Raw genomic sequence first — 144,179 nt, forward strand, 5'->3', positions numbered from 1 at the left:
TTCCTTTGAAAACGCGGGCGAAGCCGCGGGCGGAAATCTAGTTAAAAAAATATTTCCCATGGCGATGTATTTACATGTTGAGTACCTATATACCTACAACACAAAGCTGGCCAATTTTAAGTTGCTAGATGTCATATTATGGTAGTAACTCAGGCCCCAGTACCACAGACACAATAGAAAATCTATTGTGTCTGGGACCGATCGGGCCGCTTGGGGCTCAATGGGTTAAGAAAGTTGATTTAATTGCATCATGAGAATGCTGAGAGGGCGCAGTATTAATTTGAATGTGCACAGCCTTCGTACCGTGATGTCTTTATGCAGTATAGAAAAATGAAAGCACTATAGATCGACTAGAGCCATCACTTTCCTTCCCTGGGAATATTGCAGCTTTAAGACATCATGGTAAACCCCCCAAATGATTAAAAAAGACGTTTAGCACTCGGGGACTGCCGCGGTAAAGCAATTGCATAGCATGCCTTCAAGCCACACCTCCGAGCCCGTTGGAGTGGGGAGCGTGAGGTTTTTTCGTTACGAAATTTCTCGATTCGGTCCCCGCGCTCAAAGCCCGCGATAGAAGCTAAAGCTAATGCAATAGCTTAAAAATACGGACATGAATACCTAACAATTGTTTTTTCTGAATTTTTTAATACAATTCGGAGACTTTAACCGCACAGCCACGGATGGTCAAAGTCGTTTAGAAATACAGCATATATACGAGTAATATAGCCCGTTTTATCATGTGCTTCAGAGCGTGCTTGTGCCAAATCTAACTAATAAACAACCGCTAGTAGTATTACAGAGACCTTATTCTGTTTGCAGAATACTTACAAATAATGTAACCAAAGTTTTGAGCCACGTGGGGTGGTTTGACATTTCCATTGTATGTCTTTATTGTTTATATTGTTGGCAATCAAACTAACAATTTCTTTAAGAAAACTTATAGAAAGCTTATCAAACTTGCTATTGTGTGATTGTGAAATACTCAAGTTCTTGTATTTGACATTTGTTCTTAGTACTTAATAGGTATGTACTTGTATTCATGCTTTGAAACCGACTTCAAAATGAGAGTAGAGATTGAATTTTGTATTTTTGTAACGAGTTGTGTCGGAAAATTCACTTAGGTATATAAGTATTTAAAAAAATACTTAAAAAATTAATTTCTTGTTCTTTTCCAAGAAAAAATATGCAAAAATTAAAATGGTTATTGTCGTCATAAACATTTATATTTTTTATTAATAAATAATTTTTGATATTATCTTCACCATGTAACCTATCAAACTACTGAACTTAGTTCACTGTAACTGAGTTTTTACATTCCTAAATCCATATAGTAGAATAATAACAAAAAAGCATTTATAAAGCAAACTATGGAATAATAATATTATAAAAGGTCATAAACACACAATCCTGAAAATACCCTTTGAAGTGTCAAGTAACATGATTTTCATTGAGAATTGAACGTCTCTCGCATCGGAGACGCCAGACTATCAATTTCAACTTTTCAACAACAAATTAATTTGATTGCATTTAGCAATTGTTTAAGTAGTTTTTATTTGAAATCGTCTGGTTTCTGTCTATGCTTAATGAGAATTTAAATTTTTATGCTCATCTCTTCTTCTTCTTATATATAAAAATGAATCGCAAAATGTGTTGGTAAGCGCATAACTCGAGAACGGCTGAACCGATTTCGATAATTCTTTTTTTATTATATTCCTTGAAGTACGAGGATGGTTTTTATGTAGAGAAAACGTAAATATGTACCACGGGCGAAGCCGGGGCGGACCGCTAGTCTTATATATAAAAATGAATCGCAAAATGTGTTGGTAAGCGCATAACTCGAGAACGGCTCAACCGATTTCAATATTTCTTTTTTTATTATATTCCTTGAAGTACGAGGATGGTTTTTATGTAGAGAAAACGTAAATATGTACCACGGGCGAAGCCGGGGCGGACCGCTAGTTATATATAAAAATGAATCGCAAAATGTGTTGGTAAGCGCATAACTCGAGAACGGCTGAACCGATTTCGATAATTCTTTTTTTATTATATTCCTTGAAGTACGAGGATGGTTTTTATGTAGAGAAAACGTAAATATGTACCACGGGCGAAGCCGGGGCGGACCGCTAGTTTATAATAAATATGCTGAAGCCTAAGCAAATTTTAAGGACGAAAAATGTGAAGGGAACTGTTTCTGTCTTCATTAGTCTAATTCTATTTTAAATATATATTCATTCTTTGATTGCATTTAGTTACCAATCCGTTCAAAATTCTATTAATAACAATATACAAATTATTGTAATCAATGATACCGCGGGGTGTTTATTTTACCTTTTAGGTATACAACACAACGTATTACGTAGGCAACAACTAACAAGGTTGGAGCGTTACAATATGTAGATTATATTTCGAGTAGGTACATATTGTGTCACCCCCAAACATCCCTTTGTAAGGGCTTTGAAAGGGTCCATACAGGCACCCTAAATCTAGATGGGGAGGACTCACCATTGTAACTAAAACTTATCAAATATAAAATAGGGACGTGGATTTAAAGTATCATCAATTCTTACTTCAATTCTATGTTAGAGACTTTGTATAAATTTGAGGAGTCATTAATAAAGTGAACAAGAAGAAGAATGAATAAATTGAAATTAATTGGGTAATGCTTGACCACTTTCTCGCCTAGTGGGTATAGTACCTACCGAGTATTTATTGAAATGCGCAAACACTAATGATTACTTATAATTGTTTTGCATGTAACTGAATACCTACATTAATTTGAAGACAGTTGATGATGTATCAAAACTGAATTATTTTCATAGATTAACATCATTGCGTAGGTACACGCAGAAGTAATTAACTAGACATTGCAGGAAAATTTAATAGTAAGTATACAAAATACGTAATTTTGTATGTCCCGCTAACTAAATAAATGTTAACTCATTATCAATTGTAGTTGATTTGCGACATGAGTCATTTTATTTAAATATTTTTTTAGGATTTAAAATCTAATAAAAAAGTAATAAAATGGATACCTACATATTGTCACGTTGATCCATGATATTTTAAACCTTAATATTATAGCCTTAATTTCTAGGTTACATTTAATTTCTTTAGCATGGTTTCCATCTTCTATTACTATATTATAAAGCTCAGATACGGCCACACATGGAATACCTACTGCTCACATCTCTGGGCCGGCGCGGCGCCCCGTTATACCAACTCCTTCCTCTTGATCGCGTTCAACGCAGAGCAGTTAGAATGATTGGCGACCCAAGACTTAGCGATCGGCTTGACCCTCTTGCTTTGCGACGAGACATTGCTTCACTGTGTGTCTTTTATCGCATATACCATGGGGAGTGTTCAGAGGAGTTATTCGAGCTCATACCTGCAGCGGAATTTCACCACCGCTCCGCCCGTCACAAAGCAAACTTCCATCCACACCATTTGGACCGCTGGCGAACGAGTACCGTACGCTTCTCGCGACACTTTTTACCCCGCACTACCACCTTGTGGAACAGTCTACCCCCTTCTGTATTCCCGCACGTGTATGACTTAAATATCTTTAAAAAGAGAGCCTACATCCATCTTCGACAGCCGGTAACAGCCTCACAAAGGTAATTTTGTGAGTGCTCATGGGCGGTGGTGTCACCTCATTAGGTGATCCACCTGCTCAGTTACCTGCTCTTATATAAAAAAAATGGTCTTTAATAATGTAACTACATTTAGGGAGGTCCAAGTGTCTCTTGATTTTATTGTATAAAAGTGGCCACATATAATTCGGTGCACGTTTTGCAAAAGAGGTATTTAATCTAGGAAGATGTAAGTTATTTCGTCTGTTAATTGAGTCTGGTTGATTAGATGAAGCTGTTTTATATATCCTAAGGACTGAATGCAGAATGAAAAGGCGTCTAACACGCCACACACGAACTTTACATTCAGAATAGAGTGACGAGGTTGGGAAAGGAAAGGGTTTTTTTAACATGACTATAAGTACCGATCTCTTAGCTCTTTCGAGTCTTATAAGAGCAGAGGTCGGAGCAGAACCCCAGATCAAGACGCAGTAAGTTATAATAGGTTGGCATAATACTTTGTAAAACCTCATCAGAATATCCAAAGTAACTTTATTCCGAAGGTTCTTTATGATATTATATATTAGCACAGACTAATAATAATATACTACGTATACATATTAGTTTCCTTGCACGTTCAGCAGTTACATTTATATGCGGTCGAAAGGAGAGACGTTCATCAATTAAGACACCCAAGTATCTTGTGTCATGAGATCCATCGATAGAGACACAAGAACAAAGTCCCATGCCATCAAAGGAGCTTGCACAAGTATGTATGAAAAGAGGGATGTTTTCTTTAGGCGCTGATCTAGCAGTTTTGTGAAACCTTAAAAACTTAGTTTTTTGAGTATTTAATGTGAGGAGGTTGTTGTGTAGCCATTTTGCTACTTGCGAAATACCATGCTCAGCGGCCGTTATACAATTCTTCCAAGTGGAGCCATGGAAGACCAAGGCCGTGTCATCTGCGTAACAAATCATATCAGCCTGATCAAGGGATAATGAAATTAGGTCATTGATGTATATGAGAAAAAGAGTTGGCCCAAGAATGCTCCCTTGCGGAACACCGAAAGAGACGTGTGCAGGATTACTAAGAAAAGATTCTACTTTAAGTTGTTGGGTTCTGTTTGTAAGATACCTTTGATACCAATCCAATGCAAAATTGGTATAGATACCGTGTCGAACGGCTTTTTGAGATCAAGTGCAAGCTCTTCCCTTGTCCAAGTGAGAGGAGACTAAGTTTATCAGGTGGCTAACAGCATCTTCCGTTGAATATTAGCTTTTCGGAAACCAAACTGGACATCCGCCAATAGTTTGTTAGACTCTAAGTATTTGATCAGTCTTTTACTAATACAACGTTCCAATATTTTTGAGAAAGTTGACAGTAACGATATGGGTCTATAGTTACATGGATTACTACGACTACCTTCTTTATGGATGGGGGTAATTATAGCGGTTTTCCATGGTTCTGGGAATACTCCCTTTGCGATACTTAAATTAATTATAGCGGTAAGAGGCTCGAGAATGTAAAGTGCAATTGATATAATTAGTCTATTATTCATACCATCATATCCTGGACTGCTACAACTGTTACTAAGTGATTGAATGATACAATGGATTTCATGACAATCAGTTGGTTCAATGAAGAAAGAATTTACAGGAGTGCTTTTTAAGGTTACTTTAGAAGCTAGAGACATCTCAGATTCATTGTTTTTTTAAATATAAAATATATGCCATAGAGGCCATCAGTTTCTGATAGACCTATAGTTTCTTTTTGCGAATACTGGCGCCATCAAGTAGAACAAGAGTAGTCATTCGTGAATCGTGACATTGCCAACTTGGAAAATTAAATGAAACAGTAACGAAGCTGCATTATCGGTATGCAAGTCGGTATGTATTTAATATTTATTGTATATAAACATAGATGGCGCTGCTTGTTTCTACAATATTTAATTAACACAATTTGGTTTAATTATTACTGTGTAAATATTAATAATTATTATTAATAAATTAAAAATAATAATTTTACTAGTAATCCTGAACGTCGTACGATGTCGCGTCAAACGAAATTTTAGTTTGCTAAGATTCTGGCGGGAATTTGAAAAAAATTTGAAATTATATTCCTAAAATATAAAAGTGTAAAGTAAATTATAAAATTAATATAGCGTATTAATAAAAAAATGGATGGAAATGAGGGGGGCGGCGATAACCCGCCCAAATCTAAGAAGAGACCACGACATCCGTGATGTGTGTGGTGAGAGTGACTCCCCTTTTCTACCTTTCCGTAAACCAAATTATAAAAGACTTTATCCGGACACTAACATAAACATGCAATTCAAAGGATTTGTGGAAAGTAAAAAACAAAGAAGAAAGAATGAGAAATAAAAGTCCAGTCTATTTAAATCATATATTTATTATTTCGTAATTTTAAAGGTGTGATGGCACTGAAGTTGTGATCTTCAACCAGCACAATACCGCTAATAATTTTCTCAATCACAGCAACTTTCTAATATGAAAGCATATATTCCAGCAGCTCAAATAGAAAAACTAGTATAATCAAATTTGTACCAACCAATTTATCAAATAAAGAATAATTGTTTACAAAATTAAATTGTTTAGAGTATATGAAATAATTGCAGTTAGACGATTTATGAAAAAAGTAGGACACGAGTTAGTAGGAACACAAACTATCAGTATCACATTTCTGACAAATTCCTTACTGGAGAACGTACAATATAATTTATTCTCATACAGAGTTTTTGATTATATTCCTCCTCTTCAACAATGTTACAAATGTTTTAAATTTAATCATTCTGCAAATACATATATGTAATGGCAAACAGTGATGTTCAATCTGTGCAGGTGATCACTCATTTAAAGAATGCAATAGACCAGATGAGATTTGCTGTGTGAATTGCAATGGACCTCATTAGCTATTCTATCTAAAGTATGTCCCATTAAAATGAACAAAATATAAGAGAAGAAAAATAAAATTACCCATGCTAGTGTTGCTAAGACAAAAGAAAGTACTGACTTCCCTCCTCTGCAATCACGTGGCATCCCTGTAAATAAAAATGTAAATATTGTACAATAACTAAGTCTGTAAATATTAAACCTGTATTAAAGAATGTAAATATTCACGATATAAAATTACAAATAATTGGAAACAGTGATCTACTTATGGCCCTAGTACACCAAATAGGCAATAAAAGTGATAATGAACCAATTACTTCATCCTTAATTAAAGATGTCCTCATTAAAAATTTGTCAACATAATGGATACACAAACTCATAGAACTCCCTCTTTACGTATTGCGCAATTCAATGTCCAAGGTGCAAATCACAAAAAAAATGAATGAAAAGGATATCGTTATATGTTTATTAAATGAGACATGGTTGAAAGATCATAAATCATTTCATATTTTTAATTACAATTTTTACAACAGAAATTCTAAAAATGCTCGTTTTGAAATACCTCTTTTTATGAAGATATACATACAAAATATAGCAATTAGTTTATATATAGGAAATACCACACTATCTATTCTTTGTGTGTATTGCCCTCCCTCAAGCGGACATATAAGAATGAATAGATTGCGCAATATTATAAGAGATTTACCAAAATCTCTTTTTGTGAGTGGTGATTTCAATGCACACCATATTGCTTCTATGTCTATCTACTAAAGCTTGTGGTCAAAACTTGTATGATATAATTGATGAATATGATTTATGTATTTTGAATAATGGTAGCTTCACCACCGTAAATTATCCTACACGCAATCCTTCAGCAATAGATGTGGTCAGTGTCATCACAGACATTACTATGTGCATGAAAAGATACACAATCAAGAAACATGTTAAAAAAATTTTATATAACAAAACTGATTATTGGACTCATTATACAGAAACCTCATATTCAGTCTTCCAAGACATGATAGTCAGTGCAGAGAACCCGAAGAAATCTCATGAAGAGTTCTGTAATCGGCTTGATAAACTCAAAAAAATTGTGATTCCTAGATTCACCAGGACCAACTTCAGGAGTAGACCACCAGCTCCCTGGTGGAACAGCATCTGTGAACAATCTATTATTAAATCTTATGAAGAATTGAAATTGTAAAAAAATGATCCAACCATTAGTAATTACGTTAACTATAAAAAATTATATGTTTTAAAAAAAGAACTATCAAGGAGCAAAAAAGAATTAACAGGAATAATTTCTGTAACAGTTTCAATAGAAATACTCCCGTCAGTCAAATCTGGATTGTGTTTAAAAGATTTAAGAATATCAGAATTAGTAAGTCATATAAAGATGGATGTATACAACCACTACTGGATAGACTATCAGATAGCACCAATTTGACTGACCGGGTTCAATTAGACAATCATTTTAATAATAATAATGAAAATCCGCAATCACGGTTTTTGTTGGATCCTTTTTCATGGCCTGAATTCTTAATGAGTTTACAATCTAGGAGAAATCCTTGTTTAGATGATTTTCCATATTTATTGATTAAACATCTACCTGAATCAATACAAAATTTATTTTTGAATGTTCTTTTAATCTTTGGCATAAAAAGTTAACACCAAGTTCATGGAAAACTCAATCAGCCGTACAAATAAAAACTTGCTTATTCAAACCTTATGCAATGCATAGATATGATAAGAATAAATAAAGAATAAGGATGTCATAATTTCTTACAAATAAATTTGGAATAACGTCGATGTAACTATGCTCACGCTATGCAATAGGCGCAAAGCGGCAACGTCGCAATTCATTCACAAAATTATGAAAAACATTGAAATTGTCTACGGTTAAGCCTTGGTGCTGTCATTTTGCTGACGCTCGTTTGACTTCGTCGAATTTGTTGTGAAGTTTCATCATACGATGTTCTGTTTATTTATTTTTTAAATATTTATTGGAAATAATTTAAATATATCATTAAATATGCAAGCAAAATGATAGATAACGCTATCCAATATCTGGAGAACAGAAGATAAACCCACCTTGAGATAGAGAGTTGCCAAATAACTGGTACTCAAAACATACAACTCCAGGCTTAGAAGATTTATATTTTCAACGAAAGTGTATATTATTGTGATAAGTTTAGAAATAAGTTTTATGTATGTATGGTTTGGCGCATGTTGTAAATAAATAAATCATTATAAATATCAAAAGGGTTTTTCATAATTTCGTATATTTTGACATTTCATACAAAATTTTCCATTTCAATAGGTACGTAATGAAATTATTAATTTGCTCAACTTTTTCTACTTCTCGTATTACTCTCATTGCTATTATCTCAAATTTAGATTGAAAATTGCTTCTAAAACTTGTTAAAATGTACTAAAAGATATGTTATAACTCGGTTATGTCAGACTTATACTAGGGTGGTAGCCGTAATAAGGACGGAATAGCATTAGTATGAATACTTATTACGAAGTTATACTAGGTTACATTTATTTCGTGTTTATTTGTATGATTTTTCCTTATTCTTAGTTTATTCTTTGCATAAAATGTTATAACTCGTTTATTTGTACGGCTGAATGTGTTCTACCTATACTTAAACAAGATAAACCACCTGAACAGGCTTGTTCCTATCGTCCAATTTCACTGTCATCATGTCTTTGAAAGATATTTGAAAACATGGTGAAAACTCGCCTTGATTGGTATGCAGAATCAAACAGTGTTATTCTTTATGTTCAATATGGATTCCGCAGAGGACGAAGTTGTGCTGACAGTTTCGTTTCTCTTATAAGTGATCTGAAAAATACAAAAGACAAGAGATTACACACAGTTTGTGTATTTCTTGATGTGCAAGGTGCATTTGATAATGTAGATCCTGGCATACTGGTGAAGGTTTTAAGCAATGCAGGTGTACCTGGACAATTGTGTAAATGGATTCATGATTTTCTTAATAATAGAATATTATATGTTAAGCATAACAACATTTACATGGACCCAGAGCTGTGTCAAAGGGTACTATGCAGGGTACAACTTTATTGTCTTTATTATATAATTTATATACTTGTGAGATAGCAAATATGTAAATACTAAAAATGTAAATATACTTCAGTTTGCAGATGATTTAGCATTGTACAGTTCAGATGTGAATTTAACCATAGCCATTAGTAATGTTAACATTGCTTTAAGGCAATTGAGTAACTACTATCAGCACTGATTAAATTTAAAAATAAATTCTGCTAAAAGTAGTGTAATGCTATTTGGTAAGGATTCATCACTAATCAATGTTGTTTTTAATGGTGATATTATTCCAAGAGTATTGTCCCACAAATTCTTGGGTATAATACTTGATCACAAGCTTTCTTAAAAAGAACATTAAACATATAATATCTAGAAATGCATTAAATGGTGTTAACATTTTGAGATGTCTAGCAGGTGTCGCATGGGGTGCTGATCCCAAAATACTTTCCCAAAATTTTTTAAAAATCCATAGCCAGGAGTCATTTTGATTATAGTTCTTTGGCATATTTAAATAGCACTCACTCATAAACTGGATATAATACAGAACAAAGCCTTGAGGATCATATCAGGGGCAATGTGTTCTACTCCCATAAGGGCCATGGAAGTTGAAACAAATATTATGCCTCTGTTATTGAGACCAATCAAACTTGCGAAAAGATATTGCTTAAAACTACTATCATCAAAAAAACTTCTTATTATAAATAAAATCACCTCACCTCATTTAATTAGCAGATGGTCCTAGCTGGCTAAAATGTATATGTCCAACTTTGTGCCATATTTTCCTGGAAATAAAATCTCAATGTTCAAATGTCAAAAAAACAATCTCGCTGGTCATGTTACAGTCATTCATTTAATAGTATTATACATCCAATGTCAATTTTATCTAGGTCAATTGATAACAATTCTGATTTTCTAGCATTCTTAGAAGAGAACCAAAACTATTATACAGTCTACTATCACTGATGGTAGTAAAGGTACAGATTATGTGAGAAGGGCAGTGGGTTGGACTAAAGCAAAGGGGGCGCAGGATGGATTTTTGATGGAGTTGGTGTCATTATAACACCTATTTATTATTGTTTTATCGTAAAGATTACGCTAATATAAACATGTTTTATAGGAACAACTTTTCTCTAAAATCAAAAATGGCCGAGATATTCGCCCTCAAAGATTGATGGTAGGTTGGGTTAGCCGTTAGGTTAGGTTTCTTAAAAAAAAAAACGACACAGAAATAGGAGCCCCGCGAAGCGGGGCTCCGTCGACGCGCAAAACAAAAATTTTTACAATTTGGATCAAAAAATTTCTAAGTCCTTACTTTGCGCCCCCTTTGCTTTAGGCGGACCGGGCAGTGTATGATCCCCAAAGCAATAGAACCTACTGCTCAAAGCTTTGTTCTACATCAACAGTGCTCTATTTATACAGCAGAGACATATGCAGTTTTTGAAGCTTTAAAATTGATTAGTTGTGTAAATAACTGTACATATTTTCTTATCTTATCAGATTCTTTAAGTCTTATAAATAGTCTAAAACTGATGAATCTTACTTTTAAAACGGCTAATTATATTATCTATTTTATTAAGGATTTTGTATGGCAGTTGCATAATAAAGGAGCTACAGCTGCGTTTATGTGGGCTCCCTCACATAAAGGTATTTTGGGCAACGAAATAGTGGACAAAACTGCTTCAAAACTGCTTTATTGACGTCAGAAATGTGATACATGTTCCTATGACTGATTATTATTGCGATGTAAATGTCTCGTTAAATAGTACGTGGTTAGAATTCTGGAAGGAGGATCAGAAATTTAAAGGAAAATGGTATGGAAATATTCAAGAAGATTTACAGAGAAGACCTTGGTATGATGAGCTGGATGTAGCTAGTCGTGAGTTTATCACCACAATCAACAGATTAAGATTTGGCCACAATAAACCACCCGCACACCTTGCAAGACTGAACATAATTAATAGCAATCTAAGCACTTTCTGTAATGAACTAATGAGAAGATCGGCGATATGAAATTATTATGAACCATCAACCTTATTATTTTCTTTGTTTTCATCATGGAACTATAGTCATACTGGAACCCAAACTCCTAAGAATAAATAAAAAACTGATAGAATGACCGCAAGTAACCCCTGTTTACCCCATAGGGTAGCCAGCGTGATTGTAAATTTTTCCCCTATTGACGTGCATTAAAAAATCGACTGTCAGTATTAATAGTCTATATGACATAAATCATTAATAAAATCCGCTAAAAAAATGAAATTTAAACGAGATTCATGCAGGTTTGCTTTTCCATTGAAATAACAAAGGTTTACAACTTTTAAAATGGACTGCTTATCGAACACGCTCATAATTTTTTTCCCATATTTTGAATTATGTTATGAAAATCGTTGCGCGGCAGCCCCAATTCTAGGTGTCAAATAATGTTTACTGCAAAATGGCGGATGTTTATGTTCATTTCGTGAGTTTGTTCTTGTATTTTGGAATTATTCTGAGCCAAAATTAATAGAAATGGTTGTAAATATATTGTGCGCGGTTGCAAAAGTGAATGGCATCCAGGATGTGATATTATATTTCATTCGTAAGTACAAAAAACCATGCATAAACTACGCTTCATGTAAAATTGTAGTTTAGTAATATTTCTACTTTAATTGTTGTTAAATCTGGAATAATAGATCGAAGTTGTGATTATAATGTTAATTTTGATTAGGTTTTTTTCCATTTAACATCGTTATTTGCTTATTATTAAATGTTTCATGATTGTAATAAATATTAGACTAGGGTGTCCATACTTTATAAAATTGTGTACATATATTTCGGTATGGTATTTTATATGAGGAGAAGTCTTTCTCCACTTGAGTTAGTTCAATTGGCGTGAAAGTTAATGGTATAAAAACGTTGTTTACTACTTTTATATAATGATATATTGTAAAATCAAAAACTCAAAGTACATACATATATGGTACCTACTGAAATAGAAGCACAAGACAACAGCACAAATTTTGTGTTATCTGTATCTAAATGACATTTTTTTTTTATATTTTGCAAATAATCTTCTTTTCTCTTTACAGGTTTCCGTCCAATCTAGCGGAACGTAATACATGGCTAAATATAGTAGAATTAAAAATATCCTGTTTTGAAAAAGTGAAGATATGCAACATTCATTTTAAACCCGCACTTGGCCAGTGTGGTGGATGTGGCTGTAACCTCATAGGAGGCCATGTCCCAGCAGTGGGAACGTAATATATACGTTACGGGAAATAAAATGTATGGGAGGGTTTAAAGTTACATTTTTAGATATTTCTTGTTATATTTAAAAAAAGTTATTATTGTTATTTTACTCATTAGGTAAAGTATCATATCAGTATCATAATATCGATATCAGTTTAAAGTTTTTTGATACCTGCAATAGTTACGGAATAATCACCTGTGCACACTTAACGATTACACCCTGAATATATTATATTTTGTTTTTTATTGTATGATAGGGAAGCGCTAGACCACGATCTCATATTTCAAGTACTCTTAAAACTATTTAAATACTTAAGGGTATGGAATGATAAAAATATTTTCAGTGAACCGATTTCGTTACTTTTTATTGTTATTATCTTATAATTTGCAAATTTGTAAAGGCAGTTGGCATTGTAATGATAAATAAATATTATAAAAACACATTGATATTTTACTTCATTAATTCCTCAAATGACTGGACGTAACGCCAAATTATACAGCAAAATGTTGTCATAATTTATAGCGGTCCTGTGTTCTGAAGATGCAAGACGGAAGACGCAAACATGAAAAAACGCTGAAAGGAACATTACAATTTTCCAATGTTAAATACTTGAATATCTATTTTTTATCTATTTGCAAAAATTCTACAGTAACTATATTAGAATAATAAATGCAATTACGTAATTTATTTCCGCCGTAAATCATCAACCATCAATCAATCAATAAATATAAAACTCTCCCGTTACTTAGTGACTGATAGACAACGCACAGCCTAAAATCACTGGACCTAAAGACATGAAATTTGGCACACTGTATATCTAGAGTATCCTAAAGGTGCACTTAGAAAGGCTATTCCGAAATCCCCACGGGATAAATGGGATTTTATGTTTTATGACTTCAACGAGGACGAAGTCGCGGGCAAAATCTAGTATTATAGTAAAATTTTAATACGAATAAAATTGATGTACCTATCCGTTATTTTTTTCCTTAATATCCTGAATTTTTTACATTTATACTCACCCGACGGAAATATAGACATACTATATATATTATGACTCACCGTAACTAGAAAGAGACGGAGGGGAAACGATAAGATTCAAGGTCAAATTTTTTGACTTTACTTTTTCTTAGGGAGTGTGGGTTCCATACGTAGTATATATAGTTCCATGGTTTTCATAATCTTCAACAGTCAACTGTCAAAACCATGCCAAACAGTAATCAGGCCGAATACTCTGAACACAGATAATTATATTATAAAGTATAGGTAAATCGATGAATTTTGTGACTGCTTGAACCTGTGGCTTGAACCAAAAACGAATCACACTGGCGAATTTTTATATGGATAAATACAATTTGTACACTTAATTAAATGTTTATTTAGTTATCTCATTTCATTTCGTGTTCACAGTTTAGACATGACTATCATCGTAATTCTTTTTCTTCTTCTTTTTTTTTCAAATGGCAACTCCTGATCCCAGATCATCGTAATTAGAATTCTTTTATTTCACGTCTACCCTCTTCAAGAGTATTATTTTAAACACGATAATCTCATTTGTTAAATCAAATAAACCTCTATTAATTAAATATGTCGCGCTCAAGTAATGAAGAATATTCTGAGGAGGAACCAAGTAAGTTGAGACAATATTTATTTTATCAAAATAGAAGCCTGTACTTAGCTATTAGTATTTTTTAACCTCTTATGGCTAATTTTGCTGGAGATAATGATGATGAACCGCTGCCCTACCTCAAATTCGACTAGCTACGGCCCTGTGATGAAGTCCACTTCTATGAGGGATATCATGTGCAAAAGATACTTGTAGTTTATGTTTGCTCATAAACTATTCTTTATATATAAACCCCGGTTTCGCACGGGTGCAATGGCGGCCGGCCGGTACCGCCGCAAACGCTACGTCCCGCAATTTTTAAAGTAAATGACAAAAAAAAGTTATTGTGGGTTATCCATAAGAGATAGACTTAATATTATATTATACCATCACGGACTTTTCTGTTGACTTTTTCAATACTTAGTACATTATTTTGATAAAACTCGTAGGGTTCAGCCTGCGTTTGCAATGTAGGTAAGAGGAAAAAATGTAATTATTTACGGCATCACATTAGAAACCTCAAAAAAAACAGTACTTCTCCACTATTTAATTTAATTATTATACATATACACCTTCCTCTTGAATCACTCTATCTATTAAAAAAACCGCATCAAAATCCGTTGCGTAGTTTCAAAGATTTAAGCGTACAAAGGGACATAGGGACAGAGAAAGCGACTTTGTTTTATACTATGTAGTGATTCCAATGCGATCGGAAAAATAAAGAAAAAGTATAATAACTAAATCATTGTTCATTTACTTTCAGGGTTATCTCCCTCATCAGAATCGCGAGAGCGACGCAGCAGTACTGACTCGAGTGAATATTTACCAGAGCTAAATATTGAAGTGGTACCTAAAAGAAAAGATGACGATGACCCAGAAGAGTTTTATCAGGAGTTAGAGAAAAAAATGAAGGAAATTATATCGGCAGATCGAAGAGGGTGTGATGCCCCGAAATCTGATACTATTGACAAAGAATCAGTAGAATTAAATGCAGTAGAAAAACCCAGTAGTCCAGAGATATATGATCTCCGAAGTTTATATAATTATAATAATTTTACGGAATGGTCTTCAGGAACCAGCGGTTGCGTCGAAAATGAAGAGTTAAGCGTGATAGTGGAACAGGAAACGTCAGAAACGAATAAATCACGTAAAAAAAATCCTGATGCACGTGACATTGACCAAGAGCTTTGTGAGGACGAAATAATATCAGCACCTTGTTCCTCCTTTAGGTCTAGAACGCCATCTATTGAATTGCCTAAGCTTGCTAGCACCGAAGGTACAAAAAAACACATATTTGAAAGCCATAGTCCAAATATTTACGTTAATTGTATGTCTACAATCTACATTTGGTACTTACGGCCTCTGTGTATTAGTATCAATTAATAATACAGTAAAGTCAGGTTATAAAATTAGGCAAACCCCAGTAGATATTTTTAAATCATTATTATCACGAAGTTAATAATAAATTATTATAAGTATAGTAGTTACTTAATGTTTTCGAATGCTCTGTATTTTAATCAATGATAACTTTGTTTCAGATGCAAGTGAACATAAATTTGATGGTGACTCTGTACCAAAACCAGATATTATCATGAGAAAGAAACGAAGTGTCCTACGTTCTACTGACGTATCCAAATATATTAGTGAACAAGAAAATACGTCCACTGGTTATCCCACTTCATTGAGTCATGCTGCTTCAGAATTATCAGTTAATTCGGAAGTTGATTCACAAAATAGTATAGAATCCTCTACCTCCCAAAATAGTATGTGTTCTACTCCGAAAATTGATATCTCGGCTAGGGGGATAAAACGAAAGCAAACTTCGAAGATATCTTCATCGACAATAAAGAAAAGCAAGACAGCTTAAACAAGCTTTTCTGACAATGATGAAAATGAATGAATATTTGAAATAACTTTTTTGTTGGCAAACCTATTGTGTGTAATGATCACGTCGACGCCCCCCGCGAATAATCCGGTAATCGTAAAAGTGAAAATGTTCAGGAAAAATAAAAAACCATTTTTCCTTAATAACTCCATTAAACAACAAGTATCAGAGACTTTTAATATCGCATATGGAAGCTAATTTTTTCAGCTATTTGGTTATTTCAACAAAATTTAAGTAGTCCCAAGGGCTTCGTTATAATTTAGCTGGATACATTTTACTATACTAGTGTAGGTCAAGCTCTGGTCAGTAATGTCACTTACGATATTGTTCGTGTAAATTTATATTTTCGACGGCAACAGTAAAATCTTGTTGCGCTAATATTCGTGTTATTTGTTTTACTATACTGAATATTTGTAAAAATCTATTATTTGGTTATTCGATTGTTTAACAGTAACGTACATTTTATTGTTATAACTATTACTGTTTATTCGAATAGTTTACTTAAGTATTATTTGATGATTATTATAGTATATTTTATGAAATACAGGACATTTTAGTAAATGAAACAACTTTGGATTGTTTCACAAAACACGATAGTTATTATTATTATAAAAAATAGACACTGCACTGAAGACACGACTATTACACATGATTACATAATCATGAAAATTATACTATGGTCCTATTACAGTTAAAAATTTAATCAGAATCCTCATCAGAACCTCACAGAATGCGAATCCACCGTGACCAGTCAGTACTTGTATGGTGTGGTGTGTGATGTCTTTTTCCCGACTACCTTCTATGCAGCAGCAGCGCTTGGGAAAAAGAGCTTCGTGACTCCGGCCGTTCCTCCTACATCGTATCTCCTATCCCATTCGCTGATCGTAGCCTGTCTCAAAATACGCTTGACGAATGAAACAGGACACAGATCGTAATCCGGTTTCCTCCTCAACCCCAGAGCGGCCTCCTTGGCTAACTCGTCTGCCCGTTCGTTCCCCGCCCTGCGTGCGCCTTAATCCAAAACAGGGAGACCTCCCGCCTCTGCAATGCAGCTTTTCGGAGGGCCGCCCGTGTTTGTACAGTCAGGGGATGAGGGGAACTCAGGGTAACCGCCTGGAGCGCCGATCTGGAGTCAATAAGGACACCGACCTTTGCCGCTCCACTCTTGCAGGCTATGTCTACTGCTCTTTTGAGCGCTAGGAGCTCAGCCTGATAGACTGTACAATACGGTGGCAACGCAAGCTTAATGGCCTTTGTCTCGGCATCACCTTTCCATACGGAAAAGGCGGCTCCGACTCGACCCTCAATCTTGCTGCCGTCCGTATAGACCCTGTGGACGTGGCTGTTAACCACGTCAGCATAGGTGTCCTCATTTATCAAGCCGAGCCCCAACTCTACCTGCTCTGCCGAATGTGGGTCCTCAATCGCAAGAGCCATTCGTTCCACCTCCCTGTCCCTCAACACCGCCGGGTGCGACACACCCCTCTTGATCTCATAAAGCCTCGAAGCTTCGAGTATCCTGAGGTCAAGAGGGAGAATCCCAGCCAACAGCATCGCAGAGTTCAGGGAGACAGTCCGATATGCTCTGCAGATCTTATGGGCAAAACCCCGTTGAACGGTGTTAAGCCTCTTTTGGACCCCCATCTTTTCCGTAGTGGGTGCCCACGCTGCTGATGCATATAAGATAGTCGGTTCTAGTTATAACTGCGATATATATAGTCTTAACTACTTGGGGGTTAAGCCCCCAATTTACTCTAGCTGCTCTTGCTAATAGCTTATAACGGGCGATTGCCTTTTTGCAAACGCTCCCGACGTTTCGGTCAACGTCAGGCCGCCATCAATAGTAAGGCCCAGTATCTTAATACTTTCGAAATATTGGTTGTCCACACTCCCCATTACAAGTCGTGGCGCATGTCAAATTTTAATTTTCGTGTCGAGAGCAGCGCACATGTCTTGTGTGGTGCGAATTTTTGTTTATTTCTGACACCCCATTCGTCAATTTTCCTCAATGTGCAGTTTATCTTCGTCTCTACTTCTAAAGCAGTATCTCCATCAAACACTAGCACAATGTCGTCGGCAAAAGCCTGACAAAACACATCCATCTCCTCTAACATCCACAGCAGAGGATCCAGCAAGAGGTCCCACAGGAGTGGCTCACCTATGGAACCCTGCAGTCTGCACGCACCCCTTGTTGGTCTCTCTACTCACTTCACACCCGCGGGTATGCGGGGGACAAGAGGTGTGAAAGTTAGGTAACTTTCACACCTCTTCCACTCAGGTATCTGCTGATCACCCGCCTTACGTTCCCCGGACACCCAACTTCGGCCAACCGCACCTTTATGACTGGCCACCAGGCGCTGTCGAAGGCTCCCTTTATGTCCAGAAATACCACAACAGAAATCTTCTTCTCCTCCCTCTTATTTCTGACGTGGCCCACCAGTCTATAGAGGGCGTCCTCGGTGCTCCTCTGTGGCATGAAGCCATACTGATGGGGGCTTATAATTGTGGGCAGCAGGTAGAACCTGAGTCGGACGACCAGCATCTAATGAAGATGAAGATGAAGGTTTCGACTTTCGATGTGGTCTATTCTGATGCCTGCCTCGTTTATCTATCAAACTTTCATCTCTTTTAATTTTTCTAAGGCCGTGTAAATCATTTGCTCAGTAATAGAAAGTGTTTAAAAAAATACCTTGCATACTTGCACTCCATAATGAATGTAACAGGAAATCGATTTCTTAATAAAACCCCGAATAAGCCTGTACTAGCACTTACTTAAATAATGTAGAAAACTATTTACCTGAATAATATCGTAACAATGTTTACTGTCGAAGCATATTGATATTATTTTTCGTAAAGATCTAAAACCATATTATTCGTTTAAAATACATTTTAATGTTATTTTATGGAATATACGCGTAATTTTTCATATCTTCGTAAATAAAGATAGAAAAATTCTGAAAAAAATTTACATGGTGTATTTTAACTTCTAGATGCCGAAAAACGCATAACATGAAAAACCCCGTAATAGGTCATTACCGGATTATTCGCGGGGGGCGTCGACGTGTGTTCTTAATTATTAGTATTTGATGTCGATCATGTTAATAGATTTCTATTGCGTATAGATTATGTATGACATGATATAAATCGTGTGTGCCTTAAAAATCTTATAACAAGGGTATATTATATCCTTAAGATATATGCTTTTATCATCTTTTAAAAATGTTAAATGTTAATCATATTTTAATTGTAGGTAGTTAGTTACCTATACAAATTTGTATAATAATAACGTAATTATAAAAAATCATATCACCCATACCATACCTACATCCAATTTTTAATTAAAAATCAATAAAGTAAACAATAAATAAAGTATATATCGTTCTTTATTTGATCTAAGTTTACCTGACCGGAACAAAATGTGCTTTTTCAAATGTGTAACAACTAACAACTGAAATAATCCGAGTTTCAATTCATAATTAGTAATGTATATCGTAGTTATACCCTTGTATACCAATATACTATTTATAATATATACCTATGTATTTTGTATTTTGTAATATTATAATTAATCTGAGAGTGTTTGTTTGTTTGTTTGAACGCGCTAATTTCAGGAACAACTGGTCCGATTTGAAAAATTTTTTCAGTGTTAAATAGCCCATTTATCGAGGAAGGCTATTATAATTTATATCATCACGCTAAGACCGACGCGACGCGACAGTAGCGGAGTAAAACCGCGGGGCACAGCTTCTTTGTTAAATATTATAATCTCTTCACTAAAATCAGAATTGAATAATAAGCAAATTGAGTGGTAGGTAATTGATTATATATAGAGGAAAAAGATTATTATTAGTAACGTGATTTTTCCAATATAATATTTGTTTAAACAATAGTTTCTAAAAAAGAGTGTAATACGATTTGTTCCACATTTGTTCATAATAATTATTAATGTGACTACTGACTCTGAATTTGTCGCTATTATTCTGCTTAAATATAAGTCTCTAGATAGGTTTATTTTATTACTTTACTTGAAATGTTAACTTTAATTTCATTATCTATACTTCTATACTAATATTATAAAGAGGTTGTAATTATGTAAGTATATGTATGTATGGTTTTCACGCATAAACTACTGGACCGATTTCAAAAATTCTTTCACCATTAGAAAGCTGCATCTTTACTGAGCAACATAGGTTCTATTGCATTTCAAAAAAATTAGAGATCCTTACCAAAAATGCAATAATGTAACCCAAGGTGTAAAAAATTCCTTAATAAAAATTCTGTCATCGCGTGCGCTGCGGAATCTAAAACTCAAACTCAAACATTGAAGATACAACAAAAAAATGTTATACGGTATTATAGAATGGATCAATAAGAAAGTCCGCGATACCATATATGTCCATCTTCAGTAGTTATGTTACTACAACAACTTTTTTACGTTTTCAAAATAAATAGAAGTGGCGACAGTACCTAATCAAACCATGTTACCCATACACATATATATCTAATTATTAATCCTTATCCCATTAAATGATGTTTTATTATAGTCTGTTTCAATACCAGCAAAATACTTTTTAAATTAAAAAAATTGGATATTCGATATTCCATTCAAAAGATATAACGAATTTTTAAAAGTGTCAATCTATAGAAAATAGTGGCGGGAATTTGAAAAAGCGCGGTTCATAGTTTTGAAATTTAAATTAAATTAAATACAATTTAATACATAAATAAGTGTAAATAAGTTAAAAATTAGAACATTAATATAGCGTATTCATAAAAAATGGATGGAAATGAAGGGGGGCGGCGATAACCCGCCCAAATCTAAGAAGAGACCACGACATCCAGAAGATCGAGATGTTTCAGGTACTGGCGGCGGTGGTGAGAGTGACTCCCCTTTTCTACATTTCCGTAAACCAAACTATAAAATACTTTATCCGGACACTAACATAAACATGCAATTCAAAGTATTTGTGGAAAGTAAAAACAAAGAAGAAAGAATAGGAAATAAAAGTCCAGTCTATTTAAATCATATATTTAGTAATATTAAAGGTGTGATGGCACTGAAGTTGTGATCTTCAACCAGCACAATACCGCTAATAATTTTCTCAATCACAGCAACTTTCTGGAATGATACAATAATATGATAAATAGAAAAAAATTGGTTGCCTGTAAAGTCGGTATACGGGCGAAAGTTTTACGTGACAACGACTTTTTATGTCTGTCTCTCTCGCTCTTAGGCGGGCTAACCATGCCCGCGTGACTCTCACTCGCTCTCATTGTGAGCGCATAACCAGTGTTGCCAATTCAGCTCTTTTAGAGCTAAATTTGGCTCTATTTATCAATTATCAGCTCTAAAAAAAACCATTTAGCTCCTTAGCTTCTTTTTACGACTATTCTAGCTCTTTTTCAGTTTGCCATACGACGGTAGCTTTTTGGCTTCGAATCCACAATCCACACACGAAGTGAAGGTTAATTATTATTGAACGCAGCCATTTCGTATTGTACCAAACCATAGATCATATAGAGATTTTCCCCGCCCGCCCGAGGGAATTCCCCCACATTCGCCGTACACGATTTCTTTCTTGCGCTTTCATTACAAATGGTATTCATTCATCTTACGTATGTGGAAACTGGAAAGTTTAGTCATTTGAGAGATTAGTGTTTTTTTTGTGATAAAGTTAAGTTTGTTATATGAAAGTGACTGAAGTGAAGACTTTATTGTGAAATTATGTCCTGTAGTAAACCATACACCCAGAAATTCCGCCAGGAATGGCTCTCTGAGCCCGATTTACAGGGCTGGTTAAAAGAAGTCAGCAATGATAATACAAAAGCCTTCTGCAGTTATTGTCGATGCGAAATAAACGCAAAAAAAATGACTTAATTAATCACATAAAGCGCAAAAAACAATGGCTTCATACAACAAGGCTGCGGCAGGCCCAAGTGGAAGTTCCTTGGTGATTGATTTTCACGATGATGACAACATATATTATTTATGGTCAGATGAAGATTAATGATACCTAGTGCCCTAGTGCTATTATTAAGAACAATGTTTTTTATTGATTAAAATATAATAAGTTCGAATGGTTTTATTTAGCTCTCTTTAGCTGATAAAGTTAGCTCTTTTTCAGCTCTTTTTTGGCACAACACTAGCTCTAAGCTTGACTACCAAGTTGGCAACACTGCGCATAACGTGAGCGGAGCGTAACGCAGTTTCTTGAAGTGTCACCCGGCCAAGAAGCTTATATCTAATACACTGGAGATTGCACTATGAACGTTTACTTGTCACGGGAAGGTATGACCTTGAATGACGCCTGGTTGTTTCTTCATCTCTTTCACACCAACTTGCCAAGTTAGGTGTGAAAGGGACAAAAATACAACCAGGCGTCATTCAAGGTCATACCTTCCCGTGACAAGTAAACGTTCATAGTGCAATCTCCAGTGTATTAGATATAAGCTTCTTGCACCCGGCAAACCAATTTATAAGACGTTGTCACGTCAAAAACTAGTATAATCAAATTTGTACCAACCAATTTATCAAATAAAGAATTGTTTACTAAGTAACATTGTTAAATTGTTTACAGTATATGAAATAATTGCAGTTAGACGATTTATGAAAAAAGTAGGACACGAGTTAGTAGGAACACAAACTTTCAGTATCACATTTCTGACAAATTCCTTACTGGAGAACGTACAATATGATTTATTCTCATACAGAGTTTTTGATTATATTCCTCCTCATCAACAATGTTACAAATGGCATTCAAATGCTTTATAAATATAAATTTATAAAGAATAGAAAAAATTCGTTCACGAGGCGGGACTTTCGCGCCAGGCGGGACTCGAACCCGCATAATTTCGCGCCATTCCGAGAATGGCGCGAAATAATGCCATGAAAAGATACACAATCAAGAAACATGTTAAAAAAATGTTATATAACAAAACTGATTATTGGACTCATTATACAGAAACCTCATATTCAGTCTTCCAAGACATGATAGTCAGTGCAGAGAACCCGAAGAAATCTCATGAGGAGTTCTGTAATCGGCTTGATAAACTCAAAAAAATTGTGATTCCTAGATTCACCAGGACCAACTTCAGGAGTAGACCACCAGCTCCCTGGTGGAACAGCATCTGTGAACAATCTATTATTAAATCTTATGAAGCATTGAAATTGTAAAAAAATGATCCAACCATTAGTAATTACATTAACTATAAAAAGTTATATGTTTTAAAAAAAGGACTATCAAGGAGCAAAAAAGAATTAACAGGAATAATTTCTGTAACAGTTTCAATAGAAATACTCCCGTCAGTCAAATCTGGATTGTGTTTAAAAGATTTAAGAATATCAGAATTAGTAAGTCATATAAAGATGGATGTATACAACCACTACTGGATAGACTATCAGATAGCACCAATTTGACTGACCGGGTTCAATTAGACAATCATTTTAATAATAATAATGAAAATCCGCAATCACGGTTTTTGTTGGATCCTTTTTCATGGTCTGAATTCTTAATGAGTTTACAATCTAGGAGAAATCCTCGTTTAGAAAGAAAGAAAGAAAGAAAGATCATTTATTTGACTCCACAATAATAATTAATAACAAACACAATTGACACAGAATACAATACTTAATTCAAATTAAAACAACACAACATGAAACAAAACAATACAAGTATAATAAATGAAAGAGTAAAATAAAATAAAATGAAGCCGAAAAGTGGAGCCAAGTCAGGTAGCCACTCAGCATAAGTTGCAATATAGTTGCAACGCTGATTTTCAGTGGCCCCTCTCTGAAGCGATTGGAGCGGCAGTACGTTCATAGATAGATATTATATATATATTATATACATATATAAATATATTTACATATAATAAGCTTATTGAATAAAATACATAATTATAATAATTTAACTTAATATTAATGGATAAATGTTAAGGTTTAAATAAAAATAATAATGCGTAATATAGTAATGGACAGATAGATAGTATACCTACATAATGTGTAAAACCTAATGACAGTGAATAACCATCACACAACTAAGGTTGGAACTCAAACTCCTGCAATAAGTGTTTTTTTTATATTTATGTTTGAAGGCGTTTAATGAGTTTGAGTTTATTATTGGTGGTGGTTTAGATGATTTTCCATATTTATTGATTAAACATCTACCTGAATCAATACAAAATTTATTTTTGAATGTTCTTAATAATCTTTGGCATAAAAAGTTAACACCAAGTTCATGGAAAACTCAATGTGTTCTACCTATACTTAAACAAGATAAACCGATGAACAGGCTTGTTCCTATCGTCCAATTTCACTGTCATCATGTCTTGGAAAGATATTTGAAAACATGGTGAAAACTCGCCTTGATTGGTATGCAGAATCAAACAGTGTTATTCTTTATGTTCAATATGGATTCCGCAGAGGACGAAGTTGTGCTGACAGTATCGTTTCTCTTATAAGTGATCTGAAAAATGCAAAAGACAAGAGATTACACACAGTTTGTGTATTTCTTGATGTGCAAGGTGCATTTGATAATGTAGATCCTGGCATACTGGTGAAGGTTTTAAGCAATGCAGGTGTACCTGGACAATTGTGTAAATGGATTCATGATTTTCTTAATAATAGAATATTATATGTTAAGCATAACAACATTTACATGGACCCAGAGCTGTGTCAAAGGGTACTATGCAGGGTACAACTTTATTGTCTTTATTATATAATTTATATACTTGTGAGATAGCAAATATGTAAATACTAAAAATGTAAATATACTTCAGTTTGCAGATGATTTAGCATTGTACAGTTCAGATGTGAATTTAACCATAGCCATTAGTAATGTTAACATTGCTTTAAGGCAATTGAGTAACTACTATCAGCACTGATTAAATTTAAAAATAAATTCTGCTAAAAGTAGTGTAATGCTATTTGGTAAGGATTCATCACTAATCAATGTTGTTTTTAATGGTGATATTATTCCAAGAGTATTGTCCCACAAATTCTTGGGTATAATACTTGATCACAAGCTTTCTTAAAAAGAACATTAAACATATAGTTAATATCTAGAAATGCATTAAATGGTGTTAACATTTTGAGATGTCTAGCAAGTGTAGCATGGGGTGCTCATCCCAAAATACTTTCCCAAAATTTTTAAAAAATCCATAGACAGGAGTAATTTTGATTATAGTTCTTTGGCATATTTAAATAGCACTCACTCATAAACTGGATATAATACAGAACAAAGCCTTGAGGATCATATCAGGGGCAATGTGTTCTACTCCCATAAGGGCCATGGAAGTTGAAACAAATATTATGCCTCTGTTATTAAGACCAATCAAACTTGCGAAAAGATATTGCTTAAAACTACTATCATCAAAAAAACTTCTTAGGGCCGATTTTTCAATGCTCGGATAAAACTTATTCGTCAAATAATGTATAAAACTGCCATTTTAAAAACGTATTCTAATTGTCCGTATTTGACAGTTTACGTGACATTTTAATATTATCGTGTAATACTTTATTGGATGGATAATTTTTAACCAAGCATTGAAAAATCGACCCTTATTATAAATAAAATCACCTCACCTCATTTAATTAGCAGATGGTCCTAGCTGGCTAAAATGTATATGTCCAACTTTGTGCCATATTTTCCTGGAAATAAAATCTCAATGTTCAAATATCAAAAAACAATCTCGCTGGTCATGTTACACTCATTCATTTAATAGTATTATACATACAATCTCAATTTTATCTAGGACAATTGATAACAATTCTGATTTTCTAGCATTCTTAGAAGAGAACCAAAACTATTATACAGTCTACACTGATGGTAGTAAAAGTACAGATTATGTGAGAAGGGCAGTGCATGATCCCCAAAGGAATAGAACCTACTGCTCAAAGCTTTGTTCTACATCAACAGTGCTCTATTTATACAGCAGAGACATATGCAGTTTTTGAAGCTTTAAAATTGATTAGTTGTGTAAATAACTGTACATATTTTCTTATCTTATCAGATTCTTTAAGTCTTATAAATAGTCTAAAACTGATGAATCTTACTTTTAAAACGGCTAATTATTATATTATCTATTTTATTAAGGATTTTGTATGGCAGTTGCATAATAAAGGAGCTACAGCTGCGTTTATGTGGGCTCCCTCACATAAAGGTATTTTGGGCAACGAAATAGTGGACAAAACTGCTTCAAAACTGCTTTATTGACGTCAGAAATGTGATATATGTTCCTATGACTGATTATTATTGCGATGTAAATGTCTCGTTAAATAGTACGTGGTTAGAATTCTGGAAGGAGGATCAGAAATTTAAAGGAAAATGGTACGGAAATATTCAAGAAGATTTACAGAGAAGACCTTGGTATGATGAGCTGGATGTAGCTAGTCGTGAGTTTATCACCACAATCAACAGATTAAGATTTGGCCACAATAAACCACCCGCACACCTTGCAAGACTGAACATAATTACATATTAGCAATCTAAGCACTTTCTGTAATGAACTAATGAGAAGATCGGCGATATGAAATTATTATGAACCATCGACCTTATTATTTTCTTTGTTTTCATAATCTTCAACAGTCAACTGTCAAAACCATGCCAAAGTCCAAACCTCAGAAGTCCAAACAGTAATCAGGCCGAATACTCTGAACACAGATAATTATATTATAAAGTATAGGTAAATCTGTGGGTAAATCGATGAATTTTGTGACTGCTTGAACCAAAAACGAATCACACTGGCAAATTTTTATATGGATAAATAGAATTTGTACACTTAATTAAATGTTTATTTAGATATCTCATTTCATTTCGTGTTCACAGTTTAGCCATGACTATCATCGTAATTCTTTTTCTTCTTCTTTTTTTTTCAAATGGCAACTCCTGATCCCAGATCATCGTAATTAGAATTCTTTTATTTCACGTCTACCCTCTTCAAGAGTATTTTTTTAAACACGATAATCTCATTTAATTGTTAAATCAAACAAAACTCTATTAATTAAATATGTCGCGCTCAAGTAATGAAGAATATTCTGAGGAGGAACCAAGTAAGTTGAGACAATATTTATTTTATCAAAATAGAAGCCTGTACTTAGCTATTAGTATTTTTTAACCTCTTATGGCTAATTTTGCTGGAGATAATGATGATGAACCGCTGCCCTACCTCAAATTCGACTAGCTACGGCCCTGTGATGAAGTCCACTTCTATGAGGGATATCATGTGCAAAAGATACTTGTAGTTTGCTCATAAACTATTCTTTATATATAAACCCCGGTTTCGCACGGGTGCAATGGCGGCCGGCCGGTACCGCCGCAAACGCTACGTCCCGCAATTTTTAAAGTAAATGACAAAAAAAAGTTATTGTGGGTTATCCATAAGAGATAGACTTAATATTATATTATACCATCACGGACTTTTCTGTTGACTTTTTCAATACTTAGTACATTATTTTGATAAAACTCGTAGGGTTCAGCCTGCGTTTGCAATGTAGGTAAGAGGAAAAAATGTAATTATTTACGGCATCACATTAGAAACCTCAAAAAAAACAGTACTTCTCCACTATTTAATTTAATTATTATACATATACACCTTCCTCTTGAATCACTCTATCTATTAAAAAAACCGCATCAAAATCCGTTGCGTAGTTTCAAAGATTTAAGCGTACAAAGGGACATAGGGACAGAGAAAGCGACTTTGTTTTATACTATGTAGTGATTCAAATGCGATCGGAAAAATAAAGAAAAAGTATAATAACTAAATCATTGTTCATTTACTTTCAGGGTTATCTCCCTCATCAGAATCGCGAGAGCGACGCAGCAGTACTGACTCGAGTGAATATTTACCAGAGCTAAATATTGAAGTGGTACCTAAAAGAAAAGATGACGATGACCCAGAAGAGTTTTATCAGGAGTTAGAGAAAAAAATGAAGGAAATTATATCGGCAGATCGAAGAGGGTGTGATGCCCCGAAATCTGATACTATTGACAAAGAATCAGTAGAATTAAATGCAGTAGAAAAACCCAGTAGTCCAGAGATATATGATCTCCGAAGTATATATAATTATAATAATTTTACGGAATGGTCTTCAGGAACCAGCGGTTGCGTCGAAAATGAAGAGTTAAGCGTGATAGTGGAACAGGAAACGTCAGAAACGAATAAATCACGTAAAAAAAATCCTGATGCACGTGACATTGACCAAGAGCTTTGTGAGGACGAAATAATATCAGCACCTTGTTCCTCCTTTAGGTCTAGAACGCCATCTATTGAATTGCCTAAGCTTGCTAGCACCGAAGGTACAAAAAAACACATATTTGAAAGCCATAGTCCAAATATTTACGTTAATTGTATGTCTACAATCTACATTTGGTACTTACGGCCTCTGTGTATTAGTATCAATTAATAATACAGTAAAGTCAGGTTATAAAATTAGGCAAACCCCAGTAGATATTTTTAAATCATTATTATCACGAAGTTAATAATAAATTATTATAAGTATAGTAATGTTTTCGAATGCTCTGTATTTTAATCAATGATAACTTTGTTTCAGATGCAAGTGAACATAAATCTGATGGTGACTCTGTACCAAAACCAGATATCATGAGAAAGAAACGAAGTGTCCTACGTTCTACTGACGTATCCAAATATATTAGTGAACAAGAAAATACGTCCACTGGTTATCCCACTTCATTGAGTCATGCTGGTTCAGAATTATCAGTTAATTCGGAAGTTGATTCACAAAATAGTATAGAATCCTCTACCTCCCAAAATAGTATGTGTTCTACTCCGAAAATTGATATCTCGGCTAGGGGGATAAAACGAAAGCAAACTTCGAAGATATCTTCATCGACAATAAAGAAAAGCAAGACAGCTTAAACAAGCTATTCTGACAATGATGAAAATGAATGAATATTTGAAATAACTTTTTTGTTGGCAAACCTATTGTATACAATTTGTGTACGTGTAATGATCATGTGTGTTCTTAATTATTAATATTTGATGTTGATCATGTTAATAGATTTCTATTGCGTATAGATTATGTATGACATGATATAAATCGTGTGTGCCTTAAAAATCTTATAACAAGAGTATATTATATCCTTAAGATATATGCTTTTATCATCTTTTAAAAATGTTAAATGTTAATCATATTTTAATTGTAGGTAGTTAGTTACCTATACAAATTTGTATAATAATAACGTAATTATAAAAAATCATATCACCCATACCATACCTACATCCAATTTTTAATTAAAAATCAATAAAGTAAACAATAAATAAAGTGTATCGTTCTTTATTTGATCTAAGTTTACCTGACCGGAACAAAATGTGCTTTTTCAAATGTGTAACAACTAACAACTGAAATAATCCGAGTTTCAATTCATAATTAGTAATGTATATCGTATACCCTTGTATACCAATATACTATTTATAATATATACCTATGTATTTTGTATTTTGTAATATTATAATTAATCTGAGAGTGTTTGTTTGTTTGTTTGAACGCGCTAATTTCAGGAACAACTGGTCCGATTTGAAAAATTTTTTCAGTGTTAAATAGCCCATTTATCGAGGAAGGCTATTATAATTTATATCATCACGCTAAGACCGACGCGACGCGACAGTAGCGGAGTAAAACCGCGGTGCACAGCTTCTTTATTAAATATTATAATCTCTTCACTAAAATCAGAATTGAATAATAAGCAAATTGAGTGGTAGGTAATTGATGATTATATATAGAGGAAAAAGATTATTATTAGTAACGTGATATTTCCAATATAATATTTGTTTAAACAATCTATATAATATATAGATTGTTTAAACAAATATTATATTGGAAGATTTTATCTATATATATAAAAGAAAGTCTGTATGTTCCAACACTTATAACTCGAGTTCTACTGAACCAATTTTCATGGTTTTAGATTCGTTGGATTTGTCTCCGTCCAGAATAGAAGAATAAATCATAAAAACAACAAAAACTAGACGAATTAATATTTTCCCAAAATTTTGATTTTCGTACATGTCAATCATTAGTTGTCAATCCTGTCAAATACGGAAAATAATGTTTGACATTCATGCGTTCAAAAATGTATTGTGTAAAATAATAAAAAATTAAAAAGGGTGAATAAATATTGTTTGTATTTATTTTAAAATCAATTATTAAAAAGTGCAATAAAAGCAGATACATAAAAATTTCTCAAATGTTTGTGTTTTCAGAAATTAATAAGGTATTTTTGGTGGGGAAACTAACCAAGAAGTTTAGTTCGATTAATTATTAAAAAAATTCTTTAAAAATGTAAAAATTCTTACAATTATTTGTTGCGATTTCGTCGACTGCGTCAACAATATTGCTATCAAATTGCTATAAACAAGCTAAATTGCGTTTTGAAGATTACATCCATTTATGCGATGCAATTAGCACAGAAGAAGGTGCAGAAAGTGTTGGTCTATTGATTATTTTACCGGCGACATACACAGGTAGCCCAAGTGAATATGCGCAAGATGCAATGACATACATGATATTTTCGTCGTTATGGTCGGCCAGATCTATTCATTACTTTTACATGTAATCCGAAATGGATGGAAATTATTCAACTGCTGCTTCCCGGACAGATATCAAGTGATCGGCTTGATATTACCACACATGTTTTCAAGCAAAAAATCCGATCATGAGTTACAAAAGCAACACATCTTTGGGATTATTCAATGATGGATGTATTCAATCGAATGACAAAAATAAGGCTTGCAGCATGCACACATTTTAATTTGGTTAGTCGAAAGAATTCGGGCGGATGAAAATTGTATGTGCGGGATTGCTAATCCTGTAACCGATCCAGAACGACACGACATGATGTTCTAATCACGAATATATGATTCATGGACCGTGTGGCACCATCAACCGCCAATCACCATGCATGGTTGACAGCGAGTGTTCCAAAAGGTATCCACGAAAATTGACGGCAAAGACCATCACAGGCAACGATGGTTACCCACTGTATCATCGTCGGTCGCCCGATGATAGTGGTAGAAGTAGAAGGGCGTTTGTCCACTACAAGGAATTTTACGGTCCGGCATTCCGATTTTTTACGGTCCGGTATGGCACGCCATTAATCTATATACTAGCTTGTGCACTATACGTAATTTTACTGTCCGACATTTTACTTTTCCCTATTCCGGATGGTTTGTTGTGTCTACGAGTCGCTGTAGGTATAATTGTTTTCGAATGCCCACTTGCTTGGATTTTACTGTTATCACTGCATATGCCAATTAAAAGCAAGCTCTTGTTTTACTTTCTTTTAGTTGGCAATGAGATTTGAGAAGTTGGTATTGTTATTTTATATACATTGACCAAGCATTGACCTATAATTATTATCTAAGTAAGTGTTGGTAAGTTAAAGTTCAAGTGGGAATAGCTTTAGCTCCTCGTCACCGATTAAAATAAATAAGTGAAACACGCATTTTAAATCTCTTACGGAACTTTATTTTTTATTATAACGAAGTAATATAATATTTCACCTTCTATATTTTTTACTCGTTTCTTGTAAAATGCAAAAACAATCATTTATGATAGCATTATACCGCCAAACTTCCTTGAACTGTACCTCACTGATCCGAGTAAAGACGGACAGGTGCACAAGCAATTCATCGGTTTTTTCATGCCACACCGGACCGTAAAAAATCGGAATGCCGGACAGTAAAATTCCTTGTAGTGCACAAGCGCCCGAACTATCATAATTAAAGTGAAAGGAAACGATTTGTGGTCGACACCAGTTAAAGAACGAAAAGAGTTAATTAGAGTGCATCCCAGGCTGCACATTTGTTCATAATAATTAATGTGACTCTGAATTTGTCGCTATTATTCTGCTCTCTAGATAGGTTTATCTTATTACTTTACTTGAAATGTTAACTTTAATTTCATTATCTATACTTCTATACTAAGTAATATTATAAAGAGGAAAGGTTTGTAATTATGTAAGTAATAAGTATGTATGTATGATTTTCACGCATAAACTACTGGACTGATTTCAAAAATTCTTTCACCATTAGAAAGCTGCATCTTTACTGAGCAACATAGGTTCTATTGCATTTTCAAAAAAATGAGAGATCCTTACCAAAAATGCAATAATGTAACCCAAGGTGTATAAAATTCCTTAATAAAAATTCTGTCATCGCGTGCGCTGCGGAATCTATTGAAGACAGAACAAAAAAAATTTATACGGTAATAAAGAATGAATCAATAAGAAAGTCCGCGATACCATATTATGTCCATCTTCAGTAGTTATGTTACTACAACAACTTTTTTACGTTTTCAAAGTAAATAGAAGTGGCGACAGTATTCAAACCATATTATCCATCAGTACATACCTAGAAAATATGACCTTGAATGACGCCTGTATGTTTTTTTATCCCTTTCACACCAACTTGCCAAGTTAGGTGTGAAAGGGATAAAAAACATACAGGCGTCATTCAACGCCATATTTTCTTGTTACAAGATAATGTTCATACTGAAATCTCCAGTGTAAGTGCAGGTCCACACTGCGAGCCTAGCGCGGTTGCGACGGCGGGCGCGAAATATCAAACGTATGAAATGCGCCTTTGCGTCCACATTGAAATGACTAAGGCGGAAGCCTAGTGCGACGGTAATGAGCGAGCCGGGGCGCGTAGTACTTAATTGTTGAAGTGAAACTTCTTTATTTATAAGTGCGATTCAATCTAAAACACTTATATACACCACAGTAATTTTGTAGGGTATAATCTCAATTCTTCATATAAGATTCACCCGTTATTCCTCTGTTTTATTTATTTCGTGTACAACTTCTATAATGATCTCATCTCAAAATCGGACTGTCCAGTAAAAATAGCAAATCGTCCAAAGTTTGCAACACCCGAAAAACGTCGAACCGCTACTTGAGCTCGCGCGTCGGTGTGGCCACCGCGAGCGCCCGCTCGTCGCGCCCGCCTAGGCCGCCGCCACCGCGCATTCAGTGTGGACGCACACTTATGTGTATTAAGCTTCTTGGTGGTCAGATCTGTTGGCAAGTGGCAGCACTGTTTTTAATCTGTGTAGTGTGTGCGTCACAGAGCAAGTAATATTAGTATTTATAATGTCATTCGCTGAGTGGTGTCATTTAGTGTGCGTTTAAATTGTGCCAGCTGGGCGGTTCCGATTTTATCAAAATTTTGTTATTACTATAGAACATCGTGCTAAATTTTTAATTATCGGTACGTGCTGTGTCCCCAATATGTGAGTACCAATTGTTTTATGGATAAATATAGATGCTTTTGTGGTTTGTCGATAGTGATCATAAATGAAAGTACATACAAGACTAACAGTACCTGCTGTAGTAAAAACTATGTCAATACAATATGAAATCGATTTCTATACTTTTACAATAAATAAATAAAATGAATATTTCATGACAATTTTCACACACGGCACGATCTAATCCCATACTAAGCTTTCGCTTGTGTTATGGAAACCAGATGGCTGATAAACATACATATATAATTTTAAATAAATACTTATATAGATATTAATATGTAAAACCCAGACACACAGCAAACATCTATGTTCATCACACAAATATTTGCCCCGGGTGGGATTCGAATCCACAACCTCTGACTTGGAAGGCAGGGCCACTACCAACGAAGCCAACCGGTCAGTCGTAAATAAAAATATAGAACTTTTAAAACTTCTGATAATTACTGGAAACCTCATACAAGTAGTGTTATATGTTCACAACACTTTAAACAGGAGGATATCTATATGACCCCAAGTGGAATAAGAAAACTTCTAGAGGGATCTGCACCTTGTTTTCAGGTATTTATAAAATTTAAAAAATTTGCTTGATATTATGAAAACATGATCGTTTTGGTTTTATTCCTATTTGTCTTGATAACAAATTTTTAAATAAGATGAAAGAGTACATATTTTGTTCCTTGAAAATCTATGTCAAGAGGAGATGGAGACATTCAGTGACAATGACAATTACACAATGCAAGCTCGTGTTGTCTGCATAAAGTCAATCTATTATTTGCATAGAGAGTTATAATATCAATTTTCAACATTGGTGCAAACAAATGCTTTAAAATATATTGCTACATATCAACTCAGTCAAGATCTCTTAGAACTACTTTTTGGAGCGTTTCGGCTTTCGCAGACAAGGTTGATATAATAATAATCCCAATACATGCCAATTTCAGGGAATTTACAAAAAAGTTCTAGGACAATTTTAGAACTTTGGTCTTCTTTGACAAGAAACTATTTACCCTTTAGATAATTTTCCAATAAGTACAGTCCCCAATTCAAATAAAATTCATTTCCGTGGGACTCACCTCCACCGTACGGACTACTGATATCAAAAATGAACACAAAAAGTGCAGTACCTAGGGGTATGGAGGGGGTAGCTATAACGTTGCAGAGGTGGCCGTTGGGCCTTTCTATTGTGTGGTATATCTTGATAACTACTGGACCGATTTACTTAAAAAGGGGTGTCAATTGAAACATTATTAAATAAACATTATTTGATTCCTAAGATTCATTAATGTAAAACTAGTACCAACTGAAATATTTTCAAAAAACAATATTTTATGAAATATATATTTTTTTTAAAGTAAAAATCTCGGTAACCGTTAGAATTATTAATTAATTAAAAACTTGGACTGTGTTATTATTTTCTATTTGTTTACTGATTGCTGACGCTACTTCGCTTGATGTAGATGGCCGATTCTGCACGATTGCGCCGATCAGCACGCGCTTCTCTCGCTTTCGGAAGTTCAAGTTGCAGGTTTTTCGATTCGTAGGATAAGTTGGTATAGGGCGTAAATAAAAATACTCATAGACTACAGGCCCATGTTGAAAAAATTATGGGTCATTTGACCCACCACCTGACCTATCTAGAATGATATAAGAGCATAAAATAATAAGATTCAGCACTATGACGTCACTTGTAAGCTGTCCACCTGAGTGCAGATGAGAATTCGAAGGTTCAGGTAGAGATTTTCTCCCCTTGTCTCCATGATTTTTGTACGGCGTTGCGGAATAATGGCTTAAAAGCAGTATAGAAATAGTATGACACAGATGCCGTACAAAAATGGTGGTCCACAAAGTCAGAATTTATTTTTATTTTTCGACAGTTGCCGGGGTAAATTTGGTCATTTGATTTTGTACGGCATCTGTGTCATACTATTTCTATACTACTTTTAATCAATTATTCCGCAACGCCGTACAAAAATCATGGAGACAAGGGGAGAAAATCTCTACCTGAACCTTCGAATTCTCATCTGCACTCAGGTGGACAGCTTACAAGTGACGTCATAGTGCTGAATCTTATTATTTTATGCTCTTATATCATTCTAGATAGGTCAGGTGGTGGGTCAAATGACCCATAATTTTTTCAACACGGGCCTGTAGTCTATCATATATTTTTATATTTTATAACATGAGATCTAATCATTTAGAATAGCATTATTTTATGTGTGAAAATCGCCAGAAAATTTTATTGAAAAGCCTTTGCTGAAATTGAAGAGCAAATAAGGTAAAATGCATCCAGTTCGATATTATTGGATAACGCTTTGAATGTGTCGAAGTCTATCCACTGCTATAAATTGAGTTCGCGTAATTTTATAACGCTACAGCGGAAATAGATCAGAGAAAAAGCTACGAAAAATTAATTGGCTAGAAAGAGACGGGAACGCCACATACAACGTGGATGATATCAAGTGTGAAAGGGATGCACGGTGGCAGGTCGATGTACGGCATGAGTGATGCGATCTCACCGCGCTCGAGCGTTCGTGCAAAACTATTCGGTGGTAAAAAATAAATAAGTATATAATGTGTTTAGACCTACGTTTATTGTTGAGTATCGGTTGCTTTTAACGGATCAAATGTACTTTACCATGTCGAAATAAAATTATCAATAATATTGAGTTTGAATTTGATATTTTTGTTTTTACGGCATTCAAATGCTTTTAAAATATAAATTAATAAAGAATAGAATATAAATTAAGTTCACTATTGAGTTTACTCAAAAATTATATGATTTAACGAGCAGACCAGTATTGGAGTGCCTGTAGCATTAAAAACCGTAAAACCTCAGATTAGAGATATAGTGAATGAATTAATACGATGGATGTGGGATATTGTTTTTTAAACTATAAATAACAATGCTTACCCAATTTTTTTTGTGTATAACCGACTTATATTGTTATAATTTGCAGAAAAATTCGATTCACCTAAGTAATATTGAAAAGAAAATTATAGCGAAGGCTTGCCTGCGTGGTCGCTTCCCAAGTCCCAACCTAGGATGTTAGCTTATTCATTGTGTCATTAAATTCAGGTCACCCGTTTTGCCTTGAAAACCCAACCGAGCGAATTGCTGGATAACACCATACGTGTCCGTGTGACTCAAATGAATTTGAAATCCAATACCGTGTGAAGTACATATTATCATAAATATGATAAGTTCCAATCTTCATCCCAGATTCCTGCAGAAACGGGGCCGCTCTGTTACATACCGACAGAGTTACTTTCACATTTATAATCAGCAAGTGGATAATCTAGTTTAGTTAGAGGACACTTTAATTTTACGGGTTGTTGGTGAAAACGGGCATAAATTTACTATATACTAAACATTTCTGTTTTTAATGTTTAAGTGCAGTTTGTAACGAGACACCATAATCAAATGTGAATATTTCAAACTGCGTTAGTTGTATTAACTTATACATATTTGCATAAACTAAACCGCAGCGGAGCAATGCTGTTCGCTGGTTCGTTCTACTTTCACTCCCTTCGGAATTCAACTAGAATTCAAATTAGCCCTTGAAAACACGACCAGCTCATGCTTCCACTAATTAAAATTAGTCATAGTTTAATTAGAAAAGTAATTAAAATGCAATTTTACACAATAACACATTAGTTACATACACCGAGTTAATTGCGCAGCGATTGCAATATTATTTTTATTTTCATTGTTTTTGTGTTACCATAATATTATTATGTTCCTGTTGCTTTGCGATTTTGTTTTGCTATTGTATTATAATATTACTTGACTATTTCACAGGGCCATGTTTCAAGATTTTCAAAAGATTTCGAACCCAGGACCTAGCTATGACTAAGTTGTGTTTAAAATAATACTGGCATTACGTACATCATCATATTTACGTAGATACTGTCTTAATTCAATTTGAAGAATAATATAGAATCGCGTCGCGAGCAATCGCAGCAAAATGTGACAAATCACAATAATTTTAAAATCGCTGTGATTATTTAATCGCATGTGCGCGCATTGTCATAGTAACTCATACGTTGTATTTCTGCGATAAAATAATCACGCTGCAGAAAGTCGTGGTGCGCGCTAGCTCTATAATGTTTAAGTTGCGATTGTTTTTTTTATTTTTGTTATTTGAAGCTGTGCGAATGTGTATAACAATTCCTTATTTTGTATACATTTCTATACTAATATTATAAAGCTGAAGAGTTTAGTTTTGTTTGTTTGTTTGAACGCGCTAATCTCACTAACTACTAGTCCGATTTGAAAAATTATTTCGGTGTTAGATAGCCCATTTATCGGGGAAAACTATAGGCTATCAAGCTAAGACCAACAGGAGCGGAGCAATGCAGATGAAACTGCGGAATAAATTTATGAATGTTCATTTCACTAATTATAGCTGGCTTCAACTCGCTGCTATAATATTTTCTCGTATAGTAATAGTATAGAGCTATTAATTGAAATGTGTTCGATAATCCCTGTACATATCAAATTTCACCTAAATTTGGTTAGTTATTTTTGATTGAGACCAATCTCAACTGCCTTGTTCGTATAAACTTGCAAATAATCCATGCTTTTATATTATTTTAAACTTCCAATGTATTTTTACCCGACTACGGCAAAGCAAAAGGAGGGTTATGCTTTTGACAGGCTATGTATGTATGTATGTATGTTCATCTGTTCCCTCGTAACTTCTAAACTACTTATCAGAATTCGACAAATGACAATCATATCATTAGAAGTGTCTTAATCGTCCGCTGGTTATAGGCTATATGGGGTTTCACAAAATCTAATGTGGCGCCCTCTAGCGACAGAGTAAAAAAATAAAATTAAGATAAATATGCCGTGTTTGGTATCATTTGAAAGCGCTTTACTTGTACATTTTGAATACATAATATTACTAGCATTTGCTTGTGACTTTACCTGTATTCATGGGCTGATTGCATATAGTTCACATCTTTTCGTTCATAGCTTCTTTACTAATTATCAGAATAATGTTGGTTATGACTAGACATCGGATTATATGCACTAACAAAATGCCAAAATATGCATGCAAATATGCACTAAAAAAGGCCGAAATATGCACTAAAAACGACTGATATGCCTAAAATATGCACAATACAAAATCAAAAATACCTTTATTATTTTATATATTTAAATCTAAGATGTACAAAAACAGTGAAATTTTCTTGAAATTAAGTATAGTTTTTGTGCCAATATACAATTAAGCATTTTTACCTAATTTTCGAGCGCAAATTTGTGAAGTTTGTCACCCGCGAGCCCAGTGTTGCCACCTTAGACCTTTCCGGGCTAAATCTAGCCCTTTTTTGGAATTCAATCCGTGTTTTAAGTTTTTAGCCCCGAAAGGGTAATCTAGCCCTATTTTGAATGGCTCAAAATTTACTTAAAATGGAGCCCATTTTGTAATTTTTCGCCATTTTACCATGCCAAAATAGGGTTTGTTTACTCGCTGAGCGTTCTGATTGGCTAATAAAGGTTAGTCGACCAATCAAAACTCCCGTTACTTAACGAAATATGCACGATTGGGGAAAAAGGCTAAAATATGCACTAACGCCGTAATTAGAGAGTTTTATGCATTTGCATATGCAAATATGCAAATGCATATAATCCGATGTCTAGTTATGACTTATGACTTAGCTATATAAAGCTTGGCACCAAATTTAGTATTGGGCCCTCTAGCGGACAAAAAGTTCTATGTTAATATAAAATTAAAATAAATATACCGTGTTTGGTATCACTTGAAAGAGCTTCACGAGTATTTTATGCTTATACATAATTACAAAAATACTTTAATGATTTCAAATATGAGCGAAAGCGCGGATCACGGGAACTGTATATTATTTATAGAGCAGTGTGAACGTTAATAGTATATATAATGTACTAATGAAAACGACATAAGCTGGGAGTACCTCCACGCGGTGAAGGCGGAAACAGTTTGATAACTGTCTAAATCATCATCATCAACAGCCCATATACGTTCCCACTCGGGCCTCCTATGAGGGTACAGGCCATAATTCACCACGCTGGCCAAGTGCGTGTTGGCGGATGATACATGTCGTCGAACTTTTTAATTCTTCGACATGTCGGTTTCCTCACGATGTTTTCCTTCACCGTTCGAGCAGTGGTGATGTTACAACATGCGCAGATAAATTGAAAAATCAATTTATTTCCTGTGCGCTCGCCTGGTCTCGAACCCCGGACTTATCGATTCGAAGTCCGAGGACTCACCACTGAGCCACCACTGCTCACTGTCTAAATATCCCATAAAAATGTCCTCTGCAATATATTATGCCTTCGGGCTTATGTTATATGTGCGTGTGTCTATCTGCCTATTCGTTGTGTCGTTGTGTATCCAGTAACGCAGGGAAGCAACCACAGCCATCCTACTTCGGTATACTGTTGAAATTTTGTTCAATAGGATATCTAAGTCAAAAAAGATGTCGTATGTCAACTACTTACCTAGTTTTTAGTTCATCAATTTTATTTTTGTTAATATTATGCGCTTCAAATACACTTTTAACACCAAAATAGTACAAATAATAAAAAGTAAAACAACAAAAAACCAAACAACGACAACAAACGGCGCTGAAAAAGTATAAAACAAGATTTTCAGAATTCTGAACTGAACAAAGTTGCTAATGTAGTTGCAAGTAAATGGACATAGTAGACTCTACCAAGATGCCTTCGTTGTAAATTGACAATAATGTCATGCAATACTATTTTGAAGTATGCAATATTCCACTATGTAGAGATAATTTTCATGAATAACGTACAAATAAAAATAGTCTTAAATGATTGTAACATGTAAAATGTTAGTGTTTAGTAGAAAATAAATGGCCTTTTTATTTTATTATGAAGTATTTAAATCTCGAATAAGCAACATTTATGAATGAGACGAATAGAGTATGAATAGTAACTAGCAGGACTGAGCAGTTAACAATTTCAGTAATCACGCGTAATTGTCGCATTATGGAACTCAACTTCTACGTAATTGCTTCGCATGCACGTCCATAAATACCGCACTAATTTGAGCACAGTAGTGGCTAATCATAGTATAATGTTGTAAAGCAGAAGAGTTTGTTTACTTGCTTGTTTGAACGCTAATCACAGGAACTTAGCTGTGGATTTCTAAAAACTTAATCTCGGGAGATACCTTGTAACACGTCGCGTAGGTAACTAGGCGTATGGAAGCCGGCGCAGATCGCTACATAATATATATTTATTTCCTGGCACACTATGCAATGAATGCGGGAAGTAAAAATTTACTGAATTCATCATTAAGAAGGGTTAGGCGGTCAGCGAAAATTTAGCTATTCGCGCCTAAGGTGAGGGGTGAGGGGGTCCGCGCTAAGTATGGAATCAACGTGCTCGAAACTAAAAATCGGAAGCGCCATTCACATTTTTATAAAAAAGTGAATGAAAAAATTTAGTATCAGAAATTGATATTTTAGTTTTATGGCATTCAAATGCTTTATAAATATAAATTTATCAATAGATGGCGCGCGGTGTGTCCCTTAGACACAAAACTGAAAGAATAGAATAAACTCGATCGTTCTGGCGGGTCACGACTGGCCGAGTTGGTCAGGCATCCGCCCCGGAATGGCGCGAAAGGATGCGGGTTCGAGTCCCGCCTCGTGATCGAATTTCTTCTATTCTTTATAAATTTATCTTTAGTATTTTCTAAATCTAAAATAGTCAAGAAATCGAGAAGGTAAATACCTATGTATTTGTGATTTTATACGAATTATTATCGTAAAATACGGTTGTAATGAGCATTTATATGATACTAGCTTCCGCCCACGACTTTGTACGTGTATCCCCGTTTTTCCCCGTCCCCGCAAGAATTTCGGGAAATCCTTTCTTAGCGGATGCCTTCGTCCTTACATCTACCTGCATCCCAAATTTCAGCCCGATACGTCCAGTGGTTTGGGCTGTGCGTTGATAGATCACTAAGTATATCAGTCACCTTTGAGTTTTATATATATAGATTTTAGAGTTTTTTTATCGAGAAAAATTTTTCCAATCGTGTTTTGGAAACAGTCATCGCGTTACACATACAAGTTTCAGTGCGAAAAAACTTCAATATTTTCAATTATAGCTCAAAGATAACAGTCCATTTTGCCGTTTTCACCTACTAAGGGCCCTTAAATTATTGTATCTCTGTAGAACAAAAGAGGAAATAATACTGTTTCAAGTTTAGAAAAAGGGATTATTGATTCATTGTATGAGTTGTTCATTACGAATAATCTTCTTCATAACAAATAAATATAATTTAAGTTTTTCTTTCATCTACGGAAACCAACCAAGAACCGTCAACCATCGCCATTTTAAAATATTGTCTTTGTGTACACGAGTTGATTTCGTTCAACATCAACTCGCTGCAAATATTCTCGTGCTTTTTCATGCATAAATCACCTTAAATATACCTATTTCTCTTGCAGTTAATGAACGAGCCGGCGGCCGTCGCAACGTGCACTAGGATCACAGCCATTAGAGGTAAAATATATAACTTTTGTTAGTAATAATAGCTTTTAAACCATTTATATAAATAGTATACTTTAAAATACACCCCTCGGACGACATCACACAAAATAATGTACTTACTCTTTTAAAAAACAAAAAAAGCAAAATATATATACATACATATATATATATATATATATATATAGACTACAGGCCCGTGTTGAAAAAATTATGGGTCATTTGACCCACCAGGTGACCTATCTAGAACGATATAAGAGCATAAAATAATAAGATTCAGCACTATGACGTCACTTGTAAGCTGTCCACCTGAGTGCAGATGAGAATTCGAAGGTTCAGGTAGAGATTTTCTCCCCTTGTCTCCATGATTTTTGTACGGCGTTGCGGAATAATTGATTAAAAGTAGTATAGAAATAGTATGACACAGATGCCGTATAAAATCAAATGACCAAATTTACCCCGGCAACTGTCGAAAAATAAAAATAAATTCCGACTTTGTGGACCACCATTTTTGTACGGCATCTGTGTCATACTATTTCTATACTGCTTTTAAGCCATTATTCCGCAACGCCGTACAAAAATCATGGAGACAAGGGGAGAAAATCTCTACCTGAACTTTCGAATTCTCATCTGCACTCAGGTGGACAGCTTACGAGTGTCGTCATAGTGCTGAATCTTATTATTTTATGCTCTTATATCATTCTAGATAGGTCAGGTGGTGGGTCAAATGACCCATAATTTTTTCAACATGGGCCTGTAGTCGATCGTGGTCAAGCGCTTCCCTATCGTAGAATAAAAATAAAAAAAGGATAACCCACAAGTAGGGTTGCCAGGCCATAAAATGCAAAGGCCGGACTGCGCACTATATAAGGCCGGACATTTTAGCCTAAAGCCGAACATGTTTTTTTTTATTGCCAAACATAATGTTTTTACAGCTGGGCTGTTGAAAAAAGTATTTATACGTGGTGAAAAGTGAGGATATTCGATATTTATTAAAAGATGGACATAATATTTATAATAAAAAAACTCGTTTACGAATTTGAAATGTTTATTAAGTTACACTATTACAGTTTTACTTACAAATGGATCATCAGTCTTTTGTAGATAATTAAATATTATTAAAACTAAAAAACAAATGAATATAGCTCTCTTTTGGCATTCTTAATACTATAAACTAAAAAATATAATAAAACAAATAAAAATAATCATTCTTCTGGAAAGTAACAAAAAGATAATACATATTAATTTTACGGCTAGGTAAGAATTTACTTTATAGTAGGTATTTATAGAACAATTTAAAATCTTTAAAAAATAACAAAATCTAGTTATACTTATATTTGGCACTTGCACCTACTTTGTCAAGAATTTCGTTTTCCTTAGAAATCATATCGTAAAATTTTTTACATGTTAATTTTAAATTGCATAACAAGAACATCATCTTAGCAATTGTATCTGTTTGTAGTCTACTGCGTTCCTTTGTCCACTGGGCGTTTATTAAAGAGAAAACTCTTTCAACGTTGGCATTGTGGCCTGGTATTGCAAAATAATATTCTGCCAACTTAAGCAGTTCCGAATAAAATTCTTCATTATTAAATGATTTAAAATACGAGGTCCACTTCTGATGTGCCAACAGCTTTTTAAAGTCAGAGTCATCTTCGTTCAGGTCGGGCGCTCGTCCACCCATCGTCGTACGAATCGCCACTCTGACAAAAAGCCTGACAAAAGCCGGACAGGCCAAACACGTACATATTAGGCCGGACGCGACTGCAAAAAGCCTAACATGTCCGGCTAAAGCCGGACACCTGGCAAGCCTACCCACAAGAACTTTTTTTTGTCATTTACTTTTTACGACAAATAATGGCTAATTTGAAATAACGACAAATAATGGCTAATAATGAATGATTTAAATGAATATTTTCGAAGATATTACAGATTTAAAAATTTCGGGACGTAGCGTTTGCGGCGGCACCGGCCGGCCGCCAATTTTTGATATATGTATATAATATTTTTGAACATACTATATAGTGAAATTTCATAAGTGTGAGTACTGTGAACGCGCCAGGTTACGTTAATCGGCCTTCAAAAATATTAGATAAGTATACCTACTCAAGATTGTTACATTATTTTATCTTCTACAACCCAGCTCGGAGGTCTGTTCGCAGTCCTCAAGAGGCACTCTTTTAAAAATAGAAACGACGAGTGCATTCTATATCAGGATATTGAAAATAGCTCTGAACTTTCAGTAGGTATGCAACTATTGGCGTCGGTTATCAATTTGTGTCGTAAAATAGAGAATATGAATCAGAAGTCAATATTTTACAAATAATTAACTATTAAAATGAACATAATGAATTTTAAATATACATATTATGATTTCTGTAACAGTTAGGCCCAGTTTCACCATTCTCCTTTGTAAAATGGTCGAAATGAAACGTGACGTCATAGGGCATGTCCTGTCAGTCACCTGTTATTTATTTTCATACATTCAGATTTCAGGTTGTGTTGGTAAGAAAAATTGGTTATATTGCTTTTTTAGCTTAGTTTTCTAATATTTTAATGTCAAGAAATACTAAGCGTCATCAACAGCAATGACGGACAACGGTTTTGTATAACCTTGCATAAACTTACACCATTGTTTACGTATTTTTAGATCTCTTGGAACAGCAAAAGAAACTTTATCTGGTGTATGCAATATCTATAAAATGACTTTTTTCTTCTTACATGATTATTACGCGATATTTTTTGCGATTGCGTTTAGCTCAACACAAGTCGTATTGAGATACTAGATGTTATTCCTCCCGTTCAATAGATAATTTTGTCATGCTTTAAATGCATTCTGCTTACGTAATCAAGCAAACAAGCTTCACGTTTATGACATCATTTCCGACTCAGAATCCTACCGAAGAAAGGATGGAGACATTTCCATAAAATTCTTCGACACTTAGTGTGTTGGCCTTTAATTTTAAATTATCGAGAAAGTAATCCAGCAACTCTAGTGATCAGCGTAACGTTCAGACAATTATCATCCACTTGAATTAGTTGCAGATTTTTTCTATTTAAATCCAACTAGAAACCTATTCTATGCTTGAATATTTAGAGTACTATTTAGCTTGCCGATTGCAAACTTACACCTGTGAGAATTCGAGCTTAAAGTGTGTGGTCCGGAATCCCGATGGAATACATAAGAGTTCGTGTGGATGGAATACATTCGTGGCAAACCGTGTTCTGCTCTCATTGAACTCCAAAGAAACTGCCATATGATTTACATTCATATTTTCATGTAATGTTTACATCACAAAACAGGTCTATGAGTTGTGACTCATATTCATTAGTCCGGTACCTACACCTCCGCAGTGACTTTTAAAGTTTTAGACATTGCAAGATTTGTGTTGTGTTCGCCTTGATCAGTTCTAGGCAGTTCCCATATAGAGAGGTACAGTTTGCATATTTATCTGTAAACTATAATCTGGCTATTGAAAATAAAAAAGCCAAAAACCCAAGATTAAGGAAGCCGAATTCTTTAAAAATGGCATAGATTTTCTTCTCTCTTTTTTGATATTATAATACTGTAAAATGTTCTGAAGTAAAACTATGTATGGCGAATGATGATTCCTATGACACTGACAGTTATTCTTAGAGCTAGCGCGCACCACGACTTTCTGCAGCGTGATTATTTTATCGCAGAAATACAACGTATGAGTTACTATGACAATGCGCGCACATGCGATTAAATAATCACAGCGATTTTAAAATTGTGATTTGTCACATTTTGCTGCGACTGCTCGCGACGCGATTGTCGCGAAAATCAAATGCAGAATATGAAATTGTATGGTACCGCGCGCACTGCGATCATAAAATCGCACACTCGGGCCCGGCCGGCACTTCACTTGTGTTTCGTCTGGCCAACAGTAAACATCGTAGTTATATAGGTAGGTACTGTTTGGTAAACATGAACTCAGTAATCTGTCAAAAGTTTGAATTTATTTATTTAACACTTTATTGTGCAAGAAACAAAATATAACTAAGTACATAAAGGTTACAATAATAAAAAAAAGCGCAATGGGCGGCCTTTTGGCGGAATTTTCATTCTATAATAGCCAAAGGATTTTTTGGGATACATCCGAAGTTCATTGTATTTCTGATAAAAGAAACCATTGACAATTCTATCTGCTGTAAAAGGATGAGTCCAATATTGACGAATTTTCTTTTTTTTTCTTATAGAAGAAGTAGTAAATAAAGACAAGCAACTTGTACGAAATCAATGATGAAGTGAGTAATAATCACTATTAAATTATCGCTGTGCGCGCACCGTACTCTCTGCGATTTTCTACAGCGCGATTTTGAAATCGTGTCGCAAAAATTAAAATCGTGGTGCGCGCTTGGCCTTAAGAGACAAACGTGTAATGGCGTCACCATTAAATAAGAAACGTATTGTAGGCGTCTAAAAGTGGCATTTATTAATTTTTACGTAGCTTTATGCCATTACAATGATATTCCGTTGGAATTATGTATAACAATTCTTAACATTTACGAAAAATTATTTTAATCTCACTTTACGTTTACGTTCTACAAAACTTACATCGTTGGCTTTTATCGACTAGTGCGGAAGTATCGACAAACAAATGTGGGCAATGGAAATGAGTACATATTTTTAAAACCGAAACATCAAACCAAATAGTGAGACTACACCTTTTTTTTTAAGTGGGGAAATCTTGCATAGATACCCACGGCCTCCGGGGAAGGGGCCGTGGGTTATGTCGGATTCCTACCGACCAAAACCCCACTGTGTTCCGTCAAGCCGCATCAACGACGGGGCCACGGGTATGGTAGAATTCTTCCGTGACCCCGTCAGCGGCTGCCCGTCGCCAGGCCAAAACAAATTGTGAGCCAACCAGCTCTAACCAGTGAGACTATACCTGAAAAATATCCATTTACCTATGATAACAAAATTTTTTCAGACAAATGGGGACATCAATTTTCATGATAAAATATTCACTAGCGCAAACGTGTTTAACGGGTTAAAAATTACGAGAAAATGATAAGGTGCATTTTTATTTTGGAAAGCTTTCGTTTTACTTACCTACTTAATCTATGCTAAAAAACTTATCACAACAACAACATAATAGACGTTAAAAAATTTAGTTTATAATATTTGTAAAAACATGTTTACCGACGCGGATGTAGCTGAATGCAAGCCACGCCACGCCTGTAAAAAAGTAAAGTATCGACACGACCCATTATACGAGCAATCACTAAGATAAACTGTCATTGATAGGGAACAAGGTTCGCTGTGCCGAGTATAGTAGATATTGTTATAATAAACTAGCGGTCTGCCCCGGCTTCGCCCGTGGTACATATTTACGTTTTCTCTACATAAGAACCATCCTCGTACATCAAGGAATATAATAAAAAAGAATTATCGAAATCGGTTCAGCTGTTCTCAAGTTATGCGCTTACCAACACATTTTGGGATTCATTTTTATATTATAGATATCCTTAAAAAAATTTAAATATGTGTAACTGTGTTTAAATACTAATAAATTACTGATTACAGTAGAAATAAACAGAAACCGTTGCCAAAAAACACAAAGAACGAAATGTATTGAATATTATCTAAACTAGTGATGTAACTCGTATAAATGATTTTTTACGGTTGGAATGCATTGTTTTGTTGGGTGACGTGTCTTGATAACTTTTGTGTTCAATAAACTAATGGTTTTTGAGCAGATATATTTTTTTCTAATAAGTAAGTTTATGAAAAAAACTAAAAACTTTATACATAGTTTAATCATAGAATAATTATTGCTGTTATACTCTGGAGTAAGGCTTATCCTTGTTTGTTAAAACCACCCTTTTTGAAAAACCCTAAGGTGCATAAACTATACTAATTATTAAATCCCAAGAGTAACAATTAGCACTGAAAACACCCGGGCTCGCCCTGTCTAGGCCACGCCCACAATATTACGGGCCTATAAATTTACTTATTGACTGAATGCAAATTCTTATATTACACATTCGTCCTTGGCATAGAAATGCTTAATTGTAGTGTTTTATCGTGTTACCCGTGAATAAAAATATTTTGTTTTGTGAGATTGTAGAATGGTGGAAAACTTTATTAATTATGATATACCTACTTATACTTACTACCTTTCGTGTACGGCTTCGCCCGCTTGTTTGTTGTAGAAAACTTAACAAATTATATACTGAAACCTTCCTATCTCCCATTCCACTCTATCTAATAAATAATTTTAAAATTAGAATTGAAACTCAATTGAAATATTTATTAGTAGTAACTTTTTTTCTCGAGGGAATTACTTTTCGAATTAAGGTATTTGAGCGTACATTTTATGAAATTGTTACAGTATATGCACCGGTCGCAATAATTTTGCTACTTATTCAAATGAATCTGGTAATGCAAGATCTCTGCTTAGAGTGAACTAGCTCGTGTATTATTATTTACCTTCACGTGGATACAACTCGTAATTCTATTAATTACTGCAATTTTGGTCATTGAGTTACATGTACTACGTACGTACGTAATAATACCTCAATGATTTCGGTGTTATGGACTTATCTGGAGCAATTACGGTCGTGCTTTTCGAACGTACTTGCAGATTAACTGCTTTTAGATCGTGTCTGAATGCATTGATTTATATATGTAACACTTTTCTCTGTATCAATGATTATTTAGATAATTAAAATTCATAATAATTCCCTTTAGTGTTGGCGTAGGTATATTATATTTGTTTGTGATAGGAATATCAATTGAGATACACATTAAATATATTAAATGTCCTAATCCGTTACAGATACTTTTATTTGTTGTATTTATAACATGTTTTTCGTAAAGTTCATTAAAAAATAAACAAAAAACTTATCGAGACTCGTAGATATAAATTTGAAAATCGCATGCGTATTTTTGCCAAGTAATAACGTTAGTTAACTCGGAAACTCCAGTCGCGCCGGCCGCGTATCGAATGCCGGCGTGTACCGTAGGGATTAATAAAATCTTAACAAATAGGTTAGCTTGCACAGCTCACTGGTCCAGAATACAGTGTCATTAATTGCAAAAAAATTGTACGATACGAAACTGTCGAGTTTGTTCTTTAAAAATATCGGTTTGTCCATAGAACTGTACGTGACTGTACTTTGTCTGAATGGTCTTGCAAATGACATTCCTTTTTCATAGTGTTAAGCCATATTTATAAAAAAGTGTTTGTAAAAATTATATTTTGACAACGATAATTTTTTTGTGTACCTACTATTATACTTTATATAAAACACATTGTTAGAATCTGTGGTGCAAATTTAAAGTGAAATTTTTGTTTCTTTGCTGATTAGGACACACACATAAGAGTAGTTCACGTGTCGGCGCGGCCGCGGCGCGGCCTTCACGCTCTGTAAGCGGACAGACTGAGCTCATAACTTTCACATATATATTATATACTATGACCACAACATTGTCTCCTCGTGTTAGTGTGATGGCTTGTTTGGGTCACGCTGACACCAGGACTGCCTATGAAATGTTACTCCTCAAATATTGACGAATGAATAAATCGATTCACTACCATTGTCATTTACAAATTACAATGGTAGTGAATCGTATTACAATACGTTTATTACTTAGCATAGATTAATTAAGCAGTGCGATTTATAATGACTATGTGTTAACGAGGACAAACCACCACCACCTGAAAAAAAAGAAAATGCATAGAAAAATGGTATCCAAATAATTTTTCAAAATTAAATACGTTGGCGCCTTTCTCTAACAAAAAAATATATTGATAAAAATAATGGAGATTAAGGATCGATACTGAATAATACAAATAAATTGTCTAGCCTTGTGCATGTTTTTTGGGCTTTATTCACAAACGCTATTAAGTATTAACGGATACAAGAATATGCTTCTTAACGGATTTTAAACGTTAGTTTCGAACACTCTACAGTGAACATAGAAATAGGTGGAGAACAGAGGTAGTTCACAATTATTAACAATTTTTTTATCCCCCGTCAAGATGTATCATCCCAGCCTCCCTGATCACATTTATGTTATACACGTATTCTATTGTGCTATGCTGTGAAGTGTTCGAATGTAAAACAAATCTTTTATACAGTTTTCGCCAATCGTCTAGTCCGCTCTGAAAAGATTAAAAAAGCGCACGTACAAGTACCTACACCACTATAAAGTAAATAATTCGTTGTGCAAAACTTATTAAGCTATTGCATAGCTTCTATCGCGGGCCTTGAGCGTGGGGACCGAATCGAGAAATTCCGTAACGAAAAACCTCACGCTCCCCACTCCGACGGATACGGAGGTGTGGCTTGAAGGCATGCAATAGCTTTACCGCGGCAGTCCCCGAGTGCCACACGTCTTTTTTAATTATTATTACCCATCGTCTCTCAGCATCATCAGAGTAGACTAGAAGTCTGACGAGAACTATAATCAGTATTTAATGTTGAACAATATAGCATCTGCATGTTTTGTTTCCCTTGTTTTCAATAATAATTAATAATCATTAATTTCGTTGATTCAGCATTCTTACTGCAGTTGTGTGTGCTATTCATATATCAGTGAAAGTGGAGACACTTCGGTTCAATTGTTAAAGCATTGTTTTATGTTAAACTCAAAACTCAAACTAAAACATTTATTTATTGTATAAGTCTTCTTCGAGAACCACTTTTAAATCGACACAACATATTTTTAGCATTTACCACCGATTCGGAAAGTAGTATCTACGGAGAAGAACCGGCAAGAAACTCCATAGTTGCTCTTACATGTCAGTATGACAATATAATTTATAAAATATGTAACTGTATATTATCGTAATATGGCAAAGAACTGTCCTGTGGTTTTTACGCGACAACCCTCCATGGGTTTTTTATCTTCCATGTATTCCTTAATGCTGTAATAGGTTCTCTGAACTAATACGTATTTTACATAATTTTTAAATTTAGCACTATTAAACTCTTTAATAGTATGAGGAATTCTGTTGTAAATATATACTGTGATGGTATACATAAGGATACCTGCAGTATTCTTAAAGAGATCTCTTAGTGAGTCCCGAGCACGTAAATTATATATAGAGCGTATGGCTCTTTTCTGTAATATAAATATATGTAGTTTCTATATCTGCAGCCCTGCCCCATAGCAGAATTCCATAGGACATAAACATTCCATAGGAAATTGCTATGAAAGTAGCTAAAGTAAACCAATCTAGCTGTATCTTCATCGGTGAGATGCCTTATTCTTCGAACTGCATATGCAGCTGAGCTGAGCTTAGCAGCGGTGGTGGCAACATGGGCCCCTCATTGCAGCTTCTCATCTAGTGTCAAACCCAGAAAAACAGTAGATTTCACAGGGTATAATACCTCCCCGTTTAAAATAAATCCCTTTTCACCTTTTTTACATTTGAAAGTATATATTCTACACAATTTGTTTTTTTATTTATTTTGCATTTAATAGTAAATTATTATCATTGAACCAATTGGATATGCGTAAAAGAGCAGAGTTGGCTTCGTCAACATTTGTGTCATGTCTATCCACATTTAAAATTAATGGGGTATCATCTGCAAACAGTACTATTTCACACATATCCTGCAGATAAAAAGGTATGTCATTAATATACATGAAGACCAAAAACGGTCCTAAGATCCCTGTGGATCACCAATGTCAACTGGCGCACCGCAAGATTTCTCTCCATTAACAACAACGGTCTGAACCCTGTCCTAAAGATATGAAGCTATGAGGTATGAAGGAGGAGAGTTAGAGCGTTCAAGCGATCTGGTAGTTCACCTGATGCAAACCTCCTATGAGATGTCCTCTGCAAATGCTTTGCCCGGATAAGGCAGAGATTGAAGACGGGTATAAGAGAGTTGACGGAAAGGGTGAGAGAAATGCAAATACGTTTCCAACTCCTCATCTCACAAAACCCCACTTCGTTATGAGCTGGCCCAATTCGTGCCGAGGCGTGCTCAATTCCCACATTAAGGCATTAGTTATAAGAATTGTTTATTTTTTGGTAAAAGATACTGAGTATTTCTATCAAAATGTTATTGCAAAAATAAGAGGTAAATTATTACGATATAACAAAAAATTAAACGTAATTGTGAAATTGATTTCTGCAATTTTACATCCATGATATAAAATGACAAATTAAATGGGGACATCCGTTTTCATGATAAAATATACACTAGCGAATAAAATTTAGAAATTACCAATCATTGCAATGCATGTAAAAAAATTTATTCAAGGTCAAAGATCAAAAATGACTATAGTGTCAAAGCAACTCAGCCATAGATAGTATATAACTTTCAAACCAAAAAGGCCACAAAGGTCCGGTACTGACGTGTCGTCTTCGTCCAGATCGCTCTATGGTTGCGCTGCCATGAAGGTGGACGTGGAAGGAAGAGATGCTGCCTACGCTTCGATCAATACTGACTCGCCCGTGTCTTCACTTGACGGTTTGTTACATACCAACACACTAACACGTGCGCTAAGTATTCCAACCAATAGGTCCAACAAAAAACAAAAAGGTGTAGATAGGTTATTGGCGCACTGGGACGCCGAAGTGTGGCTAATAAGCCACAATTTACTTAATTTTTTACGATAGTGGAATCATGCCATCTCACTTTGACGTCTAATCGTGTGTGCGTTTTCTGTTTTTGAAGATCGAATGTTCTGCAGGCCGAGACAAATGTCAGAAAGTAGAATAACGCTAAGGAATAGAAACTGCTATCTATCTAATGTGTTACAAATCGTTTGACTTCCGTTATTTATCCGATGAGTTTGACTAACGCCCACGCGCCTAGTCCCCCGGTACCAGCGTTCTGACCATCATTTTTCTTTTTGTCCTTGCGTACTAAGACCCCTGTAGAACCGCCATCCTGTTACAAATGACCCAAAATTTTGGATCAGTATCTCCCGGCCTATAATGGTTCGGTCACACTACCACCAACGACGACGACGACCACGACCAAAATTCCCATCCAGACAAAATTTGTTCAAAATAAAACATTAAAATTTCCCATCATACTGGTACTCGGAAAGAAAAAAATTCGAGGTCAATTAATAAAAAATAGGTTTTTGGCGATTTTCGCCGAGACGGTAAGTTAATCATATATAATAATCAATAAACCTGGGACCAAAATTGCAGATCATAAAATTATCTATAAAAAACTTCCAATACATTTTTTTCTAGGAGCCACCGTTTCAACGAAAAAACTATTTTTTCATTCATTGCTCTCAAAAAAAATAACTCCAATCACCAGAACGACAGGAAATTTTAATATTTTATTTTTAATTGTGTTTTGCACAATTTTGTTAAATTGCGACTGGATGAAAATTTTGTTCGTTGTCGTCGTTGTCGTTAGCAGGGTGAACAAATCCTTAGCAAAACATCATACGCTTAATAGCAGATTATATTCCTTTGCGTTTTGACGTTTGTCTCAACGCTCTGTTGATAACCTATCTACACCTTTTTAGTTTTTACTTATAATGTCATTGATTCCAACCACATAAATTTACCATTCACGCTATAGTATAGGTATTAGGTATATCTACGATTATTCTGCTTGCTGCTATAGAACGGTTTCATTATGCTTCAAATAGGTACTATGTTTTGGAAATACGTTTAGCTATAAAACGTGATAGCTAGAAAGCAGAACTTTTCAAAAATGATGTATTTCCGTTGCCGTTATAACAACAAATACTAAAAATTAATAAAAATAAAATATTAAGGAGGGTTCCCATTGTACTGAACCCTTCGTACGCAAGTCCGATTCGCACTTGGCTGGTTTTTTTATCTCTTAGTTTTCCACCTAAAATGAATGAATATGAGGCTCGTAAAAGCAATAGGCACATGAGTCATTACTAGTCTAAATATATTGCGTAATGAGCGTAACTGTAACGCCTATTATATAAAGTTGTATCGTTGTTCATAAAAAGGTAGGGTTCATTGACTTTGATCCGATCGGCTCAAAACACATCGGAGTTCCTGCACTCCGCTAAATGCGTAGGTACTATAGAGGGTATCGCGCTTTCAAGTGCAAGTAAAGCCGAATTGAACATGCATCAAAGCAGTTTCAAGTGCTGCATTAATCATTATGTCTGCAAAGATACGGTGCAGCCGTTTAATATATTCTAATGTAGCTAGCTTTCACAATGCTCGAGCTCACTACTACTGAAACTACTTTTTTTCTCATAATACTATCTAAGACCATCCTATCTTTAGACGCAGTAGGTAACTGTAGTAAAATTGTCGCATGATATTGTATTAGAATACGTGAAAACACGCAGTAAATAACGTTTTGTTAAAAAGACCACTGCTAGATTTTGATTATGTAACAAATGCGGGACTAGAGCGCTTAATAGATGTGTCATTTGTGGATTTCTGGACGAATTCATTTGGATTCAAAACTTGTATAATGTATATGCACATTGCATTTCTTTTTGCGTCACAGTTACTATTATTTATATTCTCTTTATTTCGTTTATATAATATACGTTATTTTCATTACATCAAATGGGTGCTGACTCTCATATTTTATTAAAAAGTCTGGTCTATTTTTATTATAACCTTTTGTTGCAGTTATCGCATGTTGTGAGCAAACTGCATGGGTTTCATATAACATTTATTCATTATAACTGCCTCCTATAATTCAGTATCGAACGTGATGGACTTGAATTGATAAGTTATATTATTACTTTTTGATTTATTTTACCTACCAACAAGAACGATCCTTTTAATGGAAGAAAATACACTCGTTAAGTATTTCTTTGAATGCAAATCTTAATTAAAATATCTTCTTTCATTTTATGAAAGTATTCATACAATTATACGTTTATATGTTTCGTATATTATTTCTCTGATTTTAATGAATATAATATATGAGTATGATACTGATAATCTGTATATAGATAATTGTTTAGGTAATATTTCAAATGGATTAGCAGGATCCATAGCGATCGCTAAATATTCATTAGGTACATATAACCACTGAATTACAATATTCATAAACGCCCACTTTACTGGATTACAATACACTTTAATGGAATACATTGTGTGTTAGTTAATATGATGATAAGGGATAAAAGTTACATTGATTGTACACATTTAAAATAATAATCTCAGAAGCACAGCAATATTACTGCCATAAAACACGTACACCTTTTATTCGTAGTAGGCCTTTCTTCCTGACCTACTAACATCTATTCCTCACTCAAATAATCATAAACATAATGGTTGGAATGCTTATTCGCGTGAAATCTTTGCATCACATAATGTAGGGTAAACATAATTGCAAATTGTAATGATACAATAATTAGCGTCAAATGTAATTATTGTAACAGTACATTTTCAACTCTAACATTACTAAGCTCATTGGCTGTGCTAACTCACATAGACCAGGGGATGAAGGAAGTTAAATATGCAAAATGTGAGGACCGGCAACTTCGCTCAAATTCTGTTACCTGAGATCCTAACCCACCTGAAAAAAAGGAAAACTCGTGCGGCCAACAACTATGTTGGAACCTTTTCCTTGGTCCACCCTACTCTATGCGTCGATGCTTTTTTTGTGTGGAGGCTCTCGACGTTAGCCAGAAGGATTGAGACATCTTAATTCTTAATGCGGACACGTGTGTGAATAGAAGGTTCACCCTGGTAGCGACATGCGCAAGGGCGTACCCCTTGACGGGAATCACGAACCTCGGCTTGGACTGTCGCTTGAGTGGAAGAGGTGGAAGTGTTCACGTTGTTTTATATTTATCTAAATTAATGTTTACTTCTATTTAGTTTGAAACAAACACGGCGAAACTCTCGCTGCAAGTGACAAATGTGAATAAACTAAAACTAAATGAAAAATCGTTTATGTATTATATTGAAAAGGGTGATTTGGATATAATCCACAAAACGCAACTATCTAAAACGTACTGCTTTTTAGTATGTCGTCCTCACATATTGCATAGGTACTTGATTCCCTCCAGCTCCTCTATTATAATATTTTATTAATAATGTATATTTTACTAATATTATGTACTTCTTATCGTCGATCACTTATATAACCATAACAATAAGAAAACACCTAGTTTAAATTAATATATGTATTTGCTTTTGTAACTAATATAGGTTTAAATTCTATTACCGTTTATTTTAACTAAAAAAAATAGTTACACGTGTTTAGAAAGTAATTAAGTTAGTTCTAAATTCCATAGAACGTCTGCAGTCATATAATATTACATCAAAATAAGTATAATAATTGGTCGCAATAGGTTTTTATAGTCTGGAAGCTCTACGCTCATCCAGTCCTCAAATTGAAAACTCAGCAAAGTTTGATCGTTTTATCGAAATTAATCCCCGCAGACTATCTGCTACGTAGTACGTACTGCTTTATTAGATTTTTAAACTCAAAACGAAATATACGGCTGATACCGTGGCTGTAGCACAACAGAAAACTCATTATAAACTCGAATTAATATACCTTGTTGATTTCGACGGATTATGTTGTCCATTTTACGTTTTTACCTTGTGAAACTCGAACGTTCTGTTAGGGATAAAAAGGGAAAAGCAAGCTTTAGAGAAAGAAGCTTAAGAGCATTTAAGCAAAAGCAAAATTACCAATCTTCTTATAGATGATACGTCTAATATTCAAGACCAAATCTAAAAAATAAACAATGTATCAAACTTGATGATATTTTGGAGGATTCTGTTTGATCAAAAAGTATTGATGACTTTTATGATTTTTTTTTTCATAAACAATTATAATAAAACATCGAGGACTTTGTCAAAGCATTTAGTTTTATTACGAGAAAACACTTTTATCGTGATAAAACCAAACATTTTTTCACGAGAAAAAAGAAAGCCAAATGTCTTGAACATACATATCATCTGATAGAAGATTGGCAATATTACTTTATACTTCCACGCGTTGGCGACTGCCGTCGACAGGTGGCTACGGCTGAAGTAGCCTCTGCCGTTCGCAACTTGTCGTTCTTCTGTAAGAACTCTTAACTAAAACATGAGAGACTACTATAAGCAACATTAACTATTTTATTTATAAGATTGACATAATACGAATTATATTATTAACCAGTACTATTTTATATTATCATCAGTTTAAAGAAAAGTCCTGTTGCACAAAACATACCTACTTAATGATATGCCTGATACCACAAACTAATAATAATATACTACGTATACAACTGATACAGAAGGATGCAGAAGAACTTCAAAGTTTAAATTTCTACGTCTTCATATGGAAGGCAGTAATAAAATTAAAAACATTTTCTATTTAGATTCTAGTCGATGCAGATATTATGAATTAAGATCCTTTAACTAAAAAAAAAAGAAAAAATTTGGTTAATCCGGATAAACTAATAAATTGCACCTGCACTAACATCGCACTACGCTAATGTATAATATTATAGTAGATTAGATATTATTTACTATCTATGTATTTTTTATGAATATCTGTTTGTATTGTCTTGTTACTTTAATGTGTATAAGCTTGAAAATTAAATGCAGTTTATTATTCTTATATTCTAAACAAATTTACAATCCGTCGACGTCTTAAAGCAGTGCTTATTCCAGTGTGAGAAAATACAGAACTGTAAAGGTCGTTCAACCATCATCACAAATAGTACTGCATTAAGATGTCGAATCGTAAACCCGATCCGTATCCTCAGATTTCCGTGAGACCGTTTCGGAAAGCCTACCGACGCCCGACCGGGCGCTGCTCGCCAAGCTGGAGGCAGAGAACAAGAAGATCGAGGCGGACGCCAAGTGCCCCTCGCTGACCGCGGTGCATAGTAGGAAGAACTCGGACACGTCGTCGCAAATATCCTTGACTTCTGGTAAGATTTTATAGATCAATACCCGAGATGGTAGTAGGCAGACAATTCGTTAAAACTGGTTTTTTGTGTACCTACTACAGTTGGCTTTAAGCTTTAGGGCTGGCGGCGCAGATATGGCGAGGCGCAGCGCCGCCCATTTTCCATTGTTAAACTATTATCGACATTGATCTTATTAAAATAAAATTCAAAATCAAATAGTAACAAGCGCCGGCTCTTCTATTTACCACTACTGGGTTTGCTACTAGGTTTTCATTATTTTTATAAAGTTGCAGTTGTTGTTGTTGGAGAAATATTTGTCTTCACCCTGTTCTTTATTCATACATTATTTAAGAAATTATAAAATTTAGTTAAACTTTTTATTTATTAACGAGTGATATTGACCTCAACTAAGAAAATTTATTGGTGTTACACAATTCCAATTCCGAGCAGTTTTTCAAAACACGCACATGAAATTCCATAGTCCGTTCAGTGAATGTCTGAGCCATAATTATAATACTTTAAAAGATAATGAAATTATTATATGTTGCTTTCCCACCGCGTTGCGTCATCGTGGTACGCGATGCGTGTAGTTTAAACTTAAACTGTGTGCGATTGACGACACTATACAAATTATTGGTATTAAATAGACACTATGTTTTGATGAAATTGGAATGAATGAGGAAAATGGCGTAAACTCGGGTCGAAACTAGGAACCCAAGAATCTGAATCGCAGAGCTAATTAAGGAGTAGTAGTATGTTTTGGTGGAAAATGCTGTTCTGAAGTCAAAATGGAATATCGATCAGACCACGACTAATATACCTACAGGTGCCTACAGTCACATAAAGTGTCAATGAACCTTCATCGTTTTATAGTCTTTCCGCCCGCGGCTTCTTTTGGGTGTTAGTAGGCCGGGAGATACTGACACAAAATTTCGGGTCATTTGGCACAAAGAATGGCGGTTCTACAGGGGTCTTAGCACGCAATGACAAAAAGAAAAATGATGGTCAGAACGCTGGTACCGGCGGCTTAGTCGCGTGGGCGTTAGTCAAACTCGTCGGATAAATAGTGAAAGTCAAACGATTTGTAACACAAAAATTTTAGAATTTACCGATAGTCCATAAAAAAGATGTAGGCGGTAGTGTCATGCCATACTTTTCCGGTGTGACTTAAAGCCCGCCATTCCGACGCGAATGCGTTGATTAAAAAAAAAAATCAATTCAACCATTTGTACCAGGCTAACTTTTGCACAGGTAACCATCGTCGTGCAGCCATTTACGAAAATCGCCATGCCATACTTTATTTTAATTGTATCTTCAACCTTTAAACAAAGAAAGTATAATAAGAAAGTTATAGACTATATTTCGAATAGTTCAGGATCCATCGCCCATTTTTGCAAGTGATATTAAATATTTGAGAACCATCAAATCAAAAGTTTTTATCCTTGTTACCTCTGTTAGCTACCACAATCGAGAGTTTCGTACATGAAATTATTGGTCGTCTCATCAAAATAAAGCTACTCACGGAAAATTAGCTTGATAGTAATCACTTGCAAAAATGTGCGATGGATCCTGAACTAGAATAAATGCAATAAACATTTCCAACATCTGAATCTGAAGTACACTTTGTTCACCGTAATTAAATCTAAAGACATTAAAACCAGGCTGCAGGGCATGAGGAATATTTCTGCACCTTTTTTTGTTTAACCTCACTTTGTATCAAATCCACGTTAAAATATGAAATCATGTAATTTTCGCGTTTTCAAGCTTTCTGAAAATGGGACAATGGGTCACAATACCGAGCCCGTTTCTAATTTCTCACGTATGATCACGATATTGTCATGACTTAAAAATAACGCAATTGGTTATCTTTTATCTTTAGATAGCTACAGATAGGACGATGTCTCATCTCAATATTTCATAGTCAAGCATGAGTGACAATAACTACGGGTTTAATACTAGTGTGCTTGAATTTTATATATCTAATGTTATTAATAATGTCTTAGGTATGTAGTTCTTTTAGGGCAGATTTTTCAATCCTTGGTTAAAACTTATTCGTCGAATAATGTATAAAACTACCATTTTAAAAACGTATTCTAATTTCTAATTAATTTTACGTGACATTTTAATATTATCGTGTAATACTTATTGGACGGATAAGTTTTATCCAAGCATTGAAAAATCGGCCCTAAATTGAAAGCCTTCGTTCCCATCAAATAAGTTTTCTAGTTACTATTCTAAATCCGTACGGATTGGAACATACACATGTTGTCATGTTTTTGCTCTTGCTTGTGTCTTAGACTGATATTGCCCTGCTCTCTAAATTTATATTTACATAAAAAAAACGATAATTAATATGTTTTTTATTGTTCTTAAAGTGTTTTAAAGTTGATTTTCTTCACTACATAGTATAAAACAAAGTCGCATTTTCTGTCCCTATGTCCCTTTGTATGCTTAAATCTTTAAAACTACGCAACGGATTTTGATCCGGTTTTTTTAATAGATGGAGTGATTCAAGAGGAAGGTTTTAGTATATAATTTATTAGGTTTTAGACAAAGCGAGCGAAGCCGCGGGCGGTAAACTAGTCTAATATAATTATTATATTTTATTTATTTATTATACAATTGCGATTGCTACAGTCAGTTTTCATCGACATAAATAACATAAACTATACCTATATTTTACGATTACTAAAGCGACGAGTTCAAGCCATGAAGAATCCAGAGTTGGGGGCAATGAAGAGGAGGATCTCTGGGGCCTCTGGGGCCGGCTGGTCACCAACTGGGAGACAGAATGGAGGAGACGCAACCAGTTCGTGCGTGATCTCGTCAGGCAGGGAGTGCCACATCATTTTAGAGGCATCGTGTGGCAGTTGCTGGCGGGAGTGGACTCCTCGCCAGAAAAGAAGTTATATGCTTCGTATATTAAGGTAATTATGTATCTTGATCTGATATTCCGAAGGTCTTGCTTTGATGTTGTGCGTTATAATGATTGAATAGATAAAAGTAAATAGCTAAACACATCCCTCTTAAATTTCTCTTTTACTATTTTTAACACGCTTATATTAGCTGTATGTTTGTTTGTAACCGACTCCTTTAAGAGTTAATTGAATCTACTGATCCACTTTCAACGGACAGATTTAATTAAAACTTTGTACATCTATCGGTGAATCGGTGACGATACAACAATTTAATGAGTTTATCTAAACGATAACAGTAATAAGATTATTAAAGCATGTTTTTTTTTAACTATATAATTTTATTCAACAGGCCAAATCAGCGTGCGAGAAGGTGATACGTCGTGACATAGCACGCACGTATCCTGAGCACGATTTCTTCAAAGAGAAAGATGGCTTGGGACAGGAGTCTCTGTTCAACGTTATGAAGGCGTATTCGCTGCATGACAGGGAAGTCGGGTACTGCCAAGGTTCCGGGTTCATTGTTGGCCTGCTGTTGATGCAGGTAAATCATCTTTTAATGTGTTATATAGACAGCAATTAAAACATAAAGGAAATTATTTTTATAAAGGACATGGGACATTAAGATAAAGTCGGAATTATGGGTCATATATATCTTAAACAGTCGCTTACCTATGGATGCCAATAAACAACAACAATAATTAAATAAAAATAAAGATTACAAATTAATGGGTATTTAACGATTTTTATGTACTGTTAGCGTTAGCTACTATTTAGTATTCTGTGGTACTGTTTCATTTTTGTGGATGTTTCAAATACTACAAAACAACCGTAGTCATGGACAGACACATAGAGTGCGTTAAAATCTTTTATATTATGTTGTCAAATCAAACTCAAGACACATTACAAGTGTTGGTGTGTGAAACGAAGCTCGCGCGTCATTTACAGATTAAATCTATTTTTGTTATCTGTGTTTGTAAACGTATAGCTCGCGCTTTACTTTTTTTCTTGTATTCAATATGGCTGTCGATTGTGAAACAATATACGATGTGAATTAGTAACCGTGTTTTAATTCTCTGCCCAACAACAAAAATAAATATCATAAGATCTTCCGTAAAATCAAACTCAAGGCAATGTTGTATACAGATTCCGGAAGAGGAGACACTTGGTGCTCTATTTATAGTAACTTCTAAGGTGTTGCCCTAAATCAAACTAAAGACACGTATAACAAGAATAAATATATACAAATGCCAGAAGAAGATACGCATAGTTCTCGTTGAATGACTGAATTAATGAATGCTTTATTGTGCACAGCAAAGGAAAGAAATATTATAAAAATTAATTAAAATCTTTAACTTTAACTTGTAATAAAATCAAATTTAAGATTTGCAACAAATATTATTTACAGATGCCAGAAGAAGAAGCGTTCGCAGTACTTGTAAAGATAATGCAGCAGCACAGAATGCGAGATATGTTCAAGCCAAGCATGGCGGAGCTGGGGCTGTGCATGTTCCAACTGGAGAACTTGGTGCAGGAACTTCTGCCAGATCTGTATTTGCACTTCCAGTCACAGGTATATTACGTTTTGAACTGCTTTTTTAAAAGAGATAAAAATTTGTCCGTTTTGTCTTACAAATATGTCACTTCCATAATACTGTCACTTCCACTTCGAAACTAACCCATTACTGTTATCATAACCTACGGCTCTTCTCATGCGCTGTGGGTATCGAAATAAATATGGTCTAATTGAGAAGCTCCTGCCTTTTTTGAAGTCGATTCTTAAATGTTTCCACAGAATCTCACCACATCCCGTCAAATTGAGATCCTGCCATACACAACACAATAGATTTTCTATTGTGTCTGTGATTCCGGGGGCTGAGGGATTAATTCGTTATCATTCCAGAATTTCAGCACATCAATGTACGCCAGCAGCTGGTTCCTCACGTTGTTCACGACCACCCTATCGCTGCCTCTCGCCTGCCGAGTCATGGACGTGTTCCTGTCTGAAGGGATAGAGATTGTGTTTAAGGTGGCCCTAGCCATGCTCACCCTGGGCAAAGATGACATGCTGTCGCTGGATATGGAGAATATTTTGAAGGTGGGGGTAAAAAAATCTAAATTTATTTTTTGTGTACCTCAGAAAAAAGTACAAATAAGGGTACTAAAAGAACAATGTATTGATAGCAAGGGTAGCATTAATACACTTCTTGAAAATTTAACTTCTTTTATTATTATTAACTTACTTAACACTACTGACTTAACAAAAGTCTTGCTTGATTACAAGCAGCAGTTTTTTTTTCTATAAACAGAATAAAGAAACAACTTATAGTCGAGCCAATTTAATAGGCAACATTTGACGTCTATCAATTTTATCTTCGAAGAGAGGTAACCTGCTTAAAAACATCGATTAAGGGCCGATTTTTCAATGCTTGGATAAAACTTATCCGTCCAATAAAGTATTACACTATAATATTAAAAAGTCACGTAAATTGTCAAATACAGGCAATTAGAATACGTTTTTAAAATGGTAGTTTTATACATTATTCGACGAATAAGTTTTATCCAAGCATTGAAAAATCGGTCCTAAAATGAATTAATCGATACGGTTTTGAAACATTTGTCAATCGAACTTGAAACAGATGTCAATTTTAAAATTCTAGCTAAATAGCTGCTCCGCGCGGTTTCACCCCCTTGGCTCCACTCCTGTTGGTCGTAGCGTGATGATATATAGCCTATAGCCTTCCTCGGTAAATGAGCTATCTAACACCGAAAGAATTTTTCAAATCGGGCCAGTAGTTCCCGAGATTAGCGCGTTCAAACAAACAAACAAACTCTTCAGCTTTATAATATTAGTATAGATAATAAAAGATGTAGTTTTAGTTCATTCTATCAATATTTTTTTTGTCTCAAATCCAGATGTCCAGATGCTTCAGCCAATTTCACACTTATACATCTTATCATACAAATCATAATTACGAGATAGTAACCGATAATTGCTTTATCGCATTATCATTATTGTGTTATTTATTATAATATTCCACGTTCAAGTGTGCATTGGTGATTTTGTGATTTGATAGTGAAAAAAACATCAAAATAATTTTATTTTTTTCAGTTTTGTTTATATTCAGACATTGAAAATATAGTAATTATATACATAGGTAAGATATGATATAAGAAAACAAACTACATCACAACTTATAAATTATGAATAATTTATTCAACATCCTACACTAATGTGTGTACACATTATTTAAACAACACGTCTTGCTTGTGATCGCAGTGGCATTTTCGACATTTTCGAAGATTTTTTATACATAATCTTAAAAATTATTCATCAACTGCGAAGAAGACAAATAATTTGACAACCAATTTGATAGTTGTCAAATAAAGTTGCCACATGAAAATCTTTTAAATATAAGTATGCCATCAGATTCTGGTAGATCTATACAGATCCTAATAACAGTAATTGCTTAAAATGTTTTGGGTATTTTTAACAGTACATACAAAAAGAGTTACCAGCGAAGGCCGAGGCTGACCAAGATGCATTAATGAACTTGGCGTATACCATAAAAGTTCAGCAACGAAAGATGAAAAAATTGGAAAAAGAGTACACGGTGATCAAGACGAAGGAGCAGGGGGATATCGCCGTGTTGAGAGTGAGTATTTATTTTTGTTTTCTTTTTTTATTAAATACTAGAAATTGCCCGCGGCTTGGTGCTGCGTGGTCGATAAAAGCAATTGTTATGCATCTTAAATATTAAATAACGCTTTTGCTTTTGAAAAATTTAGAAACTCATTGAACAGATTTTTAGTACATTCGTTACGTACAAATATGTGATTATTTCTTATTGCGGATACGTGCGGAGCCACTAACAACACATAACGCCGCAACGCTATCGTCCGCAGTGTCTCCGGCAAGAGAACCGCCTGCTCAAGCAGCGGGTTGAGCTGCTGGAGAAGGAGAGCTCGGCGCTGGCGGAGCGGCTGGTGCGCGGGCAGGTGGACCGCGCGGAGGGCGCGGAGGAGACGTTCGCGCTGGCCCGCGAGCTGCAGGCGCTGCGCCGCGAGCACGTGGCCGTGCAGCAGCGGCTGGCGCTGGCGCAGGACGAGATCCGCTCGCTCGAGATGACCATCGCCGAGGTGAGCGCCACGCTCATTCGCCCATTCTCGATAAACAATGCAGAATATTCATGTTTATCTTTTTTGTCTTAAATTAATAGCTTACTATTCTATAACGTAGAAAAAAATATTAATGGCCTTCAAAATACTCTAGATATTTTTATAAATGAAATTTAAAACTTTTAAAAAATTTAAGCAGTTCAAAAGCTGCCATTTTGCGCGCGCTTTGCGTGACGTCACATGACACGTCCAGTGGGTGTTCACCTTAGCGTTTACTGTGGAGTGATGAATACAATGTCTTGTCAGATGACGTCACATTTCTTATTTTGCACTTTTTGAATATTATTTTAAGGGTTTAAATAATAAGTAATTAAAAAAAATCCTTTTCATTATAACATCATGATAATAAATATTCGAGAAAAAAATATTTTAGGCCATTTCAAATTTTATGCATATTCCTACTCATTTTGAACACCAAATTACTAATTTACTATTCGTTTCGAGCAGAACAACTCGCGCCAATCGTCCCTCGAAGGCACACAGGGCAACGACGCGAAAGAAGAGGAACTCACTCGTTGCCTTCAACGAGAGTTGGTGCGCGCGAGACTGCACGCGGCGGAGAGGGAGGCTGCGGAACGAGAGCTCACAGCTAGGATCACAGAGCTCGAGAGTGAAAACAAGATGCTCAGGAAACAGCGTGTTGACAATAATGTGGCTCACTTGCAGGTAACTTCGAATGTTACATTAAAAATAACCAGTGTTTGTCGCTGAAAATTGTTGTTATCAAATTGACCAAACTTCTGAATTACTTTCCAAGCATTTGGTCATGATAATTAATTTTAAGTAGTATTTTATGGGAAAATTATAGTATTGGAATATGTCATTTCTCATTATATCATTTCAATATTAATCCGTCAGTCCTCGGATCACAGACACAATAGAAAATCTATTGTGTCTCGGCCCGATCGGGCCGCTCGGTGGTCAATGAGTTAATATCATTTCTCAGTTTTCGTATTAGTTGTAATCAATGAAGAATCCCTAAATCCTTAAATCTCTTGAAGGTTATAGAGAATCAGCGTTTTACATGATTGTTTTATCTTCTTATATATAAAAATGAATCGCAAAATATGTTGGTAAGCGCATAACTCGAGAGCGGCTGCACCGATTTCGATAATTCTTTTTTTATTATATTCCTTGAAGTACGAGGATGGTTCTTATGTAGAGAAAACGTAAATATTATGTACCACGGGCGAAGCCGGGGCGGACCGCTAGTAATATAATAAAAAGGTGTAAAACGCTCGTAGTAATTATACAATATTTTAATCCACTTTGATGTTACGTTAAATTTAATGTATTTGGTTGTAAACAGGATGAGTTAATCGCAGTGAAACTGCGCGAAGCCGAGGCGAACCTATCATTAAAAGATCTCAGACAACGCGTCACTGAATTATCAGAGTCTTGGCAGAGGCATTTACAAGTAAGTTAATTATCCTTTTAGTCTAAATATCATTTTGTATTTCATTTAAAAATTTTTTCAATACTTTACTTGTGAACTAAACTTAGTTGATTCAACTACGCTATTCCACAAATTAAAAAATTCGTTGAAAAATGTCAATCCTAAAAACGGATACTGGAGAACGGATCAACAAAAATAATTGCAACGTTAAACATTAAAATACTTCGTAAATAGACAGTTTGTTCCGCAGATCTGCATGCGCATTATTAATTTTGGAGTACTGTAAATATATGAATAAAAATAAGTGTAATGTATCCATCGATAAGTGTAATGCATCCTTTAAAAAAATAATTGTCGTGAAAAAGTGACAACGTCCGATTGTGCTTCTTTGTCGCTCGTTCCGCGCTCTCGCTTGCACTTCAAGCCTTACATGGAACGCCTCAGAGCGAGGTAACCCCGCATGAGTCATATTTTTTCGTGCGTGCAGCCGGCTTTAACGAATTATAAGACGTTATCACGTCAAAAATATTAAGTGTCCATTGAAGAATGTATGAATAATGAATATGTTTAATAGGAGCATCGTCAAGAAGCACCCTCTACGCCGGTGCAGTCGAATATGGTATCCGACATAATGGCGACGCCCAAGAAGCTGCTCCGAGCCTGGGAGGGCAGGACCAATGAGACGCAGAAACTGGAGGAAGAACTGATGACCACCAGGATCCGGGAGGTGGAGGCTCTGTCTGAGCTCAAGGAACTTAGGCTGAAGGTAACTTTTTTACAGCTTGAATGTGTATGAATGAATTTCCTAAGTAGGTACCGACAGAAGCATATCCCTTGAAACTTCATTGACACATTTAATTTCAAAATTTCCATTGTTGCTCCTACTTTTTCACAACAACAGTACTCATAAGATTTTTCGAAATGAAGAATTAATGTGAATGTTTATTCTTTATTTCGAAAAATCTTGAAAAGTATACAGTTCTTTTCGGGTTTTTAACTGACTTCAAAAAAAGGAGGAGGTTCTCAATTCGGCCGATATTTTTTTTTATTCAGGGTTATAATTGTCTCACGTTGATCCTTGAGTCCCAGAAAACAGGACGTATGTGAATTTCCAAAATAAATACATCGGTATGCCACTCGCTCATTTTGCAGAACTATTATATTTACGTGCGCTTACAACACTAGCTCAAGCGCACGCGGTGGCGCGCGATTGCCGCGCTTTTGATTATACTATGAAATTTTGACATCGTCGTTCTGACGCAGCCGCCAATGCTATAGTGGCTTAAATGTGAAAGTGGTCTTATAGAAAGCTCAGAATGTACATTTCATACAGAACGTATTTCCAAAATATAACCTATACTAGATTTCCGCCCGCGGCTTCGCCCGCGCAGTCAAAGTAAAACCCGCATAGTTCCCGTTCCCGTGGGATTTCCGGGGTTGTGTCATTTTCCCGGGATAAAAAGTAGCCTATGTCCTTTCTCGGGTATCAAAATATCTCCATACCAAAATTTCATGAAAACTAGTTGAGTAGTTTAGACGTGATTGAGTAACAGAAAGACAGACAGAGTTACTTTCGCATTTATAATATTAGTATGGATATGTTCAAAACATTTTCTGTCGGTTTTGTATCTTTCATTTTGTTTATCGTTTAAGGAAATGGAGCTGCGCACCCAAGTGCAAGTGTCGACGAACCAGCTGCGGCGGCAGGACGAGGAGCTGCGCGAGTTGCGCGAGGCGCTCGACAGCGCGCTGCAGCGGGAGCGCGCGTTACAGACGCGACAGCGAGAGTTCCAGCACCGGTTCAGCGACCTCGAGAGCAAGGTGACCTTCTACCGTGTTCTAGAACATTCCATTCCTTCTAGCTCACGGTGCACGTGCCACGAGACGCGCCAGCGCGAGTTCCAGCACCGGTTCAGCGACCTCGAGAGCAAGGTGACCTTCTACCGTGTTCTAGAACATTCCATTCCTTCTAGCTCACGGTGCACGTGCCACGAGACGCGCCAGCGCGAGTTCCAGCACCGGTTCAGCGACCTCGAGAGCAAGGTGACCTTCTACCGTGTTCTAGAACATTCCATTCCTTCTAGCTCACGGTGCACGTGCCACGAGACGCGCCAGCGCGAGTTCCAGCACCGGTTCAGCGACCTCGAGAGCAAGGTGACCTTCTACCGTGTTCTAGAACATTCCATTCCTTCTAGCTCACGGTGCACGTGCCACGAGACGCGCCAGCGCGAGTTCCAGCACCGGTTCAGCGACCTCGAGAGCAAGGTGACCTTCTACCGTGTTCTAGAACATTCCATTCCTTCTAGCTCACGGTGCACGTGCCACGAGACGCGCCAGCGCGAGTTCCAGCACCGGTTCAGCGACCTCGAGAGCAAGGTGACCTTCTACCGTGTTCTAGAACATTCCATTCCTTCTAGCTCACGGTGCACGTGCCACGAGACGTGCTAGCGAGGACTTTTTGCCATATTCTCGAACCTTCCATAGCACATGCTGCAATTTCCACTTACACTGGAAGCGACTTAGCGTCATTTTCCACACTGGAAATAATACTGCTGTTAAACATCACGGTAACTCCCCATTACGCTACCGTGTGCAAATCTGCTTCTAATCTTCTTCAGCTGTGTATTAAAATCGATTTTTAAATAGGATAATATTGAAATTTTGTTATTTTTAAAATGTTTTATTCTACAGAGAATTTCTTATATTCATAGGCTAAGTACGAGTCCATGCAGGCCAACATCAGAAACATGGAAGACGCGCAGAGAATAGCCGAATTGGAAAATGAAGTCTCTGAATATAAACTAAAGGTAGCAACAAATAGTTATTTGTTCACGGCTTCGTCCGCGTAGTCAAAAAAAAATCCCATGAGAATGGCATATTTTACTGTGTAAAAAGACTAAAAAGGAGTAACTAACTCCAGTCACAAAAACTATATCATAAAATCTGTTCCTATTGCGACGAAATAGAAAGATAAACAAACAAACACATTTTCACATTCATATAGGCCGGAAGATACTGACATAAAATTTCGGGTCATTTGTAACAGGATGGCGGTTCTACAGGGGTCTTAGTACGCAATGACAAAAAGAAAAACGATGGTCAGAACGCTGGTACCGATGGCCCAGTCGCGTGGGCGTTAGTCGAACTCGTCGGATAAATTACTGAAGTCAAACGATTTGTAACACAAAATTTTTAGGATTTACCGATAGAACCGTCATCCTATACAAATGACCCGAAATTTTGTGTCAATATCTCCCGGCCTAATAATATCAATACGGTTTATTACGGTACCTTAATAAAAATGACTTCTTTAATGAACCTCTTATTTATAATTATTATAACGGTTAAACAATTAAACATTGAATATTTCAGAATGAGGTAATGGCGACTGAAGGTGAGCTAAGAAGCAATATAGATGACTCGGACCGAGTGCGCGAACTTCAAGAGCAAGTGGCGGAATTAAAGGCCGAGGTAAATATACCAATAGAAAATACTTACCGACAATTTCAATATGCCCTCAAAAATAGATGAAATGCCCCTTTTTTACTTAATAATTTTGATAGATTTTTGGAATTATACCTTAATTTATAATTTAAATATTGAAGTATTTTAATGTTTAGTATTTAAATCGATTTTTAAACAATTATTCTATTATAGAATATCTTTTATGTATAAAATATGTCATCAAAAGAACAGGCCGACTAACAGTCACTAACATTGACGCTTTGCTTGGTGCTACATCGAGTTATAATTTCCATATTAAATCTAGGAGAAAATGATAGCAAATTTTAATTAAATGCATTTTACTAATTATAAAAAATTGACATAACCATCTAAAGTTAACATACAGGTAAATTTAGTACCTAGGATGCTTATTGTTGTTATTTAAGTATACTCTAACTAAGACTTTTTAAGACTAAAAACTTTAATATCATAGAGAAATGTAACCCGATATAGCACCATTAAAAATATGCTTTATTAAAAAACCATGTGTTCATTAATATTGTAAATTGTAATGTTGCGCTGCATATAAACTAAAATTGATAATAAAATAAGAAAACTGAAAATTATCTTTAAATTATTCCAATTATAAGAAATCAGCGCATCATTATATGCACAGCGTCACTAATAGGCCTACCACATGGCTTTTACTAACAATGGATCAGGATTCTTCAATTAACTTATATGTAAATAAAACTGTGTTACTTGTGTTTGTCTAAAATTACCGTGTTATACACGCAGTGTCTTAACAACGTTCGTGCACTGCTCCTAGTCTCTTAATTTTCCTTGAAATTCCTTTTCCGTTTGTGTTGACAATTTCATCATCAAAATATATTGATTTTGTACGGGCTCTACAACCCCGAATAGATTATCTATTGGTGGTAAAGCAAGCAATAGTAACTACCGGCAAGACCATAATCATAATCTTATTTTGTTAAACTTCTCTATGTTATTACCAGTTCTCACATTTTAATTTCGAAAACCCAATGAAAATTCAATTAGAGTCAGTTCCAGTCCAGTGTCTCACCAATTCGCATGAAAAATATGTAAAATGTGTAATGTATAAAATCCTCAGAATACACACTATAAAAAAATCTAAAACTTCTGTCCAGTATTTCCATATAAATATGATTTTTTTCCCCACAACTTCCTTAAAAGTCAAACCAAGATAAGGGGCAGTGCACACTGAACAACAAAACGCCGTTGTTCCACAATGTACATTGGCTTAACGTGAACATTCACTGCACAGTTCCCAACACCGATCACCACGCCGGACTCCGAGCCCTGGAAATGGCTCGAGTAAGTTTACGTAGCTTGTGTGTGTGTAGTAGTATTGACTAGATACGCCGTCGAAATATCCATTTTCACTCGCTGTAGTTTCGTATAGAAAATAATGGTTTTCAAAAAACTAAAATAAAACTCAAAGACTGTCGTTTTGGAATTTTAGTTGACTACTTTTCTGATATACCTATTGATGATTTGGATAGTGTTGCTGGATACTTCCAATTTATAACTCTAACTGAAATTGTAAGTCTAGTAGGACTATCGGTGTATTTTTCTCGAGCGTCGTACGCTGATAATTTTTAACTTTATTTAAATAGAAGATTCACTAAGTATTTTGATAAACGCTGGAAATAATCACATTCAAGAATATGAGACTACAGTGGTGATTGCGAGCATTCGAGTTCTGTTATTGAAAAGCGGAATTCTAAGATTTTTGTTGCTAGTGAAGTGGAACTATGTTGCGGTATGATTTTTGTGATACTGGTCAATAATAATGAATTATTCGGGTTGTATTTAAGTCAGGAAGAAAAAGACTGCTGTTTTAGGATTTCAATATTTCAACCTTATTATAATACTACCAAAAGTGGTGCTTTTATGAAGTTTTCTTCCTCAACTATGTAAGTAGGTAATATTCTTATGATTTATAACAAATCTAGACTTGAATAAGATATGCTATCCATGCTTATAAACCCATAATATTATTGAATGAACAGACAAAAGGAGTAACAAGAACCAGGAACTTTCAATATAACTTAGTAGTGCTGTATTTTTATCTATACAGGGTTACATGTAAAATACCAGCAACCTCGCAGGATAAGATAGCTAACATCATAAGTAACAACATAAGACCTTACACCCCCACTCCATCCGGCACAGCGATGCGATGCTATGCAATAGCTTTACCGCGGCAGTCCTCGAGTGCCACACGTATTTTTTTTTGACGTGACAACGTCATAATTCGATAGCCGGCTGCACGCACGAAAAAACATGACTCATGCGGCGTTACCTCGCTCTGAGGCGTTCCGTAAGGCTTGAAGTGCAAGCGAGAGCGCGGAACGAGCGACAAATAAGCACAATCGGCCGTTGTCACGTTCAACTATCGTCAGTAATCCGACTTTACAGACAACCATTTTCTTTTTGTTTTTTCTTTATCCTTGCCTTTTTTTCTACCTACCATTGTCATTTAGTAAGCTTGTTACCTTTTGCCCAGGTTGCCTGGAAGAGATCACTTCTAAGTGATAAGGCCGCCTAATAAACCATACTGTTTTTTGTTTTGTATACTTATATGTATTACCAATTAGTTTCCCATGTATAGTTTTATTGAAGAGTAAATAAATAACTTAATATTTAATGCTAATGATTAATATTTTAGCTAACATTGATAAAATTAATATATAATACTAAATTAATACAAGTTTCCAAATGTAGTAATTACTCCATTTCGAGGTTACTCTATCCATTCACGAATGCACTGCCCAACCTATACCAAATAAATATGAAAGAAAATGTTAAATTGTAATAAATAAATAAATAATTATATGGTTTAAAAACATACCGCAGCGTAGTTTATCTTAATAATCTAGCTCCCGATTTATAATCATTGAATTCAGTATAATATAATATTATGCACGGTTGAGACTTTTTCGTGTTACTCAAATAACTTCGAGCATGTATGATAGTGTTGCATTTATCGTCAAAAGATGTAAAAGTACACATATCGATTACTTTCTCTCAAATAGTCTTTATCACTTTAGACTGTCATTTGAGGGCAGGTACAGGCACACAATACTCAATGAGAGGCAATCTCTATATTTCTGAATATTTTAATATTGAAATACCCTTTGAAAGCCTTGCACTTGCCTTGTACAAAATAATTTGGGTATCCCAAGAAGTACTTACTGATAGTGAATATTTTAGAATAGTAGCATGCTTTTTTCTTTTTCCTTGCTTATTCGGCGTTTATGGTGTGTTTTGTAGTGCCTTCTTGTTTATGTACATTTGTAAAAAATTCGTCCTATATTATGTTTAGATAGAAAATGCACGTGTTTTGCTAAAATGACAACCGTATTCATTTTTCATCTTTATGTTGTAATTATGGTCCTCGAATCAGCATCAGATTTCAAGACCAGTTTCAGATTGCAAATAAAATATACAATGGTTAAGATGAGCGTATCTCTATGTATGTTTTAAAATATGTATTTTGCATCATCTTCAAATTATATTTTATCATCATTAAGCCTTTGTTAAAACCCTTTTATTACCGTAAGCCAATAATATAGAAGTTATCTATGTCCCCATAACTTTAACATATAATATAAGAATATTTTAAAACAATATTAAATAATTAAATTATTTAAACCAAATTACTATATCTTAATATACCTACTTGTATAGTATTTTTGTTAGAGTTTGGCATTGCTTTGTTTGATGTGTCTAGTAGTTAGTATTAACAATATTTATTATTAAAAATAACTCGCAGTTTTTCTATATTATGTATAAAAATAGTAAGAAGTAAAGAAAAATAATTGCGATTGTCTTATATCTGAGTAATCCATTTTTAAATCATAAACATTTAAATGTGTTGTGTGTTGCCTAGTTTTTATAATATAAGCTAGTTTGAGCCAAGATGGCGTTATATGTTTTCCAACAACGTAATATGAGCTAGTCTTGCGCTAATTTCTGTATGCACCTATAACAACGTATACATACTTAACACGTAGTAACGTACATACATATACGATTACTTACATACGCAGTACGCACGCATACGTGTACGTACGTACGTATACGTTGTAGCGTACAAAAGAACGTACTAATCGTTACAATGTACACAATTCCAGGTCATGAGGCTAGAAGCGTGGAAGGCGCGCGCACTCGGTCTCACGCTCACGAGGAGCGAGTCACTGGACGAGGACCTGGAGGAGGACGACAAACTGAAGCTCGTGCTGCGGAGGGAATCCTCAGCCTCCCTGGACTCTAAGAAGACGTAGCAATATCTCTATACTCTCCGTTCTCCTGTAAAGCGGGACACTTTATCTCCGGTTCCTTGTAAAGGGTACCCCCCCCTTTCAAAATTTATTTGTACGTATAATAAAACTTGTGTAATATGTGCACTTGTAAGCAATTATAGATTTGTACGGAGTCGGATCATGAAAACGACATAGGCTAATGTTTAGTGTGTTGATATTGACTTTGTGTAACTGTATTTGGAATCGTATCTTCCCTTTCTGATTGTTTTTAATGCACAGATAATACATGCTATGGGTGGAACCAGAGTGGTGGTTCTAGAGTTATTTGTAATACACGACCTTATAAATACTAATATTTCGGGTGGTTTCAGTCTATTAAGCAAGGAGACAATCTTTTTTCTTTTTCAACTCTTTTTGTGTATGTAATCTTCATATTATAATCTTATTTTCTGTATATTTGTTTATACCTTGATCTCGTGTTTTGTAGCTTTTTCATTAATGGTCTAAGATCCGAATATAGGTCGACCTGTACCGGCGTGATAATAGAATGAGACCAATTTTATAATAAATGTAGTCTATTAAAAAATCTATTAAAGATGGGTTTACTGAAAATATCCTGTCCAGGATTTTTTCGGTCAACCCATCTTTAATAGATTTTTTTATAGACTACATTTATTATAAAAATATTATAAAGCTGAAGAGTTTGTTTATTTGTTTGTTTGTTTGAACGCGCGGGGCAGCTAGTTTTATAATAAACTAGCTGCTCCGCGCGGTTTCACCCCCGTGGCTCCACTCCTGTTGCCCGTAGCGTGATAATATATAGCCTATAACCTTCCTCGATAAATGGGCTATCCAACACCGAAAGAATTTTTCAAATCGGACCAGTAGTTCCCGAGATTAGCGCGTTCAAACAAACAAACTCTTCAGCTTTATAATATTAGTATAGATTGGTCTCATTCTATTATCACGTCGGTGAAGGTCGACCTATATACGGATCTTAGACCATAAGTAGTCCACGGCTAGTTCCATTCATTTAATGCCAATTGTATCTTATTCACATAAGGAATTGGAAATATTCACATTTATCACATTTCATTCGTGTGGTTTTGGCATTCACAATAAGATACAAGATTCATCATCTATAACTCATTGTTTCGCATTAATTACGTCTTTTTAACGACCAGGCCCCGTTAGTTGGTCCCGTTTGCACAGAATTTACTACAACGATATACCGAGTGGATGCCTTTTACATTACATATTACGATAATTATTATTATAAACTAAATTAGACAATTAGTTGTAGATTTTATATCACTACTCTAGAGGTTTTGTAGCGTATTTTTAACTAGGTATTGGGATAGTCAATTGTTTGGTACAGAATAGTCGGTCGCGGCACACAGTCTTAACAATTAATATTTTATTAAAAACAATTTCGTACTTTTATGTTATAACTAATGACTAAAATGAATAAAAATAAGTTTTAGTATGTTCATTTCTAACTTTCATCGATGTTTTGTTAATTTATTGACATGACTATTTTAATTATATTGACAGATTCATACACTTACCAACTAAAATAATTTTATTATTGCGACTTAGCTAGAGGGGGACGCCGCGGCCTCGTAAGGATAAATATCTAAATATGCGCAGTAGGTCGGTAGTTCATTAGGATTTATCTCTGTCAAGAGCGTCTCGATGCCAATCAAATAGTTAGGGTTCAACGAATTTACGTATTTAGTGTTTTGCGTTTCCTCGCCTTTGTGTGGTTTGCACCGAGCCGGGGGCGCGGCTGCCGGCGGACACTCGCCGATAGTCCCGCGCATTCGATACAAGTTACACGTTACTGGTAAAATATGATAAGTGAAAAGGTATAGATATGGTAATAACGGGGGAGCGGCACGTAGTTGTCTGTTTCGCTCACAATAATTTCACGTCTATTCCTTTTTGAGGGTCGACTTTTAGTTCAGGATCCATCGCCCATTTTTGCAAGTTACTATCAAGCTAATTTTCCGTTAGTCGCTTTATTTTAATGAGACGCCCAATAATTTCTTATACGAAACTCTCGATTGTGGTAGCTAACAGAGGTAACAAGGATAAAATATTTTGATTTGATGGTTCTCAAATATTTAATTTTATAACTGAATTTTTTTTTTTGTTCAATCTCAAAATAATTATCTAAATTATTCGAAAAAATATTTGTCCTACAAAATCTATTGTTTGATCAAAGAGCCCTCCTTTCCAATATGTATCGATAACGAGGTCATCATAAATGATTACTAACCAGCTGATTTTTTTGTTTTCACTTAGTTAATATTTATACAATTCAACAGACATATTGTCCTGAAAATTGCGTAATAAATATTTGAAAACCATCAAATCAAAAATTTTTATCCTTGTTACCTCTGTTAGCTACCAATCGAGAGTTTCGTATAGGAAATTATTGAGTGTCTCATCAAAATAAAGCTACTCACGGAAAATTAGCTTGATAGTAATCACTTGCAAAAATGGGCGAAGGATCCTGGACTATTTGATTGATCTGCAACTTTTTACTTATATCATAGTATAGAGCTGGTACCGTGTGACTCGCGCAGGGGCTACCTCGTCTCGGTGCACGCAGCATTGTTAAAGTGTTAAAGTGCAATTAAGCTTCGAATACGGCTGACGTAACCGATAAGTGAGTAGAATAAACAGGTTTTGAACCTTCACCGTCTACTAATCGTACCCTTTCATCAAACCCTTGTGATCACTATATGCCAAACTAAATAACCTTTGATCTCAAATACATTATATTTTTTCAAATCTTCTGAGAGTATTTTTTAAATTTCACTTACTTATCATGTAATATAATTAACGTACATTCCATTTTATTCTTAATTAGGCTTACGCTTGTTACTGGAGCAATAATTTATATAAGGAGCTTAAAATCACTTCTAAAGACATCACTTCCTTGGCACTAAATGTATACAAGCATGTGATGCGCAAATAAATGAACGAGTCATAAGTGGAGCGAGTGCGAGCGAGATAGCAATATAACAAAATGTGTGAGTGCAAGCGAGAAACTATAGTCGGAAATTATGATACCTTCATTTATTGGCACGAATTTATAAGTGAGATAAAAAACGTCAATTCGGAGTACCGGCACACAATCTCAATAAGGCTATTAATTTAAACTATATTAAACTTTATTCAATGTATTACACGAAATTAGTTGATGGCTTTAGATTAGAGTAAGAATGTGCGCGTACTCGTAGTACTCGGGGAATTTATTGTATGTTATGTATGTTTGTGTTGTTTTATTATGCTTACCGATTTAAATGTTATTCGTATTAGAGAACAGTATTTATTCCAGCTACTAAAGTATTTGTTAATGAGCTTAATATTATGTGATCATTGAGTTGGCGAGCTGCAGTGCAATGGTTTATATTTACATAAGTTTTTCCCCTTTATTTAACTGGTTTTATCGCGAGACCTAACAGTAACAGTCAATTAATTATTATCAAACAAGTAAATTAGTATAAGAAACAAAATATATTATATTAAATTTCATAACTGTATCGATGCATTAATATTCACTTGGACATTCACAGTAATATAATATAATAATTATGTACCCCTCACGCACAGCGGCTTAAATGTTTTGTATAACTACAAATAAAGTTTAATATATCGTTAGTTTTGTTTTTATTAAGTTGAATTTTATTTTTGTTTAAGGAATTTGAGCAGCTATAAATGTTAATTATTTTATTCAATGATAAAAAAGCTATTAATATATTAATTGACACATTATTTAAAATTATTTGACCTGTGCAAAAGTTTAATTTATTATATTATATGTATAATGACTTAAATGTAATTAACTTTTTTTATAATATATTTATTATTGTTTTGCTCAGCACGCCTAGAAATTATATTTCCTCCAACAGCGCTTGATCTGCAGTTAACTCAATAACTGCAGATCAAGCGCTGCAGGTGTAATAAAGTATTTGTAAATAGGTTTTATTGATTTAATATATTGATATACATAATAATTGTAATGATTGTAATATATTATCGCTCAGCATACGAGGGACAACCAGCGTGCAATAGCGAAATCATTGTTTGTATTATTTTATTATTATATTAACGAAGCCAACCGTGGATCTTAGACGTAACGAATTTTATATGATATACTTAATCTGGTCGTAAATAATGTTACAATTTTGAAGTCAATCGGTGTTCAAACTTCAATGAAATTAGGAGATACAGAGAAAAGAAGAACAAACAATCTCTTCATTGAAGTTTACACAATTACAATTTTATGCAACTATTTTTTTTTGTATCAATATTTACGGCAAGACTTAGTGTGAAGTGTTTTGTACGAACATTTGCTTCTTGGATTTATACTGATGTTGCTAATGCTTCATTGCTGACATGGATTTACATTTAATGAATGGCAGCGGAATTTAATTTTTGACTTTACTCAAATCAATGTCAGCTGTGATTGTTTCTTATGAATTTATAATTAATAATGCACTCTGATTATAAGAATAATATATGATCAAACGAACTTCAGAGTGAAGTTCCATCATTTTTATATGAATCGCTTCATTCGAAGATATTATTTACTATGTAGTTCCCTTTTTCAATAAAAGTTTTGTAAGAATCTCTTGAGTGTTCGTTTGATCATATATTATACTTCATATAGTAGGGGAGCCCAGGATGCTAAATGTGGATTTACTCGAGCGTCACGGCAACCTATTAGAATTGGTAGATTAGACCATAGCGAGAAAAAAAGGTCCTATAATGTTTTCACTTTTAGCGGTGGGGAAGGGTTTTTTGATTTTTTTTAATTTAAAAAAGAAAAAAATTGGCTTGGAAATACTCAAGCGCGTTAGATATTGATATTTTGCATGCTCCAGGACGTCACTGAAAAAAAGTATACGTTAATCTGACGATTTAAGTGGCGATTTAATCGCTATCAAGAAAGGGTAAAAAATTAAAGTAATATTATTCGAGCGCGTCAGATTAATATATGGGGGGGTTAATTACAATATAAGAAGTCCCCATTTCGCTAATCTGACGATTCGAGCTCAACCTTAGGGAATTATGGATTATTCAAATTTTCCAGCGGGGCCCCTGAGCGCACCCACCAACCATAACTGCTCATATTGACTAAAGGTACTAATGAATAGCTAAGGTACCATCCCTTATAGTAATCTGACGCGCTCGAGTAAATCCCAAAATCCCCTCTTGGCCTCCCCTACTAATAGCTTCATTCTTCAGATATTATTTACTATGTAGATGTTAAGAGATAAAAGTTTTGTAAGAATCATTTTGGGTGCAAGTTTAAAATAAAACATATATCGATATTATTAGTTTTATTTTGTAAATTAACAAAAATATAATCAAACATTATTCTCATGCACCCCACTCCGACGGGCGCGGAGGTGTGGCTTGAAGGCATAGCATGCAATAGCTTTGCCGCGGCAGTCCCCGAGTGCAACACGTCTTTTTTTAATTTAATGGCGGCATTATTACCAAAAATATAAAAATGAAACATCTTAAGCTAATAAAACAAAAAGTTTAGTGTTTAGTTTAATATAATGAAAAATAAAATAATATAACACAAAAAAATGTACATGAAATGGAACGTTGAAAAAAATGCGACATGCGCTACACAGACCAAAAAGTTTGATACGATGTAATAAAAGTTTCACTTTAATTATAGAGTTGGAAAATCATATAATCGTTTGTCAATCGCGTCAATCGCCTGTACGTATGCGTCAGCCTTGTATACAAGCATGCATGCATTTTTATATTGATACTTTACGTGATATTCTGTTATTGTTACTCATTATTATTGTTGATTTTTTGTTGCTGTTGTTTGCTAAGTTTCCTTAGTTAATTGTTGGCAAAATGCCGAAAAAACTAATTTTGGTACTTTATTCAAATCGATTTTATTTCCATATACATAAAATATTATCGATTATCGGAAACAACTGATACGATTTCAGTAACCGACATCTCTACATATGTCAAAAATCGATTTGCCACAGAAATCATCTTAGGTGAAAAATATAACTATAACTCGGGTCAGAACTCAGATACTGTATTACTTGGTACTTGATGTTTGATTGGAATGGTATATTATGTTTATTTTAGGTTTATTGACACAAAATTGTATCGACGTCAGTTATTTAAATCAGAAATTGTTTATTATGTTTAGAATGGTTTATCAGTATAATCAAATCTTAAAATTACTTGTATCGGTCATTATTATTATAAACTAGCGGTCCGCCCCGGCTTCGCCCGTGGTACATATTTACGTTTTCACTACATAAGAACCATCCTCGTACTTCAAGGAATATAAAAAAAAAGAATAAGGGTGCACTCACACACATCAGTCACCGTCAAGTCACCGATGACTGATCGGTGACGGTTTGTGTACGTATCCACAAACACCAGTCACCGTCATGTTGTCCGTCAGTCACGTCGCCGGTTTGACTGAATCATTGAACACATACATCAGGTTAGTCAGTGATTAGACGTGTGTCACGCTAGAGAACATGTAGCAATTGACGGTAGCACGACGCTGACTGAACTGAGACGTGACGGCACCGGGTGAGTGGGGATAAAAGTATGATACATGTATGGAAAGATTATTTGACGTGCCTGACCGGTGACGTCACTGATAGATTTCGTGCCGGCGACTGTCGTGTGGGAACAGAGTCATACTAGAACTATTGATACATATTTTTTTTTAATCCTGTCCGGTGACGTGCCGTGACGGTGACTGATGTGTGTGAGTGCACCCTTATCGAAATCGGTTCAGCCGTTCTCAAGTTATGCGCTTACCAACACATTTTGGGATTCATTTTTATATTATAGATATGTAATGGTAATTGAAAAAAGTTTAGCAAATGTGCAGTTCTAACAAAAGGAAATAAGATGTCAATCTATGTCGAAGTTATTATTTTCTTTGTTTTCATAATCTTCAACAGTCAACTGTCAAAACCATGCCAAACAGTAATCAGGCCGAATACTCTGAACACAGATAATTATATTATAAAGTATAGGTAAATCGATGAATTTTGTGACTGCTTGAAACAAAAACGAATCACACTGGCGAATTTTTATATGGATAAATACAATTTGTACACTTAATTAAATGTTTATTTAGTTATCTCATTTCATTTCGTGTTCACAGTTTAGCCATGACTATCATCGTAATTCTTTTTCTTCTTTTTTTTTCAAATGGCAACTCCTGATCCCAGATCATCGTAATTAGAATTCTTTTATTTCACGTCTACCCTCTTCAAGAGTATTTTTTTAAACACGATAATCTCATTTAATTGTTAAATAAAAAAAAACTCTATTAATTAAATATGTCGCGCTCAAGTAATGAAGAATATTCTGAGGAGGAACCAAGTAAGTTGAGACAATATTTATTTTATCAAAATAGAAGCCTGTACTTAGCTATTAGTATTTTTTAACCTCTTATGGCTAATTTTGCTGGAGATAATGATGATGAACCGCTGCCCTACCTCAAATTCGACTAGCTACGGCCCTGTGATGAAGTCCACTTCTATGAGGGATATCATGTGCAAAAGATACTTGTAGTTTATGTTTGCTCATAAACTATTCTTTATATACAAACTAGCTACACGCCCCGGTTTCGCACGGGTGCAATGGCGGCCGGCCGGTACCGCCGCAAACGCTACGTCCCGCAATTTTTAAAGTAAATGACAAAAAAAGTTATTGTGGGTTATCCATAAGAGATAGACTTAATATTATATTACCTATACCATCACGGACTTTTCTGTTGACTTTTTCAATACTTAGTAAGTACATTATTTTGATAAAACTCGTAGGGTTCAGCCTGCGTTTGCAATGTAGGTAAGAGGAAAAAATGTAATTATTTACGGCATCACATTAGAAACCTCAAAAAAATCAGTACTTCTCCACTATTTAATTTAATTATTATACATATACACCTTCCTCTTGAATCACTCTATCTATTAAAAAAACCGCATCAAAATCCGTTGCGTAGTTTCAAAGATTTAAGCGTACAAAGGGACAGAGAAAGCGACTTTGTTTTATACTATACGTAGTGATTCCAATGCGATCGGAAAAATAAAGAAAAGGTATAATAACTAAATCATTGTTCATTTACTTTCAGGGTTATCTCCCTCATCAGAATCGCGAGAGCGACGCAGCAGTACTGACTCGAGTGAATCTTTACCAGAGCTAAATATTGAAGTGGTACCTAAAAGAAAAGATGACGATGACCCAGAAGAGTTTTATCAGGAGTTAGAGAAAAAAATGAAGGAAATTATATCGGCAGATCGAAGAGGGTGTGATGCCCCGAAATCTGATACTATTGACAAAGAATCAGTAGAATTAAATGCAGTAGAAAAACCCAGTAGTCCAGAGATATATGATCTCCGAAGTTTATATAATTATAATAATTTTACGGAATGGTCTTCAGGAACCAGCGGTTGCGTCGAAAATGAAGAGTTAAGCGTGATAGTGGAACAGGAAACGTCAGAAACGAATAAATCACGTAAAAAAAATCCTGATGCACGTGACATTGACCAAGAGCTTTGTGAGGACGAAATAATATCAGCACCTTGTTCCTCCTTTAGGTCTAGAACGCCATCTATTGAATTGCCTAAGCTTGCTAGCACCGAAGGTACAAAAAAACACATATTTGAAAGCCATAGTCCAAATATTTACGTTAATTGTATGTCTACAATCTACATTTGGTACTTACGGCCTCTGTGTATTAGTATCAATTAATAATACAGTAAAGTCAGGTTATAAAATTAGGCAAACCCCAGTAGATATTTTTAAATCATTATTATCACGAAGTTAATAATAAATTATTATAAGTATAGTAATGTTTTCGAATGCTCTGTATTTTAATCAATGATAACTTTGTTTCAGATGCAAGTGAACATAAATCTGATGGTGACTCTGTACCAAAACCAGATATCATGAGAAAGAAACGAAGTGTCCTACGTTCTACTGACGTATCCAAATATATTAGTGAACAAGAAAATACGTCCACTGGTTATCCCACTTCATTGAGTCATGCTGGTTCAGAATTATCAGTTAATTCGGAAGTTGATTCACAAAATAGTATAGAATCCTCTACCTCCCAAAATAGTATGTGTTCTACTCCGAAAATTGATATCTCGGCTAGGGGGATAAAACGAAAGCAAACTTCGAAGATATCTTCATCGACAATAAAGAAAAGCAAGACAGCTTAAACAAGCTTTTCTGACAATGATGAAAATGAATGAATATTTGAAATAACTTTTTTGTTGGCAAACCTATTGTATACAATTTGTGTACGTGTAATGATCATGTGTGTTCTTAATTATTAATATTTGATGTCGATCATGTTAATAGATTTCTATTGCGTATAGATTATGTATGACATGATATAAATCGTGTGTGCCTTAAAAATCTTATAACAAGAGTATATTATATCCTTAAGATATATGCTTTTATCATCTTTTAAAAATGTTAAATGTTAATCATATTTTAATTGTAGGTAGTTAGTTACCTACCTATACAAATTTGTATAATAATAACGTAATTATAAAAAATCATATCACCCATACCATACCTACATCCAATTTTTAATTAAAAATCAATAAAGTAAACAATAAATAAAGTATATCGTTCTTTATTTGATCTAAGTTTACCTGACCAGAACAAAATGTGCTTTTTCAAATGTGTAACAACTAACAACTGAAATAATCCGAGTTTCAATTCATAATTAGTAATGTATATCGTATACCCTTGTATACCAATATACTATTTATAATATATACCTATGTATTTTGTAATATTATAATTAATCTGAGAGTGTTTGTTTGTTTGTTTGAACGCGCTAATTTCAGGAACAACTGGTCCGATTTGAAAAATTTTTTCAGTGTTAAATAGCCCATTTATCGAGGAAGGCTATTATAATTTATATCATCACGCTAAGACCGACGCGACGCGACAGTAGCGGAGTAAAACCGCGGGGCACAGCTTCTTTATTAAATATAATCTCTTCACTAAAATCAGAATTGAATAATAAGCAAATTGAGTGGTAGGTAATTGATGATTATATATAGAGGAAAAAGATTATTATTAGTAACGTGATATTTCCAATATAATATTTGTTTAAACAATAGTTTATAAAAAAGAGTGTAATACGATTTGTTCCACATTTGTTCATAATAATTATTAATGTGACTACTGACTCTGAATTTGTCGCTATTATTCTGCTTAAATATAAGTCTCTAGATAGGTTTATTTTATTACTTTACTTGAAATGTTAACTTTAATTTCATTATCTATACTTCTATACTAATATTATAAAGAGGTTGTAATTATGTAAGTATATGTATGTATGGTTTTCACGCATAAACTACTGGACCGATTTCAAAAATTCTTTCACCATTAGAAAGCTGCATCTTTACTGAGCAACATAGGTTCTATTGCATTTCAAAAAAATTAGAGATCCTTACCAAAAATGCAATAATGTAACCCAAGGTGTAAAAAATTCCTTAATAAAAATTCTGTCATCGCGTGCGCTGCGGAATCTAAAACTCAAACTCAAACATTGAAGATACAACAAAAAAATGTTATACGGTATTATAGAATGGATCAATAAGAAAGTCCGCGATAACATATGTCCATCTTCAGTAGGTATGTTACTACAACAACTTTTTTACGTTTTCAAAATAAATAGAAGTGGCGACAGTACCTAATCAAACTATGTTACCCATACACATATAATTATTAATCCTTATCCCATTAAATGATGTTTTATTATAGTCTGTTTCAATACCAGCAAAATACTTTTTAAATTAAAAAAATTGGATATTCGATATTCCATTCAAAAGATATAACGAATTTTTAAAAGTGTCAATCTATAGAAAATAGTGGCGGGAATTTGAAAAAGCGCGGTTCATAGTTTTGAAATTTAAATTAAATTAAATACAATTTAATACATAAATAAGTGTAAATAAGTTAAAAATTAGAACATTAATTAGAACATTAATAGGGGGCGGCGATAACCCGCCCAAATCTAAGAAGAGACCACGACATCCAGAAGATCGAGATGTTTCAGGTACTGGCGCGGTGGTGAGAGTGACTCCCCTTTTCTACCTTTCCGTAAACCAAACTATAAAATACTTTATCCGGACACTAACATAAACATGCAATTCAAAGTATTTGTGGAAAGTAAAAACAAAGAAGAAAGAATAGGAAATAAAAGTCCAGTCTATTTAAATCTAATTAATATATTTAGTAATATTAAAGGTGTGATGGCACTGAAGTTGTGATCTTCAACCAGCACAATACCGCTAATAATTTTCTCAATCACAGCAACTTTCTGGAATGATACAATAATATGATAAATAGGAAAAAATTGGTTGCCTGTAAAGTCGGTATACGGGCGAAAGTTTTACGTGACAACGACTTTTTATGTCTGTCTCTCTCGCTCTTAGGCGGGCTAACCATGCCCGCGTGACTCTCACTCGCTCTCATTGTGAGCGCATAACGTGAGCGGAGCGTAACGCAGTTTCTTGAAGTGTCACCCGGCCAAGAAGCTTATATCTAATACACTGGAGATTGCACTATGAACGTTTACTTGTCACGGGAAGGTATGTCCTTGAATGACGCCTGGTTGTATTTTTGTCCCTTTCACACCTAACTTGGCAAGTTGGTGTGAAAGGGACAAAAAGTTGTGTTTGTGTGTTCGGTTATACATAAAAAAAAACGAAAATTAATATGATTTTTATTGTTCTTAAGTGTTTTAAAGTTGATTTTCTTCACTACATAGTATAAAACAAAGTCGCATTTTCTGTCCCTATGTCTTAAATCTTTAAAACTACGCAACGGATTTTGATCCGGTTTTTTTTAATAGATGGAGTGATTCAAGAGGAAGGTTTTAAGGTTACATTGTTGAATTTTGTTGAACTGTCAAATGTTGCCTATTAAAATGGCTCTACTATAATAAAAACATTTTATCAACATAATATTTGGTTTCTTAATAATCTAGAAATAAAACGCAAAACTTATTAATAGTTATTATATTTCATAAGGCACTTATGACTACTGTTAATAAATTACATTTTCAATAAAACATTTACATAATTGTATAGTTAGCGTAAGCAGTTACATTTATGTTAATAAAATTGAACACAATATAAAATTAATTTCATTAAGTATATTAGATACAGTTAAAATAACATGATGGCACATTTCAAAGTGATGTAAGTTACGCCATATTCTTGTATTTTGTGAACAGATTGTACAAAACCCTGAGTGTTGATTTCAGATCGAGGTTCACGATATCTGGAAAAGGAAAATAAAATATTAAATAAAAATGTCAACATTTAAAGAGTTGACTGCCTCCTTGGTGCTGCAGTTAACAATGTCTCGGCGTGAGATACAGAGGGTCGAACATTACTAATAATAATTATCCGTGAAGAAATCATTCAAGTGAAACAGGTGGCTCACAAGGGGATACAGGGTTAAACTAATAAGTATTGTATGTGAATGTATGTAAACTAATAAAAAATATATAACCTATATATATAAATCTCGTGTCACAATGTTTGTCCTCAATGGACTCCTAAACCACTTAACCGATTTTTCTCAAACTCAAACTCAAACATTTATTTATTCAATTAGACTTCTTGGAGAAGCACTTTTGAAACGTCAATACATATTTTTTACATTTACCACCGATTCGGAAAGCAGTATCTATGGAGAAGAACCGGCAAGAAACTCCGAGATTATAATAAAATTCGCACACCATGTGCAGTTTGATCCAACTTGAGAGATAGGATAGTTTAAACATGTAGGTACCACGGGCGAAGCCGGGGCGGACCACTAGTAACCTACTGAAATAATACAATATAATATGTAGTATGATATCAAGAATAAAAATAACATTATTAGCAAGATATACCAACCTTCAGGCCTGGCCTTGGGCTTGGCCAAACCCACGTCTTGCATCAGCTCAAACGCAAACGAGACATTGTGGACCTTCTGGTCAAAGTCCTGCGGGGTCAGGTGGAAATCGAACAGTGGCACGAAGAAACCTTCGAGTAGACCCATCAGCAGCACCAGGTAGACCCCATCGTGGAACTGCGAGTCCAAGTCGAGGACTTCCAAGTTCACCTTGCTGAGATGCTTGTTCACAAATGTGATCAGCGACTGAGAAATCGAATTTATTTAGTTTTGTTCTGCTAAGTCAAAATAATGTTGATTTTAAAATGAATTTAACAAAAATACACCTTACATCTATATAATATATAAAAGAAAGTCGTGTTAGTTACTCCACTTATAACTCAAGAACGGCTTAACCGATTTAGCTGAAAATTGGCAGGGAGGTAGTTTAGAGCCAGGAGAAGGACATACTAAATATGTACCACGAGCGAAGCCGGGGTGGACCACTAGTTTGCATATAAATATCACAATGTGCAATTAGTAAAGAGTGGAACACTTTATTTGGGTACAAATGACCAACTAAACCATACTAGCTGCGCTCCGCGGTTTCACCCGCGTGGCTCGGCTTCTGTTGGTTTTATCGTGATGAAATATAGCCTAGTCTTCCTCAATAGATGGTCGTATCCAACACTGAAAGATTTTTTTTACATCGGACCAGTAGTTCTTGAGATTAGCGTGTTTAATATTATAAGTATAGATAATGTTCATTTTAACACTAATCTTATTATTTATATTTAAAATTCCACACTTAACAGATACAATTACATAATACATCACTAAAATACCTTTTTAACAACTTGCAGTTTATCAGGCGCGTGGTCGAACAGAGCGTCGAAGGCATCTCGTTCGCACTTCATGCCGAGATCGTCGTACGTCGTTGTTATGTCTTCGATGTATGTGCTGTACATACATTATTATACATCAGTTATATTGTTACACAATAAAAAAAAAGGACGGGTTGCACTCCGGGAGTGCCGGCAGAAGTGAAAACTTGATTATTAACTTTGAGCATGTTTGATATTTTGGAATGGTATCCGTCTTACGCATGGAATATAAGGGCTAAAAAAAAAAACATCACGTGTCCTGACGCGAGTTTAAGATTTTATACCCAACGCCGCTAAACAAGTTTTCACTTCAAAAAATCATTTATGGAACTGTTTATTCACTAGCTATACTTAATAGCTATATATACTTTACTAATTTTCCGCCCGCGGCTACGCCCGCGTTTTCAAAGAAAAACCCGCATAGCCTTTCCTATGTGTTAATCCAAGTTACCCTCTATATGTGTGCTAAATTTCATTATAATCGGTTCAGCAGTATTTGCGTTCAAGAGTAACAAAGCAGGCGGCTTCAGCCGCGTTGTCAAAATAAACCCCCTGCCGTGAGTGTTTAGGCGTGAAAAGATACAGACAGATAGCAATTATAAGTAACAGTGGAGTGAGGATTTAAAAAAAATATATAAATAGAATCCTCACCGATGTGACAGCTGATTGGGGGCATCCTTCTTAACGACAACGACGTTGACACTAACGTTCTCGGGCAGGCGTATAGGCGCGCGGAAGTGTCTCGCGAGTGCCACAAGCAAATGCAGTATCGAGACTACATTCTTAGAGTGCACTGAGTCCACGCTCCACTGTTGCACTGGCTTCGGCGAACCGTACAGGACCTGATGTATCGTCATATATTACATTGGTTAATAATACAAATTTATATAGTTTGAGAAAGAACAAAAACATGCTTAAACTCATGAAAGTATGATTTTGATTAAGCTACAAAATAAAGTAAACAAGAGTAATTTGATAAAATTTATATACTCTGCCCATTATAATTTTTTTCAAAGTGATTTTTCTATTAAAAACACCTCATTTAATAGGCTATCCACACGTCTGCCGAACAACGTGACAAACAACGAACACATTGGGACAGCACTATACAAAGAAAAGAGATGTACTTATTTCCTTTTTGCTTCTCTGTATAGCGCCGTCCCTGTGTGTTCGTTGTTTGTCACGTTGTTCGGCAGACGTGTGGAGTTGTGTGGATGGCCTATAAGATAAAATGCCGCTGAGTATAAATAAATCATATGCCAAATTTAACAAGACTTATAATCCTTGCTTTACGCAAGCTAAAAGGATAAAAAAAATTTAACAATTCACAGTAATGGCACTATGAAAGCAAGCTAGAACATACCCTGTTGACATCTCTCAAAACCACAGCCAACTTCTGTCGCTGCCCCTCCTCGCTCTGTGTCACTTCAGGCACATCTAGCTTCGTCTCTGTCAGTTTCTCTAGAAGCTTCTGCAGCACTTGTCCATCGTACAGATCCTCACTAATGTCCTTCACGATGATCCTCTGTGCGGCTAATTCGTCATTAATCCAGTCGATAAGGACTTGGATCAACTCCTTGACTCTGGGGTCCTCGAGAGACCTGGGCTCGATTATTGCTCTCTCTTCGTTGTCATCTATTGGAAGGTATGAAATACAAAAGATCATTTATACTTGGAAAATATCATTTAAAAAGTAAAAAAAAGTAACTTGAGCTGTATTATGGATAATCTAAATTCTAAACCAATGATTAACCCCTTGACCACAGAGCAGCCCGATCGGGCTGCAACACAATAGATTTTCTATTGTGTCTGTGATTCCGGGGACTGAGGGATTAATTGGTTGTGCATGAAGGGAATCAGCCAGTTTATTTGACTTGTCAACTGTAAGATCCCAATGTATGTAACTGGGAAGTTATAAGAATATATCCCATTACATTAAATGAAAATGTAATACATTAGTACAAACATGTCATCTCGGTAAAATATAGTTATGAGATTAACTAAATGGAATTCATATTATAATATAATGTTGACATATTATATATTATATATTTTACATCTATGGACCATATCTTTTATTTACACTACATTAAAAATCTTAGGACCAAAAAAAGCAAAAACTTAAATTGAACTGAATAAAAATGAACACTTAAAATTTAATGATTAATCATTTAAGGGTGCAATAAATTATAGTACAAGCAACTCACGTAAACTGTATTCTTCTGGCGGAATTTCTGGTGCTGTCGGACTTCCTGGCGAATCTATAGCAAATTTACCTTCCGCCTGAACCTCTTGCACTAAAACCAACAAAAACATTCTATAATAAAAACAATAACACCCTTCACAAGGCACACATGGCCCAATCATGTTCTAATTCTAGCATCCCACGTAAAATATTTTGGTCATATAACACACCTTCCTTTATACGCTTCTTGCGACCAATTGTACCAATTTTATCCCAAAATGACTCCTCTTTATCTTCTTTTTTAGGCAAAACGGGCGTTCGAGGGGATTTCGGGCGTGGCGACGACATTTCTGAGGAAAAATTACCTCATATGAATCACAGGAGCATTTAGAATGTATACCAGTATTTAAGAAATAGGTTTATACTTTATGTAATACACACTTCACTTTAGAATTATCAAAAAAACAGGAAGGTATAACTAACTAACTATAAAGTAAATAAAAATAAAATAATTCGTTCAAAATCAAATAAAAACAAATAAAAGAGTCACCGAGAGGCGAGTACGAGGATGACGTAAATAGTAAATTGTAGTCTATACCAGTTATTATCTATGGTCTGTACCTACTCGGTAAAAATAATCTGTGGGTTAAAATGAGAGAATATTGTGGAGAAAATCTAGTCTTTAGAGCATTGCTTTAAAATGCCTGGTCTTTAAAAATACAATGTATAATTAGCACTTATGATTGCGAAACTTTGCGAGTACTCTAAATGCTTGTTTTCGAGTTTGAGTAGGTATTCCCCGTTTTCCAATTACAGCACTAGAGCGCATTATGCGGCATAATGCTTAACGTTGAATGTTCCAACTACAGCAACGCTTCGCACAATCGAGCACTAGAAAAAGTAATGCGCGTGAATTGATGCGTGCAATCGATTTATCGTTAGTAATTATTAATTGTTGGAAAAAATTTTAAAGCTTTCGTTTCATTGTAGTTTTTTCGAAATAATCAAAGTTAATTCAAATTGTGTTAAAAAAATAAATATAAGCATGGATGAAGGTACAAACATTGAAAAAAATGTTAATGAAATAATCGAAATCCAAATTACTTAAAATAACCGTTATATATTTTTCGACCAATTATTATGTATACTACTTTATTTACACATTAACTATCTATTGCTAACACTAAGTGCTAACATAAGAATATTTTTTTTTGAACACTGAACTTAGCGCAACCTGCTGGTGCGTTTCACGTTCCAATTAAGCATCAGCATAATTCGGCATTGTGCGGCACTGAGTCGCATTATGCTCTGTAATTGGAAAACAGCCAATGTTGTCCATTTATTTTCTACTTTCATTGATCTGTGGTCATTTCAACGTAATCTGTCGCTGTCATCTTTCATCTTTGTCTTTGTCAATTGTCAGAGTTCGTAAGTTTTTGTGGGGAGCAGGTAGCCAACTACCGACAGTGCAAAAATATCCACTTTAATTAATTTATAATTTTGAAGCAACGTTGAATTTTTAACATTCAAACCAAAAATCCATTTTGAAACATTGTGTTTTTGTATATAGAGGATACCCATCTCTGTTAGTATATTGTTTTTATCGCACATTGTTAACTGTAAACAAGCGTGTTGTTACAAAACTGCTAACATCTGCGCTCGATTGGTTGATGGAATCATGCCTAAAAATAGCTAGTGGACTATATTGCATCACAAGAGGCGTAGAAATTAGATGCGCTTAGCTTTAATTAGTGTTTAATATTAAAGGTTCAAAATGGAGAAGAATGGAAATCCGCCGCCGTACGGATGGAGTAACGGCCACATGCAGGCTCCTCCCGCGGCTCCGCCAAGTTATTCGCAAGCTGTAGGGGGTGTGGGCCCTTCCAGCCCCTATACCCCACAATATCGAACTAGTAAGTACCCACGTAAAATAAATAGGTGACCTTAATTTTATTTATGGATATGACTAATAAATGTCCTTGTAACGAATTCGAATTTATAGTCGAAGTGAAGGTGACTGTTATATCGAAATAATTAATCTTGCTTTTGTCATATGTTTGGAAAATGCAAATAATTGACCCTATCTTGACATTTAATAATGGTCAAAAAAGTCAATTTAGATTTTTTTTTATATAAACTTTAATTGTTTGAACATTAATTTTACAGCCAATTGAGGGTAGTTTTATGATTTTACAGTGTTTTAACTCCTTGTTATTATGATAATCTAGTTTTAACGGAAAATTAAGACCACTTAGGTAATATACAAAATATTCTATAGTATCACCATTGTAAATCTAGTGTAATGTGATGAGAAATATTAATGAACAGTAACTTTAGGTTTAGACCATTCTCTTTTTATTCTCTCTATGTCTACAACTTCAAAATAAGGGCAGGGCAGAATAGTCAACAATGGGACCAATTTTGAGTTTGTGTTTGAGAGGTCCAGTAGTTTATGAGCTTATTCATTACAAACAAACAAACAAAGTTTTCCTCTTTATAATATTAGTGTAGATAAATAAATAAAATATAAATAAACAGGCCACAGTCCATAACAGAACAAAAATACAATCATTTTATTAAACACTTCAAAAGAGCTACATTATTGAGTTTTAATGAGCCAACCAGCCGCATAGACCTGTCAAAGATCTTCCCCTTCATGATGAAAGAATTCCACCTTCCTTCCTCCACACATATTAAAGACATATCATACCTTATAGGCGCTTAAATAAATATAATGACTATGGTTATGAGTTATGATAATCATAAAGTCGATTACGCCTACCTTTCAGATTCCTACATTGTATCTATTAATAAAATGTGATGTGTATTAATCCACTTCATATTGTACGTTCCACTTTACATCTACAGCCATCTTCCATGCCTGATCACAGACTACGGTATAGTAGTGCTAAATGAATAAAAAAATATTTGCTATCACAACATCATCATTTTGGTGTGCCAATAATGCAGTTCGAATTCCACAGCAACGGAGCCCCAAATAGTGACGACTGTGGTGCCCCTGGGGCCTCAAGCGACGCACATGATATGCCCCAGTTGCCACGGAGAGATTAACACGGCGACGCAGACGAAACCGGGCCTCATTGCTTATATAGCTGGTTCTATTATATGCATTTTAGGGTAAGCAAAGTTCTGAACAAATAAAACCTTTGTTAGAGCAATGTTGAAGGATACTTGATAACTATGGAAGCGATTTTAAAACTTCTTTCACCAATAGAAAGCTACATTTTTCCTGTGTCATCTAGGCTATATTTTGTTTAGGTTAACCCCAGATAATCCATGAATTAAGCATACATAGAATACAAATAACAATCATTCGCATTTGTTACTTTCTCAGAATATTAATGACAACATTTTCAACATAATATTGTCACGGCATTGCAATCATTATCGCTATATGAGCGCAATTTTACCCGTACTGCTCCGCTGTTATTGGTCTTAGCGTTATGATAAATATTATAACTAACAGCTTTCCTCAATAAATGGGCTATCTTCAATTTGATTTGTTGCAGATTCTTCTGTGGTTGCTGTTTAATACCGTGCTGTATAGACAGTTGCATGGACGTACATCACAAGTGCCCGAACTGCGGCGCCTATCTCGGACGGTATAGGCGATAAGCATACAGCCTAATTAATAACATTGACAATAATAACTGCCTTCCAGACTGATTTAGTGCAGACAAATGACTTACCCAGTATTTGTTTTTGTTGTTTTTGTTAATAACGATTTCACAACGATATATGCACAGTTATGATGACCGCATTGGTTTCAAGTTCTTTATTTTTTTTTTACTTTTGAAAAATTAACTTTAAATTCTAGGTGTCGGCAATATATTTTTCATATATAATCAGTGTTGTAATAAGTTGTTATTTCTTTGTCGAAAAGTAATAATAGAAATACGTAAGCCCAGTGAACGGCCTAAAAACAAGTTAGTCCATATTATAGTCCATTGAAAAGTTAAATTTTTAGGCCTAACCTTGCGTTTTTAGAGGACACTATTTAATTTTTTTCGTGTGTAGCTGGGATCTCTCCATCACATCAAAAAAATAAAATTGTGTCTTCTAAAAAACGCAACCCCAAATGTAACTTTTTAATGGACTAATAAGGAATCGGCACTATAATTGTCCGGTTGAACAATAGAAATTCTTAACAAATTTCTTTTTAAGTAATATGACACGGGGTTGCCACATGGCTACATGCATTTATATCATCAGTAAATTTCGCATAAAAAAATGGTAGAATAGTTCTAAGGCGCCGATTCCCACTGGACTAAGTTATGCTTATATGTTCGTATTGATATGTTTGATAACTTATGTCTATTTTAATTAGATATAACCGTCTTTACTATTACGTACAAACTAAATAGTAAGTTACATTTTGTATGGTATTGAATGAAATTCAGAATTCAGTAAACATATAATATAACTTGCAAATATACATGTAATTAGGGCAACTATAGTAAATTATAATACCATATCACAATAGGTATAAGTCATAATATGTAACAATGTTATGTCATTTATTCACATATAGGTCTAAGAATTTGTAGTTAGTCCATTTAAGTTACATGGATTGTCGCGTTTCTCAGAGGATGCAATTTTATTTGATGGGTGTGTTGTCTCGCGGCCGCCATCTTGAAAAAAGGATTTCAAGTTCTATCTCCTAAACTAAATCCTTCAGAATATCTTATGGGACATTATTTGTTGTGAATGGAACTGCCTACAACTTTGTTTCTATTAAAAATGAAATTATAAAACAAAAATCACTTTAAAATTTTTGAAACTTTGTCACACCTTATGACATAAAATTAAATTGGGCTAGATATTTCAACAATGATTTTTCGTTACCGTTTTTATTAATTTATGAAAATTTTAAAGTGCGTTAAAGTTTATTGGCTTCTTCAATCCACGTAAGAATCTAATAAAAAACATTTTTTTTGGACCATATCAATTATATAGTTGCAACATTTCTATGAGTATTGAAGGTATCCAATCTACTTCGGAGTACTATAAACCTTAGGTGTTTTTTAGTGCCATATCACACTAGCGGATTGCGAGCGGTTTCAAAGCGGAGCGGGTGCGCAACGAATACGTTGCGGGCGCGCAACGAACACGCCGCGGTTGCGCAGCGAATTCGTTGCGGACGCGTCATTTTGTATACTCTCGCACAAAAGCCAGCCCTTCCGCCTTGCCTAACTTCCATTCAATATTTCCATCGTTTCTGTAGCACTCAATTTTTTAACCGTACTGTGGAAATGCACTTACTTAACAGTTAACTAAAGATGTAATAACAACTGGAGTTGTTAAAAAAAGGTGCTATAAAATTGAATTACTAGGACTTTTAGAATGTACCATACATTCCAAAAGTATGTAACGACTGACCAGTATAATCTCTCCCATAGCAACGTATGTTATAAAGAGATTTTGTGAACCTAATTATGAGCAAAGTGATAGTGAGTTGCTGGTTGCTTGATAAAATTTTCTATTCACTGCTATTTATCTAATAAGATAGCCCTGTTTTAGTTAAGGAGCTTTAACATTTATTTCACTAATGAACTTTCTTAATGAGCAATTAAGTTATCTGATTGCATTTCGACCAAGATTTAATAGATAAAACAATACCCTAAACATTAACATGTTATGAAACTCGTAAAAAATAATGATCTCATAATTATTATACTATCACAAGTTATAAGTAACAACCAGCACGGATTCCATTTTGTTAATGAGTGTACATGACTGCGACGTAAACGTTGCGCATCTGCCACGCGTCCGCAACGAATTCGCTGCGCAACCGCAACGTATTCGTTGCGCACCCGCTCCGCTTTGAAACCGCTCGCAATCCGCTAGTGTGATATGTCACTTATTGTGTCGTTTTTATAACGCAAGCGGAATACCTACCGCGGAGCGCAGCTAGTGCGTGATAAAATCTATTATTTTACACCTTTACAAAAACTTGTCTTAGTGTTAAGTAATTTTTCTAACAATCTCATAGTTTATAACTTATATTTTTACTTAGTTTTTAAGTTCGATCTATGTACTACTTAAATTAACTGCTTAAAACTGATTTACAAAAATATACTTACAAATTTGTTATAAGGTTTATTTTTGATGTTACATTTTTAAAACCATTAATGGTATTTACTACATCGCAAATGCATCATTGATTAAAACAGTGATTAAAGAAAACTATGCCTTTTTATTTATTCCTTACCTTGTTCGGTGACTCAAAATTTTCGTGAGTTGTGACGATTTTGTTATGTTTTCGAGACTCTAGAGAGTCATATTAAATTTTAACTAAGGAAAACCGATATTCTTGGTAAATCTGATTATTTATAAAAATTGCAAATTTTAGTCAAAATTCGAAAAAAAAAAATTGCAAATTTTAGTCAAAATTTAAAGTTTTCAAACAAGAAATCATACCAGATATATTATTCTTTTGCTCTATGCAAGAAATGAAGATCCTTATCACACAAGTTTCCAACATATAGAGAAAAATTAACATTATCAAACAACAAATCAATAACTTAGGTTAACATTATCAATGAAAATAAAAGAAGATTACGAAATGTTTTTATTATGTATTAACGACCTTACAATCTACTATATAAAAATAAGTCAGGTTTTCCTTCCTGACGCTATAACTCCAGAACGCACGAACCGAAATCGTTGGCAAGGTCTCGGGCTCCGTGAGGTTTATACACAGAACATATTATATACTCATATCAGGGGAGGGTTTATAGCAAAGAAAAGGTTACTCTGGTGGCGAAACGGAGTTCGCCCGGTTTGCTAGTTATCTATAATTCTTCCATTTACATACAATATGACAAAATTTTTCATAGATTCGTACGAATATCAAAAATATATTTCGTACAATATAATATAATATCCCTAGACAGTAGACTTTGTTGATGTGTGTATTAAGGACTGTAATAATTATAAATCTCCCTATAAAGAATGCATAATCATTTGTGTAGCCCACGTAGCCATTGTAGCGGTCATATAGTTTTTTTTGATAACATTTTATGATTTGTCTTATGCTTGCCTCAAAATCCTTTAAACATAATAATGTAGGTAACATTGTAAATTGTAATCATTCTTTATCATATAAAAATAAGACACCCTGGATAATCAAAGCATGAAGCGGTATTTTTTCGCCAACCATGTATTTTCCTAAAATCTGGGGTGATTAGAATAAAATTATATGCCAGGTTTACATTATTCCTGTCCAGTACTGGATTGCATATGTACTGGAAAAATGTAAACCCGCGACCGCGGCCGGAATGAACTAAATCCAGTAAGCATTCCAGTCCAGTTACTGGATTCGCGGTCTACTTTTTAGTCCAGTGCGATCAATCTAGTGCAAGTGGAATAATAATAATATAGACGGCCAATCCAATGCCATTCCAGTGCTGACGAAGTACACACGTGAATGGTTTTAGCATAACTTCTAAGCAGCAAAAGAGATAACATTTTCAAAACTGATCTCTTCTTCAATCATTGTCACTCAGTAGTGTTCGGCTTCTAAATAACTGGAATATTGTAGACGTTACAGATCCAGTCAGCACTGGACTGGAATCTCGCTAGATCACTGGACTGAAATAATGTAAACCGGAAAATACTGGTAATATTAATAATTTAGGGACCGACCGAACTGCGCGCATCTAAGTCCCTGAGACTTCATTCGTGGCGAGTTCTCTACTATAAAATACTTGGTAGAATTCCTGGATGAATGGACCTGAGGAATGGACTATCTAACACCGAAAGTATTTTTTAAATCGGACCAGTAGTTCCTGAGATTAGCGCCTTCAATCAAACTCAAACAAAACAAGCTTTATAATAAGTATAGATTTGGTAATGCGATCACATTTTTTGGCAATCGTAGTGGTTTACCCAGGCAAAAATATTAATTATACCTACATTAATTTGCTCGCAAAAAATTTGGTGATCATTTACATTTATTTTTTTGGTCCCTCGAATACAATTTGAACTACAGTCGTGAATAAAACAGCTGGAACCTAAGCTAAGGTGTTAAGTATATATTTTTGATAAAAGAGCTTAGGGCTTAGGTGTGGACGTGGTGTGGACCTGTGGTGTGGTGTGTGTATCAAATGTGGTATCAAAGTATTTTTTGGTAAAATCACAGGGAAAAATATGTAGTAAAATAATATTATGGTCTATACGTGGTCTATTCTAAGTTACGGTTGATCTGTGAATTTTGATATATTTTATGTTCTACTTAATCCTCTCTGCTCTATGGTTCACTAGGTTGTCATTCGGTCGTTCGTGCGGCAGCGTGCTTTAATTTGAAAACTATAAATTAGACCGATTTAACAATTGTTTCTAAGAGTTGTATGGATTAAGATACGTGTAAAATAAAATGTCGTGGTTATTTGGATATTCCAGACCGTCTCAGCCTCCACCTGAAGGACCCCCTCCTGATGGAGAGGCTGCGGTAGCTCCTCCAAATCTAACAAAAGCTGAGAAGAAAACCATGGAAGCCTATAGATTTGATTCTAGCGCCCTAGAAAGGGCTGCTCAAGCCGCTCGAGAGCTGGAACGGTCGAGTAAGTGCAGACATTACTTATCAGGCACATTTCAAAGTATTGCATAATGCGACCGCCTAACCTATCTTTCACATTTTAACTTTGATGGAATTAATAAATAAAACAAACGCTAATATAAAAATACTTTTTCGAGAAAGTCATTTTATGCATTCTACAAATTAAGTAGACTGTCTGAAAATGTATGATATTGAATATGAATTACTTATAAGAATACAAGTACTTACTTATTAAAACTTGAGTACTTTAATTAGGTCGGGTCACAAAAGTTGTTCTGAATGTTCCCCTTTTGTTATCACTTATCATAGGTACCTTATTTTAAATGCATCTACCAATACATGACAACATGCAACCAAGCAGACAATATTTCTGATAACTCATTTATCATTAGTGAATCATGTTCATTAGAAAAAAACAAAGAAAGAAATAATTTATTTGTGCACCAACTTAAAACTAAAAAGTACAAAAATGAGGTTAAAATAAAAATAAAAAATAAAAAAATCATTAATTTTTCTATGAATATAATATATTCAGGCATTGTAATACATATTAATAAAAAATGTTGATCATTCTTCACTTGTATTCATTACCTATAAATACAAAAAATATTGTAGTCTTAAAACTACCATGGATAGGCATGTCTGGTGCAATCCACTGTAGATAATGTTGTGAAAAAAATTGGTTGTTTGTAAAGTAGGTTTACAATCGAGATGTTTACGTGATAACGTCTTATTGGTGGCAGCGCTCGAGATGAGACGGGAGATCGGTCCGTCTCTCTCTCGTTATACCTGCGATCGCGCTCGTGAGGTTTTGGTGTGACACAAGTTTCTGAATATGTCACCCAACTAAAACGATTTTAAAAACGTTATCACGTCAAAAATTAATGAAATGCTTATATAGCTGCTACTATGGCAACGCTCAGCTCTGTTGCCTATGCTCTTAGGAGGATTAGTTATCTTATAGATCCAGATACTACATGATGTGTACTTACCACTGTTACTTCCATAGTAGTAAGTCGTCTTATACAGGGTGTAATTGTTAAGTGTGCACAGGCGATTATTCCGTAATCATTGCACATATCAAAAAACTTTAAACTGATATTGAAAGCCCTTTACCTAATGAGTAAAATTACAATAATAACTTTTAAAAAATAAAACGGGAAATATCCAAAAAAATTACATTAAACACTCCCATCCCCTACACACATTTCATCCAAGTTATGAGTGTTATTTAACAAGATGTTACCATCAACAAAAGTAACTACAGAGGGAACATAAAAGAGTGTCCAGGAATAATCACATTTATAATTTTATTCAGAACATTCCAAGGAAGCACTTGAACTAAGCAAGCTGCAAGAAGCCACTCGGCAGCAAGAACAAATGGCCAAGATAAAGGAATATGAGGCTGCCATAGAACAAGCCAAGGTGGAGCAGAGGAGGATTGACCATGAGGAGAGAAGAAAGACATTGCAAGTAAGTTTTTCAAATTTATGTGTATCTTCTTTCATCTTTATTGTATTTCTATCTTTCTTTCTTCTTTCTTTCTTTCTTTTCTTTCTATATAAAATCTTATATGCTTATTGATCCATTGAGTTTTTTATTTGTTAGTGAAAATTTTATTAAGATTTTCTTTCATAAATAATTCCTGTTAATAAATGTGACATCAAAAGAAGAATGATGAAGTTGGTTTAGCTCATCACCCGTAATACCATGACCAGGGAAACATGGATTTATTTTTATATTTGGATATATCTAATACCGGTTTTATTATTTATATTATAGGAAGAAACAAAACAGCATCAAATTCGCGCCCAGTACCAAGATCAGCTGTCAAAGAAGCGTTATGAGGAACAATTGGTACAGCAGCAGAGATCTCAAGAAGAAATATTAAGGAAGTGAGTTATCACAAGTATTCCACTATAATGTTATCCCAAATAAAAATCCCTTATCTCCACCTTCTGAGTATCTGTATCTACAAAATTCATAGCATAATATATTCCCATATTCCCTTTCTTTTGCAAATGGTTTTTTTCTGCTATACATTTTTTTGTATTTTTCATTTATTTTCCACAAATTTTTCATTGGTCAATAAGGAAGTCTAAATAAATACATAAAAAATGTTGTGTGGTTTTATGAAACCACGGTAAAAGTGAAACTGTTCGAACGGTTCCGAACACTGCTTTGTGTAGCGCATGTCGCGTGACGGTCGGCTGCCGAGTAGGTATACCTACTCGGCAGCCGCGATACACGCGACATGCGCTACACAGACCAAAAAGTTTGAGACGATGTAATAAAAGTTTCACTTTAAAAATATGACAAAATAACATGTGCGTTTTTTTTAATTACTTGAAAACTCGTATATTAATGCTTAACTATCCAGTTTTTTAAATTATGTGTTATTAAGTCTGTGCCTACCAATATAATGTTTAGATATGTCAGCAATATTTGTGTAACCATATTAGGATGCGAAACCGATCTGCGAATCTTAACATGGCATACAGCAGCCAGTCGCTAACCAACCAACCAAATGTAATTACATCTCAAAATAATCAATGTAATCATCTACACATAAAAATATATATTCTTTTAATTGCCTTTTCTTTCTGCAACAACCAGCAACGAAATAGGCAAATTGGTGACCCCAACGTGATAGGCAAAAGTCTGTTTTCAATATTGTTTTGTTTGTGGCCAGACAAGAAGAGAGTGTAGCGAAACAAGAGGCCCTCCGCCGCGCGACCATAGAGCACGAAATGGAGTTGCGTGAAAAGAACAAACTCAAGGCTATAGAGGCAGAGGCCAGGGCGAGGGCTAAGGCCGACAGAGAGAACAGAGACATCAACCTGGAGCAGATCAGACTGAAGGCCACGGAGAACAGGACTACCATTTTGGAGAGCATACAGTATGTATTTGGTTTCATTTAGTGATTTTTATTCATATTTGCATTCCTCTTTATTTCAAATGAAATTAGCACTAATACTGGATTATGTATGAATAATATCAAGTGTCACACTTACACTTACACAACTTAGTTACAAATTATCTTTCCGCCCGCGGCTTCGCCCGCTTTGTCTAAAACATAATAAACTCTTAAATCACTCTTATCTATTAAAAAAAACCGCATCAAAATCCGTTGCGTAGTTTTAAAGATTTAAGCATACATAGGGACAGAGAAAGCGACTTTGTATTTATTTGTGTTATTAGTAATTAAATTATATTATTTGTAATGGTTTTGTATTCTTTTTCTTTTTAAAATTTATCTACTTTTTATTTCATTTGGAAACCCACATAATTCAATTAATTGTGCCGCCCGCCTTTTATCTATGTAGTAGCTGTTCCCCGCGGTTTCACCCGCATTGCTCCGCTCCTGTTGGTCTTAGCGTGATGATATATAGCCTATAGCCTTCCTCGATAAAGCTATCTGACACCGAAATCATTTTTCAAATCGGACCAGTAGTTCCCAAGATTATAGCGAGTTCAAACAAACAAACTCTTCAGCTTTATAACATTAGTATAGATTTACAAAAACCGCATCAAAATCCTTTGCATAGTTTTATAGATTCAAGCATACATAGGGCACACACTTATTGTGACTTATAGTGTTACTTATAAACACTTAAAACACGCAGAACGGCTGGGAGCGTAATAGGCGCGGGGGTGAATGCTCTACTAACTGACTGGGACAAGACTCTGGCCGCGGCCGGGGGACTGTCCCTACTGGCGCTGGGGGTGTACGCCGCTAAGGGGGCTACTTCGGTCACCGCTAGGTTCATTGAGGCTAGGATTGGTGAGTGTAAACATGATTAACATACCAGCCCCCCTAGACAAGTGGCTTTCTATTAGCGTAAAGTTCAATAGAATAGATTATGAATGTGTGAGATTGACGTAATCAATCGTCGTCGTAATCAAACGTCAATCTCATACATTCATAATCTATTACATATATTGAACTTTACGCTAATAGAAAGCCACTTGTCTAGGGGGGCAGTATAGGTCGCGTCATGTAAAAAGAACGCTGACGGTTAAGCTGCGCATTGGCGATTTATTGGTCTATTTGGTGTTATGGTATAAGAAAAACAAATATGTAGTTGCGAGGCCACGACTCGAGAGCCTACTTCAAAAATAAAATAAGCAGCAAATAACTTTCGTGCTAAACTCGATACATGCCAAAACACACCACATCACTTTCATCCAGCGTTCTTTTTACATGATTCGCGTTATAACTGTGAGTTGAAAACATTTGATGTAATTTTGAAATATGTATTTAGTGATATTTAACTATAGTCGAGCCAATCTAATAGGCAACATTTGACGTCTATCAATTTTATCTTCCAAGAGAGGTAACCTGCTTAAAAACATCGATTAAAGTGAATTAATCGATACGGATTTTAAACATTTGTAAATCGAATTTATTAATTTATGATGATTTTTGTTCACAAGTAATCAATGCATTCGATTCTAGATGTCAGATCTCGATTTTTAGAGTAACATCTCTGGTATTTAAAAAGAAAAAAAGTTTATTGACACAAAATTGTAGCGACGTCTGTTCTTCAATTCAGAAATTGTTTATTATGTTTAGAATGGTTCATCAGTAAAATGAAATCTTAAAATTACTTGTCTCGGTCATTATTATTATAAATATGTAATTGTTATTGAAAAAAGTTAAGCAAATGTGCAGATCTAACAGAAAGAAATATCATGTTATTCTATGTTGTCGTTACTAGGTTACGTTGTTGAATTTTGTTGAACTGTCAAATGTTGCCTATTAAAATGGCTCTACTATAAGTTCAAGTGAGAATTTGACGGACCGATGTTCAAACAACATTAAGAATAAATTCTTCCCCTTCCTAACTAACAGATGTCAGATTGTCGATCGTCAGATGATTCTTACTTATTTGAAAGCCTTTCAGATAATTTGGTTCAATTCTAACCATTTGAAGGTTAAGTTTAACAAAAAATAATTTTAAAGTGTAGCATTATATCTGTGATCTAAAGGTTGAATTATCGAATGTAATAATCGATATAGGTAAGCCAACACTCGTGAACGAGACATCCCGGTTCTCGCTGCTAGAAGCGGCGAAGCACCCGATACTGAGCGCTTCCAAAGCTGTCGCGCGTTTTCGGAAACCAGCCGACGCACTATCCGGAGTCGTACTCGCACCGAACCTGGAACGAAGACTGAGAGATATCGCCATAGCAACAAAGAATACGCGCCTAAATCGCGGCTTTTATAGGAATCTGCTGATGTATGGACCGCCTGGGACGGGCAAAACGCTGTTCTCGAAGGTTCGTTTTTACACGCTTTATATTAGCTTCACCTGTATGTTTGTAACCTACTTCTTTGGCCGCGATTTTGACTTTAAACGGCCAGATTTCGTTCAAACTTTAAAGATTTATTGAGGACCGATGACAATACACTAATTTGATAAAATTTTCTATTTTTTAGTTCGGTTTTCTATAAGCGTGTTTTTTAGTTTTTTTTTTAACTATTATTATTTATTAATTCGATCTCTTATATTCTCTCTCTGCGTCTTATATTATCTCGGTGCATCTCAGAAGTTTAAAAAAGGAAAAAATCAAGAGTCACACATTTGCGTCATATATTTTAATCAAACAGAACTTAAACAAATCATCAAATGTTATTTTTATTTCTTATTCCTTTGTGACGTGCTCAGCGTGTCTGGCTTCAGTGTACTCGATAACTATTTGACACAAAATATCAATCATTGGAGATGATGATGTGATAATTGGAGTGGTGGTATGACTTGTAGTATCAAGTATGTAGTTAATATTATCAAATTGTATATCATTTTTGTTACTTTTTGTATATAAGATTATTATGTAAAAATAACCACCTAATATTTTGTTTATAATTCAAAACCGTTTACGTGCAAATGTAATGAATTCAAATATTGAATGTACCAAACAATAATTATGTATTCCTTATGTGATTTTGTCTCGTGAGAATGTGTATACAATATAAAATGAATATATTTTAGAAATTGGCGAAACATTCGGGCATGGAGTACGCTATAATGACGGGCGGTGACGTTGCTCCGATGGGCAAAGATGCAGTCGCGGCAATTCACAAAGTATTCGACTGGGCCAACACAAGCAGAAAAGGTATTGTTAAATTTATAATTCATCACTAAGCTATTAGGTCATATTTAGCATTGTAAATATAAAAGTAACTAGCGGTCCGCCGCGGCTTCGCCCGTGGTACATATTTCGCAATAAAAGGTAGCCTATGTTCTTTCTCAGAGTTCTAAAGATTATCTGTGCCAAATTTCATCAAAATCGGTCCAGTAGTTTATGCGTGAAAACCATACATACATACATACATACAAACCTATCCTCTTTATAATATTAGTATAGATTACGTTGTTACAATAGTTGCTGTTTTATATGTTCAAACTGATAACTCTATACTAATGAAATTAAACAAAAAGTAAGGGATGCGATTGGATTATTAAGTATGGAACTAATCCTATTAGACAAAAAAATTAGACACAGTTTTCAGCATATTTCTTACTATGTAAACCTATAAAGAAATTATAATGAAATGCAAAAATGTTTTTGTTTTTCTATGACGATCCAACGGAGCAACCTTATTTTATTTTATTCATAAAAGGTACCTTACAGCTGTTGATAAGATAAATTATACTAATCTACACTAATATTATAAAGAGGAAAACTTTGTTCGTTTGTTTGATTGTAATGAATAGGCTCATAAACTACTGGACCAATTTTAAAAATTCTTTCACCATTCGAAAGCTACATTATCCACGAGTGATATAGGATAGGTTTTATCCCGGAAATTCCACGGGAAAGGGAACTATGCGGGAGCCGCCGGCGGAAAGCTAGTTACATATAAAAACGCCAATTACAAGGCACACCGATAATAGTAAAATTGTGTGACAAAAAACGGCAAACTACAAAGGTACAATAATTATTTTCTTTTATTTTAACAAAAAATCTTATGATAATCCATACTCCATACTATATATATAATATTATAAATGCGAAAGTAACTCTGTCTGTCTGTCTGTCTGTCTTACTCAATCACGCCTGAACTACTGAACCAATTTGCATGAAATTTGGTATAGATATATTTTGATACCCGAGAAAGGACATAGGATAGGTTTTATCCCGGAAATCCTACGGGAACAGGTTTTTCTCTGAAAACGCGGGCGAAGCTGCGAGCGGAAAGCTAGTATATATATATATTAAAATCTTATCTTATGTTAATATTTTCGTGTAAGTACGTAGAAGTTGTAGTAGACACATATGTATTACTTTATACAGGTGTGCTTTTATTCATTGACGAGGCGGACGCGTTCCTCCGCAAGCGTTCCTCAGAGCACATAAGCGAAGACCTCCGTGCGGCTCTCAACGCGTTCCTCTACAGAACATCAGACCAGAGCACCAGGATCATGCTGGTGTTGGCCTCTAACACCCCGCAGCAATTCGACTCGGCTATCAATGATAGGCTCGATAAGATGATCGAGTTTGGTCTGCCCGGATTGGAGGAAAGAGAACGCTTGATTAGGCTCTACTTTGACAAGTTCGTGCTGATCCCCGCGTCGGAGGGGAAGAGGTGAGGATATAGTTGATTATTTTTGAAGTGAAACTTCTTTATCGGGGTTAGACAAAAATTTAGTGTAACATTTTTGCGTTACGCCGTACGCGTGACATTTTTGCGTTACGCCATACTCGTGACATTTTTAAGGTCATAAAGAAGTTTCACTTCTTACGTGTGTACTAGAGTTCTTTACCATGTCTCCACATACTCATAAGGATCACATGTGTTTTTCTGAATTGAATGCTTTAAAGGTTTGAATGTTTATTTAGTGTTGTAACGCGCTGTACCTAACGTTCAAGCGTAACCCGGGGTGGGCCCCTTCTCCTTCCCCCCCGCCTCAGCACCGCGCACCCCGCTCGCCGCAACAGCCGGCGCGGGCCGCAACAGTTATCGATAGTTATTCCTAATGGACGCCGATAATTGTACATTTCGATAATTTGTAAAAAAATGTCATAATATGTATTATGTCCTTACGCCGTTATTCGAGGCCTTTAAACAATAATGAGAGAGACATCTTTGATTTCCGGCCGACATTACGTAGTTGTAGTTCCAATTATCTCCACAGAGGGCCTCGTTGTCGCGCTTCCGTGTTTACCAGAGTGACGTTTGTACAGCTAAGCTTATAAATAACGGTTATCGCAGTAATTAGCTCATTGGCGTCTTAATTTTCGTACCGACAGTATATCTTGGGATAACGCTGTTAGCGTTCGTTTATTATCCTTTGGAATAAAAGTTGTAGTTTGCTATTATATTATATTACGTTTTGAAATTAAAATTTTAAATATTAAAATTAGTAACAGTTTTAAATTTAAATAGAAGTTGTCGTGTAAAGTGTATTTAAAATGAGTGACGGAGGTAGTGAGAAGATGCCAAATGGTAATTTGGTATCCAGCGATTGTTCGTCGTCGTTATCGTCGGATGAAGAGGAGGTCGTACGTTCACCTAAAAAGACGGTTAAAAGAAAACGAAAAAGCAGCAAACCTAGTAAGAACAAGAAAACACGTAAGGAAAATGAAAGTTTGTCATTACTTTCAAATCAGGTCAGTGAAATACAGCATTTTCTTGCGAATTTCTCCTCTAGTTTTGGCTACTACCCGCCGGGGTATAGTTATTGTTCGGATGGAATTAATTTAGATAATTGTGATCATGTAAGCGAACCGGCTGTCGAGCCGAGCGTTTCTTTTAACTTCGATTTGACTACAAATTTAAAAGAGCCAACCATAGCAAATACTTCAACTGAACATTTGCAATTATTAAATTCTCTTCAACATTTTAATTCGGAGAATTGGACAAACGTACGTTATGCCGATATTCAAAAATTGTATAACGCTCGTCCGGGATTTGTTGATCTTGAAGTAAACGATGAAATTAAACAATTCGAAAAATCTAATAATTTAATTGCAACTGAAAAGTCGTTAAGTGCTATTACTCATGCGTTAATTATGCAAAGCGATGCGTTAAAAAAGGGCGTATCGGAATTGTTACAATGGACTAATGACAGTGAGGAAATAAACAAAGAATCCTTGCTTTCTAAAATTAAAGAGACATTTTCGGGCAGTTTTCAAAAAATTTCTCTTGATTGCTTACAATTAGTATGCGGTCGACGAGCGGATATTGTTGAACAAAGAAGGGATTTTTTCTTAAATTTGGTAAAAGATAAGTTTTTGAGGGTTAGTTTAAAAAAGATTCCGCCTTCTTGTGAATATATTTTTGAAAAGGAAGCATTTTCTGAATTTTTAAAAATAAATGGCGGTATTAATAAAATTTTTTCGCAAAATAAATCCTCCTTTTCTGCGCAAGAAAAGAGAGTTATTTCTGGGTCCCAGGCTGCGCAACCTGGACCTAGTACGTTTATTCAAAACCAAACCGGTCGCTCCTTTGCACCGTTTGCGTTAAATTATAATAATAATAGTTTTAGACATTATGCACCTCCCAAAGGAGTGCGTCCTAATTATGACTTTAATGAGCGTTTATTTCGACCTCAATTTAGATCACAATTTAAGCAAATGCGTTTTAACCGACCGCAATCGAACAGTACTAGTGCCTCGCGTCCAAGAGGCAAAGGTGATAAAAGATTTTGACTATTTACAGACGTTTCGGGGGGGCAGGTTAACGGAGTTTGTGAGTATTTGGAAAGAGAGGGGTGCTCCAGAAGCACTTCTAAAAATAATAACAGGTTACAAAATTCCTTTTCAAGCGAAACCGCCCTTGGTCATGCCGCGCCATACCAAAGTCCACTATCAAACTGTTCCATCTGTCGAGATGGATTTGGCAATAAACAATATGCTAACCGAAAATATTTTACAGCATGCCCCCGAAACGCCCAGTTTTTTATCTACCCTCTTTCTAACACCAAAAAGCGACGGTTCAATGCGTCCAATTTTCAATTTAAAAAGACTGAATCAATATCTCAAAGTAACGAAATTCCGACTAATTTCGGTACATCGAGTTCCAGATTTTCTACAGCCGCACGATTTCATGGTAAAAATCGATCTCACCCAAGCGTACTGTCACGTGCCCGTGGCCGTGAGTCATCGCTGCTTTCTGAGGTTGATGTACAAGGGCCAGATGTTACAGATGACTTGTTTACCATTTGGGCTCGCAACAGCACCCAAGGTTTTTGCGTCCCTGACGAACTGGACAGCGGAATTTCTGCGCGAAAAAGGTATTCGAATCATTGTTTTCCTCGACGATTTTTTAATTGTATGCCAGGACAGAGCCAAGCTCGTCAACCAAGTGGAGTTCGTGCTAAAAAGTCTAGAGGAGCTGGGCTGGAAGGTAAACACCAACAAATCGATACTCTCACCTCAGACCTCTTTAGAATACCTGGGTATAGTATGGGACACGTGGCAGAACAGGAAGTGTTTACCACAAAACAAAATCCGGAAAATAAAGGTAAATATTTCACATCTATTGGAGAGTCAAGTCATAACTTTGAAAGAGGCTCAGAGTACTGTAGGCTTTCTAAACTTTGCCCGTCTCGTTATACCCCAGGGCCGGCTCAATTTCCGTTGTCATTTAACACTTTCAAACAGACTGCTGAAACACCAAGGCCGAACGTCGTTTCATCTGCCGCAACAGGTGGTCAAGGAGCTCAAGTGGTGGTTGGTAAATTGCGAGAAGTTCTCTCGAATTCATCCTCCCTCAACCACACATTTCTTAACAACGGACGCGGCGGATTCGGGTTGGGGGGCCGAGCTAAATGGTATTCATATGAAGGGAGAATGGGTGGGCGCAGAAAGCTTACTTCATTCGAACCAAAAGGAAATGCTCACTGTTGTCAAATGTTTAAGGGAAGTGGGTCCTTCTCTGATTCATTCGTCAGTTCTTCTACAGTGCGACAACAAAGCCGTTGTAGCCTACTTGAAAAACGAAGGGGGTTGTCGGTCGGCGGAACTGATGAAACTAACTTACGAAGTTTACCATCTGTTAGACATTTTCGACATACATTTGATTCCTCACCACATTCCAGGCAGTTACAATATGGAAGCAGATCGCCTATCGCGGAACATGTCCCCCGCGGAATGGCATTTACTACCATCAACGACAGATCTAGTGTTTGCGAAATGGGGAGTGCCAGATGTAGATCTTTTCGCTTCAACACGAGCTCATGTGGTACCCAAATATGTGAGTCTAGACCAACGGGATCGACAAGCATGGAAACACAACGCGTTTGCTTGGGAGTGGACCTTCAGGTTAGCGTGGGTATTTCCTCCTCCGAGTGTCCTGCCCCGAGTTTTGATGCATCTCAATCGAGCGAAAGGTATGTACCTAATAGTAGCACCGAGGTGGCCGCGGGCATTTTGGAGAGCAGATCTGAAGTCGCGAGCGATAGCACCACCCTTCACCGTCCGCCACCTGGAGACCAAACTAATAGATCTGACCACGGGTCTCCCTCCACCAAAGGTAAAGAATATGGTTCTCGAAATTTGGAAATGTGGGGGTGGTCGCAAGCGTTAGAAACATGGTCAAGCCAGCAAAAATCGCTGTTGCGGTCAGGATGGCGAGGCTCTACTCTTAAAACGTATAAACCTGCTTGGGAACGGTGGATTAATTGGTGTTTAAAACACAATGTCGACATTAAGAATCCAACAGGATCTGATTTAGCCAAATATTTAGCTGATTTACATTTAGTCGAAAAACTTGCATATAGGACAATTTTAGTTCATAAATCAGTCGTGTCCACTTTATGTAAAACGGAGGACAATTCTAAGTTAAGTTCGAATATTTTAGTAAAACAGATTTTAAAAGCTATAGCAAATACTAGCCCAAAATTGCGCGCGGGTAACATTTGGGATACCTCCATTTTGATATCGTGGTTAACTAATCATAATGTGCAGAATAGTAGTAACTTGTGGGAAATTTCACGCCGTTGTGCCATTATATTATTATTGTGTTCAGGTCGTAGAATACATGATTTGACACTTTTGAGTGTTGCAGAAGGCTTTTATGTAGATAGTACCATAGAAAATTCTATAGTTTTTTGGCCCAAACATGGATCTAAGACTGACTCGGATTCATATGTTCAATCGGGTTGGAAATTATTGTCAAACGCAAGTAACTGTAATATCGACCCCGTATTTTGGATTAGAAAGTTATTAGATCTGGGCATGGATAGGCGTAACTCGGCTAACGTAGATAATTTATTTGTAACCGTTTGTGGCAAGGCGAAAGCCGCTTCTAGAACTGTAATAGCTGGTTGGGTGAAATCTGCTTTGAGAGAGGCGGGTGTTGAAGCTGCTCCTGGTAGCGTTCGATCAGCTGTTGCCTCTAGGAGCTGGTTAGACAATGAATCTATAGATAAAATTCTTGCAAGGGGAAATTGGAGGTCACAAAATACCTTCAAAAAATATTATAGAAAAGAAGTGAGACCGGTTAATAATCAGAATAATTCTTTATGTGCTCTGTTTGAGCCCTTATCACAATAGTAAATTGAAATGATTATATTAATATATTTTTTGTAAATAATCACATTGGCGTCTTGTTTACCAGGCGAAACCAAACAATGTCTCATTATTGTTTAAAGGCCTCGAATAACGGCGTAAGGACATAATAGTTGAGTTTTACTTACCATTAAAACTCGTATTATGTCCAGGAGCCTTATTCGAGGCCTTACATTAAGTCCTGCCTGGTAGTTTGATTAAATAATTAATAAAATTAAATTATTAAAAATAATGAGACTCAATGAGCTAATTACTGCGATAACCGTTATTTATAAGCTTAGCTGTACAAACGTCACTCTGGTAAACACGGAAGCGCGACAACGAGGCCCTCTGTGGAGATAATTGGAACTACAACTACGTAATGTCGGCCGGAAATCAAAGATGTCTCTCTCATTATTGTTTAAAGGCCTCGAATAAGGCTCCTGGACATAATACGAGTTTTAATGGTAAGTAAAACTCAACTATTTGTTAGTTTATAATCTAATGACATGTGTTAAAGTCAATAAAGAACTTGAAACCAAATGTTATAATGTGTGTTTGTTTGCAATCCGCGCAGGCGGCTGAGCGTGGAGCAGTTCGACTACAGCGCGCTGTGCTCGACGCTGGCGGCGCGCACGGCGGGCATGTCGGGCCGCGCGCTGTCCAAGCTGGGCGTGGCGTGGCAGGCGGCGGCCTACGCGTCCGACGACGGACGGCTCACCGAGCGCATGTGCATCGCCATCTGCGACGACGCGGTGGCCGACCACCGCCAGAAGGTATACCATACCGTACCGCAATTCGCAACACAATGGAAGGCAGTATCGAGTCATGAGAAAAAAAATGTGTGCGTGTACTAGTGTAACACACGTAAGAAGTGAAACTTCTTTATGACCTTATTTTTCAAAAATTAATTTGAGTTGAGTTACGTCACGCAAAAATGTCACACGTAACGAAAAAATGTTACACTTTTTCCAACCCCGATAAAGAAGTTTCACTTCAAAAAGACGTATGGCACTCGGGGACTGCCGCGGCATGCTATGCCTTCAAGCCACGTTGCCCGTCGGAGTGGGGAGCGTAAGGTTTTTCGTTACGGAATTTCACGATTCGGTCCCCGCGCTCAAGGCCCACGATAGAAGTTATGCAATAGCTTAATAAGCTAAACTCGACATTTTTGAGAACAGCGGTCCAGATAGGTCTCTAAAGTTGCAGTAAAATAAGATTTTAAAGAAAAAAGGTAGTGGTGGCGATGTCCCTAGATCGATATTTTCGAGAACGAGACTCCCTGAGAAAACCTTGCAATTCATGCTCACAAGGCGGCAAACATGGGGTCGTCAGTAGTGAGGTATGTATATACATACACAACGCCACGCAGGTCACGGGTATGTTGCTCGCCACTTAAGTCCAGCGCAGTTAGTATGGACTCGTTCGTACCTTGTATGTATACATACATACTATACATAAGCATAGCTTGATAAACTTTCACATTTATTATATTAGCACCATAAGATTTTTATCTTACCATACGTACGCACTAAAATAAATTTTATTTGCGTAAGAGCGTATACGCACTATGCGGGTAGCCGCATTGCGGGTAGCCGTCCGGTTGACCGCAAGCACAATTATGTACGTAATATTCATTTCTATGCGCACTGCGAATTGCGATGCGGCTACCGCAGACCGCACAGTGCGCATAGAAATGAATATTACGTACATAATTGTGCTTGCGGTCAGCCGGACGGCTACCCGCAATGCGGCTACCCGCATAGTGCGTATACGCTCTAATGCATATACATGATGAATGTAATAATGTTGAACACTGCGTGTGTGTACTGATGACTAAAGCAATATGTTGATTTTAATATTTAATATCGCGAAAATTTCAGATGGAATGGCTATCCGCTGAGGAGAAATCTCGCAGCATGATGCCGTATCTATTAGACCTGCCGCCTCTAGATACAACCGATGAACCAAAAAAAGCCACAATCAAGGAGTTGCCAGACAAGAAGCTATCAAAGAAAGACGTCGACCAGGACAAGTGACCACAGATAAAAAATTCAACCATAGACTGTGATAGAACTTTCGACTTCACTGTTACCAGACCAAAAAAGTTTATCACGCTCACAGATAGTCATATGATAGTGTTGAGGACGTTGGCTGCCCGTGTTAACAAATAAGTTCCATAGGTTATAGATGGTGTTTAGCGCAATTGGTTCTATGTTATTGTTGTTTGGTTACACTTTTTTTCACCGGTCATATGTAAAACTACCTAATTAATATGTGGTGTGTTCGTATAAGACCAATGTCATAAAACGTAATGCAGCTAAATGCATGGTGATGATATTTGTTCCAAAATCACCGTTCATAAAACTGTTTAAATTTAAATTCTATATTGAATTTGAATATGCTCACATTCGTTTTATGACTACATTACTTGGCACTAATGGCAAATATTTTTTTCAGTACGCGTTAGTGCCAAGTTACTGAGGAATTGATGCCAATAAAAATGTCTCTATTATAGAATATTAAAACTACATTTATGTAACGTGTTATTCAAATCTATAGCAATAATTGTTGTACAAAGGCATTTAGAATGAACAGTGGGAATCACTGCCACTAAGTTTTTGATACATTTATAGAGCATTTCTCTTTACTGCATATAAACGCACATAGAAACTGTGAATATTATGCAACCGCTTTGGCTTTTAGACTGTAGCCTTAAGTACGAAGTTTATGTATTTGTTTATAAAATTTCACTATAACTGTGTGAGTGTATCGAATATGTAAGGAAAATATGTGCTTTTAATATTTATAAATATAAGGTATGATTCTTGAATGAATCTTGTGGATACCCATGGTCTTGGGTAATTATTGCCAATTATACATTTTACATGTGACTAGTAATCGTCCCGGGTTTTCGTTGTTCTGCCTTAGTCTTATCACTTGGGGATTTGAAAAAGATATTAAAAGTACAATATATATGTTATATTACATGTGTATAATGTTTTGTGTAAACCATCTCTACAACTAATGAAAAAAATATATTTATAGATTCATATAAATGTGAAAATAACTTAAATTACTGATGTAACGTATAAAGTGCAACTTATGTGAAGTATCCCTATGTTTCAGGCGGTTTGAAATTCGGTATTGTTGTGAATTGCAAAAGCATTATGCTATTTATACTATGTTATTTTAAATGAATTGTTAAGGTAGAAATTTAGATTTGGCGATCCGCTAGAATATAGTTGAGGGATTATTATATTTGGTGGTTTTATGAATCTTGCGCGAACTTCAGTGGTTAATTATCTTTACAATACTGCTAAAAATATTACATGTAATTCAATATACATGTAATATTTTTATATGTATAGGTTGAAAAATATGTATACATGTTAAGCAGTGATATAACATTCTTGTGTTTTTATATCAATACTAGCTGGTGCGTTGTGCGCGGGCTGCAAGCAGCCCGCGAGCCCCTTTTGCTCCTGAGTTGAAGCAATAGGGCAGTCATTTGAAAATGCATAAAAATCCCCCGTCAATTTGTTATTATTTGCCAACAGCGATTCCACAGTCAATCGGAAGTGCTTATAAATTCCCAATTCAAATATTTTCTATTTTGAAATGCTGTCGACCTTCGAGGGTGCGTGGTGGTGGTGCGCGAGCCTCTTTTGCCTCTGGGTTGAAGCAATAGGGCAGTCATTTGAAAATGCATTCGAATTTCCTGTCCATTTGTTACATCTGCTAACAGCGATTCTACAGTCAGTCGGTAATGCTTATAAATTCTCCATTCAAGTATTTTCCACTTCGGGAGGCTGCCCACCTTCGAGGGTGCGTGGTGCGCGGGCTGCAAGCAGCCCGCGAAGCATCCCAGGGCAGAAATCTTCAGTCAGTTGAAAATGCATAAAAATTCCCCGTCAATTTGTTAATATCTGCTAACAGCGATTCCACAGTCAATCGGAAGTGCTCATAAATTTCCCATTCAAATATCTTCTATTCCGGGGGGCTGTCTCCCTTCGAGGGTGCGTGGTGCGCGAGCTGCAAGCAGCTCGCGGCTCATCCCAGGGCAGAAATCTTCAGTCATTTGAAAATGCATTTGAATTTCCTGTCCATTTGTTACATCTGCTAACAGCGATTCTACAGTCAGTCGAAACTGTTTATAAATTACTTATTCAAATATTGGTTAAATTCTTGAAACGTGATCCCCGAATTTCATCATTTTGAGGTATCTAATCGATAGCGGGCAGTGACATTTCATTTTTCATAATAAACTGTTAAAGAGTTTACTTAACACGCTCGTCGCTTCGCTCCTCGCTACCTATTTGAATATTTACGCCGGCCGCTGACGTGACTTGCTCGCTTCGCTCGCTTGGCTAGTGCGTTAGTTCAAAAGTAACCTAACTCGCTCGTCGCTTCGCTCCTCGCTACTTCTTTGAATATTTACGCAGGCCGCTGACGTGACTTGCTCGCTTCGCTCGCTTGGCTAGTGCAGTAGTTCAAAAGTTAACCTAACTTGCTCGTCGCTTCGCTCCTCGTTACTTCTTTGAATATTTACGCAGGCCGCTGACGTGACTTGCTCGCTTCGCTCGCTTGGCTAGTGCAGTAGTTTAAAAGTTAACCTAACTCGCTCGTCGCTTCGCTCCTCGCTACTTCTTTGAATATTTACGCCGGCCGCTGACGTGACTTGCTCGCTTCGCTCGCTTGGCTAGTGCGGTAGTTCAAAAGTTAACCTAACTCGCTCGTCGCTTCGCTCCTCGCTACCTATTTGAATATTTACGCCAGCCGCTGCCGTGATTCGCTCGCTTCGCTCGCTTGGTTCGTGCGGTAGTTCAAAAGTTAATAAATATTTTCTACTCCGGGAGGCTGTCGACCTTCGAGGTTGCGCGGTGCGCGGGCAGCAAGCAGCCCGCGGCGCCGTCTTTTGCCGTTGCTATTCAATTACCCTTCCTACTATGGAAATTTCCATACAAAATTTTCGAAAAAAAAAATTTCGCTTTCTACCAAAAATTTTTATATGCCTGGAAGGGGACCAGGTTTTGAAGCATTTTTTACTTTGGCAACCCCGACCTACCTGCCACCGGTTCAGAGAGCCGTTGAATTTCGTGATGTATGGAAAATGGAAACCGAGGGTCGGAGAGAAATTCTGAGTATGCAGTTTTGTAAATCTGGCCGATTAGAGCACAGAAATCAATTTTCAGACCGATCGTAAAGTAACCGGCGCCACCATCTTGCTTTGAAAAATTGGCCATTTTTGAAAAAAAAATTGCGTCCAATTTGAAATTTCTCGATTGCCCTGGTAGCGCCCCATGTTTCTGATCATTTTTTAGTTCTACACCCCCCACCTATCTGGCGCCGTTTCGGAGAGCCGTCGAATTTCGCGTTGTATGAAACTCGGAGACCAGCGATGGAAACTCGATTATGAGTATGCCAACTTAATGTGCGGCTCGATTAAAGCCCCTGTGCCAAGTTTCAGCGCGATCGGACCAGCGATGGCCATTTTAGCATTTGTATGGCGGCGGCCATTTTTTCCGCCATTTTGAATTTTTTTCACTATCTGTGGTAATTGCTCGAGGTCTACTACAAGTTTAGTTCGAGCACCCCAGATGTAGCTGCTACCGTTTGCGCGGGCCGTTGACCGTCTTCGAGAGATGAGGGATAGTTTAAGATTTCGTATTTTTCTGGATATCCTGGGAGCTGGGCGAGTACGAATGCATCATTGGTGTATTTCTCCGTTGCGCCACCTCGTCTAAATTTACGGTTTTATGTTTGCGCCAAAAATGGAAAAATTCCAAAATCGAGCGACCCACTATGGCTCCCTGGTAGCGTCCCAGGGTGGTGATCATTTTTAGTTCCGACACCCCCCACCCAACTCGCACCGTTTCCGCGGGCCGTTGGATTTTCCATTGTATGAAAGTCGGAAACGGGGGCCCGAAGCCACTCGAACTGGGCACCGATCGATTCGCCGGCTCGAACAGAGCACGTGTGCCAAATTTGAGACGTAAGGATTCATAAACGGCGATTTTGGCAAAGTACGGCGGCCATCTTGTTTTCGCGAAAATCCCCATTTTTCCACCACCCCTGGTAATCGCCACCAGTTCCGAGCATTTTTTGTTGAGACACCCCCCCTCCAGGTGTCATCGTTTTTGCGCACCTCCAGGGGTCCACTTGGTTTTCGAAGATGATCGAGATCGCTATATTTTTCCTCTGGTCACTCGGCGCACCTCTACACGATCACGTCAAAATACCCCCAACTTTCCACGTAGTTTCCGAGAAAACCGATGTCAGTGAGTCAGTGAGTGGTAGTGTAGCTTTATATATATATGATATAATAATTATGTTTTTATTTTTGCATGTTACATTTGGCGACAGCCGAATTCAAATTTCATGTTTTAATATTCAAAATAAAATAATCGTAAATAATATAATAGGTAAGAACAAATAAAATCATATTATGCTTTAAGGAGACCATTATCAAAAATTCACATGATGTATTTCTGTTTGAAGTAAATATATATTTTATATATTATATGATTATTCTGTACGAGTTTATGATAAGTTTTGGTAAAAGTCGGGGTACGTTATTGTGTTATAGTGTTCGGATTGCTAAATCTATTCAGTAGAAATAAATAAAATATTGTTATCACGTATTGTTGTTTTACTTTTATTGATTTTTTAGCGAATGTTGTTTAAATATATTGCAATCAATTGTCGTGCATGCGATTGTATTTGCAAAGCGAGTGTGTTGTTGAAAAATTGTTGTTTAGATAATTGTAAAATTGAAGGAAAAGATATCGATATTTATGAATTATTATAATTAATTTTAACTCAAGAACTACATAACCGAGTTAGAAACTTAACACAAGTATCTCTGAGGCACAAAGGTTACATATTTTTAGTTTTTATTCTGGTTAAAGAGGGAAGCTATAGCGTGCTGTATCAGAAAGAGTTTGGTAGAGATTGAAAAAAAAATGTCGGTCTGGTAAGCGCTTAATTATTTACAGTACACTACCCATAGTTTAACGGTATGTGTGACATTTTGCTCAGCGAAACCATATCCCTTTTCAATTGCACCTGCGAAATTGATATTTTTGGTTTTATGGCATTCAAACAGAGGCGGCTCGCCCTAAGGAGCGCTGGTGCAGTGAACTCCCATAAATAATTGTAATAAAATCATACTCCTTAATTTAATTATTAACATTAATTATTACTATTTAAAATCAATCGTAATCTTTAAAACTAATGTTAATACCAATGAATATATCCATCATTCCATCATCACATAAACCTGTATAATACCTACTATATTATGTAACGCGCGAAGCGGTGCGCTCACGATTGCGCTCCAATGAAAAAAGATTTAGTACATTTCCTAATACGAAATCCAATAGGAGTGAAAGAGAGGGTTTTGCCAGGGCGCTGCGCGTGAAACAAAAGATTTTCTATGGAAAAGTAGCAAAATTCGGAGCGCCGCACCCGCAAACGTTGCCGGTTCGTTTTTACCGCCCGGCAGGACAGCGATTGCGCGCGCGGCGCGATGTTGCCAGTTTCCACTTCTATAATATAAACAAACACTCGAGTCAACTTCAATGCACGCGCGCGATTCATGCAATTTTCTAATTAAAATTATAAAATACGTGTTGAAATAGCCTGTAGTTATCAGTATTACTTGTGAGTGTTAAAATGAACAATAATTATAATGTGGCGTTCATTAAAAAGTGTGATAAAACGTTACAAATTCGGCTTGAATGTAAAGCTAAGGGACCGCCACGGCCTGAACTTGATATTACGCAAAAATGTACGACAAAAACGAAAACATATACGCGTGTGTTTAAATCTGAACAATATGTGAAAACACCGTGGTTGTGTGGTTGTGATGAAAGCAACAAACTATTTTGTTTTCCGTGTCTTTTATTTAAAGCGGGCGCGGCCGGCGGAGGTGAGAGTGCTTGGACTGAAACGGGCGTTGACGACTTAGCTCATCTTTTAATCAAGGTGAAAAAACATTCACAATCTCGGTACCATTTGTTGAATGAACTGCATTTGGCGTCTATCGGACGACAAGACATTCGTAAAGCACTAGATTCCGCGTACCGAAAGTCAATACGCGAGTTCAATGACCGTGTCGATGAAAACAGACATATTTTACGAAGGTTAATAGATTGTGTCGTATTTTGTGGTGCATTTCAAATTGCTTTATGGGGGCATGATGAGTCTTCGGAATCCCTGAATCCCGGAATCTATATATATATATATTTTTTTTAATTAATTGTACTGATTTACACCATGTATTTTCAGTGTTTTATTTCAAGTGAACACCCATAAAATTTTGTCACGAGCCGCCTCTGCATTCAAATGGTTTATAAATATAAATTTATAAAGAATAGAAAATAGTCGATCACGAGGCGGGACTCAAATGTGAAATGTTGTTAATAATCTCAATAGATGGCGCGCGGTGTGTCCCTTAGATACACAAAACTGAAACAATAGAATAAATTACGCACCTGCGAAATTATCTTTTAACTCTTAAATTAAAAATTTATATGTATCGCTATCGTATTCGTTAACGTTTTTATTTAGTTCAAAACAAAGTTGCTTCCCGTCAGTATATCTCCCTCTCCCTATCTATGCTTAGTTCTTAAAACTACGCAAGGGATTTTTTGATCCGGGTTTTATAGTAGATATAGTGATATAGGAACATTCTAATATAATTCTTTTTTAGTTTTAGACAATGCGGACGTATCCGCAGACGGAAAGTTAGTATACAAATAAAATAACGAATTTTTAACAAAACCTTTATTACATTTAATAAATGTTACAATATAATCATTACAATAAATTCAAATTGAAATAACACAATTCCTTGTTAAAGCGTAGTGTAGATATTAAATAATATTCCACGGAGTTTACGAACATTTACATAATATAACATAATTTAAAGCTTTTCACACACGAGTCTCCATTAAAAAAAAATATGACATAATATGTAATATGAAGTTATAATATATTGTAGATTATAGCAAAAATTACCGCAAATGCCGGTTAAATATTTTTTTTTTATATTATACTGTTGGTCTTAGCGGGATGATAGGGCCTATAGCCTTCCCCGATGAATGGGCTATCTAACACCGAAAGATTTTTTCAAATCGGACCAGTAGTTCCTGAGATTAGCGCGTTCAAACAAACAAAATTTTCAGCTTTATAACAACACAATGCTATGCGATTAAATTAAATGTAAGTATTAAATTCATATAAATTATTATTTAATGAATATAAACTACTCCATGTTCGAAACATAATATGACTCGTGTGTGAAGTCCTAAGATATTATACAAAAAGACTAGTAAATAGAATTTATAAGGCTGTGATACTAAAATGATAGTATTAAAACAATACTATGTAAAACAAAAGTTAGTTTAATTACAAATTAATAGACCACAGCTTAAAATTGAGATACATAATCACCAACATTATTTATAAGTTATACATAAATAGACTTAATTATTAACAAAACTAAGGATAAGCTATGTAGGCTACTATGTGATTAATTTTAGAATTTATTTAATAGTGATGCAAGATAATTGATTAAAAATAAATTCACTTTTCAGATATGTGGAAACAATTTCTACGACACTTAATGCATAAATAATTAATTAATGCCGACTATTAATTATTAATTAAAACATAGTAAAAATGGCAAATGTAATATCTGCAAATTAAAAAGCCATTTGCACTAATGAGTCGTAAATTAATCAGATGCGAGTGTTTCAAGCTAAAAAATCGAACAGACAGAAAAATAATGTTGTCAAAAAATTTCCCATTATTTAATTATATCTAATATGTATATAAAATATTTTTTAACATCGTGAAAATCTAAAAATCATTAATGATGAATGATAGTCTAATTAAATATCTGTAAACGATTCTGAATTGTTTAAAAATTATAATAAAGAGAACATTTATAGTTACTCTCAATAGCACAATCTAAATAGGAAATTTTCTTTCAGGCATTTATATTCTATATACCCTAGAAAAAATATCATAAAAAGAAATTCACTCTATGTGAAAAGCGTTGCTTTGCTTGATAAAATTATGTCAGTAAAATAGGCACTAAAGAATGAGCAAATACGATAAAAAATTAAACGTTATTATAATACCTATAACATCGATGCCACAAGTGTATAGAAATGTATACATGTATTTCATAATATCGCTTACTAAAAACACGAATTTTCTCTAATATGGTACAATCCACTCTATCCCATGTTTATAAAGAAAATAATGATTTGAATAGAAAATGTTGACACAATTGTTTTTTAAGCAAACATTTTATTAATAGATAACATCAATAATCAATACTTACAATATTAATTAAATGAATCTCCAATTTCATCACCCTTTTTATACAGAATACATATTTTAACTTTACCACACGATGTTATAATTTAATAATAATAAAAAAAAAAATAATAAAAATTTGTTCCCCATAAGAATATTCAAAAAGCTAAATTTCCATCTCAATAAAATTAAAATAGCCGATGTTGAAACAAAAACAACCATCGAAAGTTCTTCCAAAATTTGATATTTAAAATCTTAAACATCAATTATTATTATTATGCCAAGTAATATCTTTTAATCACATGCATTATTCAAATACATAAAATAATATTTGTTGTATAAATATTCAAAATAAAGTTAATTTAGTTAATCCAACAAAATATTATGCAGCAAAAAAGATTAACAATGAAAATTTTTCAATTATATATAATATATGAAAGGTATTCATAATAATATATTATTAGACAAATTATAGTCAAAATATTATCAGTACAAATAAGTATAACTATACGTTAAAAAAGTTCCATAGGTATTTGTTTTTTTTTGACCTTATATACAATTATAACCCTATATTTATATAGAAACAGTATTTAATCCTAAATAACATTACTAAAGTACAGTTAATGTATATAATAATAATTAAAATTTAATGTTTAATCTAATCGATGAAAAATGCACATCTATATATTTTAAAAGTTATAACGCAACCTTCGGACCAATCAATATATACCAATGGGCCCACACACAGTCACAATATGAAATATTTAATATATCGAAAATAATACAGTCCTTTTCATTAACGAATAATAAGAAAAAGTTTAGTTACAATCGAACAATATAAAGTTAATTGAATAACATTTAAAAACCCTTTAAAATATATTTGAATTGTTTCAAATGTTGTCATATAAATATCACGTCACGTTATCATGACGTTCGTTAAAGAGAAAATTATCTTTACCCGAATATATATTCACATCTAGGCATATATATCACAAGCTTACTGGTCCGAAGTAAGTAAACCACTTTATAATATTTAATATCACTAAGGGCCGATTTTTCAATGCTTGGATAAAACTTATCCGTCCAATAAAGTATTACACGATAATATTAAAATGTCACGTAAACTGTCAAATACGGGCAATTAGAATACGTTTTTAAAATGGTAGTTTTATACATTATTCGACGAATAAGTTTTATCCAAGCATAAAAAATCGGCCCTAAATACCGTTATGACGTCATTCATATCCTCTATTTATTTTTAGAAAATACCTAGATTAGTGTGGCCTAGTTTCGATAAATGTAGTAACACGATACAGCTAACATAAAAAAGATGAATTTATTCAGTACAGTTGAATAACAATGAACACAGAAGTAGTGAGAAATTATCCCAAAGTAACATGGAAACATGTATAATTTAATGATTTCAATCGATATCGGGAGAAAAAGTAGATTTACAATTTACAATCCAGCTTAGCTAAAATGAGACTAATTTTAGTTCCTAATAATGTCTTAACCATTTATAAAAGACATATCTTATAATTAAATATACCTAACTATTAACACCGTTACTAAATGACCGATACAAAATTTTCATTCGATAACATTTAGAATAAAAGTTGACTGGACAACATTTTTAGAAGTCGTAAAGCATGGAAAATATTTAATTCGTTCTATTTACTAATTATTATCCATGTATATTATATATAAAGAACCTCCTCCTTATTTTTGAAGTCGGTTAAAAAAATAGAATTATTACAGTTTAAGAACCCTTTGACAAAATATAAGATGACGACCAAACACTTCGTTGTTAAATTTTGTTCAAATAGTAATTTCGAATAATAAACAATATGAATACTTTATATCTCATTTAGAATAACAATATAATAAAATGTTATTTTTTTATAATTTTATGCAAATAAGAAATATTCATTCATTTTGAATATACGTATAAACTGAAAATATAATAAAATATATATGAAAAAAAAAGTGATGTTGTAGTACAAAAAGTTACGTACTATTTAGATTCGTTCGAACCGAAATAAAAGATTGAACATCGGAACTGGCCATGTACTTCCGAAAGCGGAAGTTCTAGAAACAACGAACACTAGAACGACCGACGAATAAAATGTACAATGCACATGTAGACTAAGATCAGATGTATAATAGTTGGCACGTAACTGTAGTGCTCAGTGAAATGCGCAAAGGATTTCTGCGCATGGTGACTGTCGCGCCCGCAATACAACGTAACGTACTGCGTAGTTTGTGATAGCGCTTAAGAAACTTGCCTCGATTTTGTGATCGACAAAGCCCCGTCATACAACGTAGCGTACGTCTGCGTAGGTTAAAGAAATTGTAGCTAGGTCGCGAGTCGACGAACACGCCGACACCGATCATACAGTACTACTGCGTAGATCGGGGCCGCGAGAGATCGCGAGTCAACGACCGCGCCCAGAAGGTAGAAGCTGGCGAGCAGTGCCGGTGTAAGGGCCACTGACACCCCGGGCGAAAATATTGTGGCGCCCACTTGAGGTGTTCTGAAGGTTTGCACCAGGAGAGGCAAGAGACTCAAACGTCAGATCTCGGCGCCCCCCAGAATTTGTCGCCGGGGGTTAGACAAGTGGCTTTCTATTAGCGTAAAGTTTAATAGAATAGATTATGAATGTATGAGATTGACGTAATCAATCGTCGTCGTCGTCGTAATCAAACGTCAATCTCATACATTCATAATCTATTCTATTAAACTTTACGCTAATAGAAAGCCACTTGTCTAGGGGGGCTGGGCCATCGCCCCCTCTCGCCCGCCCCGACGCCGGCACTGGTGGCGAGGTACCGGTGGGTATAGCGCCGCACTTACGCGCTCCTCGCCCCCCCGCAGCACGAGCCGCGCGCGGGCGCTTCGTCGTCCACCACGAGCACCCGCGACCCCCGCCCCGCGTCCGCCCGCGCCCCGCGCTCCGCCCGCTCCGCCATCTCGCGCGTCAGCTCCAGGAACAGCTCCTCCACGCCCTGGTTCAGCTTCGCGGACGTGTAGTAGTGCTTCGCTCCCACCGTGTTCGCATAGCTGGAAATATTAAGAATAGAATAGAATAGAAACACTTTTATTCCCAAAAAATGATACAGTACATTAAATTACAGACAACACTTATAACTAAAAAAAAAGTATAACATTACATGTAGACGTAATAATATTATATTATATCTGTATCACCTCAAAGGGATTACTGACTCAGCATAAATGTTACAGCTGAGGCTGTAACGCTGTTATTCTGTCAGCACCATATTAAATAAAGAGTCCAGTGACTGTAAAGAGTATTCTAATTTATTAAATTAAATTTATTTATTTTCTCATCACAAATGTACAATCAACACATACATTGTTAATCTATATATCTTAACACTAACATTTGTGAGAGACTGGTGCCCGCGATAAGTATAAAATAGTTGTGTTACGGGTCACCAGGCCCCCAAGCATTAACAATCACATCTATCAGATAAACAATGAGCGTGAACATTAGATGAGTAAGAATTAATCATAATTAAAGTTAAATGAAAAATTAATCGTTATATAATAAAATAATATGTTAAGCATCATTTAGAAAGAAAGATTTACGCTACTACGACATTGAGGCCTTCAAAAAAAAGCTTATTTGTCCTAAACTGCCGGTAAAGCACCTGTAACACTACCAATGCTACAACTGTTTATGGGCGGTGGTGACCATTCAACATCAGGTGGCCCATCTGCCCCTTTGCTTGTTCTGACATAAGAAAGTGTTTCAAATTCTACGGCTCCTAAAACCCAAATGCATGCTCCGCATTCGTGTGATCATATTTAAAGATTCTTTCTAAACAGATTTCATCCGTACAAAAACTTAGACTTACTCTAGAATATAGATATCTCATAAAAGTAATATTATATTGTCAACATATTAACATATAACGATAAGCAAAGCCACATATTATCTTATCTGATGCACGAATTTGTCAAAACAACAAACATTTACATTTCTTTCAAGGCTAGTAAAACCTATAAAAACGACACATTATGTTAACGTATCGTTATTAAATATTTTTTCCTAACATTGAAGTATAATAGCTGCAGAAAATAAAAGAGGTCCTCTGAATTTTCACGAAGTTGATATTTTTAGAGATAACAATTTTTAAAGGTTACAAATTTGTGTACATTTGACTCATGAAAAATATATTTATAAAGAAAAATTAAATATGAATAATTAAGTTAAAAATTTGACAAGTGGGCGATCACTAGTTAAAATGAAATGTTCTTAGATTGTAGTATTTATATTTTATATTCGATTTAGCACTCGACCGACATAACCACTGAGTCGGAGCAACGCGTAAATAGATCACTAATAGCAAGATATTAATTTAAAAATATTACATTAGACGAAGGTGCTGTCCAATCTAGAAGATTTTTATCTTTCTTCAGTTTTCACGTGATTTTTTTTTATATAGTCAGTTTTTGAGGTACTTAAAGATTATAATAACTAATTGTTAGCTTAATTTTACTATTTCATTTTATGCACGCACGAATACCGACGAGAAGAGTCTTTTAGAGATTTATTAAATTATGTAATAACTTCTTGAAAATAATATTTTTCAGACCGTGACTATTTTAAATTAACTTTCAATTCTATATTTAGTGTTTCAGTGCTTGCTTGTAATTAAATTTTACAACTTATTATTAATAAGTTATACTTTTTTTTAGCAATAAGTAGAGTCCCATGACTCCCATGTCCCCTAGTGGGGTAAGGGGCAGATGTATTATACATCTGTTTCACTGATCGATTTTAGGGGACAAGTAGGTGATCAGCCTTCTATGACCTGTCAGACAGAGACATTTTTTTTCTTCGTCTCCACCGGGAATCGAACCCAGGACCCTATGGTTCTACGCTCATGTGTCAACTATTGTACCAAGGAAGCAGCAAATTTTTTGGCAATAGTTTACTTTTATACCTTTCGGCTTCTTCAAGCGGCACCGTCCTCTCATGCTCCAAGTCTATTTTGTTACCAGCTATCACCAGAACAATGTCCGAGCCGAGCATCTTCTTCAACTCCTTTACCCAATTCTTAACCTGGAAATACCAAACTTCATAATTACATATAAGTGTATTTTTTATAGATCATTATTTAAAATTTTCTTGAGATACTGCGAATTGTTATTGAAAAATTATCAGTTCATTCGGACAAAAATTGTATGTGTTTGTGTCAACCGCCTCCTTGGTACAGTGGTTTAAACAATTTATTTATAATGCATCTGCTCCATGGGACAGTGGACACGGGGCTTAACTTCATCTGTTAATTGTATACTTTAATTGGAGATGTAACCCGATCACTATGATGTCCCCATTCTATGCTTCTACTGTCCCCTTCCATTCCAAAATACTTTAAGAATAACTTTAATAACTTTAATTTAATATGAGATGCATAGTAGTTACTTTAGCATAAATAATATGTATTAGTTACATAAAATGCATACAATGTGCCGAGTGAATACAAAAAGTCTTCACATATCACAAACAGGATGACACCAATTGCGAATGTATAGAGTACAATCCTCAGTGCGTTTTAAAGTACATGAAACGTTATACAATATACATATAATACGAGGAAAATCTATCTTTAAAGTTCAGTGCAGAAATCCAATATTTAATCTATTCTATATATTTTATCGAATTCAATTGCGGCTTTTCGAAGGCTGAATTTACAGATCTTTATCAATGCCACTTAATACAATTAAATTGTACGTATATTACCATTATACAGAAAATTTCCACCCTGTATAGGTATATATACGTAAGTATAGTAAACGTCTACTTTCCTTCAAATTCAGCTAATGAAAAATACCGCCCACCTGATGAAAAATTAGAGGAGGAAAAAACGACCTATAAAATACAACCATTCTCGTTTCTTTGAAAACATTGCTAATTAAAATCTGTCCCTTTGAAAACGTCTAGCTGATTACAAACCTACCGATATTTCTTTACCAAGAAAGCGTAAGTCTTCGCTATTTACCTTGTTATTGTAAACTTGTAATATAATGCCACTCAGCAGTCACCGCAACAATGAAACTTAGTATTTTTCTATTGTGAGTTTATAGTTCATAAAGGAATTGTAGCCAAGTATTATAAAACTATTTCAAAGGAACTGTATTGTACGTGTGTTATTTATAAATTTTCGCTTTATGTAGGACACGGAGAATAAAAGCTTCAAACAATGTCGATATGCATTGTGTTTTGAAATGTATACCTTTACCATTCGCGAGAATTTTCTTATTTGAAAATCTCGATCTTTCTACAACTATAACGTAAACTCGTTTCAGCCTTTTAACTTATAAGGCGTCTGCTTTTGAACATCTTCGCCATAGAAGTAATGTGTAGATAATATTTTCAGGGCTCGTCAAAAAAAATGTTATTAGGTACTGAATAAGAATAGCCATGTTTTTATATGCTTATCTTATAAACTCGTGGTTAAAATTTAAGTAAAAAGTAATCATTAGTGCTTTTGTTTTATTCTGGCTATGCTAAACTAAAAAGGCCTCCTCGATTGTTGGCTCACGCGTTAAGTATCAAAGTAATAGCACAGTATTACCATTATTTCCTACAGTAGTGCGACGAATGTACTTGTGCAGAGAAACGGAGGGGAACTGGCGGGGGTCGGGCGACGCGGGCCGCGTAAAGCAAACACGCTTAGTTTGCTTTACCTAGCGCGAAAGGATGACGCAGTCGTATTTTTTGTGTAATAATTTTATTATACATAGGTATTTACATATTCTATTATGGCGCGCACAAACTGTTCGGTTTACGGATGTAAATCTACATTGAAATCCCAGAAGGAAACAATATTTCAGAAAGATTGTATTAATTGTATCTGTTGAATTAAAATCAAAGCTATGTTTATATGTTGTCCTCATTATTTTCTAATCAGATTGTACATCCCAATGCATTAATTAGTTAAATGTTATAATATACAATTAAGAACATCCAAAAATAAAGTGTCCACGTAAATAATATTTAGCAGTGCAATATCTGTAATTATATATTTATGAACAAATAATTACATCAGATTTAATAATCGCAATTATTTTGAATGTACATATGAATAAAGATTTCATCATAATATTAATAATCACAATTGTTTTATTTCCCATTTGTTGCAACCCTAGCGTATTTTCGTGTGGCAGCGTCATTACCTACGCTGGCGGCGGCATCGCGCGACATCAAAGGCGATTCCCTACTGTAGGAAATAATGGTAATACTGTGGTAATAGAGCATCGAAGCAGATATAAAATGCATTTGTCCCGTATCCCACTAGGGAATAACTGTTCGCTCGGATCTAATAATAGGCATTGGATTGTAATTATACACATTCTCATGTCCGTAACCGTACAATGTTTGTGATAACTATATAACTACTGTTTCAGTTTAATTTTAGCAACTAAGCAATTTTTATAATTAACGATATTTATAAGTTAAATACAAATAAATTCGATATAAAGATTCTGAAGAAACTGTCTTTCATAGTTAACCACTAGTTCGAAGGTCACGGTTTACACATTACATACCTGTTTCTTGTGAAGAAATCAATTTTAATTCATATTCGAAATAAAAAATCTCAAAAGACATCACAATCACGAGGCAGTCATCATCATGGTAAACAAAAAAAATGGCCTTCCTATAGGATACTTCTACAGAAGACACAAGCATCCACGATACAAACTATACACGATCAGTACGCAACATTCGTGTATGCATTGTAATAATAGATTTAAAAACAGCAATACAATAATATAAACGCGAGCGATTGCTTGCTTTAGATTTAAAGACGCCGCGCTTACTCCGAAACATACACGATTAGTCCTCATGTGTACTGGCGATGTTTTGGATCGCTATTCTTACTTACTTCACTACAAATTACATAATTGAGTATTTGCGTACTACTGTTGTAAAGATTGGAAAAACTTTGTAAAAAAAGTTATTTCCAAACTATACATGTTTAGTTTCACACCGTTGCGTGCTAGCCTTGTGTAGTTTGGAAATATGCCTCGGCTCAACACACCACTGTGAAATGGGGGCGGTCCATTTGACAATTTATTATCCTATATAAGGAAACATTACCTTTCCAAAGGAGTCTTCATCGGTGATATCGTACACGAGGATGGCGCCGTTCGAGTTCCTATAGTAGATTGGGCCTAGAGCGTGGAACTTCTCCTGGCCGGCAGTGTCCCAGATTGAGAGATTTATCCTTTTTCCGTTTATGTTCAGCTTTTTGTTGAGGAACGTCGCCTGTGAGACAAGTAATTAAAATATAATAAAATAATTAAATAAAAAAAATTCCTCGTTTATTTATTGTATACGTGACAAATAACATTTTTAAATCTCAAAAAATTGGACATTCGACATTATCTTATAAATGATGATGATAGCTACGCTTTACATATGCCCATGAACCTAATCTGCAATATTTCATTTGAGTACGAAAACAACAACATAATTAAATCATAACGATACATCAAGGAATACCATGACGTACTACGCAATAATTTATAGATACTATTCCCCTGAAATCAAGAATTGATCCATTATTCATTCCATTTTATTATTGTATTAGAGGATAAGAATCCTCACTTTATATTATATCTACATGCAATGTTTATCTTTGTTTCACGACGCAATGATGCGATTGGGTTGTATGATTTTTGTGTGTGGAGATACAGAGAGGTGTTTACTTTTTAACGCAGCGAAACACCTAATTTCCATGGAAATTTCTTTTGACTACGCCGCGGTGTTGCGGGTATTAGTTATTTTTTCATCTCAACATTTCGCAAATATTTGTGTAGCATTCACAAATCCAATAAAATTGTAAACACTATCCACTTGTTTCCCGCCCATTATTTTTCTAGAACGTTCCTTGAGTTCTGTTGAAAAGCTACTTATACATAAGTGGGATGATAAGTATGCAGAAGGTAATTAAATTAATTTCTTGGTAAGCAGAGACCGTTTTAGTCTATGTGGGTTGATGTATTGATTTGTGAGCCAATGGAAAATTACTGTAGACATAATATTTTAACAATACGTGGAAGTATATTTTATTTATTGCTCAGTACTTAGTCAAATTTTAGTAATTATCTTGAAGACAACATTTTATTGGTATTCATCAACCTTAATATTATTGTTTTTATTCAACAATTCATGGTATTGAAATAAATTCTCTTGAATAAATTAATTTCAGATTAAATATTTACAAATGACTATTGATTAATTTTATTTAATCTATTTCAGTTTTATTGACACTGAACATGACTTTTAAACAAAATTATATTTAACTATTAAAAAAAAATAAAAATGTCAATGAACATCGGCAACAACCAAAAGTTGATGGATGCTCAACTGACCTTTAAGTACATACTTGCTCAATTGAAACTATACGTATGCTATTTTTACACTAAAAAAAAATTATTAAATTTGTCGTACCTTTATTTCACACCTACTAATGTTAATCTATTCTTAATATTATAAAGCTGAAAAGTTTGTTTGTTTGTTTGAATGCGTTAATCGGAATACCAGCACAGAATATATAATAGTACTGCTACCAGTCTGCTTTGAAAAATTCTTTCGGTGTAAGATAGCCCATTTAACGAGGAAGGATATACTAAATAGGTTATATATCATCAAACTAAGACCAACAGGAGCAGAGCTCTGCTGGTAAAACCGCGGGGCAAAGCTAGTATTAATTCCCATAGTATAATTACGAGACAGTAGTTATATTTTCTGTAATTATTGTAGGTGTTCAGTATACCAATTTAACTTCACTATTTTGACATGCAAAGCTGTACTTAATAAAATTCAAACATTGAAATTATTGAACATAAAATAATTATAATAAGGAAACTAATCCTCATAAGTCATAATTGTATACTTGCTATTGAGGGAATGTTACAGTTTCCTTAGCTGCATTTAATTTTACAACTACAATTAAGTTATGTTTAATGACGAAATACAGTATTTTGTCATCAGTATTTATTATATTTTAAATTAAAAAATTCGAAATGTAATCTTCACGCGTAAACTGCATTTTAGGATTCCGTACCTAAAGAGGTATTGCCACTATAACAACAAATAATAAAAATACAGGTAAAGCAACAACTCTTTCACGCAAATACTACTGAACCAATTACAATGAAATTAAGTACACATATAGAGGGTAACTTGGATTATCCCGGAAATCCCACGGGAACGGGAACTATGCAAGGACTTCTTTGAAAACGCGGCGAAGCGCGCGTCATCATAATTTGAAGTGTTTTCTTCTTCCATTGAACCTATTTCATGATTTACTTCTATGACTATGTTTAAAGACAGTGAATCTGTATTTTTTTAATAATACTACCGACTACATATTAAAGATTTTAGAATTAACTTACAAATCACAATATTTAAGTATAAATAAACTTATAACTTAAATTACCTGAAGTGTAGTCAGGTGTTTGTCATTAAACTTGTCTTCAATATACCGCAGCAATATGGACGTCTTGCCGACACATCCCTCGCCCAGTAAAACCACTTTGAAATTGTTGATTCCACTTGGTGAGTTTGCCATTCTCAATCTAAAAAAAAACTTCTGAATATATATAAAAGTAAATGCAAATCCACAACAAGCTCTTATTTCGTATGAAAGAGAAATGGAGTGGCGGTAATCAGTTTCTAGGAATCAAGAAAATAATGACTTTAATAAACCATTCCGAATGGTCTATTGAATAATAAGCAAATCTTCTTTTAGACCATTTGTTTCTTTTTGTTTAGTCATATAGTAAAATATAACAATTTTGATTTTAAATACAGTAGAACTCCAATTATCCAAATTAATGGGGACCGGGACCCATTTGGATAATCAAATATTCGGATAATTGGATTAAAAAAAAATATTGCCATTGGGGAGAATAAAAGCTACGTTTTGATATTGCACTATTTTTTTATTGAATTAAATGAAAGAAACATGAAATTTTCACATGTTTTAAATATTTTTGCAATCACTTTTCTAATTTCCTCTAGTGACAACGCATCTTTATCATCATCATCCTCTTCATATTCTTGTTAGGGGAAGAATAATAGCGCACTTAGACTTTTTTTGGACAATTTTTTGTGATTCGGATAATCGGCGATTCGGATAGTCGGAGTTCGGATAATTGGAGTTCTACTGTACAATTTTTTGCTGTGTATTGACATATAAATTGTCTTAGAAAAGGCATTCTCTGTTTATTATTTACAAAGTAGAATATTACGCCAAGGAACCTGTTACATTGATTTTACTTGTTGCTTTTATAAACAGTCACTTTTAATTGAAAATACAAAATGTGTACATTCCTCAGTAATGTTTAAATGATAGGATTGATGTAGTTTGAAAACGGTAGACCTAATAACCTTGTGTAATATTGAGAAACATTCAAATTTTTTACTGAACCTCAGTCAAAACAAGATATTATGTAGGTACTATTTTACAATAATCTACATTGTATCAAGGATCTGCTTTTGACAGTCCAAGATAAAACAATGCATACACGAAGATATGATATTAGCAAATATTCGATTTTATATGTCCGCCTTTAACGCCACACTATATTTTTTATACGCAAACGATTTTTTATTAACCGTCTAGAAAGTAGAGACTGTATTATACTGAAAAATACTTACCAACAATTATTAACCGGTACGTAAAGGAAACCTTGGTAACTTCTGAGACCCACAATTCGAGTCTAAAAACACATGTAATAATCTACATAAAAATCAATAGCTGCTGCCAACTACAATAATAATTAATACCTACACGTTAGAGCAATGTCAATATTTCTCTTCCCGTCTCCTGATATGATATGACAGGTGACATTGAATTTTTTTACAAAGATGTCATCTTACATTTTTGATTTTGACATACGGTCTTCATCGAAAATCATAGACAGTAGATAAAAGTTGCATACATGTGCTGCCAGTATAATGTCTTTAGAGTTGCCTCAATACATAATATTTGTTTATGGTTAGTACAGACTAGAGTCTGGATAGCGAAAGATGAGACTGTAAAAGGGCGGCAAATTAAAAAAAATCAACATATTATGGCAACTTAGGTTATAGTTGGAAATATAGTTTTGATACTTTTATTTATTATTTACTCTTACGAAAAAAAAAAAAACAACAAACTCTTCATCTGTTTAATGCCGGGTCCAGACTGGTGAAACGTAACATGAAATGTAACATGCAATGAAAGAATTCACCGTCCACAACACACAGACGCATAGCGCGCTCTTAACGCGCATTTACTACGAATCTCCCGTATTCGTGTTCCTTGCCCCTTTGTGTTCGTCGAAAAACCGACAAATCACGGATCGCTCCGCGCGCGGCTTGTAATGCTCGTAGCATGCGCGTGTAATGCACAATTCGCGCGCGCAAGACGTCCGAACTATGAGAAATTGTTACAAAGTGTGTTACCTTTCATGATACATTGCAGCAATGTGGACGGTGAATTCTTTCATTGCATGTTACGTTTCACCAGTCTGGACCCGGCATTAAGTTTCACCGGCACCGGTCTGGACCCGGCATAATGTTATTAGTACAGTTCAAGAAGCTTATATCATTGGAGATTTCAGTATGAACACTAACTTGTAACAAGAAAATATGACCTTGAATGACGCCTGTTTGTTTTTTTTTATCCCTTTCACACCCACTTACCAAGTTAGGTGTGAAAGGGATAAAAAACGTCAAAAAATTTATATGAAATGATTTTCTTGTCCACAGTTCATTCCACAGTCCACAGTTCATTCTTTTCTAAAATATGTGTTAAATTATTATATTCCACTAATTTTTACGCTGGGAAATGTCCCAACGTAAAAAAAAAGGTTCATTAACGACTAAATCAATGGAAAAACCTAGAAAAACATTGCACGGTAAACGTTTTTCCGCCTTCGACCCCATGTTATCTAGAGGCAATAATAGTAGGCAAGTAAAGATTTGTAGATTACAAACACATCATTAGATCTCTCATGATCTTTCATGACAAAGAAGTATGATTGAATTATCGTGTATGAAAAAGTACTGAACGGCTATATAGCCACATTTCAACGTGCCACTCCGAAGCGTCAGTAACTTTTATACACCTTTTTTAAGAATCGTAGCGTGCCTTGGCGGGGCCCCGTATAAAAATTTGTTTGGGGGCCCTTAGGAAGGGTAAAGATTTCTCACAAAAGCGCACGTTGGGGGCCCGCTTGGCGCGGGGACCCCGTATAATTGATACGGCAGATACGGCGGTAGCTACGCCCCTGGCCTTTTTACTAATAATTCACCATTAGCCAATAATTCGTCCTTCCGTAAGACCTGATATACTTACACGCAAAATTTAATAAAAAACAGTCCAGTCATTTGGGAGGAATTTGGTTACATAAGTTTTATACTTAAGGCTATAATATTATAAGAAGTCTTCTATCGTAGGTACAGTATTAATACTTTTTATTATAAATTTAGTTATGTTAAATCTATAAATTCCGTGGTCATTTTTGTAGTTAATATAAGAATCGGTGGAGGGCCTTTCTGGAGTCTATCACTGAATTTCTTCATGAACCAGTCTACTGCGTTCGTTGATAATTTCAATTGACTTCTCTCATCTGAAGATACAGACACATTTAATGTTCCATCCTTAATGTTGTCTTCTCTTAATTTTATATTGTCATAGCTTGTTGTTAAGTTAAAAAATTGGATAGTGGTAGGTTTTGGTGATGAAACAGGTTTAAAACTGTCAACCACAGTCGAATCCTTTGTCGATAAAATTCTGTTTGGTTTTCCAGTTACCGTCGAAAAGGTGCTACGGCTCGTAGTAATTATCTTTGGATTTGTTCTTTTCGTCGTTTTAAATGAAGCTTCGATTATTTTCGGTGGTTTTGTAGATTTTGTTGTGCTAGTTTTTTTGCTTGTCGTAGTTTTGGTTTTTGGAAGTATCTTTTTCGGCGTGGGACTTGTATGTGATACTGATAGTTTTGATGATAATTTTAATTTTAATTTTGTTTTAAATCGTTTTGTCCCTATTGATATATTCTGTACCCTCGCTGTGGTGTTTGTGGTTTTTGTTGTAATAACTTTGGATTGGTATCTTGAGCACGATTTAGAATTATGTTTACACGAACTATTTCCTTTTTTACTTGATGATTTAGTAGTCGCCTTTTGTTTATTTTTAGTTGCCTTATATTCTCTACTGAGTTTATTGTTAATACTTGTTTTATTTTTTGTATTTTTCAAAGTCTTCTCTTTATTTTGCCTTGCAATATTTTTTAAGGAGTGTAAATTGTTGGATTTATGTGTTAGTCTTTTCGTTTTACTTCGAAATGATATTTGTTTGTGTAAAGCTCTTTTTCGTTTTGTTAATGTAGCAGTTTTCAGTTGTGATTTCGTTTTGATAAACTTAACTTTATCGTACCTCATAACTGACATTATCCAAGGGATCACTGGACCAACCGATATAAATACCCTCTGCAAATTACAAATATTTTGTTTATCAGAAATACCTATGACCTTTTCTCCAATAAATAATGGTATTCCCTCGAATGCACAGTTGGTGCTCTTCATTACAGATGTACAAATATAATATCCTCCCGTATTTTTCATTTCATATTCACAGAATTTTAATATCATGTCTTGGGTCGTATAATATGCTCCTCCTGTCACAATAGGCATTGATGTTTTTAATCCTATTACGGATTCCATTTCGACGGACAGCAATCTCACATATTTATTAAAATATGTATTTGAATGTATTTTCAATATCGCAATTTTATTAGCTTGAGGTTTATTTATTTGGATAAAAAATTTTACATGCGGATATTGGAATACTTTTACGATACCGATTTTGGTTTTGTTAATTATGATAGATTCGCAGGATCTAGCGCAAGACGATGTTGTCAAAATATTGTGGTTATTTAAAACGGCCCCGAAACAATTAGTCTTCTTTGTTTCGTTACAATATAAATTGACTATTGAGTTTGGGTGAAACCCAGATCCGACTTCCAAATATAAATAAAATAAAGCACAATACACAAAATACATTTCAATTTATTTAAGTCATAAATTATTATATAATATGATTGAAGTTATTTATTTTTTATAGCGTATTATTATGTTTTGTGCAGATGATTACGTAATATTTCTATGTATCTACCCATAGAATCGAGTTGTTTAGTTATTATTTTGCGATTGTGTTGATTATTACTAGTTAGACAAATTATTTTTGATTTATGTTTAAATACATTAAGCTGGTTGATCTGTACATAACCTTTATTTAGCCTTTATTTAATATGTAGGTATACATTTTTTACATACCTACCTAGTCTTTAGTGAAGTGGTAATATTGTATTTCTTTGCATTTGTTAAAAATAACGTAGTAATGTACTTGTTTATACATCAAAGTTTATACTGATATATTTTTCTAATATAATATTATCTCATTTAATATATCTACTTAGAAAACGTAAAGAAATTATTTAAATTAGTATACAAACTGCACATAGTAGTTATTTTGGTAAAATATAAACCCTGCTAGAAATTGCTATTAAATTCAGCTAGGAGAATATTTTTTTAGTTGAATGTGAATTTCATCTTATTGCGAATTTTGCTCAGACTAGTCACACTGAACTTATTTATTCATTTATTAAAAAATACAGATAGATAGGTACTATTTATGTTTGTGATAATAATGTATACTAGTTTTATTTTTTAGGACATAGGTACGGCAATGTTGAAACTTATTTAATAAATTAAGTACAAAAAAAAAAACATCAACTTTAACAATTATGTTCCCTTCACTGTAGTTACGAGCAAATTAATTTTGTAGGTACATTCACTAAAGTGAGTTTTCCCAAAGGGCAAACAAAAATAAACAATGAAAGATCAAAGAACAGATTACAGAAGAGCGATATTCAAACAGGAATCAATTCCAAATCCATCCGATTGACGCTAACCTAAATCGAGGAGTTATAAATTATAGACATAAACGTTAAATACGTTATTAGTTAAATACATTGAAATTGTGCCAATGTGTAATGACCTTAGCGCTCGGCGCCGGCGCCGTGAACATTCCAAGCAATCCTAAGAAAAGTGCATAAGCATTAAGACGTCACGCGCGCTTGCCTCGAAATAGAGGCATTTCATTCATAAACAATGCCTATCAAACTTACTATCAGTCGTCATTAGGGCTGTCTCTCGCAGACTTTTCCTTACAAAATATTCGTATATTTAGGTTCCATAAACAATAAATAATTGTTGGAATTCCAACAATTGCAACTTTGAAGTTATAGATATTTTTAATGTGATCAAATAATAGGAAGTTTATTTGATTTAAAGATAAATGGACTGTAATGTGAATAATTAAATTAGATATTTTTCATAAAGGCATATAACTAATAATTGTTGTTTTGCTATGTTATTGTGCTGGTCTTGCTGTCTGAATTCTAGATTTTAACTATTCTGGACTTCGAAAGTAATACCAATAAAGCTTGTATACGTAGTATATTATTATATTACTAGCGGTCCGCCCCGGCTTCGCCCGTGGTACATATTTACGTTTTCTCTACATAAAAACCATCCTCGTACTTCAAGGAATATAATAAAAAAAGAATTATCGAAATCGGTTCAGCCGTTCTCGAGTTATGCGCTTACCAACACATTTTGCGATTCATTTTTATATATAAGATTATTGTCTGTGATAAAGCTGACTGAGATCTAATGCTGTTGATTGTTGACAACAATTGTAATGGCAAGTGCGTAATGGGATAGCGTTTGTCACATACCTACTACGGTTAGAATATTGTACCTACAAGACTGCAACGCATCAATTGTTCAGTATATGGCATACCTAGGTTTATAATATTTAAAAACATGCATCTCGCAGCCCTAGCATCAACGCATTACAGTTAAATTACTCGGGAATTCGATATTATGGCTCGCAATTCGATAAATCAAGATAACACAGATCAAGCATGCGGATGGGCAACATTAAAATGCCAGTAATGTGCCAACTTCAATTGCAATCAGCTAATAGTTATATTAAGAAGCGTCTGACGTCGCTTTTGCGTATTGGAAACAGGTGAAATTGCTGTACATTCCACAACTGATATTTCATATTATGCCTCCATTCATCTTGTACGTACTCTGTACAGTGTACCTACAGTGTACACGCAATGAACGGATTAGAGTTTATTTATAACGATGTTCCTCAATGAAATGATCGATATATTTTGAGAGTCAGAAATATTTATAAATGATTAAGCAGTTACATTTATGAAAGATGTGATTCTGGCTTCTGTTAACGTATCTATGTATTTTATTGGTGTGATTTTTGCCGTGTACAATGTGTGTTTTATTTATTTTTGGGTAAAGGGAGAAATTAATTTAAGAAATTAATTTTTAGTAATATTTTGCATTGGTTAGCCACAGAGCTCAGTCGAAAAAGTTCTGTTCAAGACTAGACGAGCATGCATGATGCAAACATAGCAATTCGTAATTACTAAAATATTATATATATTTTTCACTTTTTTACTACAATTAATAATTCACTAGATCGCTGTTTCAATCGGTTCAACATAATTATTATTATAGGAAAAATACAAAATAGTAATTTACGTACCTAATAGTAATATGTACTTAATAGATAGTATTATGTATTACTATATATTACTAGCGGTCCGCCCCGGCTTCGCCCGTGGTACCTACCTACATGTTTTTAAACTATCCTATCTCTCAAGTTGGATCGAACTGCACATGATGTGCGACTTTTATTATAATCGGTTGAGTGGTTTAGGAGTCCATCGAGGACAAACATTTTGACACGAGATTTATATAGGTATATTAAGATATAAGTATCTATTATATTATCATCTGTGATAATGACGTGGTAATAGCTTACGATAATATTTAAAGTGTATATCGAATGGTTTAATGTGTAGATAAACGTCTATTTAATATTCTGTTCTCGTCTTTAACTTACATGAACTCATGAATAGACATGAATATTGAATATATACAGCAAGGTTAATGAATACCTATTCCAAGTCAGAATTAATTTATTGTGATAATTAAAATCATTATATGATGTAAATTCTTGAATTTTTAAGATTCTTAACATTAAACCTTTTATAAAAACATCTTAACTATTTAAATATGATTAATTGTTTCATAATATGATTAATGTATGAATGTTTATAGGACAACTAATAAGGAAACAATGCAATTAAAGTAGATAAGTGCATAATTTCAAGTCAATTGATAAGTGTCAGAACGTTGTAAATGATTAGATTTTTAAATAAATTATGAGTTAATATTTAAATAAAACATGATTTTTTTGGATAGTCATTTATTTGCATCCAAAATTAAAAGTTACAGTCGTCGTTACATAGCGTTAAATTTACAATACTTTGAACTGAGGTGTTCCGTAAGTTTCGTGTGGAACACCTTGACTAGTGGAGACTAAACTTGATCCAGCTTGGTTGGCAGATAAGTTGCTCACTGTAGTTGGTTCGTATAAATCGGCTAACGAGGATCCGCTGGCAGATGATAAACCGTTTGAACCAGAAACACCGCTTCCAGTTCCGAAAGAGGAGACTGTTGAGCCAAATCTGTTGGAAGCTAATCCAGATCCAACGTTACCAGTGTAAGTACCGAAGCTTACGCTTGGCTTTGGCGTGTAGTAGGAAGAACCAGTGCCTTGACCACTGCTGCCGAAAGAATATTTAGATGATCCAAAGCTGCTGCCTGAACCTAATGAAGAACCAGAGTACACAGCAGGCTTTGTGTTATAGAAGGATGAACTCTTTTTTGAAGAAGAGTCATAGTTGTATACTGATCCACTGCCAGATCCACTAGCACCAGATAATCCACTTCCAGAGCTAAAGCTTGATGATGATGAGTATTTGTTGGATCCTGATGATGATCCCAGGTTACTTAATCCAGAACCGCTGTTGACGCCGAAAGATACAGCGGGTTGAGCAGTGTAATAACCTGAGCCGAAGTTACTACCTTGATTTGCGCTCTCACCGCTGATTGATCCAGTTCCGCTGTTTGACCCAAAGGAAGCACCTGAACTTGATCCTAATCCTGAGCTTGAACCTGAAACAAAGGACGAGCTTGAGTCTTCGCTGCTTGACGCAGAGCTAGAACCACTCTTGGAGTCCGATGCAGATCCTGAGTTAGATTCTAGACCACTTGCTTTGTTAGATTCTAAAACATTTCCTGCGCTAGATTCTAAACCACTTGCTGTGCTGGATTCTACATCACTTCCTGAACTAGATTCAAACCCAGCTACAGAGGAACTGCTTGAAATTTTTGAATCATTTTCATTAGTGTTTGATTCTGCGCCAAATCTGTTGTTAATCTTCTCTTGATCTTCTTCGTCCTCGCTAGAGCTGACGACGCTAGCTACAGTTGAAACGCTTGAGCTGGGTGTTACACTGATTACGGAAGATTCCTTATTATACAATGAAGATCCAAAGCTAGAAGCGGAACCAGTACTAGAACCAATATTATTAGAGGATAACTTGTTTACAGTTATTAAACCGGATCCTTTATTTGAGTTTGATTGAAGACTGACAGCTGATGGCGATTCACTTACTGAAGAAAATTTATCTCCAAAAGAAGAGGATACTGCACCTGAGTTTGATGAGCTGCTTACGGATGATTGGGACGATCCGATCAAGGAGTCAAGTGATCCAGAGCTGGATTCATCAATACCCTGGTTAGTCGAGCCTACGATGGTGTACGGGGATCCTTGACCGGAACCTACGTTGAAGTTTTCAAAGGAGGCTTTTATACCACCCTTGTTATAATCACTAACAATGTTATCAATAAGAGCTTGAGACTCGGCCTTGTCGTTGTATTTAACGAAGAATACTTCAGGTTTGGATGGTGCCTTTGATTCGAATTGAGGAAGAGCAATGTTCTTAGCATCTTCTGGTTTCTTAACCAATACGTATACAATAGTTTTCTCTTCCTTCTGTTCTGGCACTGTGATAATTTGAGGAGCTGGAGCGGGTTGTGTTGGGGCCTTGACGAAAATGATCTTGTAGTGTTTTTGTGGTGGTGGCAGCACAATAGGTTTACGTTGGACAATTTCTGGTTCCTCGGGTGCTGACCATACGTAGAAGTGCTTAAACACTTGTGTTGGTTGGTTCGAATTTTGGATGTAATATTCGTTTTTCACGCCTGTCGAATGTTGATGTTGGTATTTACTTGCAGCTTCATAGTGACTACCAACATTGTCTAAAGCACTCGTGTCAGATGTACTTTGGAAAGTAGATTGATATTCAGTTAGTTGATGACCTGAAGATCCCACGCTGCTGACAGCTCCGGGTACATTTCCTAAAACGTTGTAATTTGAACCACTTTGTGCACCATTGTAATAACCAGAATTCAATCCTGATCCAGTGTTGTAGTTGGATCCACTGTTTGATTCGGAACCGAAAACGTTATATCCAGAACCACTTTGTGAAGCACCATTGTTGTAATAACCAGAGTTGTACTGGCCGGAGTTTGATCCAAAGGCATATTTGCTGCCTCCAGATGATCCGAAACCATTTCCAGAGCCGCTGCCGGAAGATCCAAGGTAAGCTCCTGACTGGTAACGATTGTTTAATGCACCAGATCCTAAACCAGATGAGGAGCTGCTTGAGCTGTATTTGCCGCTGTTGGACGAGCCTTGAACATAACCAGAACCGGTTTGGTATCCGGTTCCAGAAGAGCTAGCTCCAATGGTAGACAAGGTTGCAGCATTGCCTGCATTGTATTTTCCAGAGTTGGAGCCGAGGGCGTAGCCGTTCTGGTAGCCACTACCGATGCCTCCCAAAGAGCCGCTGCCTCCGGAGCTGTAGGAGTTTGAGCCACTCGAGTAGCTGGAGCCTGATTGGTAGCCAGAGCCGGACAGCCCGCTGTTGTATTGACCGCTTCCTAATTGGTATGTAGGCAAGCCGAACGACGGCGCTTTGTATTGGTAGCCTTGGTTGACATCAGCAACCACAGCTCCAAGAGCGACTGCGAGCACCTGAAACAACGAAAAGAACATTTAAAATAATTACGTTAAGATATCTGTAAATTGTGATGCAGGTATGGAATAACGCAATTCACGTATAAAAATATCAATGGAACTTTTTTTTTATTATATTGGAGAAATTACTAACATTTAGTTTGTATTTTGCGCTTATGTTTCAGATATATCTCTTCTACAAATATTGAATTTAGGGCCGACTAGGGCGAACTAGTTAGATGTACCTACGTTTTCACGTATCTTTAGGCAAATTAAATTTTTAACAATGTATACAACCGCAAATGTCACGGATGTATATTTTTTGAAGATATAATTAATTGAAATAAAATTCAGTGTCAATGAGTTCCGGTGAATATGAATCGATTCACACATTTGTTCACACAGATTGTTTACACCTGACTTTTTGTCCTCGAAGTACACTGTTTTTTCCGATTGAAATTGTATCAATTTGTTAAAAATCATTTAAGTAGGACATAGGTAATTAACTATTTTTACATAGATATAAGTCCTAGGTCAGAACCGGATACCTAAGTGTCACCACTGCCTAAAAATCTAATGTCGTTATGTTTAAAATGCATCATTTTATTAACCGACATCAAAAATAAGGAGGAAGTTATCAATTCGGCCGGTATATCTTTTTTTATGTATGTACAATAAGTTTTAACCAAGGATTGAAAAATCAGTCCTTAATGTAGTTTTTTTTATACCCCTATTGCGTACCTAACGCGTGCACTTGTAAATCTCATTTCAAAAAACGCACTGATATTATAACTATTTAAAAAGCGCATATTGTATAGTGTTATATTATTTGTGGTAAAAGATGTGTGTGTTTATGGTCAGTTCAAGGTGGGTCTCGGTGAGGTTTGGACATTGCGCAACCCATGTCTCAGAGCATTGAACTTCACTGTAATAACATGGGCTAAATTACGACTCCAATGCACACATTGAAGCGAAAGTTAAAATACGTAAATTAATGTCTTGTTTTCCTTCACGTTCAGAAACCTATCGTTTATGTATGTTATTGGCATTACCTCCTTTTGTCATAGTAGGAAAATGTTTGTGATGAGATAAAGATAGATGGAATTTTGAAATACATATCTAGATTCTAGATACTTTCTTACAGTTACAGTCTAGTTATTTGTAATTATAACAAAGGTTTGTAACGTTTTCTTTGTTTACGGCGATTATTAAGGATCGGAAACTCTAATAGTTACGTTTTTTATTCTTACATAGTTACGTATGTATATTTTGTTGTTAAGTTTTACATTAGTTTTACAATTTTTATCCATAATTGAATTAAAGTTACCAAATACCAAATGTATCTTATTATAATATGTAATCGAATATTGATTATGATTTATTGCAATTTTATATGCAACTAGCATTCCGCCCGCGGCTTCACCCGCGCAGTCAAAGAAAAACCCGCATAGTTCCCGTTCCCGTTGGATTTTCGTGATAAAACCTATCCTATGTCCCGGGGTAAAAAGTAGCCTATGTCCTTTCTCGGGTATCAAAATATCTCTATACCAAATTTCGTGCAAATTGGTTCAGTAGTTAAGGCGTTATTGAGT

General features: G+C 35.1%; 10 protein-coding genes and 1 pseudogene across 14 annotated transcripts in view; 8 read left to right on the top strand and 3 right to left on the bottom strand.

Moving 5' to 3' along the window:
• Positions 1-5,746: 5,746 nt before the first annotated feature.
• LOC149910890 (uncharacterized) lies at positions 5,747-6,842 on the top strand (annotated as a pseudogene).
• A 7,897-nt stretch (positions 6,843-14,739) lies between these two features.
• On the top strand, positions 14,740-16,304 carry LOC149910891 (uncharacterized). Its single transcript, XM_090103185.1, has 2 exons — positions 14,740-15,657; positions 15,920-16,304. Exons 1-2 carry the CDS (start codon positions 15,288-15,290, stop codon positions 16,246-16,248), a joined length of 699 nt encoding a protein of 232 aa, XP_089959311.1. The 5' UTR covers positions 14,740-15,287; the 3' UTR covers positions 16,249-16,304.
• A 4,749-nt stretch (positions 16,305-21,053) lies between these two features.
• On the top strand, positions 21,054-26,748 carry LOC149910892 (uncharacterized). Its single transcript, XM_090106943.1, has 6 exons — positions 21,054-21,141; positions 23,229-23,436; positions 24,689-24,861; positions 25,473-25,654; positions 26,184-26,474; positions 26,590-26,748. The coding sequence occupies exons 1-6, from the start codon at positions 21,054-21,056 to the stop codon at positions 26,746-26,748; spliced, it is 1,101 nt and encodes a 366-aa protein (XP_089963069.1).
• A 1,311-nt stretch (positions 26,749-28,059) lies between these two features.
• On the top strand, positions 28,060-29,539 carry LOC149910893 (uncharacterized). The gene is made up of 2 exons (XM_090103296.1): positions 28,060-28,562; positions 28,817-29,539. Exons 1-2 carry the CDS (start codon positions 28,193-28,195, stop codon positions 29,140-29,142), a joined length of 696 nt encoding a protein of 231 aa, XP_089959422.1. The 5' UTR covers positions 28,060-28,192; the 3' UTR covers positions 29,143-29,539.
• A 3,818-nt stretch (positions 29,540-33,357) lies between these two features.
• On the top strand, positions 33,358-74,748 carry Evi5 (ecotropic viral integration site 5). Of its 2 annotated transcripts, none has more exons than XM_090120260.1 (16): positions 33,358-33,514; positions 42,002-42,056; positions 57,721-57,888; positions 60,562-60,794; positions 61,135-61,326; positions 62,191-62,355; positions 62,686-62,880; positions 64,280-64,438; positions 64,689-64,922; positions 65,409-65,627; positions 66,271-66,378; positions 66,932-67,123; positions 68,011-68,178; positions 69,069-69,164; positions 69,730-69,828; positions 73,983-74,748. In XM_090120260.1, the coding sequence occupies exons 2-16, from the start codon at positions 42,005-42,007 to the stop codon at positions 74,130-74,132; spliced, it is 2,430 nt and encodes an 809-aa protein (XP_089976386.1). In that variant the 5' UTR covers positions 33,358-33,514; positions 42,002-42,004; the 3' UTR covers positions 74,133-74,748. The 2 variants fall into 2 exon arrangements, with proteins under 2 accessions (XP_089976386.1, XP_089976378.1); XM_090120252.1 differs by lacking the exons at positions 33,358-33,514; positions 42,002-42,056 and adding exons at positions 49,174-49,441; positions 52,405-52,502.
• A 7,509-nt stretch (positions 74,749-82,257) lies between these two features.
• LOC149910895 (uncharacterized) lies at positions 82,258-83,709 on the top strand. Its single transcript, XM_090103403.1, has 2 exons — positions 82,258-82,782; positions 83,037-83,709. Exons 1-2 carry the CDS (start codon positions 82,413-82,415, stop codon positions 83,360-83,362), a joined length of 696 nt encoding a protein of 231 aa, XP_089959529.1. The 5' UTR covers positions 82,258-82,412; the 3' UTR covers positions 83,363-83,709.
• A 2,461-nt stretch (positions 83,710-86,170) lies between these two features.
• parvin (beta-parvin) lies at positions 86,171-90,698 on the bottom strand. Of its 2 annotated transcripts, none has more exons than XM_090120271.1 (8): positions 90,561-90,698; positions 90,350-90,469; positions 90,142-90,231; positions 89,298-89,569; positions 88,586-88,776; positions 87,896-88,010; positions 87,074-87,317; positions 86,171-86,450 (listed from the first exon to the last, which is right to left on the bottom strand). In XM_090120271.1, exons 2-8 carry the CDS (start codon positions 90,465-90,467, stop codon positions 86,374-86,376), a joined length of 1,107 nt encoding a protein of 368 aa, XP_089976397.1. In that variant the 5' UTR covers positions 90,468-90,469; positions 90,561-90,698; the 3' UTR covers positions 86,171-86,373. The 2 variants fall into 2 exon arrangements, with proteins under 2 accessions (XP_089976397.1, XP_089976402.1); XM_090120276.1 differs by having other exon boundaries at positions 90,545-90,687.
• Positions 90,699-91,524: 826 nt separating this feature from the next.
• Positions 91,525-94,310, top strand: LOC149910897 (LITAF domain-containing protein). Its single transcript, XM_090120284.1, has 4 exons — positions 91,525-91,704; positions 91,887-92,032; positions 93,104-93,257; positions 93,650-94,310. Exons 2-4 carry the CDS (start codon positions 91,894-91,896, stop codon positions 93,753-93,755), a joined length of 399 nt encoding a protein of 132 aa, XP_089976410.1. The 5' UTR covers positions 91,525-91,704; positions 91,887-91,893; the 3' UTR covers positions 93,756-94,310.
• A 4,092-nt stretch (positions 94,311-98,402) lies between these two features.
• Positions 98,403-114,405, top strand: bor (ATPase family AAA domain containing bor). The gene is made up of 10 exons (XM_090120294.1): positions 98,403-98,704; positions 100,019-100,173; positions 100,483-100,595; positions 101,393-101,599; positions 102,327-102,484; positions 103,724-103,983; positions 104,697-104,820; positions 106,003-106,294; positions 111,779-111,977; positions 113,085-114,405. The coding sequence occupies exons 1-10, from the start codon at positions 98,518-98,520 to the stop codon at positions 113,238-113,240; spliced, it is 1,851 nt and encodes a 616-aa protein (XP_089976420.1). The 5' UTR covers positions 98,403-98,517; the 3' UTR covers positions 113,241-114,405.
• A 7,301-nt stretch (positions 114,406-121,706) lies between these two features.
• LOC149910899 (ras-related protein Rab-21-like) lies at positions 121,707-133,441 on the bottom strand. 2 transcript variants are annotated; one of them, XM_090120307.1, is made up of 6 exons: positions 133,369-133,441; positions 133,236-133,297; positions 132,013-132,151; positions 129,666-129,833; positions 126,505-126,623; positions 121,707-124,594 (listed from the first exon to the last, which is right to left on the bottom strand). In XM_090120307.1, exons 3-6 carry the CDS (start codon positions 132,142-132,144, stop codon positions 124,384-124,386), a joined length of 630 nt encoding a protein of 209 aa, XP_089976433.1. In that variant the 5' UTR covers positions 132,145-132,151; positions 133,236-133,297; positions 133,369-133,441; the 3' UTR covers positions 121,707-124,383. The 2 variants fall into 2 exon arrangements, with proteins under 2 accessions (XP_089976433.1, XP_089976439.1); XM_090120313.1 differs by having other exon boundaries at positions 133,236-133,277; positions 133,369-133,427.
• Positions 133,442-139,909: 6,468 nt separating this feature from the next.
• The window catches only part of LOC149910900 (uncharacterized), an 8,377-nt gene continuing 4,107 nt past the window's right edge, over positions 139,910-144,179 (bottom strand). The window contains exons 2-3 of one of the 2 annotated variants that reach the window (XM_090120330.1): positions 141,219-142,605; positions 139,910-140,678 (exon numbers count right to left, since the gene is read on the bottom strand). In XM_090120330.1, the coding sequence (XP_089976456.1) occupies positions 139,978-140,678; positions 141,219-142,605 (2,088 nt within the window). In that variant the 3' untranslated portion in view covers positions 139,910-139,977. Of the gene's footprint in view, positions 142,606-144,179 lie in introns of both variants that reach the window. The other variant, XM_090120322.1, reaches the window with a different exon arrangement.

This window comes from Colias eurytheme, chromosome 1 (assembly GCF_061535395.1).
Source record: "Colias eurytheme isolate Ceu_HAF_F1 chromosome 1, ilColEury1 Martin Lab GWU primary, whole genome shotgun sequence".
Taxonomy (NCBI): Eukaryota; Metazoa; Arthropoda; class Insecta; order Lepidoptera; family Pieridae; genus Colias; species Colias eurytheme.

Coding starts and splice junctions, on each gene's coding strand:
- Evi5 (XM_090120252.1), top strand. CDS start 52,427: ATGAAGGTGGACGTGGAAGGAAGAGATGCTGCCTACGCTTCGATCAAT. Junction 61,327..62,190: donor TTGGCCTGCTGTTGATGCAG/GTAAATCATCTT, acceptor TATTATTTACAG/ATGCCAGAAGAAGAAGCGTT. Junction 66,379..66,931: donor CTTGGCAGAGGCATTTACAA/GTAAGTTAATTA, acceptor TATGTTTAATAG/GAGCATCGTCAAGAAGCACC.
- LOC149910899 (XM_090120307.1), bottom strand. CDS start 132,144: ATGGCAAACTCACCAAGTGGAATCAACAATTTCAAAGTGGTTTTACTG. Junction 129,834..132,012: donor AACACCTGACTACACTTCAG/GTAATTTAAGTT, acceptor CTTGTCTCACAG/GCGACGTTCCTCAACAAAAA. Junction 126,624..129,665: donor ATGAAGACTCCTTTGGAAAG/GTAATGTTTCCT, acceptor TGGTATTTCCAG/GTTAAGAATTGGGTAAAGGA.
- LOC149910893 (XM_090103296.1), top strand. CDS start 28,193: ATGAAGGAAATTATATCGGCAGATCGAAGAGGGTGTGATGCCCCGAAA. Junction 28,563..28,816: donor TAAGCTTGCTAGCACCGAAG/GTACAAAAAAAC, acceptor ACTTTGTTTCAG/ATGCAAGTGAACATAAATCT.
- bor (XM_090120294.1), top strand. CDS start 98,518: ATGTCGTGGTTATTTGGATATTCCAGACCGTCTCAGCCTCCACCTGAA. Junction 106,295..111,778: donor CCCGCGTCGGAGGGGAAGAG/GTGAGGATATAG, acceptor CAATCCGCGCAG/GCGGCTGAGCGTGGAGCAGT. Junction 111,978..113,084: donor TGGCCGACCACCGCCAGAAG/GTATACCATACC, acceptor CGAAAATTTCAG/ATGGAATGGCTATCCGCTGA.
- parvin (XM_090120271.1), bottom strand. CDS start 90,467: ATGTCGTCGCCACGCCCGAAATCCCCTCGAACGCCCGTTTTGCCTAAA. Junction 88,777..89,297: donor TTTTGAGAGATGTCAACAGG/GTATGTTCTAGC, acceptor ACGATACATCAG/GTCCTGTACGGTTCGCCGAA. Junction 87,318..87,895: donor AACTGCAAGTTGTTAAAAAG/GTATTTTAGTGA, acceptor TCGATTTCTCAG/TCGCTGATCACATTTGTGAA.
- LOC149910895 (XM_090103403.1), top strand. CDS start 82,413: ATGAAGGAAATTATATCGGCAGATCGAAGAGGGTGTGATGCCCCGAAA. Junction 82,783..83,036: donor TAAGCTTGCTAGCACCGAAG/GTACAAAAAAAC, acceptor ACTTTGTTTCAG/ATGCAAGTGAACATAAATCT.
- LOC149910891 (XM_090103185.1), top strand. CDS start 15,288: ATGAAGGAAATTATATCGGCAGATCGAAGAGGGTGTGATGCCCCGAAA. Junction 15,658..15,919: donor TAAGCTTGCTAGCACCGAAG/GTACAAAAAAAC, acceptor ACTTTGTTTCAG/ATGCAAGTGAACATAAATTT.
- LOC149910892 (XM_090106943.1), top strand. CDS start 21,054: ATGAAGGGGGGCGGCGATAACCCGCCCAAATCTAAGAAGAGACCACGA. Junction 21,142..23,228: donor TTCAGGTACTGGCGGCGGTG/GTGAGAGTGACT, acceptor CTCATTATACAG/AAACCTCATATTCAGTCTTC. Junction 24,862..25,472: donor AGGTGTACCTGGACAATTGT/GTAAATGGATTC, acceptor ATATTTAAATAG/CACTCACTCATAAACTGGAT.
- LOC149910897 (XM_090120284.1), top strand. CDS start 91,894: ATGGAGAAGAATGGAAATCCGCCGCCGTACGGATGGAGTAACGGCCAC. Junction 92,033..93,103: donor TACCCCACAATATCGAACTA/GTAAGTACCCAC, acceptor CGAATTCCACAG/CAACGGAGCCCCAAATAGTG. Junction 93,258..93,649: donor TCTATTATATGCATTTTAGG/GTAAGCAAAGTT, acceptor GATTTGTTGCAG/ATTCTTCTGTGGTTGCTGTT.